This window comes from Mesoplodon bidens (assembly GCF_964165515.1).
Source record: "Mesoplodon bidens genome assembly, chromosome: 6".
NCBI classification, from domain to species: domain Eukaryota; kingdom Metazoa; phylum Chordata; class Mammalia; order Artiodactyla; family Ziphiidae; genus Mesoplodon; species Mesoplodon bidens.
In genome coordinates this window covers 64,275,605-64,419,783 of record NC_138162.1, presented here as the reverse complement: position 1 = coordinate 64,419,783, position 144,179 = coordinate 64,275,605, and positions in this window count along the sequence as shown.

Here is a 144,179-nt window from a genome sequence, read left to right as displayed (position 1 = left end):
TGTAAGAGCCCCCCGATGGAACCGACCTAAGTGTCTCTCGATGGGATAAAAAAGTTGTGATGTATTCCTTTAGTGGAATATTGAACCACAACAAAAATAATTGGCATAAATGAACTACAGCTGCAAGACTGGAGAAATGCATCAAAAAGGGAATGAAAGTCCAGAAAAGAAGAAGCAAGCAAGAAAAAGAAGACCTAGGAGAAGGTTCTGCAGACAGGGCAACCCTGGTGATACTAGATGTCTTGCATACTGAGGTTCTTGGGCTGGGCATCTGGAAGCTTCCCAACAGTGCACAACTTGGAAAGAAGCAACGGAGAGACATCAGCTTAGCCTTGGGCTCAATAAAACAAAGTGCAACTCTTAAGAAGAGAATTATTAGGCAAGAGGAAGATGATAAAAATTGAAAACAAAAGGTAACAGGCTCACTCTGTCCTTGAAACTCTTCCTAATAGCTTAACAAAAAAGAACTTGGTAGCAAATTCACTTAGCAATGTCTGTAATTTATCGTCTATGTGAAGTTTAACGGCTTAGTTTATCTGTGTACAGTTTTATTCATAAAACGGATATTGAGTTACTCTCAAGTAAATCTCCTTTTATTAAGGACCCGATACTGAAATAGAAGTGGATCCTAATACACCATTGATTACTCTTTTGATGCCAAAGAAGGGTGGGTCTGTTTGCCTTCTAGGGTTGAGAGGAAGGAGGTGTCCCAGAATTAATCATTCAAATAGGGCTGTTACACCAGAAGAGAAAAGAGTGTCAAGGCAGTGTTAAGAATCTGGGAAGGCTGCCAGCATGGTGTGCATGATTAGGGTGGATAAAAACATAAAGAGAAATATGGTCCAGTGAGTACTGATCTGTTCCCTTTTCATTTTTAAGGGTGGTTCACTGTTAAACAAAAATTGTGTGATTTTCAAGTCGCTATAAGAACATAGCTGACTCACACATTTCTTTTAAAATCAGAGTTTCTGCAAGCAGCACGCTGACAATAAGAGAATTTGATCTTATGCCTTTTTAAAGCATCTTTCATGATGGCAGAGAGTACACTCTGAAGATTTCCATGAGACCTTCTCATCTATGGCCATCTTAAGGAGAGCCACCTCTACTGCCATATCTAAGGCCCATTAACATTTACAAATTAAAAGGCAGTGGGAAAGAACATAATCTTGGCAACTGCCTCTTGGGAAATCTTACAACTGCAAGAGCGCCATGGAAGAGTGCTTTAAATACCATCGTGGTTCATCCAACCTCCTCACAATTGTATAGGAGGGCATGTGGCCAAAGGCCTTGCAGGGAAGAGATCGGGGTGCCCAAGCTCATGATTGGTTGGGGGAGAATGATGCTGAGCGAGCCACTTAGCCCACTCTTGCTTCATGAGGAGCACGCCACATGCTTCTTTGCACATTCTTTTAAATCCTCGTGTGGTTGGCATTTGGAAAAATATCGACTGCAACCAGACGTCGCAATCCTGATGACAGCTCTTGAAATCCCGTCTTTCTCACAGCAACATCTACTCTCAGCTCCCCACCCTTGTCACCAGAGAGCCTTCCCCACCCAAGTTGCGCTCCAAGTGAAAGAATTTCAGACGTGCTTGTCCTGCCGTCTCCCCCAAAGGCCTTGACAAATATTCAGGTGGTAAATAGCTCGAGAGAAATGCTGCCGATAAAATTAGTTCAAATATTTCACAGAAAACAAACCTGACACCATCATGATACTGGAGAGCTCAGCACTGCCGAACCTTTCCAAACCCTCTTGCCTTCAAAGCCCAAACGTGGGTTGAATTGGGAGATTGGGATTGACATATATACACTACTGATACTATGTATAGCATAGATACCTAATGAGAACCTACTGTATAGCTCAGGGATCTCTACTCAGTGCTCTGTGATGACCTACATGGGAAGGAAATCAAAAAAAAGAGGTGATATATGTATACGTATAGCTGATTCACTTTGCTGTACAGTAGAAACTAACACATTATAAAGCAACTACTCCAATAAAGATTAATTTAAAAAAATAATAATAAATTGCCTTTATTTTTTTCCCTTTCTAAAGCCAACCCTTGCCACCTCCTTCTCTCAAAAAATAAAATAAAATCAATAAAAAAGAACAAGATGGTGATAGGATTGTCCAACCAGGAATTTTACATTACAAATAGCTGTGCTGAAGGTTAATATCCAAGGTCAGATGTTATTAATATCCATGTGAAGTTTGTTCCTCTGGTCTATGATCTCGTCTGAGTCACCTCGTTGATTTATGACGTGGTAGTCCCAGACCATCATTCATATTCCTGAAATTCTATTCAGGCCTTGGTATCAAACGCTCTCTTTAATACCCTTTTTGGTTGTGTCTGACCTGTAGCTTTACAGCCCTTCCTCTTATCTCCTTCGCACAGGTACCCCTATACCTGGTGTCCAAGGTCATTTGATTGATTTTTCACCCTGCCATCTTCTCCTTTTCCTTCATTTTACTGTAGAAAGAAAAATTTTAACTCTTTTCTTGAGAAGTATTTCATGGGATTTCTCTCCCCAAAGCCAGTTCTCCACCTTGATTTTCAGGTAAATGGCCTCTTCAAGTATTGTACATAGGCCTCCTAATTTGTCTGTCTCCCATATGAGGCATTTATTTTCTCCTATGTAGCTGAAAGTCTTGGGCTCATACCCCCAGCGGGAGCTGACAATCCTCAGGACTTACTATGTGCTAGCCACACTAAGGGCTAGGGCCTTTGATGGATTCTCACCTAATCCTCACAACAATCCTATGGGGTAGCTGCCATTATTTTATTCACTCAGCAGATGAGGAAACAGAGGTTCAAGGAGGTTTCAGAAACTTACCCAAGGTCACCCAGTAGTAAGTGCCAAACTTCGGACCTAAGCTTTCAGTCTTTCTATTTCTGAAGCTTGTGCATATTATTACTTTTTAGCTGCTTTCCTCTATTATGATGATGATAACTGACAGGCAGTCATTATCCATGATACAACTGTTATACAAAAGTGGGCTTGGAGGTCTTTGCAAAACCCATATTAACACTAAAATTATATCAGCATCTGGTATACTTATATAAAAACACTTTTTCTGGTACATCTAAAAATTTTAAAATTTTAACCATTTGAAGAGTAGCACATGCTAATATAGAAAGTTCTTAATTAGAAGAAAGAAAAAAAACCCATCAATATTCTTAGCAGCTCAAAAACCACTACAGTTAACATTTTGATATATACTTCTTGCCATTTTTCTATGCATAATTTATATATTTGTAATCTTCTGTATATACAAATTTGAATCCTGTATTTCCTCCTCAGTATTATAATAATCACTTCCCCCAGGTATTTTCTACTTTTTTTTTTTTTTGGGCGGGGTACGCGGGCCTCTCACTGTTGTGGCCTCTCCCTTTGTGGAGCACAGGCTCTGGACGTGCAGGCTCAGTGGCCATGGCTCACGGGCCCAGCCGCTCCGCGGCATGTGGGATCTTCCCGGACCGGGGCACGAACTCGTGTCCCCTGCATCGGCAGGAGGACTCTCAACCACTTCACCACCAGGGAAGCCCTATTTTCTACTTTTTTGATTGTCATAGTCCCTAACTGCAGTCAGAGACACAGTAAGATCCTGATCAACACATGCTGAATCATAAGATGAAATCTAGTCACTCATTATTAACTTCATTAAGTTATAGAATAGATAATACATAGGCACCTTCAAAATTTCAAATGTGAAGAAAGACATACAGTAAAAATCTGCCTCTTACTCTTGACTTAGAAGGATACCTTCTTGTACAGAGTTCGGAAATCCAAGCTCCCAATTGTCTTAGTACCCACTTCTTGGAAACATATATCTGGATAACCCAGTTCCTTAAATTCTGGATTCAAGAAATCAAAGTCCAAAGAGACATTTTTCCTCTAGCAAAGGTCCAACTTCTTAGTTTTTGTCTTTTGTCCTAGCATTCTAGGTCTTCAGGTAAGTGACAGACCCTTCTAAAGAGCCATACATACAGAACTCAATAAACAATCATAATCCCATACACATAATAATCCTCATATTTTAAAGAGATGCATACATAAAGGACAAGGAAATAGTTTTATTATGCACCCTCACAGAGTAAAACACAGGATTCCGTTAGGAAACAAAAGGAGCCTTATTATTTCTCTTTGCTACTTACCAGTGTGTCGAGTTCAGTATAACTGATGTTGGTGCTTCCATATTCATACATTTATTAGACTGTTTAGACAAAGTACCAGTACAGGGGAAGGCTGGCTTGGAGAGCTTAGATGAATGTTTTCTAGTGTACAGATTCTCAAAGTCTGTTCTATAGAATAATAGTTTCTTGGGATGTTATTTACGTGTTCCACAGAAAAGGGGGATTCCACAGACTAATAAGTTTAGAAATTTTTAAAAGAAGGAAATGAAAAAATAAGATTGACCAAAGAATACTTTCTAAAGAGTAGGATCCCACAGAGCACACTTTGGGATTCTGGCAGCTTTGTCACTAAATAGGTATCAGGTTTGGGACTAGGTGACTAAATTATTCATCACTGTTTGTCTCAGCTTACTTAGGTAACCATTTAATTAATATGAGAAAATTATTTTTAGACCAGTTTTTGCCAATAACCGTTACAAACAGATCTCGAAGACCTCTGTAGCCTTGGGTTCAGACCTGTATTCTTTTCAACCTGGCTACACTGCTTTAGCAGCATGGCGAGCATGGTGACAACATTCAGTACTGAAATATTATTACTAGGCAACCACGAATCTCAAGTTTTTTCATTGGAAACATAAACTAGAAAACAAAAATTTTTAATGAAGAATGATCTTTAAAATAAAAGGTATAGTTTGCAAATGCATATAACCGACAAAATACTAATATCCAGGAAACAGACAATCATTGCAAATCAGTAAGAAGAAGAAACAATTCAATGGAAAAACGAGCAAAGGATAGAAACAGCCAATTCAAAAACCACAAACATATGCCAATAAACGTGTGAAAGGACTGCCTGATTTATCAAGAAAATACAAATCAAAACAAGATAGCATTTCATATCTATGAGACTGGCAAAAAATTTTTCAAGTCTGGCAACGTGGGCATGTAGATTGGTACAATTATTTTGGAGAATAACTTAGCAATAATTATAGAATAAAAAGTGCTTATTCTAAAACACAGAACTTTCATGTCTAGGTACATTTTAGGGGGCAGTGTTTTCCAACCTGTTTTGCATCATGGCACACATAGAGAATGATGATATTCACATAACACACTGGGGTAACCTGAGGAGGCTGCTCACAGCAGTAGGTGACGCATCCAGTGGTCTGTGTTTCCCTCAGGTCCCACTTGGCTTCCCTGAGGGTTTAGGGACCCCAGATCTTCTACTCAACTGTAAGGTACTCCTGTACTGCACTGGTTGGAAAGCTCTGCCCTAGAGAAGCTTGCTCTGTACGCTCAAAGAGATGTGTACAAAAATGTCCACCACAGAATTTTTATTATACCCAAACCAAAAAAAAAAAAAAAAACCACAAAGTGACAACAACAGCTTAAATGCCCATTAGTAGGGGAATGAATAAATAAATTCTGTTATACAAGGGAACACGATATAGCAGTTAAAACTCATGAACTTGAATACAGGGGTGAGTTGCAAAACCATAATGTTGAGTAAGGAAAGCAAAATGTAAAAAGATCCATATACTATATATCATAATATATGCATGCAAAATTTTAAAACAGACAAAACTGTACATACTCACATACCTGTTAGGTAAAGGTATGAAAATATTCATGGGCGGGGTATCACCACCTTCAGGGTAGCGAATGCCTCTGGAAAAGGAGGGAAGGCAGTGGGATTTGATGGTGGGTGAGGGACTCAACGGATATCTGTGCCATCCTATTTCTTAAGAAACAAAAGCAAATGAGGCAAATGTGGCTATAAGTTATGTGTTAAATCTAGGTAGTAAATACATAGGTCTCATATATTTTCACTATATTTTTTGTGCATTTGAAATATCTCTTTTTCTTAAATTTTTTTATTAGTTTCTGCTTTATAACAAAGTGAATCAGTCATACATATACATCTGTTCCCCCATCCCTTCCCTCTTGCGTCTCCCTCCATCCCACCCTCCCTATCCCACCCCTCCAGGCGGTCACAAAGCACCGAGCTGATCTCCCTGTGCTATGCGGCTGCTTCCCACTATCTATCTACCTTACGTTTGGTACTGTATATATGTCCATGCCTCTCTTTCGCTTTGTCACAGCTTACCTCAAAATTAAAAAAAAAAAACTAGATAAATGGTTTTAAGCCTGTATACACATTAAAATTACTGAGGAGTTTAAAAAATTTCCCATGTCAGGGCTGCATCACAGATCAAGTCAGAAACTTAAGATGTTTCTTAAGATGGGGCCTGGATGTCGGTATTATTGAAAACCTTCCCCAGTTATTCTAATGTTCGGAACTGCTGAATTAGATGATCTCAAAAGTTTCTTTCGAACAATATTCTCTTTTTCTAAGTATTTTAATTTCACTGTTTCCTCATATGGTTTCAAGTGAACACAACTGTATGAAAAGCCAGGCTCTGTTAATATTCACTGAGAATTTTCCTTCTGTCAAAACCAGTTATCTTTTCCGGGTGCTTATGCGTCTTTTGTTTTCTAGAACCACATATAACTCCTCTCCCATTTAGTTCATTCATCCCTCCCCCTTTCTCCTACCACCTTTCTGAGACCATCCCAGCAGGAAAGTCATCCAAACTCCACGAACTTAGGCTCTGAGTCATTCCTATGCATTGCTTTTGAACATATTAAATAGATCCATATGCTTATCTACAGTAAGATATAGGTTTTTCCTTCAGAAAATAGAATACAAAAAAAAAAACATTCCAATATGTACACTTAAAAAATTTTAAGTAGGCATCTAAAATGAAGCAGAAATTAAAAGTAACTTGGGCCAGAATTTTGAATATTAAAACACTACAGCAAATGGGTAAAACATAAACCAAATATATGTCTATTTATATCCAAAAAAGTTACTCTTTCCCTGCCACATGCACAGAGACAGCTCTCATAATGGCTCCACTTCAATCAGAGTTGGATCACAAGTAGAACAGTAACGAAAGTGGCCGTTTCCAACATTTCTACCCCTAAAGACTCTTTATTATTCTCTCCAACTTCAGAAATTCCTATGAAGTCATCATCAGCCAATCGGAGCTTCAAATGGTTTGAAATAACTCATGTAGCCAGCCACATTGAGTTGATATAGAATCAAAGAAATGTGACATTCTCCTTAGTCTGGGCAGTTGTGTCATGGTTAAATGTATGATTTCCATTAGATTTCCCAAAATGTGGAAAAATCGCTTTCAGACCCTCGGCACTACCTCTGGGGATACTTATTTTAGATTACAACCACTAACTAAAGTGTCACTGTCTTGAATACACCCTACCAAAATCTAATCTGAGGGACAGTAAGAAAGGGAATGCTGAAATACGATATATGTCAGCAGACCAGGGAAACTTCCAATACTACTTAACTGTCATTGGAAGGCAGACTGATATCCCAAGAGGGGGAAAAAGAAAAGCAAGAAATGCCATAGTTACAAGATCAGACAGACCCGAGTTTGAATCTAGGTTTTACAATGTTCTAAGGCATGACCTTGGTCAGGTTACCTAATCTCTCTAAAGTTCAGCTTCCTCATGTATAAAGTACAGAAAATAAATATAATTATTTCCATAACCAACATCCAGATCTTGGTTTCTAATAGTATTCTCCAAGAAGAGGAACCAGGACTCCTGGTTCCCGAGAAATGCCTAATTCCAAGGCTGGGGCAAGTACTACATAAGATGAGCCTGGAAGCTAAGTGGAGCACCTTGCAGTGTCAGAAAGTAAGAAAATGCTCCAAAAATAAACAAAACAGAGGCTGGGGGTGTATGCCAAAGGGACATGAGAGCCAAATGAAAGAGTTCCCAATGACCAAAGCTGAGATAATTTAATCAACAAAATAAATAATGTGGTGTTGGATTATAACCAAAAGTATAAAATAAATACCCTTAGGTCTACAGTGATATAGATAAATGATTGAATGAATAAATGGGGGAGAATAGACAAGTCACCCATATGGGAAAATTCCAAATAATTCATGTAGATACTGCCCCCTCAAACATGGGCTGTGCACAGTGATTTCCTTCCAGAATACACTAATGCGGAAAGGAGGTAGGGGGTGAGGAGAGTAACTTTTCAGTGGAGAAACCTGACAAACACTACTTCAGCCAGGAGTTCAAGCAGCTTAACACTATCAGTGATAAATCATGTTGAGAGCAGGCACTCTTTTTTTTTTTTTTTCGCGGTACGCGGGCCTCTCACTGTTGTGGCCTCTCCCGTTGCGGAGCACAGGCTCCGGACGCACAGGCCCAGCGGCCATGGCTCACCAGCCCAGCCACTCTGCGGCATGTGGGATCCTCCCGGACAGGGGCACGAACCCGTGTCCCCTGCATCGGCAGGCGGACTCCCAACCACAGCACCACCAGGGAAGCCCCGAGAGCAGGCACTCTTGATACGATGTGACGAGAATGGCACTTTACCTCTGTGGTCTTCCTCCCAATATAATTATGAGAGAAATCCAAATTGAGGGACATGCTACCAGAAAAACCTGACCAGAGCTCTCCAAAACTGTCAGGGTCACCAAAAACAAGAAAAGGCCGAGCGAGAAACTGTCACAACCAAGAGAACTTAAGGAGACAGGATGACTAAATGCATTGTGAGATCCTGGGACAGAAAAAGGACATTAGGTAAAATCTAAGGAAATATAAATAAAGTATGGACTGTGGTTAATAGTTATGTATCAATGTTAGTTCATTCATTGTGAAACATGTACCATACTAATGTAAGATGCTAATAATAAGGGAAACTGGGTGGAGGAGTATTCAGGAAACCTCTATACTATCTTTACAACTTTTCTGTAAGTTTAAAATTATTCTAAAATTAAAAGGTTATTATGAGAAATATTAATAGTTACCTCATGGGGTGGGGGTGAGGGTCAAATTAAATGACAAATTTAAAGCATTTAGCACAGTGCCTGGCACACAGTACAAGCTAATACCTGGGAATTACTGTTGTTTAGCAGATTTAAGCAGAGTTAATTCATGAGCAGCTTACCAATTCATTCCAGAAGTAGAATACTCATATTACTTGGGGAGCATTAAGAAAGGACTAATAAATCCTACCATCTTACGTAGTTACTTGTGTTTTAAGCATCAGTAATCTTGAGAATTCTATTACTGTTATCTTTGCTGGGCGAGTCTATCCTGTCACTTTACTTTTCTAGTATTATTCTGCATGTCAGGATAGAACTCTGAGTAATGAATTGGACAACACTTCTGGATTATTACACTTTCTCTGCACAGAGCTGGGCAATGCTCCTTCTAATAACTTTCCTCCAATTCCATCTCCTTATCCAATGAATTTAACTTTAGTCATTTTATGAGAAACGTGCTGCATACACCTCCAGCACACTGGACCATCTCTGCACTGCTACAGCGCTGCATATGTCCTAAAGAGTGCATTTAACCATCTGGGGTTTGCTTCCCCCCAACAAAAAAAATCTCTGGCTCCTACTTATACATCCATCCCTTCTCCTTTGTCCATTAAGCCTCTTTGACCCTGCTTTCAACTCAAATTGGAAGTCACAGCAACCTCCTCTGAGTGTTTGAATTAGATTTGCTTTTGAGCACTGGAGCACATTACTGCAGGCGTTCTTCGTGATCTCTCCCAGTCTGTCAACTCCCTGTGGGCTGAGGCCAACTTCAGCTCCACCTGGTAACCTTCTCCACATTTAGCACCAAGTTGGGCACATCCAGTGCTCCAGTAAACATTTATTAAAGTGATGCTAATTTGGATGCCATCCAAAAAGTAACTGAAGCACTCAAATGTGGGGATTCATCTCCCTTAGCAGAGACACCAGAGAGGGATTTCCTGAGGTGTCTAGGGACGAGTCCCAAGAACTTACAATAAAATTAAAAAAAATAAAAGCCTCCAGTGACTGCCTTCTTTTCCCTAGCAGTTTTTTTTCATAGTATAATTCTCCCTCTTCATTTATCAGAATCAGTCATCTTTTCTTTTTCTTTCTTATTAATGCCAGTTACAGTATTCTTGGCTAACTAGGAAACACAGAAATGGTTAAATCCAACATGTTCCATTTCTTCAAGACCAAGGAAGGGAGTTTTGAGGTTGAACTGCTGATTGCTAAATTATACAAATAGATAAAATAAGACTTGTATCGTCTAACCATCCATCCGTTCATCCATCCATCTAACCATCCATCCTCTTTCAACAGCATTTACTGATTGATATGATATGTTAGGTGCTGTGCTGGGTACTGGAGATACAGGGATGAATAAGAAAGCCCCTGCCTTCAAAGATCTCCCAGTGCAATGGAGTGGGGGTGGCGGGGAGGGGGAGGGGGAAGGGAAACAGACAAATAAATAAGTACAAAGGCAACATGATAGGTGTCATCATAAGAGTAACGTGGACACTCTACTTGGCGGAACATATTCGTAGAAAAATGGTTGGCCAAAAAAAAAAAAAATCACTGACTGTTTCATGGCTTTTTTCAAATAACTTCCTTGTCTTGCAGAGGATTTAGAAGGCTGAGAATGAAACCTTGCCTCTGACATTTCCTAACTCTGACCATCAGCAAGCCACTGAACAACCCTGAGTCTTAGCTTCCTCCTCTGTGCAAAATAGTCTCATTGCAATTATTGCCTAAAAGTATCTTAACTTTACTGGGAAGATCAAATGGGAGATCTTGGTAAACTCTAAAGGGCTGTAAGAATATGAATAACTACTGTCACATTTATTACAAGGCAAAGGAGAACATTTTCACCTTACAACCTCCTCTGCCCAACTCAACCTCCTTAAGAACTGAAAATTTTGTATGGTCTATTTAATCGAGCTCCACTTTTCTGCTTTGACTAGACTGGTATTTGGTGGCTTCCTCAGACCTCTGGGTGCCCAAATATCAATACATACTGTGAGAGAGATCCTGACGGGCAGATTTTAGGCATCATTAGAGGCGCCGCCCCCATGGCTACTCAGCCATGGGGTTAGCAGTTTGGGTGGTCTGATTTGAGAACCCTGTTTTTCAGTCTACTCAGAGACCAGTTCATATCCTGGGGCAGCAAAGAAACAAAAATTAAAAATCAAGAGATGCCACATCTTAAAAAAGAAAGCTTGGATCCCGTTTGAAAAAGGTAGTAGTGATTAAGAAGGGGAACAAAGGCAATAGATGGTGAGTGCCGGAATACCGTCTCCCACAGGCTGGCACAGGCTTGGCATCCTGGATGGATCCAAAGCAAAAAGGCCGACAGGATGTGGAGCCACATGCTTTTCTTGTGAGCCCAACAAATGTAAAGATCCCTTAATCCGCACCAAAATAAAACTGAAATGTAAGCCGACAGGAGCCCGGACCCAGCGTGACCTCTTCCACCGCGTCACTGTCCATCCTCCAACCTACTGAGTTCCCTGGCCATGCTGGATTTCACCTAAAAAATGCTCCCTTGTCCCACCCCTCCCCCTCCCATATTCTTCTGACATTTTGTGCCACCCAGACAGCAGCCCCAAATGCCTCCTTGGGTGACATCACAGATAGCCATGGGTTGCTTCTGGTATCCCATCTGTTCCTGCAGGCCTGGCCTCCGCGAGGGCGAGATGCGAAGGGAGTGTGGAGTGGAGGCTGGGCGGGGGCGGGGTGGGGATCGGGCCTTTGAAGCTGTTTTCTATCGGGCGCTGCAGCTGTCAGCGTTGGCTGCGGAAGCCCGTGATTGTCCTTGCAGCTCCCGTTGCCCGCGGTGCACTGTGCTTTGGGATATTAATTGGGCTTTCATTATGCGAACGTACCCAGAGGCTTTTGCGGTTGATTCCTATATCTATATTGATTCATAAAAAATGCCAATAAATAACAGCTCTCTCAAAGCAGCTTTGCATGTTTTGGATAATGAGTTGGTTGATGTCCCACCTCCCCCACTCCCCCATTTTTCTTTCCTTTTTTTTCTTTTTACCCATTACCGCATAATAGATCACAGAATCTTTAGGACAATGGACAAGCACATGGGCTAAATCACCTTATTACAGTTCCATATAGTTGAAAAGAGGCTTAATGCTAAATTATCAGATCCCGGCTATTGTGGAAACCGAGAAAGAATAATGCTCCCAAATAACCCGGTGGTGCCTCTGTGGGCTCATTGTCTGGGGATCTATTGGCCGGCCTGCCACGGGAGCGCTCCATTGACTCAGCAATCCCCTGAAATGAACAGTGCGGCCCAAATTCGGGCTGGAAGTGAGTCTCTTTTACTTTTTGGTATATTGGAGGTTATAGGATATTTTCAGGCCTGGCCTTTCAAAAAAAAAAAATCTTGTTTTACATTTGTGGGTAACTGTGGGCAAAACTATGTTATTAGATTCGAAACGCCCCAAATTCGGCATGTCACAGACGACTTCGGCTCACAGAATTACCGTATATTATCCCACATAAAGTGGAGATGAAAGCAGAAATTGTACATCCGTTTCATTTCACTGAAACTTTTCAAAGGAAGGAAGGATGTTCATTAAAAGTTAACAGTGACACAGCTGTGCAGAACTCTCAGAGAAAATGTCATTGTCACGGGAGCCTGACTGTGACCAAGTATCATTCTCCATAGCAGAATGTGAGGTTCCTGTGGTCTGTTGAGCTGTTAATGGCATTGAAAAAGAAGAGCGGTGCCCCCAGGAGAGTGGCGATGCAGATGGATTTTGGAAGGCCATTGTTCTAGCCTGCGTGCCATAACTTTAGCAAGAAGTAAATATAATTTTGTTTCCAAAAACTAGGTAGACTCAGAGATCCTAAGGAAACTCTTCTCATTTCTGGGAAGATGGGTTGGACATCATTTCTTTGTAATAAATTATGTCCAATTCTCTCTCTGTCTCTGTTGCTCTCTTTCTTTCTCTTTCCCTTCCTCTTTAAATAAAAGGCCCACAGATATTAGATGGGCAACAGTGGAAATGCAAAACAAACAAACAAAAAAACCCCACTGCCTACTAAAACTGAACTTTAATAAAATTGCTCTTGCCCTGCTCCACTGCCTACTGTTTCTGCAGTATTATATTTGGTTGTCTCTCATACAATCTCTGAGAAAAACAAGAAGACAGGGTAAACAACAGAGGCTTAGGTAAATATGCAAAGATAACTGTGTACTCCTGCTATTAGATAAATTTCTCTTGAACTGCTTCATGCAAATGTTCAGCAATGACCATGGAAATTTGGGTAGTAAAGATAATAAGTGATAATTTTGGGGAAAACAATCCATATTTCTCACTTCCAAGAGATTTTAAAATATCCAATGTGATAATTTGAAAAATGGGTTAGTTAGAGAATAAACATCTATTTTTTTTTCAAGATTTGAGAAATTCTTCACAAGTCTCTATCTGACTCAAGACTAAAAAGAGATTTGGAACCAATTTAAGAAAACCATTAAATTCCTCTTCAAGACCATATTAAGTAATGATTATACCTTCGTACCAATATTGTCTTTCAATTTAATGGGGAAATAACAAGACAGTCAGCAAAATCATGCAAAACCTTTATCCAACTGAGGTGTTCTGCTGAAGTAGCTATACAAATGCACCTCTACTAATTACGGTATATTAATAAGTAGGAAGATAAGATTCCATTCAGAAGGGCACAAAGAAGATGTAATGGGCATGCACCGCCTTTCAGGGCACACAAAATAAAACAGAAAGATGACAGATATTCAAGGGATGGAGCCGTTCTGTCATTCTTATGGTTTTCTCATGTTGCTCAAATGGATCTTCACCAGTATAATGTTTCTTATAATGGCCTCCATTTATTTAGTGCTCACTGTGTTCCAGGCTCCATGCAATATGCTTATATAATATTTCCCACTCCATTATCAGAAATGGCAAAGACCAATGGCTCCTTATTTATTTTTAAAAGGACTTTGGAGTGGGGTATAACAGCAGAGATATGAAAAGGACAAAGAAAGGTATTTATCTGCATTTGGTAAATTCTTTTCCATTTTTCAGCTTAATTTCTTCTTGACTAAACTCACAGCAACTTAGGGCTTGCAGGAAGGGGATAAACCTCAGAGTATCTGTGCTATTTCTTCTCCCTGAAATATCTGCAATTTATCCTCTGGCCTCTTCTATTCTTTCCCTCACCATTTCCAAACAATCCTATGCCAGCTCTGTGAAAGCCTGGAAAACCAGCCCTGCAACTGGAGGAACCTTCCCCAAAGTGGTCATATTTTCTGAACCTCAAAGCAAGACACGTAGCCTAAGAAATAGGGGCATTTGAAAGAAAAACTGGCTAAACTTTGTGAAATTTAGGCTCTCCCAGAAAATCCAAGGCATAGCGTTGACATTCTTTTAGGAATCCCTGGGTTATAATTCAGGACTGCACACCAGACAACCCAAAATTCAGCAGAGACAGGAATCCTTTCCACGTCCTGAGCGGATCTCTGACTAGATTCCTGTAGGCTCTGCCTCTCGCAGTTGGGCCATTTGAGAATGTTTGCTCCAAGTCACCTTCTCCTGAGTGACTATCTCAACTTCATAGGCATGAACAAACAGAGGGTCCCACAGCTTGAGGGCAACTAATGTATCTTTACGGAGCAACGCAAGCTGTTAAAAACAAAATAGAACAGGAACAAAGAGTTCCTGTACATGCAAAGTCTCTGCTCTACTCACAGTCTACCTCTGACATATAAGTCTTTTAGATGGGTGTCAACTCACTCAACAGTAATATTCTAGAAAGCCATTAAGCCAATGTGTTTGAGAGGTAGGGATTTGATAACCTAGCCACTTGCCGCATGTGGCTACTGAGCACTTGAAATGGGGCTAGTGCAAATTCAGATGTGTTGGAAGTGAAAATACCTGCAGGATTTCGAAGATTTAGAACACAGAGAAAAAAATGTAAAATATTTCATGTACAATTCTAAAATATTGGTTACATGTTGAAATAATATTTTGGAAATATATTACAGGAATTAATTTCATCTGTTTCTTTTTCTTTTTTTTAATGTGGTTATTAGAAAATTTTTAAATGACATGTGTGGCTTATGTTTAAAGTTCCCATTTAAGGCTCGCATTATACATTCCCATTGAATATCACTGGTCCAGATAGTTGAACAGAGAAACAGAACATGATTGCATAGGCCAAGGCAACAGATTTTTAGAAATTACCTTTGCTTTGCTCTTAAGTTTGCAGTTGACAATAATACAAAACTCCTACATACACAATGAGAAAATATTTTACATGCATATCTTTTGTTCAGATATATTTTTTATTAGCACTGAGTCGCTTTTTGAATTAAAAAATAGGCAAAGAATTTTTAGACAATTAAAATATCAGCTTGAAATAGAGACTTGCAGATACATAGTCTTCAGTTTTAACTTTTAGCATTCTCAGAATCATAAAAAAATAATCTTTTTCATCTCCCAGCCCTCAAAAGATTATTAAAAGAAGTTTACTTGGAGAAAAAAAAAAAAAAGAAGTTTACTTGGATTCGATTTTTAAATTCTTTAAACTCAGAAGTTATGTTCAAGTCAAAAAAAGTCAATGTTATTTATGCATTTGAGGAATATAGTCGCTATTCTGAGAAGAAATAAAATATTACAGTATGCAGTGGGAGATGTTTAAAAGTTGCATACATATTCTAGGTTTTATTGTTACTCTTAATAAGTCAAGCAAGTTCTTGTTTTTTTAAATTAAGGAACTTGGTAAATAAATATTTAACATTTAAATTTAAGCAAAAGAGTTCTGCCCGAGTGTACTCTGTGCCCGGCCAAGACGCGCAGGCTTCAGATTCTTTCACTCGCATGTTGAGATCATCTTATATGACAATTTTACCTTGGTGCATATAACAGCTAATCAGCTATAACAAACAAGTGCTAGATCAAAGGCAAAAACACACATTTTTCTTCACTAGCAAGTCCTGGGATTTAAAACTTCAATATCACCTCCAAGGCATGCTTTCATAATAAATAGTATCATACAAATAGCAGAATGCATTATAAACAGTAGCTTTATACTGTTTACTTAAAATCATTTCAGTTTATACTTATAGTAAATACTTAATCTTTAGACATAAAATGTTTTCACACAAGGACAAGATTCTTGCTTGATAAATGTGCAGGGATGCTACTATTTCTTACTCAGAAAGCTTAAAAATATGTGCATTCAGAAATGTTTGCCGTAGTACTTGTAAACCCAAGCTTCTTCATGCTAAAAGAGATCAATCCAAGGCTGACACCAAAGGGATGGTGTTGCAGAATAAAAACTACATGTTTTTTTCCTTTGGAATTTTTTTGTTTAATTTTGGGGTTTTGGCCCAACTTTGGATTGTTGAGGCATCAGGTAAGAATCTGTAAAAACATACATTCTCCCCAAGTTGAGTAATATACAGACCACAGCTGTAACTGAAGTTAAGCCACCAGCTAAGAATAAAAGCACCAGAAAACAAACCAACCAAAACCTAAAGCAAACAACATGCTTATCACACAATAACTATTGAATAATGCAAATATTAACAACGCAAACCAAGCAGGGGGTCTCCATCTCAGGAAGAAGAAAAGCCAGCGAATAGAAGGCAGTGAGTGATTGGGAAATCAGGTCAGCTCTCCCTCCTCGGTAGAAAAAGTGGATCAGGACTGACATCTGCTGGCCTTGTTAATGGGATGTACCCATTGAAACAAGGGTCTTGGAGAACAAAACATTTGGTGGGGTGATACTGCATCACTGGGGTGGGAGGAGCTTGGCAAAGGCCTTCCTGATGGGCCGCCTGCAAAGTGGCCAATCAGCGGCCGCCCCTCCAGACAAGAGTAGCCTCAGTGTTTTCCTCTCTTTGATGTTTCACCTTCATAACCAGGAATGTTTTTCCAATCACCCTAAAAGGGGACAGAATACCATATAGGTGGATTTCTCGTTAGAATTACACGTTTTGAGAAGTAGTGGTCAACGAGATACTCAATAGAGATGATGATTTCAAGTCTTTACCAAAAGACTCATTGGAGATTAAATTAGTTTAAAAGGCTAAATGTGTGTCCACAGCCTGACAAGCTCGGTGGCTTTCACCCTCTTGAAACTTCATCAAGTCAATGTCCCAGATCTGACCTTTGTCATTCCCTCTTCTACTCCCATCACTTCTCCCCTGGAATCCATCTCACTGTACAGATATCAGGTTTGGGAGATTTTGTCCTCATGAGGCCTTGCTTCCAAGCTCTGCAGTCTTAGTTTTCTAAGCACAGTGTTATCCACCATTGGGAAAGGCAAGTTCCCATTGTCTTGGAAGGTATGAGAAGCCTGGGACAGGGTCTATCTTACTCAAGTCATCTTCTGGGCATCTAGCATGGTCCCTACTACATAATAGTCACTCAAAAAATATTGATTGCTCTACTTTGAAAGTTTAATATTCTATATTCCCCCATGTTGCTTTTAGGAATGCAATTTCTTTTTGGTGGATCTGAATAGAGCTGAATATTCTAATATTTAAGTAGATACACTAGTTTTAATTGCAAATAAGCAATGATGCTGAGTACTCTTTGAGTCTCTCACCAGTGCTCACTTCCCTATTATTTCAATCTCATCTCTTATGGGAGGCACAATCCTACTGTTTGTAATAGTAAAATTAGGTCATGGGTTGTAGAAATTCTTCTCCAGAACAATCCTTAACATGCTTCATCTCAACGATAAAAGTGAAACTGGTGGGCCAGAAATCTTTCCCCCTCTACCCTTTGCTTATATGACTTCTAAAGTGTGTCAAAGTATATGTGACTGTGTCATATACATGTGTGTGCCTTCTAGTATATGTGTGCATGAGTCTCTGGACATAAACAACTTACTTAAAAAAATTTTTTTATAAAGCATATAGAAAAAATGAAACCTGGAAAACTCTCCCAAAAGACAGAAGGAGGAGAAAGCCTGAAACTTTGCCAGTGAGTTTAAGAGGCATACTAATGAGGCACCATCTTTAACAACACTAGCAAAAACTATCTGGCCTAGGACAAAGCGGAGTCAAATTGCCACCTCAGACGGCATTTTGGAAGGTGGAGGCACAATAGTGCATATAAATCATTAGCTTTAAGGTGAAAATTATTAGCTTATGTCCAAAAGTGTACAAAACCCATTTTCTCTTTTCACCTTCTGTACTTTCTTCCCAACTAATGCAAAGGAAGAACAAAATAGTTTCACTTTTCTTAAATATAGTTGGAGTAAAGGTTCTGTTTTTCTGGGGTTTTTTTTTAGAAAAAACTCTGAGAAGATAATTCTGAGTATTTATTCCAATGGTTAACACTGTTATGGATTTCAAAATTTATATTTAAAATCCTCCTAAACCCCCGTATTATTTTCAGATTAAAAAATAGATCTTAAAGAAAAGAAAGGGCTTAAATTATTGGGTTGTATCATCTCAATATTTATAACTTGAATCTCAACAGTTTTGTTGAAAACATGTAAATTTACATTTTGAAAAAAATTGAAAGGGGAGATTAAAATCATCCTGCTCAAAACCTTTGCAAAGCATTTTGCTTTTTATATACCACGGTAACCTAATAAAGACACCATCACTTGACAGATGGCGTGGCATATTAGCCTCGAAATAAAACACTAGATGCCAAAATTATTAACTCCAACATGCTCAGAAATAAAAAAAATGAATTTTTGATTCTTTTTTTTAAACATTTCTCTCTTCCCTCATGTCATCCTGCAACAAAAAGTACTCAACTTGTAAAAACAAAACAACCCTTCAGTACATACTCAAAGGCCGTTTGCAAATACCAGGACGTATTTGAAATACGGAACCTGGAAAAGATCACCTTGGTTAATATTCTCAGTCCTCTTTAAGACCATTTCAGCCAACACATAGAGACTCGCCACTTTTGCATTGTTTGAGCAGAACATTTCTTTTGTCATGCTATTGCACCTTTATCCCTGCCCCCCTCCAAACATATAGTTGATGGGATAAAGACTTTCCTCAGCTCTGTACTCTTGAAATCTAAGCCTCTGTGGCTATGAAATGATGTAGTAGGGGTAGGGCTGGGTCTCCAGGCCATGATGAGCCCTGCTCAAAATAAAGTCTTGTCTCTTTAAGAGATGATGGATTTTTGCATGCGGCCTCAGCAGCCAATGCAAGGCACTCACGCCAGGTGGCAATGCTCCCATATCCCTGTTTTAGGGTGTGAAAGTAAATGTGGGGTACCCCTTTCCCTGACATTTCTCCTGCTTTTATGGAGGCCGGCATTCGTATTTTGTAATTTTTTAGAATCTTCATTCAAAGTTTAAGTGATACTGGATTTTCCCTTCCCTTCCTTTCCTCCTCATCTTTCTTCCTTTCTTTCTGAAGCTCTCATTCAGCACATCACTTTTTAACCTCATCTACATCAGGACAAAAAAGGGAGTAACACACATCACAACTTTTTTTTCACTAAAATAATACAGAAAGAAAGAAGGTTATCTTGTTTAGAGAGGAAACGATTAAATGTTTTTGCCCCCTGTTGCCCTGCTCTCTCTTAAAATATTATCATGTTAGTTCAGTGCCACCTAAAATATCTACAAATGCAAACCTTTCTCTGCCAAAGAGATGTCATAACTTGCATTCCCAGAAAGGAATTCTATGCTCAGATTCCCATTAAACAGACTCAAGGCCTCTAACCGACTAAGGAAACACCTCAAGGAGAACATTCCAAATATATGGACCAAGGACATGAAACTCTTTGGATAATTTTTTTTTAATTTCCAGATTTAAAACTTAGTAGGTCCTTTCTGAAAGGTGAAATTTAGAAAATCTTAAAAATAATCTGGCAATATTTACTGGTCTTTCCTCCCACCTCAGGGGTTCACTTTCCTTTCTATCATGTAACTAGACGAGTGCTTCCACATCCAGAAATCAGGCAGGAGACACTTCCAAGCTATGGGCTTGATATGTAATATGGAAGCTATATTACTCTTTTTGTTGTCTTTATAGGTTTCAACAGTCCCTACTGGCCATCAGAAGAGCCAGGAACAGAAGCATCAATAAGCACACTTACTGGGCCAAGGATTCTTTTAGTCAGTAAATATTTGTTGACTACCAAGTACCAGACATTATTCTAGGCATTGGGGACACAGTAGTGAACAAGAAAGGTCCAGATGAAGGCAAGACCTCAAAATTCTCATTGGACAGGAAACAAGATCATACACACACACATACACACACACACATACAGAATAAAGTAGGTCACTTCCTAATTTTTAAAATACTCTCTCCTACCAGCTTGGCATTTGGGGCTGAAATTTCCATCATGGAATTAATTCCTTTGATTTAGTTGATTCTCTGTCTTTATTTGGAGATTATCTCATCTTAGGAGCTATAATGGGGCAGGATCTGTCGCTCGCTCTATGAGCTAAAAATGCAGAGTTGTTTTCCCCATCTTCTTTGCAATAAGAGAGTAGCTGCATGACCTAAGCTCAACCAATCTGATACGTTTGTTCTTGGCTTTGACTTGGGAGCTAGCGAGTTAAAGAAACTAGGACCACAGAGAACCCATTCTGGGTGTGGACGGTATAATAGCAGCAGCAGTGTTATCCTTCAAGGGGCAGCCATGTAATGACAACATCCTGCTTTGAGGCTGGAGGCATCAGTGGTACAAGCTTCAGCGTCCAGCCTTTAGCAGCAATAGCAATGGCGCCCTCACTCATTTTTGGTTTGCCATGATTTTGGCAGGGGTTCAAGTTTATGGGAGAGACTCATTAGTTTTTCACCCTTTTTCCATTCCTCCTGGGCATACAGCTGGATTATATCTTTCAGTCTCCTTTCTGAATTAGGTGTGACCTTATTACTAAGTTCTGGCTTATTAGCCGTCAAAATAAAGATGCCACTTCCAAGGTGAATCCATAAAGACCTCCCATCAGATCCTTTATAATCTCTCTACCTCCATCTATTAATTGACTAACAATACCCAGAATAACCTGGAAATCACATGTTGAATACGGCACAGCCTCCATCAGCCTGGGTCCCCGAATGGCTGCAGGGAGTAGACCCTCCTCATCAATTAGATTTTAGTAAATGTGAAACTTCTATGCCATTGTGATATTAGGATTTATCTTTATAGGAGCTAAATTTTCCTAACTAATGTACCCATTTGTACCAGAAGTGGAATGTTTCCATAACAAAAACCTAAAATGCATGATTTTGGGTAAGCAACAGCGATGTCAGTGGCAAGGAAACTGGCTTTGGAGGCTGGAAAGACGAAGATCTATTATGCAGTGGGAAAATCTTTGATAAAACTGTCTCCTGATATAATTCAGAAGACAAGTCAGGTGTATGCTGATTCTTTAGCTCTAGGGGAAAGGGTTGGAAAACAGAATGTTAGTAGCAATTTGCAAAAGAGTGGATGAACTCAGGCAAGAATTGGCTTGCTTTCAAACAAAAGTGAAACCGAATGTCAGAAGCTAGAGCTGCTGAAAAGTTGGAAAAATTGACTGCTTCCACAACTCAAACAGTAAGAAATCAGATTGAATAAGACTTAGTCCTGCAGCTAAGATCAAATCAAGGGTGTGATCTTCCTATCTAAGCTTGATGGCCTTAGGCTGTAGATGGAGACAGTCATTGTGATTAGGAAGCAAAATCATAAATCAGGTTTGAGAATTATGACCAGGAAAGAACTTTGGGTACAGTTACTAGCACATGAAGCTGATTGGAAGCAAATAGATTAGAAGTCTATTAGGTTTTTGAGGGAATTATACTCCCAAAGAAACCATGAGCTTGGACTAAAACAAGCATTTGAGTATCAAAATAAATTTTGGGCCCCTAAATTTATCAGCAATATATGAGCTTTGAAAGCTATGCAGCCTCCAAGGAGGGCATACTTTCCTCCAAACATAACAGAGGTGACCAAAGAAGAAACTTCCAGACAGTGGAGCAAGGACCCATGAAGAACAATGGACAAGAGAGTTTCTCCCAGGAAGCAGATCTAGGGTTTATTCTAGAAGCTTTCTTCACTCCCAGGGTAGGGTTTTCAGGAAGCCTGCCCATTAGAATTTAACATCTTTACGTACCAGTGATCACTGGCTATCTTCTCTTTTCCACAGGGGTGGGTTTACTATCATTTTGTTCTTGTTCTCTCATTGTATATCAGATGCTGTTGGGAGGAGGTAGTAGGTAACTTGTCCTTCTAGGTATTGGTAGCTGGACCGTGAGGAGTGATGGACCTGAACCTGATGGAGAATACTGAGCATCTCTAGAGAATCTGAGCTTCGAGCCAAATTCAGTAACTGGACAGTATTTGGGGTTATCTTTCTCAGGGAGGAGATGATTGTGTTCTCTTTGTGGACAGAAGCATGGCATAGGTATTTGGTGACAAGAGGATGGGGTGGAACAGAGATTGCCTAGCTGTTCCTCTTTGTTCCTGGGCCCCAGCTGGACTATATTTCCTAACCTCTCTTACAGTTAAGTGTTGTCATGTGACTGAGTTCTGACCACTAATATGAGAACAGAAGTGATGGATGTTGCTTCCAGACTTGGCCTATAAAAATTTCACACATGGACCTCCACTCCCCCTTTTCTCCTATTTTCTGACAGAATGTTGAGGCTCAAGGTGATCTTGGGAGTCATATGTTGAAAATGTTAAGGCTCTCATCAGCTTGAATTCCTTAGTGATCACAGGGAGCAAGGCCTCACTTCCTTTCCTTTGAATTCCAATTGAACTTTGAGTGAGAAATACAGTATCTTGTCTTAAGTCATTGAGATTTCACAGTTTATCTGTTAATACAGATAGTATGTCAGTATTACAATGTACTGGTTGCTGCCTTATCTTTATTCCTGCCCATTTCCCAAGGCTGGTATGGTCTTGGCCACCTGGGAGCTTCTGAATATCCTTCCAGTTTATTGCTTTTCTGTTTGTCATTCAGAATTGGTTTACTTGTTTGCAACTAAAATCTCTGATTGGTAGATTAGTTGTAAAAGTTAAATAGTGTCCTTAGCACAATGCCTGACACCTAACCATTCTACACATGTTAAATTTCCCTTTGGTTTAACTGGAAGGACCAGTTTATAACTTCCATATGAGTCAATAATAGAATCTATAATAAAGTCAGATGATATCTTAATGCAAATCAAATTGTTGTCTCTAATTCACTGACCAGCTGACCATGCCTTGAGGAAAATGTTGTATGTCATTGGTAAATTGCGATGAGATGGGGAGAGGAAGTCTCCAATGTTGCTGAGCTGGGGTAGGTCTGAGGAGTAGTTAGTCAGGTGCGTGTCGCTGCTCAACTCAGGGGCTGAACTCAGGTGGGAATGAGCATTCAAAGGAATCAGATGGGAAGCAATTTTGTCCACTTAATTTTTCCAAGGGCATCATTACTATATAATAATCCAGATACTGTGGAATAAAAGCTCAGAGCCTTCTCAGTATGGGAAATGACAAGTGTTACTTGAGAATAAAACTTGATACCCAGAAACCACACGAGGATATAGAACATTTCCAAAGGAGAAGCCCTCAGTTCCTATGGTGTAATGCACAGGACAATGTTAATGAGGAAAATATACCTGTAGGTAGGTAGAATTATACCTTTACGGTTATATTTTAGACCATAAGGTTTAGTTAGTTTCACTCTTGGTTGCAAGGGATAGCCAATTACATTAGTTCAAGTAATTAAGCCTTATTATAAATATTCACATGATAATAAGGGAGATAGAATTTCCCAGAAATCTAAGAATATGAGCCACATTAGCTAAATTTCATGGATCTAGAACCATGAGATCATTCAGAATCTAAGTTTATCTCTAAAGACCTCTGAAACTTGATTCTGTATATTTTCATTCTCATTCTAAACCATGAACATATTTCAGCTACTTTTTTATATCTTTCTTGCCATCAACTATGACTGATTTATTCCATATTTCTTTGCTCTATACTTAGGTTGTAGCTTTCTTCCACCAGTAGGGTCCAATATGGTGGCTTGAGCTCCAGCCATCACATTCAAGTTTCAGAGACCAAGATAGAAGAAGGAATAGAAAAGAAAAAAAGGCAAAATGAATGTGCCTACTGTCACTGAAAATAAATCCCTGGAAGCCACCACATGATACTTTTGTTTATATTGTCTTGATCTGAATTTATTCATGGGATGCTGAGAAATCTAATCTTTATTTTAGATGGCCACAAGTCCAACAAAAATTGTTTTATTAGTGTGGAAGCAGAACATTACAGATTTTGAGAGGTGAGGAAAAAAATGAGATGGAATCAAAGAGGGAATAGCAGCCCTTAGAATTGTACTTAGTTTATTTTATTTAACAAACACTGAAGTAGTACTTATTAGGTTTCAGGCACTGTTCCAAAATGCTTTACAAATATCAACTCTTTTAATCCTCATAGCAACCTTATGAAGTAGGTGCTATATTATCTCCATTTTACAGATGATGAGACTAAGGCACAAAAGTTAAATAATGTGCCCAAGTCACATAAGCCATTAAATAGCAAAACCTGGGCTTAAACCCAGCCAGTCTGGCTCAAGTACTACCACAAAGTTGGGATTAATAGAAGGATGCTCCTAGCAATATGCTGGTAAATATTTAACAACTGGTTCTCCGGGGGAGGTGGGGGGGGGAAACGCTGATTTATAGTGTTGGCTGATATCCGTGGTATAAATACTCTCGCCATAGATAAATAACCTCAAGAACATAGTTAAGAGCAAAATGTAGCCAAATAATTAGGAAGTGATGAGTTTTGAGAATTTATTATGTTTTCTTTTTAATATAATTGATTTAATTGTAAGTTACATCACTTAGTTGTTAACACTAACTATGTTTAACCATAGGTTCGCAAATTTCATGAAAATGTAACAGTTGGGTCTTATGAGCAAGCACAAGTCACCTTCAGCACAGTTTGGCACTGGATGTTGCAGTGACAGAAAGTCAGGAGTCAGAGGATGAGGGTGATGAGCAGTGAGAGGGTGGGTATTGAGGTTATGTATTCCTGAGTCCTCAGGTAGATGTTGCTCTTGCCCCCCTAGGAGTATCCATCCACCCTCCTATTGAAGCTATTTGGGCACAGAACAGCGTCCACCTTCTCAAACTTGACATCTCTCCTCTGCTCTGGGGCCTAGAATGCTTGGCTCATCCTGATTCAGACTCAGAACACAGATGCATACAGAAAGTGATGAATTTAAAACCAAGTCTTGGGACTTTCCTGGTGGTCCAGTGGTTAAGACTTTGCCTTCCAATGCAGGGGGTGTGGGTTCGTTCCCTCATTGGAGAGCTAAGGTCTCACATGCCTCACAGCAAAAAAAAACCCCACCAAAAAACAAAACAAACAAAAAACGTAAAACAGAAGCAATATTGTAACAAATTCAATAAAGACTTTAAAAATGGCCCACATCAAAAAGAAAAAATCTTTAAAAAAATTTTTTTAATGAATAAAATGAAGTCTCATTAGTTTCCTTCTCATTTCTGTTGATATAAGGAATATCAATTTTAAAGATAAACCAGTCTCTGGAATTAGTCTTATGTTAGAGCTCTGTTTACCTTGGACACCTTGCAAATGTCAGCAATTTTTACCAGACCTATAATGGATACTTTAAAAATGTCAATTAGTGATAAGTAAAAAGTAATGAACTATGGTTCTTGGAGATGTCTGTTTCCATTTTGACAGCGTTATAAAAATGAACAAAAATATTAAGATGCTATTCATTTAGAAATCTAAACATCCCTGTCCTTCCATTACTTCTCACAAAGTTGTTATTAAATGAAGACAAAAATAAGTCTTAGTGAACACACATTACTAGATACTGGCAATTTTGGTAGATAGTTGTGGGTACTGATTCTTAGACCATCTTGGTCTCAACATTGCATTATTAATAAAGACACACATTATTACTACACATTAATACACATCCATATCTATGACCCATACAATTTATCAATTCATCTTTTTCAGAGGTCTTAGTAGAGTTTAGATAAAGCTCCTGATGCTGGGGAGTGGGGCTCACAGTGCTCAAAGAGTTTAGCATATACTGTATGCCACTTTCCTCTTGGCTCAGAAAATGATGGAACCTTAAATTGCATGAACCTAATATGGGGGCAGCTGGCCATCTTAAGCGTCCAGAGAAGGAAAAAGATTCTGGCAGGGGCTTCCCTGGTGGCACAGTGGTTGAGAGTCCGCCTGCCGATGCAGGGGACGCGGGTTCGTGCCCCGGTCCGGGAAGATCCCACATGCCGCAGAGCGGCTGGGCCCGTGAGACATGGCTGCTGAGCCTGCGCGTCCGGAGCCTGTGCTCCGCAACGGGAGAGGCCACAACAGTGAGAGGCCCGCGTACCGCAAAAAAAAAAAAAAAGATTCTGGCAGGAGAGAAACCATCCCTTCTTTCCGAATGGGAGAGCTACTGTGAATTTTCAGGAATGATAGAAGGATCCTGTGGTCCTGGGTTCTATTTCTCCATGTGGTCTTGGTTTCTGTTGGGGGCCTTCCCTGATGCCCCTAGACTGGGTATAGTGGTCAGTCTCCATGATGGCTCCCCAAAACCCCCTCCTGGTATTTATGCCTTTGTTTCGTTCCCTCCTACACTGTGTCAGAGTTGATTTGTGACCAACAGAATACAGCAGAAGTGACAGTAAGTCTCTTCTGATTGTAGGTTATAAAAACGCTGTGCCTTCTGATTCTCTCTCAGGTCACTGACTCTGTGGGAGGATGGCAGCCTGAAGAAGAGGCCCACATGGTGAGGAACTGAGGCCAACAGCCCTGTGAGTGAGCTTTCTTGGGAGAGGATCCTTCAGCCCCAGTCAAGCCTTCGGACGACTGTAGCGCTGGCTGACATCTTGACAGCAATCTCAGGATCATCTCTGAGCCAGAATTACCCAGCTAAGCCACTCCTTGACTTTGGGCTCTCAGAATCTATATGAGATAATAAATATTTGTTGTTTTAAGCTGCCAAGTTCAGGGTGATTTTTTTTTCCCCATCCCCTATGGTTGAGCATTTAGATTGTGTCCAATTTTATAAGGGCTTTGATCTTAAAGTCTTTTTTTTCCTTAAACCCCACATTTGTTTATTTTGTTTATTTATTTATTTATTTTTGGCTGTGTTGCGTCTTCGTTTCTGTGCGAGGGCTTTCTTTAGTTGTGGCAAGCGGGGGCCACTCTTCATAGCGGTGTGCGGGCCTCTCACTATCGCGGCCTCTCTTGTTGCGGAGCACAGGCTCCAGACGCACAGGCTCAGTAGTTGTGGCTCATGGGCCTAGGTGCTCCGCGGCATGTGGGATCTTCCCAGACCAGGGCTCGAATCCATGTCCCCTGCATTAGCAGGCAGATTCTCAACCACTGCACCACCAGGGAAACCCCAGGGTGATTTTTTTATGTAGCAACAAATAATACCGGGGCTTAGGTTATCTTTCCCTATGGTCCCACATAATTTATTACTCAAGACTGCAATCACTCATTCATGTGTCTGACTCCTCTGCTGAATCTTTTCTGCTTTGGGGAAAGGAATTCAGTTGACTGCTGAACCTCCATACCTAGAATAGTGCTTAGCACATAGTAGGTCTCAATAAATGTCACTGAACAAATGAATAAAGTGAAATGAGATAACGGACATGGTTTCAGACTACACCATGATTACTGCTCGCTAAAGAATGAGTCAGCACAAGTCAAGTTGGGTTATTCTCTCGAATTGTGAGAAATTCATACTGAACATTCATTTCCTCTCTTCTATTGTTACTGGCCTCCCTACCATCCTCCCAAATAACTCACAAGTCAAGTTCTATTCTTCTGTCACCACCACGGAGATCTTGGAATGGTAATCTGGGGTCTGAGGAAGGAGCAGGACTCAGAGGAGAGAATGAATGCTTCGGTGGTTTCCTCCCAACTCGAAGTGAGAAAGAAGAGTTTCTATGATTCCCCAGACACAGGAGACACTCCCCAGAGGAGACTGCTCAAGGTGTGGGATACAGAGTTAAACTAGACCAAGGGACAAAGCAAAATTAAGGGTGGGACATGGGGCTTTTAGATTTTTTTTTTTAAGGAACTTTCAAAAATGTTTGTTAAGAAGAGGCTAAAAGTTCACTTACTGCTCTAAGTGGTGTGGTGTCTGGTTACAAATGTTCTAGGACAGGCACTTCTACTTCAAGGCCCAGCCCTGCTCACCCTAGGAGAGCCACATTACAACCCCCCTCCCCCTCCCCCCAAGCCATACCTCTCTAACTGGCAGAATATACATGGGAGGTTTTCAAAGAACCCCTGGATGGCTCTGAAGTCCTATCAGGCACTAGCTCTCAGAATCTGTTGATAAAGTCTTAATGAAACACTATGAAAAGACCAAAAAGCCTTTAGTTTGAAAGGAATAAATCTCCAGTGCAGTGCATGATAACAGAGATCCCATTTTAGGGCAGGTGGAACCTTCCCAGTGTGCTGAAAAACCACATCGTTTAGGGGAACACGATCAGGCTAATTTAAATATCTTTTCCTCTTTTTTTTCCCACATGCTCAAGAATGTGGGTGGGGGGAAGCATGGTCTATCGCGTTATCACTTCCCATGCAGAACATTTTGGGGGGAAATACAAAGCACTCAGCTTGGTATTGTGCATGGAGCAGGATGGTTTGATTTCAGATCTCTCATCTGTTATTTCTAATTGCTTAACCACAGGCAGTTAGCTTTTTTGAGTCTCAGTTTTTTTAATCTGTTAAGTGAAGACACTAGTAATTACCCCGTAGCACTCACTAAAAAACATGTTAGCTGAATCTGAATAGGGTTCTCAAGGCCAAAAGAAATAAAAAAGCTGCAAGTGGAACTTGGGAATGCTTGATTAAATCTAAGGCCTGCAGAAAAAAGTAAATCATAGGATGCCTACCAGCTTGGGATGTTGTGCTGCGATTTCCAAAGGTAATTTAATATCTTCTAGGATACATAAAAACAGCATGACCCACGAGAGCCACAAAATGGTACTTCCATTGACAATGTCAAGCTCAGTCTTTGTTTCTACATTTTCAAAACTATATTAATAAAACTTAGAATATGCTGGTAAAAGCCACTAAAATGGAGACAACATTGCAAATGACTTGCCAAAGTTAATAGGCCTAGAATCCTATTTGGTTCAAGAGTCTGAGCTTCTACTATTTCCATCTTTATCAAGTTACTGAAGTGTTCACTTCGGTCTACTTGGCACTTATGGTTATCATTAGGAAAAATACCTCTTTGACGTATTCACACAGGCCCTCTCAGAAGTCTAGTGAGGCCCATGCCATGTCCAGGTTTCATAAGAGCTAGACATAATTCTAAAAATGGAGATACATGGGAGCATAATTGGACACCAAAAGGCCAAAAAACTTGTTTGCCTTTTGCCCTCCCCCACCTTTTTCTTTCAAATTCATTTAATAGTTGAGCTGATGATTTTACTTCTGGGTACCTCAGCTTCCTCATTTGTAAAATGGGGTTTTCATTTGATAGGCTACTTAAGAGGATTAAATGAATTAGTATATACAAAGCACTTCAAAGTGTGACTGGCACATAGTGTATGCTAGTAAATGAGAGCTGTTATTCTAATGATCAATATTAATTTTTAAGGGAAATGGCTTTTATGTAAATGTTTGAGAAGATTTCAAGCATGGTCCTCATCCACTAAAATCTGAAATATTTACCAGTATATAAATACTAGGTGCCCTTTGATCTTGGCCCTCCCAGGCTAAATGTTTCTCTGGAGGCCTTCTCTCATCAGCCTTGTATAGTTCCCCCTACACACTGCCAGGTAAGTCAAATCAAATAGTTGTTCTATTCATTTTTTATTGCTGAGTAATAAATTACCACAAAGTTAGTGGCTTAAAACAATACACACTTATTATCCCACAGTTTACATGGGTCTGGACTCTGAGCACAGCTTGCATTGGTCCTCTGCTTAGGAGCCCACAAGGCTGCAATCAAGTTGTCGCCCAGGCAGCATTCTCATGGGAAGGCTTGACCAGGGAACAATCTGCTTCCAAGCTCATTTAGATTGTTGACAGAATTCATTTTCTTGCAGTTGTAGGACTGAGGGCCCTAGTTCCTTGCTAGCTGTTGGCTGGAGACTGCCCTCAGCCCCCAAGTGCCACTCATGGTTGCTTGCTGCATGGGCTTTGCCCACATAGCCACTGGCTTCACTAAGCCAGCAAGCAGAGTCTATGGGGGCATGTTCGCCAGCCAGATGGAGTCTTATAAAACATGACATAATCATGTGAATGGCATCCCACCACCTTTACTATATTCTGTTGATGAGAAGACAGTCACAGGCCCTGCCCACACTCAGAGGGAGACAATTACACGAAGAATGAGTGGAGGAGGCCACCTCCGAGGCTTTCCGCCACTGCCCCAGAGGGGAAAGGTCATGCCCAACTTCCATTTAAATTCCCCAATTCATTTTCTGCTCCAACCACAGAGGTCAGACAAGGTTTTATAGTCTGTTAATTAGAGGGATGAAATGTAGGGAAGGCAAGGGAAAGTAGAAAGAATGGAGTTTAAGAGAAAGTCAAAGATGAGACAGCTACTCTCTCCATGTAAACTGTGGAAGTGGTGATGTCAATGTCCAAAAACAGCTCCTTAAATTCCCAGAGTCCCTCCAAGATGGCTTTGGGGAAGGCAATCTGAGTAGGCACCTGAGGTGTGTGAGGTACAGGCCTAATTCAGCCATCCTTGGACCTATTGGAGTCATAAGGATGGAAACTGGTCCCTGACCATGAACAAAACTGTTTGCCATGTGGATTAAAGGGAAGATACATTTGACCTTCTTTAAATCCATAAAGGATTATTATCAAGACACAATCCAATTATTCTCTATGTCTTCTGAGGGGGAAATGGGGGAAATGGGCTCCAATTTCAGCAAGAAGAATCTGTATAGATCTAAGGAGAAAAGTCTTAACAGTAATGATGATTAATCACTGAAACAGGCTATTAAAAGAAGCTATAAAATATCTGTCTACTGAGGTGGAAAAAAATAGGCTAGATACCTGTCTAGATGGTGGTCCGAAGGCAGTGAAGGAGATGGTCCAGACCTTTCCTTATGCACATAGTAACACCTTAAAAATAAACACTTAGTAATGTCTTAGTCATTTCGGGATGCTATAAACTAGACTGAGTGGCTTATAAAGAACAGAAATTTATTTCTCAGTTTTGGAGGCTTGGAAGTCCAAGGTCAAGGTGTTGGCAGATTTGGTGAGTGGTTAGAGTCTGATTCTTAGTTTTTAGATGGTTACCTTCTCTCTGTGCCCTCACAGGGCTGAAGGGGCAAGAGAGCTTTCTAGGGTTTCTTTTATAAGGGCACTAATCCCATTCATGTGGGCTCCATCTTCATGGCTCCACCTAATCATCTCCCAATGGCCACACCTCCTCACACCATCACTTTGGGAATTAGGTTTCAACATATGAATTTAGAGGGGGACGTTCAGACTACAGCAATTAAATAAATCGAAGTCTGTTTGTTGCTATTGATCACCAACCTGATAACAGTATTTTAAAAACTGAGATCCTGGGACCAACTGTGTCAATGTCATCCAAGGTGCTGTTTAAAATGCCAGTTCCTAGGTCCATCTAAGGATGTAATGAGTTAAAATCTCTTGTGGTGGGGCCTGGGCATTTGCTTTTTTAACAAGTGCCCCAGGAAGTGTTTATGTACAAATTAAAATTTGTGAACCACTGTAAATGAAATATAATCCATATCAGAATTTGAATTCCTTCATTCCAATATCCTTATCCCTACACCACCACCCCCAACCCTAAATTTCAAAGGCACAAATATTGTGTCCTCCTTCGAGCAGCCCAAAAGCATCCCATAGCCCCCGAACTTCCACCCCTAAATACGGTCAAGCAACCAAACTACATGGACATAGGCAATGCTGCTGCCATGCTGGTTCCCCAGGGAAGTTACATAATAGGTCTCTGGCACATAACATGCTTATTAGAGTTACAAACAAACCCTATCTCCACCTCTCCAGGAGACCTGTGTCCTGAGCAAAACCACAAGAATATGTCTGCTGCTTATAGCCCAGGGTAGGGAGTAGGGGTATGCTTGGAAAAGCGTGTGTGGTTTGTTGCACGGAAACCCGGGGTGCACCATCCTACCCAGTGTGCAGCTGTAGTCTGAACTCTGTCTCTACATACTGTACTTGAATTTTGCAGGACCCTATTAGGGTCCCCAGAAGAGCTCTCATATGAAGCCCAAGAAATCTGAGGAAAATGTGGAGCCTACATGATGGACTAATTTCATTTCAATAAAATTCCCATATTACATTCAATGCGCCTGGCTATATTAAGTTTTGTCATAAACACTGGGAATACTTCCAAATTTAGGCTTGCACAATTATTTTTATTGGTGCGTTAACTAAAAATGGTATATGCATAAGTCAGAGTGTACATTTGACTTCATCTGGGGAGCCAAAATGAGCTTTAGTTTGATTTATAGTCATTTTACCCCTGTAAATGAGATACAGGAAATCGGGGTTAGAGTTTCTGATCACAGCATTCCTAAACCCTCCGTGGGTTCCATCCCCAGCTCTGCCATGTATCTAATGAATTTAAATTCCAAATGTCTATCGGCAGCCCACAAAGTCACCAAACAAAGAGGCTGGCTTACTTTCAGACCCAGAGCCATCCAAACTGGTCAAAAAAAATAGAGGTTTGTTGCACTAAAGTGAGACTGGGGAGCTCTTGGTGCTTTGAAAGGTTTTAATTGCGATGGAAAAAATCCTTTCAAAGATTTTTTCCCTTAACATGGGCCCCTTGGAAACTTTTCATAGGGGAACTGTAAAATATTTATACAGCTAGCAGCACTGTTGAAAAAAAAAAAGCAAGCAAGAAAGAAACATAGCGCTGAATGAGAAGCAGACTTGAAGTGAGCCCTGCAGATTCAGGGGATCCAGAGAGGGAGGTTCCTGTGATTTCAACCCCTGGAAAACAGAATTAATCCCTCCCAGCCAGGCCCACAGACAGGGTCGACATTTTGAAATTCTTCATTTTGGAACAAGGGGCCCTACGTTCTCATTTTGCACCACGTCCTGCACACTATGGGGCTGGCCCTGCTCACAGAACTTTCCCAGGATTGCTGTTTTCAGACATGTCAGTGTGGTTCTCCCTTCCCTTCTCTGTTGTCTTCTCTTTTGCTTTCCCTCTTCTGCAGGAACCTACCATTCTGATGCTGCCCTTTGCCTGTCCTTAGTGGCATCAGCTACACTTCCCATCGGTTTGTTTGGCTGGCAGACATTCTGCCTGTACAGCTTTATCACCCCAGGACATAGAAGATGAACAATCCATATCAGAGTTCTAGAAAACATGGCACTGTCCTTGTGAATGGACCAAAAATTGGAGAATTTTAGAGTTGAAAGGAACCGTGGTGATCTCACTATATAGAGTAAATTTAGTCCTGGAAAGAGGCAGGAAATTTCCCAAGGCTACTTTGTTTATTAGTATCAGGTTAGGGACATGGCTAGCTCATTCTACAACATCTGTCAAAAGGAGTTAACATGGACAATTAGAGTCCCCAAACAGCCCCCAAACTCATGCGAACTCCTGCTTCAGTATTTTCTCTAAGCTTTAATCAACAGCGACATTATTAAAGAGAAGGCTGAAAAGATAATCACTTTCTCCACAACAACTTCCCAAATATTTTCATTTCCTCCCACACACACTTTATGTTTTACTGGTGAGGATACTTGGTAGTTTAAAAAACAGAAAACCAATAGATGTAAATCACATGGCCTCTTCATGGCTCCAGCCTACCATCAACGCTAACAACCCAGCAACCTATGGAAAGGAAGAGGAGAAGAATCCAAGGGCTCAAAAAAACCCACAAAGTAGATAATTAACACCAGAGAAATCAAGATTTGGCTACATTCCGGTAGCTAAAGTACTAAGGGGCAGGATGAGACAGGGTCCTGAAACTTTCTAACAGGTGACAATGGGTTACAGCATTACCACAGTCTCGCCAATCAGAAGGGACCCTCTTGTCTCAAGGCTGACTTAAATGCCATAATTCAATTAACATGCTTCCACTAATTATATAAGCTTTTAAATGACAGTTCAACAGCAGCACCACTGAGAGTAAGCCAGTTTTTTTCATTTTTAACTTAATTTTAAATTAATTATAAGTAAATTGTGTTGATTTCTTTTTCACATCCTGCCTGCAACTGTTTTGCTGCAGAACTAGCACATAATTTTAAAACTCTTGATCTTATGTAAAAGAGGCATTTAATACCACATGAAATAATGGTAGTATACATAAATATAGAGAAGTTAGCTTTTTCTTTCCTCCCTCCCTCCCTCCCTTCCTCCCTCCCTCCCTCCTTCCCTTCCTTTTTCTTCATAGATGACAGTTCTAACCAGATGTTAAATGAGATAAGTAGCAGTCACACCAACGGAAAGAACATTTACTTTCCAAATTCTTGACCTAGAAACAGTGTCTTATACATGTCAAGAAATATTTGTTAAGTTAATATCAATATTAATTATTGGATGAGATGCTTTGGGCATAATAGAAAAAAGTTGAAAAGGCATCAAAGCCCTGGTCCCTGATCTCAAGAGTATAGACACTCCTTCCGGAGATAATATGTAAGTATATGAACATAACAGGTCATTCAAAACCTAGCTGGAATTTAAGATACTAAAGGAATGCATAGCATATAGTACATAATAAAAATATAAAAGGAATGCAATGGATACTAAGAGGAATACATTGTATAGAGTATAAAAATGGTAAATCAGATTACCTCTTCCACTGAGGAAGATAAGAAGGTGGGCTATCAATATGAGTTAGCATATCTACATATGTAGATATGATATGAGATATGAGATATCTACACATGAGAGTTGACAAATGTAAATTGCCTGCTACAAACCAGCGGACAGTGGATTTATCACAACTGGAAACATTTCAGCAAAGCAAAGGATGCCATACTAGGATTGGGCAGGTGCTAATTTGCATAGCAGCACAGATTCATGTTTTAAAAAATAATTTTTACTGAAGTACTGATTTACAATGTTGTGTTAGTTTCAGGTGTACAGCAAAGTGATTCAGATTTTATATATATATATATATATATATATATTCTTTTTTAGATTCCTTTCCCTTATAGGTTATTACAAAATATTGAGTATAGTTCTAGCACATATTCATTTTGAGATACCTTTAGAGGTGACGTCCAACAAAAGTATATATTCTTTGCACCAAACCATACCCAGTTTTTGTATCTTTTCATGATTTTTGATTGAGTAAAAAAAGTATATAGATATGTCAGAATTTTTATAGCTATTTAAGACTCTAAAGTCAGTTAATCACAGAAGAATTAGAAGTAATATTTTTTTTCTTGAAGGTTATTTATTCCACTTTTCTACTTAGCACTTCATTTTATTCAGATCAAAATTTTCTCTTATGTGTTTTCAACTTAATAATGTTATAGGAATATGAAAAGTATAGGAAAACTCATATTCCCATGAATGTTATCAGATAAACTGGCTGGTGTCAGCTCAGTTAGTTGAAAAAGCAAAAGAGACATTTTAAAATTTAGGTAGCTACCATGCTATTCAGGGTTATGACAGCAAAGGAGACCTTGACCCATGAAGATGGGACTAACCCCTAACCACCTTCAGGTCAGACTAACCGTCACCTCCTTGTGGAAACTGTCACTTCCTCCCCACCCAGACATGAGGCCTCTAGGTATTGGCTACTTTTCCCTATAGAACACCAAACACTTGAAATTGATTAATTTCAAGCAATCATTGAGTGTTAGCTCTTCCCAACAGGCCATGATCTCCCTGACGGTCAGTAGAACCTGTTTGCTCACCACCGTATTTCCAGTCTGGCATGTATTCTAAAAAGTCTCCTGTAAACATTCTTAGGGAGTAAGAAAAAGAAAGTAAAGCTCCTTCTTAATTCTGCTAAGGTCCATGTATTCATTGTGCACCTTTCAATTGCACCTGATAAACATCCAGCTTGAACTACTTTAAAATTTAAAAGTCAGTGAGGCTTATAGGCCAATAGGTTCTTAAAACCGAAAAAGTATTTGCTAGAATTGAAGGGAGGGGAGGCTGGTAGGCACATTAAGCAATGATGCTCACAGAGTCTCCCAGCCTGGTCTGGAAGCAGCAGAGGCATTTCCACAGTTCTGGATTCTCAACAACAGTAGTCTTGGTATGGATGGCTTTTATTTTATTTATTTAAGAGCCACAGGGATTCATGACAGCTCAAATTACCACTCCTATCTCTAACGACTCTTTCCTGAGGAACAAATATGCCTGAAGAACAATAGCAATTTTACAAATTAATTCAAATGGTGCTACCGGTATAACTACTTTTGATTGATTGACCTAGAAAATAGCATATATCATGTTTTGTTTTGAGGAAGACTGAGAGGACAGCTACCAATATAACTACTTTTGATTGACTGACTTAGAAAATAGAAAATAACGCATATATCAACTTAGAAAATAGAAAATAACGCATATATCATGTTTTGTACTTAGAAAATAACGTAGAAGAAAATAGAAAATAATGCATGTATCATGTTTTGTTTTGAGGAGGACTGAGAGGGCAGGGAGTGGCAATAGGGTTAGGAGCAACAAGTGTTCTAATTTCATTCTTTTTTTTTTTTTTTTTTTTTTTTTGCGGTACGGGGGCCTCTCACTGTTGTGGCCTCTCCCGTTGCGGAGCACAGGCTCCGGACGCACAGGCTGAGCGGCCATGGCTCACGGGCCCAGCCGCTTCGTGGCGGGTGGGATCTTCCCGGACTGGGTCACGAACCCGTGTCTTCTCCTGCATTGGCAGGTGGGCTCTCAACCACTGCACCACCAGGCAAGCCCTGCTCTAACCTCATTCTTAAGGATGCTTTATTGCTCCTCTACATGAAAGCACAGAGTGGCCAGTAATATCTGATTCTTCTGGGGCCCTGGAACTCCCTACTGTTTTCCTGTGTGCTCACGGTGTTTTCTCACACTGAAGCTACTCGTGTAAATCAATCCTGCTTACACAGAGATGTGTATGATGAGAGGGATTTTTTTATGAGTTATACTTTCAGCCCACATGTGGCTGCACATGAAATATCAAATTTTCCCCCCTTTTTCACTTTGCGTGTCGAGTCAGGCCTCTCCTCTGTTTACACAAGGACAGAAGAAAAGTTTGAGGAAGGTAAAAGGGTCGCTGGGCCCATTATCCCAGCAGTCTATGGTTTTCTCTTGCCATCTCCTCTCATCCATCATTGTCCCCCCCAAGAAACTCATCTATATCCCTTGAGATTTGGTTATTTTTCCTACATAATGCTCCTTTTAGGGAACCTATTTTAAGATCATTATGTTCTCTGCAAAGCACATTTGCCAGAACTTTCCCGTTGATCCCAGTTTTCTGTCTACTCAGATTCTGTTTTCACTGTTGAGGCCGTGCAGGGAATATTCTTTCTGATTGTGGGGAATGGTACAGTAATCTTACACCATATATATTTTTATACTGAAAGTCATAAGATCTTTATTTTGCATTCCTTAACCATGAGCCGTCATCCATTTCCCATCCATCACAAGGGCAACTCAGGCCGGCCTGCTTCTCCACCAGAGAGTTCCTGGGAATTGAGTCCTTTTACCTCTCATTTTGGAATAAATGGGGTTATGCTTGTTTGTTTATTTTGGTATAAACGCTTATAATTTCTAGCGTCTCTGACTGTCTAATTCCAGGTATTTCATGCTTCTAACACTGACGTCACAGCTGTTTTCATTAAAAATAAGCACAGGGTTTGAGAGAGTAGAGAGAGGGCCCAGTTAGGAAACAAGAAATAGAGACACAACTGCCTTAACACTTTGCTGACTTAATCAAGATGGGATGGAGGGATAGAGGTATTCACTGATTCTGGGGACAAAGAATGTCAGCGTCTTTCATCCCTATATTCTGCAGGACACTGTTTCCAGAAGATGTGAAAAACAGTGCTCCATGGTCAAATAACTTTGGGAAACTATGTGTTCCCAGAACACGTTAGTATATTAAGGACTCTGATGGTTTCCCATTAAATAAACCTATTTAACCTTGTTTATCTCAGCATCCCCTAAATTTATTTGAGCTTGAAACACTTGCCACAGTTTACCCAGAGGTGACCTGCAGAATGACATTCCTTGGACTACCCAATTAGAAGGCAGAGAAATACAATTCTATTATCTTACAACTGATATGCTCTTGGTAGATATTAAAGACATGAATTTAATTTCCTTCTTAAATCATTGCTTCACTGCATCTCTCAGAGACTTGAGCCAAGGGGCTTACTGACTCAGAAGCCAATCTCTGAGGGTAGGTTCTTGGCATTTTGAATGAGATAATGGGCAGGAGAGACAGGCATTATAGAGAGGGAAAGGATTTTTTTAAAATTCCTTTACCTCCAAGTTGACATATCTGGGGGTTAGTTTTGACGGCCTGGGTAGAATTTTACCTAAGGTACATCTAGGTAGGAAGAAGAGGTGGAGAAGGGAAGTCCACTCTTCCAGGGCTGCCAGCATTTGGGGGATAATTAGAGAGAGAGGATGAAGGGTGAACTGACCAGGTCTGTTCCAATTTCCCCTCATGAGCCTTTGGACTAGAGATGAGGGAGAAGATTGGGTAAATAGGGAGGGCTCAAGTCCCCGATCCCTACCTAGGAGACATGGTGTTTAGTCTGAGGTGTGGACAGGCAGAGTATCTGAAATGAATTATACTGCTCGGCTCTAGGTTTTTGAATGACACAGATGACCCATCAATTCCCATAGTACTCAGATGAATTGAGACTCAGTGAGTCTTCCATGGGGCCAGATAGGTCATGTGGCAGAGGTTTAAAGGGATCCTTAGCATCTGAGAGAGCCAGGTTGTGGCTGAGTCGGCCAGGAAGGGCCACGAGAACCTGACCAAGGTGAAAGGAGCCAGAATACAAGGTTTGCCACCATTGTCTTTAGCACGTGTCCCAGCAGGAATAGAGGGCAAAACAGGGATGCTGCGTGGTCTATGACCCCCTCCCTGAACCCCCAAAGTATCACATGAGCCCTGCTACCTGCCCCAACCATGCACCTGAGGCCACTGTGTAGAGAATTTGGGGGAAAGGGGCAGAAATAATGAAGACTAAACCACTATTCAGAGAGACTGAGCATTAGCTATAGGGAATATTTACATCTGGGGACTGGACTAAAATTTAAACTGAATTGGGCAGTTAGTTATTTCCTGCCTTTCTACCCATAGGGTGGGGCTTATAAGAAAGGCCAGATTGATAATAAGCAATATAAAGAGACTACATTTTCTTTGCACATCTGGATTTTAGTGTGATTGGAATTTCAGATATTGCTACATCCTTTTTCTGTGCATATATTCACAAAAGCTTATCTCAGGCCACCTAATCCCCAGTTTTACGTCAAACTGCAGGATTGCCATGGTGCGTCAAAAGCTTTTTTTGTGGAACTGTAATATTGATTTGCTTGGCTGTCTGTCTTATTGCACCATGAGCTACTTCACTGCAGAGGCCTTATTTCATTCATTTTCCCCCAACACATAGAATAACACCTTAATAGAACAGATATTCAATAAGTGTTAGTTGAAATGAATGAATGAGTGAAAGAATGAAAGAAATATGCTCAGCCTCTGCATCTCGGTTGTTTCTCTACAGGGGGGAATCTCACCTGGGTATTCCTTTCTTTTTTTTTTTTTTCTTTTTGCGGTATGCGGGCCTCTCACTGTTGTGGCCTCTCCCGTTGCGGAGCACAGGCTCCGGACGCGCAGGCCCAGCGGCCATGGCTCACGGGCCCAGCCGCTCCGCGGCATATGGGATCCTCCCAGACCGGGGCACGAACCCGTATCCCCTGCATCGGCAGGCGGACTCTCAACCACTGCGCCACCAGGGAGGCCCTAACCTGGGTATTCCTTTCTTTTAATTGTAGTTGATTTACAATGTTGTATTAATTTCTGCTGTACAGCAAAGTGATTCAGTTATACATATATATATATATTTTTTTGATATTCTTTTCCATTATGGTTTATTACAGTATATTGAATATAGTTCCCTGTGCTATACAGTAGCCCCTATGTTCATAGCAGCACTACTCACAATAGCCAAGACATGGAAACAACCTAAATGTCCACAGACAGATAAATGGATAAAGAAGATGTGGTACGTATACACAATGGAATACTACTGAGCCATAAAAAAGAACAAAATAATGCCATTTGCAGCAACATGAATGGACTTAGATATTATCATACTAAGTGAAGTAAGACAGATAAATACCATATGATCACTTATATGTGGAATCTAAATACAACATAAATGAACCTATCTATAAAACAGAAACAGACTCACAGACATAGAGAACAGACTTGTGGTTGCAGGAGGCGGGGTGTGGGAGACGGATGGATTGGGAGTTTGGGGTTAGCAGATGCAAACTATTATATACAGAATGGGTAAACCTGGGTATCCTTTATGATTACAAGAAGAAAAATGAGCTTCCTTGGAGAGTTTGGTAGCAGCCATGTTTCTGTATAGGCACAACATCCTTTCTTCTTTTATCTCTTTCATCTGTTTTCAACGGCTTACTCTCTTTTCCCTTTGCCTTTCTTCCCTGGGAATGCTTTGGATATGAAGGTGACACTGGCTGGGAGAATAGAGGAGTGGTCTTGTCTGGGAGTGTTTCCAAATCCTCCTGAACTGTGACTCAGAAAGAATCTTAAATTTATATGACAATTTTGGGCTTAAAGGAAAAAGAGAGTCTTCTGTTCATAGTATGATAACCTTGCTAATCTCTAAATGACTTTCCTGTCGCTGCCTTCATCTTGTACCCTCCCCACCTTCTACCACTGTAATCTCTGTAAGTCAGATACAGGCTGCATGTCTGGCTTATATGGCTTCTGTACCTCCTCTGTGTTCCCACGAGGCTTTATGGTGACACGTTCTGATGGACTGTAATCAAATTTATGCCTATTTTCTCCTTTAGATTGCAAGCTCATTCAGAGCTTGCTTTGTCTTTATTATTGCATCTCCATGTTTTACAGTATGGGCATTTAGTATACGTTTGCTAAGTGATTAAACTAGATAGCTTATGATTCCTTAAAAGCAGGAAAAAGAAAAACTTACTTTCCAATGCGTATAGACCTTTCTATTTCCTGGCTGCTTCATCAAGCCTAGCAGATGTCACAGACTGTCCACCCTTGCCCTCACCACTCTCTAGCTGAAGAGATGCCTGGGTATTTCAGGGAGTGCCCAGGAGGACAATCAGAAATAAGTCAATTTTTATCTTTTTGCTCTGACTGCTTTTATATGTGCCCTGTTCTGGGAGCCTCCTAGAGTTCCTAAAGATGCAGAACTCCCAAGTTGCTAAATGGCGCTGGGCTCCCTTCAAGACTCACTGCATTAGAGCTGGGCTGCAACCCAAGAAAGATGGGAACAAGGTTCCCTCTTTTCTGCTTATGCTCTTCCCACAAAACCTGGAAGAGATGAGTGTATTGGTAGCTTTCTCTGTAAAGATGAATCCTTGACCCCTTTTGGGTCTCAGTGCCAAAGGGAAGCTTTCTCTAGACGCCCAACTAGGAACTAAAGATCTATGTGTACTGGTGTCATACCTGTGGCTTTCCTTTTCATAATCTTGTCATGCTGCATGGCAAGAGCCAGTTGACTTATCTGTTTCTTCCATTAGCCCAAAAGCTCCATGAAGACAAAGATATTGTCTATTTTGTATACTCTTACCATCTGTTTACCTATCATTATATCTGGCATATAATAATAGTAATAATTTATCAATTATGATAATAATAATAGTTACAGTGAATACTGTACTTTTTTGAACCAGACAGTCTTCTAAGTGCTTTACCTATACTAGTTCATTCGCGCCTCACAACCCTTTGAGGGAGATACATAAGGATAAGCGGAGGCACAGATAAGCTTAGTAACTTGTCGAAGGTCACCTCGCAAGTAAAGAGTAGAATTGGAATTTCAACATATGAATCTGGTTCCACAGCTCATGTGCTTCACCACCAGACCACTCCAGGACACTCACTCGATTACATGGTACTGTACTCTACGTTGAAACTCTGGGTAATGGGCTCATTTGTGGAAGCAAATGTAGTCAGACTGGCCTGAAGACACCCCTTGCAGGGCCCTGAGGGGGCTCCCAGCACGTCAGGGAGCACAGAGTTTATGAAAGAAGCAGGGAGTGTGAACAGGACGTAGGAGTAGAGTATAGAAGAGTGGATGGTTCAAGAACCTGGAGGAAAGTCAGGGGCACAAGTAGAGGCTGATATAAGTGGGGGGTTTGAAGGAGACAGAGTTAGGTCTAAAGGAGATTTTTGAATACATTTCTATGTGAGGCAGTCTCTAGAATTCCCATACCACCTCTTCTAGAAAACCTTTAGTAAGGATCCACATTATGTTTTAAATTTGGCTTTCTTTAAGTAAGACCCCTCACTAAAGCTGGGAGTCTTACTACATGGAGTTCCAGAATTGACTCAGCTTTTATAAGCAGTCTGTGAGGTGTGTGAGTTCATTGCTACAGCTTCAACCTTGACTTTGCATCTCTTGGGGGAAGAACGAGGAGGAATGGTGATGGCTGGAGCCTGAAACCAGCTGTATTTAGGATTTCTGATCAAGTTCCCTCTTGTTTTGGAGTTTGGGATACATGTATTCACGAAACTGCGAAAGGGAAAGAGGGGAGGAAAGGATGAGATGGCGCGGAAATAAGAATAAGAGAAAGTGAGGGAGGGTGTAGGAAAACCCGCGTCTTTGATTTGTGTTGTGTGATTTCTGAAACTGCTCCAGCCTCAACATAAATCTACAGGATCTATGTGGCTTCATTAATCACATTTTCTTTTGAAATGGAATTTTCTGCCTCGGAGCCTTTGAACGTTGACGTCCAAATACAATATATTCTTTTAAAATCACCTCTGGATAAAGGCAACACTGTTTGGGGTAATTCCCCCAGATTGTAGGCGGGATCTGTTTGGTCCTCAGATCTTGATGATAATATGCTGAAAATAGAACCTCCCTTCAGAGAACAGAAGAATTCTGGTATGACTAGGATCCCAGTTGCAGACACCCTGAGCCAGGAGTCCGTGGAGAGAGAAAAAAAGGAAAGAAAGAAAGAAAGAAAGAAAAAAAGAGCCCCTTGTCTTTGATGAATAACAACAAGCAGCGCCATCTAGTGGCAACTCATGTTTATCTTGGAGTCGGCTTGACCTTGACCTCCCCACCTAGCTCTTTGCTCATTGTCAAACAAGCTGGAAAACAGAAGTTCATCTTTCCAGTGGCAACGTGACCTGAAATCTGATGGCAGGGCTTAGGTGAAGACACGAGAGTGTTAAAATTGCTGCCGACCAGAGGTTGCATCCAAGGCATGTTTTTTGGTTTGTTTTTGGAGGGGTTGACTTTTGAAGGCTGGTAAGTCCACAAAAGCAACAGAGGACAAAAAGTGTGTTCCTGGGAAGGGATGGAATCCTTCCCTTCACTGTCATCATCCCCGGGAGTCACACCAGATATGCATCACCTTATCTAATCCTCATATCCCCCCTGTTTTGCTAATCAACTGAAGCACAAAGCGGTCAGGTGCAAAGTCAAGCTGTCAGAGCAGCAGAGGTGGGATTTGAATCCCCATCTGCCTAGAAAAGCTTTCGCTCTGATTCAGCTTTTGTGGGGATTTTCCTCCGCCAGTCAGTTCCCTGGAAGACCCACGTTTCCAGGCCTTTGCCACGGATCTTCAGCCTTTCAGGGTGATGTGATTGAGATAAGTCACAACACCTTAGAACAGGCAGGGGCACCAGAAAGGTGTCTCACGCTTCCTCTTGGCTGAGCTATGGAGAGCAGAAACAGCCCACATGTCATGTCTCAGGGCTTGGATCCTGTGGGTGAAGTTGCTGCAGCTGACGGTGGATAAGTGCTCTCTTGCTGCAAGTCACCACCAGCTGCCACTCCTGGGGACACTGCCGCTCCAGTGAGCTAGGCTACCTCCTGCCTCCACTGTGGGGATGGCAGCCACACCTCCATCCATCCTTTCTGCCCCACACTGCTCCCTGAAAGTGAATTCCATCCATTCGGATGTGGTTCTAAGAAACCATTTTCTATGCATTAGTGTATTTTTGTTGCACAGAAACAAACTTTACCTTCTTTATAATTAGGGACTAGATAGATGTTGATTTTGAAATAATGAAGTACTTGTTTGATTACCAATTTACTTGAGGCTGTTCAACTGATGACTTGATCAGAAAAATAAATGTTAATTTGTTTTATTTATGAAAGCTCACTAAAGTGTGGAATAGAACATAGTGGAATATAAACTCTCTTCAATTCAACAGGTTAATAATGGAGATTAAGAAAACAGGTCTGGCCTACTCTAGGCTCTCTTAGAGAGCAAGAAAGAGTCATTCAGCTAAAGCCATAAGCTTATGGTAATAAAGCAAGCATATGTAGTTCTGAATTTTTAATTTAGTTACTCCATTACAGCTACACAGGTAAAATGTTTTACTTGAGCAAACTCCGTAGGCCACTGCAGCTACACCAACATGAGGGACATAAAGTAATAGGTTATACAGAGAATTAAGACTTCCTCTTGCTATTTTAGTTGATGCCTAAGAAAAGACGACAAAGGAGGTTTCCTGACTTTTCAATAAGCAAATTATTTTACAATTTGAATAAACAAATCTAAGCGATAACAATATCATTGATGGGTGAGAGCTACAGCTGCCAAAGCCATACGATCAAAACAAGGATTCTGTTATACTCTAATGTTTCATCCATAATGTTAAAAAGTTGTCAGGGAGTCTAGTTTGTGAATGACTTACTTTGCCCTGAAATCCTTTATAGTTGACATTTTGGAGAGACATTTTCTGAAAGATTAGATCAGAGTCACTCTGATTTTCCATCAGCAGGTATTGGCTTTGGTATAAAATGCAGACAATGTGAGCATGGAAGTAACAATGGGATCTGTTGAGATATCTGAAAAATGCTTTTTAAAAAACTAAAAGCACATACAGTCTCGAAGTTAATATAATTAAAAATTAGAATTAATTTCCTCTGATAACTCAGGCTTTAACGTTTCTGAAAACCAACTTGATATGGGTTTTAGAACTAAAACTCAATTTCTTTCAACATCAGCAAGAAGGCAAGATAGGAAACCCAATGTCAACAAACTCTCTGTTGATGAAAACAACCCCTGATTTTTATGACCCTCAGTTACGGTAGCCATGTAAAGAGGGGTGAATCAGGATGGCAAACTTGAATAAAGATCTGGTCACTTAGTGGACTCTGACTTGTGTTACCCCTGGTTTACAGTCTACACCATCACTTTTTAAAATGTCTGAAACCATGGCGAGGACCCTGTTTCCTAATGGAAATCTCACTCTAGAGGTTCTACCCATGGCGGCTGGGTGGAGGAGGAGGGCACCATGTAGCCCTGAATGAATAAGAGTAAATATTATTTGTTGCAACCCTACTAGGTGCCAGTGTTGCATTTGTATTACGAGCCTCAGTACTAAGTGTTTTTTGTTTATTTGTTTGTACATTCCTCTTTTAATTCTTGCATTAACTCCCTCCTCTTTATTTATGTGACTCTGAGAGCTTAGGTAACTTGCCCAAGTTCAAGTGGATTTTTGCCTGCAGAGTCAGAAGACTTTGTGCTCTCTCCTGGCCAGGCTGGGAAAGTAGTCACCAAGGGCAAGAAAGCACCCGCACCCTTTGGGTGGACACAGAGCAGGGAGAACGTGACATGCTCGCTTGTTCAAGCAGTTCCTCCGATTATGTCCCTAAGCTCCAAGTTGAGTCCACAAAATTGTCATATTCTGACACCCTCCACTATCCGCCCCCCAACTGCTTTTCTTTTTTCACAAGGTAGTAGAGATGTTAATAGTTTGGGAACTGAACTCATGGCTTTGTGGAAATAGACAGCCACCAAATGGTGGGTCTAGGAATGCAGTGGGAAAATAGTGAGGTGTTTCCAGGACTGGCCCTAAGACAAGGCAAGGGCACTCTCTGCACTACATGACTCTGTCCCCATGGACATCACTGATTGGCCCAGTAATGGACACCTGACCCAAACCAAGCCAATCAGATCTTTCCCCGGGATTTTTTGAATAGTACCTAAGAGGCTTTCCTGCAGGCAGCAATGCTGTAAGTGTAAAGATCAGGAATTGCTGCTGGTTGCCATGTTTCCTGCCATGTAGAAGTTAGTTTGAAAATGTAAGGCCAGACACTATCAAAATCTTAGAGGAAAACATAGGCAGACCACTCTATGACATAAATCACAGCAAGATCCTTTTTGACCCACCTCCTAGAGAAATGGAAATAAAAACAAAAATAAGCAAATGGGACCTAATGAAACTTAAAAGCTTTTGCACAGCAAAGGAAACCATAAACAAGATGAAAAGACAACCCTCAGAATGGGAGAAGATACTTGCAAATGAAGCAACTGACAAAGGATTAATCGCCAGAATTTACAAGTAGCTCATGCAGCTCAATATCAAAAAAACAAACAACCCAATCCAAAAATGGGCAGAAGACGTAAATAGACATTTCTCCAAAGAAGATATACAGATTGCCAACAAACACATGAAAGGATGCTCAACATCACTAATCGTTAGAGAAATGCAAATCAAAACTACAATGAGGTATCACCTCACACCGGTCAGAATGGCCATCATCAAAAAATCTACAGGGCTTCCCTGGTGGCGCAGTGGCTGAGAGTCCACCTGCCAGTGTGGGGGACACGGGTTCGTGCCCCGGTCTGGGTGGATCCCACATGCCGCGGAGCGGCTGGGCCCGTGAGCCATGGCCGCTGAGCCTGCGCGTCCAGAGCCTGTGCTCTGCAGCGGGAGAGGCCACAGCAGTGAGAGGCCCGCATGCTGCAAAAAAAAAAAAAAAAATCTACAAACAATAAATGCTGTAGAGGGTGTGGAGTAAAGGGAACCCTCTTGCACTGTTGGTGGGAATGTAAATTGATACAACTATGGAGAACAGCATGGAGGTTCCTTAAAAAACTAAAAATAGAACTACCATATGACCCAGCAATCCCACTACTGGGTATATACCCTGAGAAAACCATAATTCAAAAAGTGTCATGTACCACAATGTTCACTGCAGCTCTATTTACAATAGCCAGGACATGGAAGCAACCTAAGTGTCCATCGACACATGAATGGATAAAGAATATGTGGTACATATATACAATGGAATATTACTCAGCCATAAAAAGAAATGAAATTGAGTTATTTGTAGTGAGGTGGATAGACCTAGAGTCTGTCATACAGAGTGAAGTAAGTCAGAAAGAGAAAAACAAATACTGCATGCTAACACATATATATGGAATCTAAAAAAAAAAAGGTTCTGAAGAACCTAGGAGCAGGACAGGAATAAAGATGCAGACGTAGAGAATGGACTTGAGGACATGGGGATGGGGAAGGGTAAGCTGTGACAAAGCAAGAGAGTAGCATGGACATATATACACTACCAAACGTAAAATAGATAGCTAGTGGGAAGCAGCCGCATAGCACAGGGAGGTCAGCTCGGTGCTTTGTGACCACCTAGAGGGGTGGGATAGGGAGGATGGGAGGGAGGGAGACGCAAGAGGGAAGAGATATGGGGGCATATGTATATGTATAACTGATTCACTTTGTTATAAAGCAGAAACTAACACTCCATTGTAAAGCAATTATACTCCAATAAAGATGTTTTAAAAAAAAAAGTAAAATGTAATACCAACCTAGCAGGTGTCCATCTCAAGTGACCCACTGTTTTCCCTACTTGCCTTTGTAATGCATTTGGTTTTAGTTTGCCTGGTGAAGCTTATATCAAAATGTGTGAAAATCGCAACATTGTCCTTTTGGGAGAAACAAAGGAAAGAAATAAAAGTAACATCGAAGGGGAAAAAAAAAGAAGTTAGTTTGAGAGAATAAAGACAACATTCAGAAAGAAATGTGGGATGAGATGGAGAGAGTGTGTCCTGATCATCTTTAATAACCTAGTTCCTATTGTTTCTGAAATCCCCTTGTACCTGTGCCTAGATCTATGCCTCTCTTTAAATCAGTACATGTTGTGTTTCTGTCACTTGCAACCACTGGATTCTGGCTGACACAATCTCCTTCCCCAAATGATTAATTCATTGCATTTTCAGTCTCCTAACAGAATACAAAAAGCCTTGGGTTGGGCTTATTTTTTAAGCTGTTTTAAATTAAAGAACAATTGCAGTTCAGCTGTCTTCTTAGAAGCATTATTAGTACCAGCCAGCTGAGGAGGTCTTGCAGACTTGAGACAGAGGCCAGGCGAGGCCCTTTGGAGATGGGAAGGCAGAATTTGTGAGAAATACGGGGCTGAGGGGTGGGATGGGGAGGTTTAGAGAATAAACCACAGGAAGAAGAGACCTCAGAGTAGAAAATGGTTTTGGAAGTGAGTCGTGGAAGAAACAATAAACAGACATATACATATATTTTACTTCATGACAGTCTGAGGCCGATCTTTCTGAGCCCCTAATCAAATAGAAATGGCTTTTTTTTTTTTTTTGGAAGAGAGGGGCGATATTCATTGCAATTTTTCCAGAATATTATTTCTAAGAATTCACTGACTCTGGCACAACTAAATAGAATCTGGTCCTACCCTCAGCATATATCTTTATTTGAAATTTTTTTAGTGTTACATAAATAACAAACATGAGTTTTTGCTCAGTCATCCATAAAATTGGGCTTACAGGCCTTAAAAAGCACCTTCTAGTGATCCTTCATTTAAAACATGGCGGAATTTTAGAGCAGTAAACCTCATTATAACATACTTATATTTGACATTTTCAGGCTGTATTGTTCATGTTTTTAAGTCCTGGAGAAAGGTCCATTAAAGCTGTGTTACTCACATTAGTTCAACATTTAGCCATTTATAACACAAACCCCAGTCTTTTGGAAAATGTCATTTAAAAAGTTCCACCATATATGGACATTATTTATTGCTTGAGCCCCATTGTCTACTTATAATATGCCCTTTATCAGACCCAAATGCCCACTTCATAGAATTTCGTTTTGAGCAACAACTGACTTCTTACATTATCCAATGAGGCAGGAAAGTTAAATTACAGCCAGTTCATATCATAGAAACAAAATGTTTCCTGCAATTACTGATAAGGGACAGTTCATTTTCTCTCTGTCATCCTGAAAAAAACCTCCTAACAACAATTCATGCCTGGCTAAACAGGATTTCCACATCTCCCGCTGACATCTTTCCAAATAATTCAGGGTTGTTATTACTGTACAGCCCTGGCAAGGCTCAAAAGCAAGCAGACTTGACGAGTCTGCTCAAAGCAGAGCTTAAGTAGTTGTAATTAATAAAAATTACATGTCCACTACACTCCAGTTTTATATTATCCGTCAAGGCAAATAAAATAACCCACATACAACATGCTTGCAACAGGATTCGGGCATTAATGAAGCCACTCTGCATATGTCATCTCTCTAAAGTTTAAAATATTTGTAGCAGTTTCTGTTTTATTGATTTTTATTATTCTATGCCTGGTTGCAAAATGTTGTTGGATGGGCTACAGCTTGGGACCTGCGCTATTCTTTTCCAAAAGTCTTCTTCTCTCCTGCCGTGACTCGGATTCGAACCGAGGTTGCTGCGGCCACAACGCAGAGTACTAACCACTATACGATCACGGCGAGCTACAAGGGAGCTGAGCGCCAGGGATCCTTTACGAGTCACTGTGATATTAAAATCTGTGGAAACACTGCCATCTATTGCCTAAAGACGTACATTTTCTTAATATTGGCAAAGAGGAGCAGTGTTTCAGTAATCTCCACTTATTTAAAGGAACAATAACAAAGTGTCTGAACATGAAACTAATATTGTCTCCTTGGCTGATGGGCGCAATTGTATTACGTAAGATTCACTGGAGTCACCGTCAGGAAACGATCATCTAAGTAACAAGGCTGAGAGAACCCAGCCTGTTCACTCAAGCTTCCTACTTTTAACCAATAATGAATATAGATTTCCCACCCCGAACTGCCACCACCAATTACGCTGCATTAAATGACACATGAACCTGAGCCTCTTTTGTGGTTTCTCCACTGCTAGCCTTATTTCCATGTGCTTAGGCAGCAGATACATAAAAAATACGGCAAGAACAAAATGGACTGAGGACTGGAGAGAATCAAGGAGGCTTGTTCTGCCCTATTAGAGGAAGCCGGGGTGAGCACACCCTGACTGAGGAAAGGCCTCCTTTCAAATCCATTGGTCCCTAAAGGTTGTTTTTCTTTCTGGAATATTTGTCTTAAGCCACAGTAATGTCAAAAAAAAAAAAAAAAAAGCTTTCTGATAACGTTAGCAACCCACCACACAAAGAAACTGGAGTGCTCCATGCTAAATAAGTTTCAAGGAGACATTTTTAAGAAATTTCCTTGTTATAAAAAAATTAAAGTTGTCTGGACAAGCTATCCCCCAAGGTTTGAAAACCTTAAAAGGAAACACACAGAAAAACCTCTTTCTAATCACTGGATTGTAATCGGGTGTCTCCTTTAAGCCTTCTGAATGGAGAGGCCCTGGGAGCAGCTGGGGCTAGCTGGCACTGTGTATGGGATGGCAAGAACCGAATCCATCTGTTGGGTGGCTGCCAAGAGCTCCAGTGCTTCTGGAAGGAGGATATTTCTGCAGATAAAAGCTTCAGACACAAATGGTCACTCCCTCCCTTACTCCCTCCCCTCTGATCATCTATGGCCCCTTCTCTATCTTCCTTCAAACTCTCACAAATCCATTTTTCTTCCATGGTCACAAAGAAAACTATTGCCCTGAGTTCCTGAGCGAGCCTTATATATTCTGGGCAGGAAGCAAGGCAGTGCCCTATGGCCTGAACAGGAATGCAGGTGGGGGAATTTGCTAAGAGGTCAGTCCGTGGCAAGAAGGCAAAGCGAATCTCCTGGCTGGCAAAGGGGAGGTTCCCGAAGCACCATCATTTGTGTACCACCGTCATAATTTTTGCTATGGGCTCATACTTATTGAACAGTAAGGGAAATCTCTCTCTTTAAAAAAAAAAAATCAACTCACAGAGTACAAATTGTGGAAACAGACTTCTAGAGTCTAATTTTGGCTCTGTCACTAAGCGGGGGAACTTGGGCTGCTTCTTGAAACTTTGTGCCTCAGTTTTCTCATCTGTAAAGTGGAGATAATAATGGTAACTACTTCACAGAATTCTTCTGAGGACTGAATAGGTGATGACATGCCAAAAAGTTTAAGTAGACCTGTCACATAGTAAGCACAGTAGAAATGACAGTTATATTATTTTGTACCATTCCATAAATTGAAAAACACCACATCATGTTCCCTAAATAGAGATCACTGTGAAATAAACTATGAAAACAAAACAATAGAATTAAATTCTAGCCAGATATTCTGAGCCAAAGTTTTGCTCTCAGTTAAAAAGGAAGGTGGGCAACATAGGAGAGATGTTAAAAAACATATTAGCCTCTGATCAAGGCTTCTCTTCGACTCATCTGAATAACTGGAAGAGATTTGAAAAGGGAATAACTTTCTCTTCACAGGATGCAATATTATGAAATGTCACAGTCATTACGACCCCTGAGATTACCTCACACATTGCATCTGTCAGGCTAGGTTATGCTACGTGACAACCCCCAAATCCCAGTGGCTTCGAATAAGGAAAGTTTTTCCCTTGCTTGTGTTCCATGTTCACTGCAGGGCCCTGCTCTGCGTCTCCTCACTCAGGGACCCAGGCTAAGGGAACAGCTACTTCCATGAACATTTTTTTCATTGCTTTACAAATGGAAAGAGAGCTCTGGAGTGTCTGGAACCAGCAACTAAAAGCTCTTCTCAAAACTCATTGGCTAGAATGGGTCACGTGACTCTGCCCTGCTACTAAAACACCAAGAAGAGCACTGGGCCATGTGCCTGGAAGGCAGAGTTAGAAATCTTAGGTGAACAGTGTTCATGACTTCCAGCCATGGCACTAGTGGAAACGCCAGCTTGGAGAAGTCTGGGAGGCTGTATGCCTAAAGGCAGACATGACTGTGGAGCAGGACCTCCGAACACGGGAGAGATTCCCAGCTTCTGGGTTCACCAGGTAGAGCTTTTCTTTGGCATCTGTATGGGCTTCCCGTTTAGTTGATGATGTCAGTCATCTTGCGGTGGACTCTGAAATATTCCTGCCTATTTAAGAGGAATGGGCTTTTTTTTTTTTTTTTTTTTTTGGTACCCGGGCCTCTCACTGTTGTGGTCTCTCCCGTTGCAGAGCACAGGCTCCGGACGCGCAGGCTCAGCGGCCATGGCTCACGGGCGCAGCCGCTCCGCGCCATGTGGGATCTTCCCGGACCGGGGCACGAACCCGTGTCCCCTGCATCGCCAGGCGGACTCTCAACCACTGCGCCACCAGGGAAGCCCAGGAATGGGCTTTTAAACAACTACCGGGCTTTTCTCCTGACCGTCACTGTCTTCTTAGGGATGTACATTAAGATTGCTTCTACAAGCACCAGTACGTACAACCCACTTCAAAGGGGTAAAATTATGGAATCAAAACATGGTTTCGGGGCCTCCCTGGTGGCGCAGTGGTTGAGAGTCCGCCTGCCAATGCAGGGGATACGGGTTCGTGCCCCGGTCTGGGAGGATCCCATATGCCGCGGAGCGGCTGGGCCCGTGAGCCATGGCCGCTGGGCCTGCGCATCCGGAGCCTGTGCTCCGGAACGGGAGAGGCCGCAACAGTGAGAGGCCCGCATACCGCAAAAAGAAAAAAAAAAAAAAAAAAACACATGGTTTCGGATGGCATTTCCAATTTCTTTGCAATTTACCAGGTGATTATTTTTTCTGACTTTACTATGTCAACACTGATGTTATTACACTCTCCCACTAATATATCATTCACAAAGACTTGTTGGGGACCAACTATAGTCCAGTCATTTTTCTGGATCTTAAGGATTCAACAGAGAATAGGAGAGACACGTATCATTATTTCATGCAGTTTTGTTTAGTGAGACAGATACAGGTGAATAACAGATGAATAACCAGATAGAATATATAAGGTGATGTCATGGAAAGGAATACATATACGCCTATATTGCTTAAAGTTAGTTTTCAAGTTAGACTGAAGTAGAGAAAGCCAGGGAAGGCATGGCATCACTTGGTGGAGAACCAGAGCGAGACAGAGAGAGAGAGAAAGCCTGCTTTGTCTCAAGTCCTTTCTCCAGTCATTCTACCTGTGTGACCTTGGGCTAGTCACTAGACCTCGCTGGATCTCTATTTCCTCATCAGTAAGGTAAGGGGAGGGCTTCCCTGGTGATGCAGTGGTTAAGAATCCACCTGCCAATGCAGGGGACATGGGTTGGAGCCCTGGTCCGGGAAGATCCCACATGCCACGGAGCAACTAAGCCTGTGTGCCACAACTACTGAGCCCACACGCTGCATCTACTGAAGCCCGCGCGCTCTAGAGCCCGTGCTCCGCAACAAGAGAAGCCACCTGCGCACCGCAAGGAAGAGTAGCCCCCGCTCACCACAACTAGAGAAAGCCCGCGCGCAACAACAAAGACCCAACACAGCCAAAAATAATAAACAGATTTTTAAAAATTAAAAAAACATAAGGTAAGGGGTATTGGACTAGAGGATCTGTCAGAATGTTTACGTTTCTGATGTGCCATCCATTTAATTTAGAGAAATACATTCACAGACAATAGCCACATGTAAAGATTTTGAAGGGAAAAAAGCAATCCAAACAGATGAGTCCTTATAGCTATGCTTTTTTTTCTTAAGTTCACAGAAGCTGTCCTTTTTGTCTGCTTCTAAATGTTGTGAACCTTATTTCCCTGCCTATGGCAACATATTTTAAATACAGAGGGGCTGGTCTCTGGATTTAAGTTGCGCGTAAAGAAGAATGTCTTGCTTGTGAGGAGCGTTTAGCTACGGAATTCATTCCCAAAGAAGAATATACTGTGGACTTCCTTTTTCAGGAAGTTTTTAAACTTAATACGATCGCTGCTTACCAGCGTCTCATTGTTAGAAGTGATGGAGCAACAGACTTTCTGCCTTTCCTCTTGCTGCCTGAGTACAAGATTTTCCCTCTGATGGAGTCATTCCTTTCCCTGAGTTTTCATAATGGATTGCAACAGGGGAGCAGGGACTGACAAGAGGGCCCTGGGAGGCCTCCACCCGCACCCCCTCCAGCTGAGTCCTTCCCGCAGTGTCGTCCCTCCTACCTTTTCCCAGACCCAGCTCTGTTTCCTCCTCCTCACCCTCTTCTTAGCTTGCCTCCCCCCTCACTGGGGGTAGGGAAATGACAGTCAGATCCATCACTGGGCTGGAGGCCAGGAGCAGCAATCCACTGGGTTGCGGCTGGCCCAGGGCCCGGTTTTCAGACAAAGACAGGTTGGGAACCCCCTGCAAAGAAGGCCCCTCTGTCCTCTCCCCCCAAGCCCTGTTTCCAGCCAGGGCCCAGACAGCTATGACCTTATAGGGACCTTAAAACCACTTCTTTGTTGGGTTCTTTCTCTAACTTCATCCCCATCCCAGGGAGCTGTGTGTGAGTGTGTGTGTGTGTGTGTGTGTGTGAGAGAGAGAGAGAGAGAGAGAGAGAGAGAGAGAGAGAGAGAGAGAGAAAGAGAGAGAAAGAGGGAGAAATGGAGGGAGGGAAAAGCTGGACGAATTTGGTACATGTAAGGGAACCAAGGATCGCTCACACACACCCCTGGGAATACTCTGAGGGGGAAAAATAAGGTGGCTGACAGCAGAGGAGGTCCAAGTAAATGGTCGCTCCCGATTTCACACTTTCAAGCATGTTACCATTACCATAAAGAAGGCTGACAGCGCCATGGTCTCAGGTTTGACCTTCTCCATAGCATTTCCTGCATGTATCAGAAAATTTTTGATCATGAGAAATCACAAAGCACGAGAGAAAATGCTTTATTTTCAGAATGCTCGTAACCACAAAATGTTTTAACAGGTTACATTTTGAAGGGTAAACTGCCTGGAGTGCTTTTCCCCCTTGCTTATTAATGAATTTGATTTAACCAAATCAGAAATCTTGCTGTGGGGAAAGCAGGAATGGTGAGGGTGGGAGTGGGGGGGTGGAGGGAAGGCTTGTTGGTTATTGGTTTAATTTTAATTTTTTTTTTGCCTGGAGGCACCATTAGAAAACTCCAGATGCAAAGCTTCCTAATAGAATTCCTCATCTGATACAGCCCGCTGGAATACGTGGGCCTAACCTTTACGATCTGGCGGGCCAGGCCTCTATTTGGAAACCTTATGAGGGGGGCCGATCCATTAGTGATAATATGAACAGCTGAAGGCCTGCGGCGGCAGAGAATTAGGAAGAGTGGTGGCAATGGGACCCCCTTAGGAAGGGGGAGGGTGGAGAATGGGATCGCCTAAAATTGGAGAGGCAGGGAATGGCCCAAGACCACATTTTTTTGTCCCATCATATTAGGAAGTTAAGGTTTTAAGAAAAAGAAGTGTTGGCAGGATGGGGACCAGTTAGCACCCTGGATTTATGGCCATGAGGATTCTAGCCAATCACCTTGGGGCTATTTTTCTTAAAGAAACTTCAGTATAGGCTGCTGGAGGTTCTGGGGCTGAGAGCCTTGGAGAAATGATTTAATCTCTCTGTGCTTAAGTTTCCTTCATAAAAAGGGGACAATGACGATGATGATACTAATATCTACTTTATAGGGCTGTTGTGAGGATTAAATAAACATGCAATGAGTCAGTGCTTAATAAATATTAGCTATGTTTTAATCAGACCAGACACGGGAGGGAGGTGCTGTGAGCTTCAGGCCAGGATGAGGAGGTGTCAGAGGGGCGGACATATGCCAGGACCCAGAGATGGCTTGAGGTTTACTGACTGGACTCTGTGATTACGATGATAAGTGGCATCCGGGCCAAGTGTCTAGTCAGAGGCCAGAAGGAAGAATGCCTCAGGGTCTGGACAGGTGGTTCCCATCCCAGAGATAGGGGCGTGACTGGGACACATAGTGAGAGTAAGGAGAGAGGCATAAACACAGCGTCAGAATCCAGAAGGCCCCCAATGTGGAGACAAGTTTCGGGCTGTCATGTGGTCCCTTCTGCTCTAAGGGAGCCAATACTGGACCCAATTTAGTCAGGAGATGTGTGGAATGGGAGTTGGAGGAAGAAGGTATGGTTAAGACATGTAAGCCAAAGTCATTCCTCAAAGCCCCTCTGTGTAGACGGATCAGGGCCCTCGGCTCAACAGCTGGGCCTCTTCTTTCTCTGGATCTTTTTTTTCAATAACGGTGAGGACAAGTTTGCCCTTAATGTGACTGAGCTCTCACACATATGAGGTACCTGGCCCGAGTTGGGGTAGGGTTGGGGGGAGATCCATGACACACCTCTGCAAAGGAGTGGACTATATCTTACTCATCTTTCTCTCTTCCCCACACTTAACCTTAGTGCCTAGGACGCAGCACAGACTAACTAGATTAAAAAATTAAATTGGCCTGGTTGTGCATCAGAACTCCAAAGTTTGGTCTCCCTTTAGAGCTGCAGAATGAGCTGCTGAATACTTAAGAGCTTTTTTTTTTTTTTTTTTGCGGTATGCGGGCCTCTCACTGTTGTGGCCTCTCCCGTTGCGGAGCACAGGCTCCGGATGCGCAGGCCCAGCGGCCATGGCTCACGGGCCCAGCCGCTCCGCGGCACATGGGATCCTCCCAGACCGGGGCACGAACCCGTATCCCCTGCATCGGCAGGCGGACTCTCAACCACTGCGCCACCAGGGAGGCCCCTTAAGAGCTTTTATATTGGCCTCTTTTCCTTAACTTTAGGTGTTTTGTTATCAATGAGCTTAATTTTGCCTTTCCTGCAATACATATCACGAGTACACTTATGTTGAATTGCACATGGGTCTTTGTCTAATTCTGACATCCTCTGTGAAGGTCAATAATCGTTGGGGCCATAATCTCCCCTGAGGTGGGGCTATGAAATAAACAAGCACCATTACAGATCTGGAAGGGACTGCTACCCAACTGATCAGACATCAGTAACATGGAGATTAGAAATATGGGAAAAATTGTGCCTACTAGCATCCCCTGATCTCTCAATTCTTCAATCACGAGAGAGACAAAGACAGACAGATAGACCGACAGACCAGGGAGCGGGATAGCCTGATGGCATGAACATTACAGTACCTGTTCATGCTTTGTTCTGCTTTATTCATGATGAAGTTTCTACTCTGAGAACATTCATTTAACCTCCTTTGCCTCACTGACTTTAAAAAGAATAATACATCTGCTCCTTGCCTACCATACAAAGGTATTAAGAGAAAGATGTGAAACATTCACAGTGGTTTGAATGACGTTACGTAGAGCATACAACTGCCATATTTTCATACTATTATCATCATTATGGTAGCCACTGTTGATTTGGAAGATAGATATTAAGTTTACAAGATGAAACCAGATTTCTACCCTAGGTAACCCTAGAACCATAAAGATATCTTGGATGAAAAACCTGGCCCCCTGACAGCTTTCCCTTAATTATCATCAATTCTTTGAGTGGGCTGAAACAAAAGAGAGAGAGAGAGAGAGAGAGAGAGAGAGAGAGAGAGAGAGAGAGAGAAAGAGAGAGAAAAAGGAGGGAAAACCAGCCTAATTGAATGTAGGATAAACTATTCATTAGCAAGCTAAATAGCTGCGACATTTAATAACCTATAGTGCCTCATGAAAAACTAAGACATTGCCAAAAGTAATTGAAGTTTGTGATTCTCTAAATTGTTATTTAAAGCAGAGTTTGGCAAGGCTCTGTGGGTCTGCACCAAGTTTAATTGCATTTTTAAAATTCCGGGTGCTGATTGAGTTCCCATACACGTTATTTGTGTGGTGAATCCCTTTAGAGTACACTTGCTTATAGTGAAACCTTATGCAAGGATTTTAAAGTTCAAAGCATGTAGGATCTATCTATATCAAAACCTGTGCTTTACTTTCTGACTTTTTAACTGCTTGATTCCCAGCTTGCATATAACTCCCAATTCTTGCCCTTCCTGTCCTGGTTTATTTCTAATAAGATGGCCTGAATTTTTATTCCTACCGCAAAGAGCTTGCTGGGGGGTTAAGATGGACTTGACCCAGGGAGAGGATGTCCCCCACTGATGACTGAATGGGCTCTGGGGCAGAATCACCACGCAGCCATGTTTGCCTGTGGAATAAGCAGCAGTTGCCGTGTATCCTAGAGACCATTAAATATACACAATGCATTTAGTACAGACCTTTCACACAGTACATTTATGAGAGGCATCTATGATTGTGTGACCCTCATAATGACTGAAGGGCTTCTCCACTCCCTGTAATTTCCCATGAATAATTATTTTAAAAGAGCTACAATTTGTTGAGCACATATTAAAGCAGCAGGCACCATGCAAAACATTTCACAGGAATTAGCTCATTTCATCTTCATGGGAGGCTTAGGTATTACCTTAGGTATTATTATTTTCTCTATCGTACCAAGGTGCAGAGTTGGTTAAGGAACTTGCTCAGGACCACACAGCCTGAGCCACCAGAGCTGGGATTCGAACCTACCAGACTGATTTGGATCCCACCTGCTTCACCAACATCCTGCACTACATACCATTTACACAGTGCTGTGCCCCACGGGTGAAATTTCCTGACCTTCTCCCCATTAAAGTTTTTATGTCCTATGTCTTATCACACAGGAACCTGGATCTCTGATAGTTTTAGTTTCCTACCCCGGAAAGGAGATCACAAATAATGGCTTCCACAAGAGGCTGTGAGCATTAAAAGTGAATGAGCAAAAAATGCATTTGGTAAAATGTCCAGCAGTACACACCATGTGTTAGTTTTCTGGGGCTTCTATAGCAGAGTCCCACAAGCTGGGTGGCTTAAACAAGAGAAATTTATTGTCTCACAGCTGTGGAGTCTAGAAGGAGTCAGCAGGGCTGGTTCCTTCTGAGGGCTGTGAGGGAGCGTCTGTCCAATGCCTGTCCTCTAGCTGCTGGTGGTTTGCTGGCAACACTTGGCATTCCTTGGCTTGCAGATGCATCACCCCTTCAATTTCACATGGCATTCTCCCTGTGTGCTTGTCTGTCTCCGTGTTCAAATTTCTTTTCTTTTTTCAAATGATGTCAGTCATATTGGATTAGGACCTATCCTAGTGACTTCATGTTAACTTGATTATTTCTTTAAAGACCCAATCTTCAAACAAGGTCACAGGCTGAGGTACTGGTGTTATCACTCCAACATATCTTCTGGAGGAAGATACAACTCACCCCCCCAAACAAAACCATGAGCTACTATTTTTATTAGTAATAATGGTATTAACAGTGTTTGTAACAACAAACATGTAACTTTTATCCAGTACAGTGTTTGCAATCTGCCAGAGACAGCCACACCCCCTGCTTTAACTCAGGGCCATGCTTGTGACTCAACCAATCCTGGGCAAGGTGGCAGGAAAACTTTTCAGAAGGCTTTAAAACAACCCCACCATCCCATGACTCTTCCGCTTACATGTAGTGTTGGCTTCCTCCATCCCAGAATAAGTAATGGGACAGTAGGAGGCAGACTTACAGAAATTTGGGAAAGGTAGATCAAGGCTACACAGCTAGTTATGGCAACAGTGGGACTAATTGGTTTGCCAATGCCTTTATTTTTTTCTTGCATGTAATGTGAGTTATCACTTTCTTGCTCCTCCTTGGCAATCTCACGCCACCCACCTCCACCCACCGTGCTCAACTATTACTTCCTATAGATGGAGTCCCAAACCAATGCCTCCATCTTCAGTTTCTTTCCTACAACACAATCCCATGTGTCTAATTAGCTACTCAGCCTCCTCACTGGAAGTCCCGTAGGCATCTCAGGTTCATGGTCCAAGCTGAAGGCAGGTGCCTCCCAGCCATCCACCTTTCCTCTCCTTCTATATCACCTTCCTCAGGTAAAGGCATTGCCATCCCCTCAATCTCCTGAACCAGAAGAAAACTTGCTGCCATCCTCAGTCCCTTTCTCTAGCCATGCTTCTCCATCCCATTTGTTCTAACCTGACACCAATTCCAATGCATTCTACTTCCTAACACTCCCAGGAATCCTTCTTGGCCGACTCTGGCTTGTACACAGATGTATCCCCCAGTGCCGAGCACAGTGCCTAGTATACAGTAGGTCATCACTTAATATTTATTGTATGAATGAACAGAAAATAAAAATTCATCTGTGACTCCTCATCATCCACAAAGTCCAAACTCTTAAACAAAACATTAAAGGTTCTTCAGTGTACATCCCCGAACTATTTCTCTAGTTACATTTTCTACAACCCTGTTCAGTCCCCCAAACTAAGACAAGCAAAGGAAAACTATTTGTCATTTTCCAAGCATGTTTATGATTTTCATGTCTCTAGTTATGCAAAATTGCATATTCAATGTGCTGGCTTGAGATGTCAGTGAAATAGCCAGATTGAGATATCAAGCAGTCAACTGGATATATGAACCTAGAACTCAGAAGAGAGACTTAGGGTTGAAATAAGATGCTTGAGAGATGCAGCATATAGGTGGTATTAAAACCAAGGCAATGAATGAATTCACCTAGAGAGAGAGTATATTAAGAAGAGTATTCACAAACTCCACATACGTTCTCAAATCAGACCTGTTTTAGGTGACAGTATGTCATTCAAGTAGCAATGCTAGAAGGCAGTGTCCAGAAGGAACTGACACATGAGTTACAAGAAGCAATGAAAATAGAGATTTGGAAGTCATCAGCATAATGGTAATTGTTGAAGCTCTGGCCAAATAAGAGTGGATTATCCCTGAAGATATTATCAACCTCATGCCAGAAAGCAAGATTTGTTTTCATGATCAGATGCTGGAAAACTCAGAAATGCAACCAGAAAAACAAAACAAAAACAAAAAACAAATGTAGATTGTATAGCTACCATTCCCTTATGCAGACATTTGACATTGACTGAATTTTTTCCTTATTCCCATTCACTCTTTGACTATTAAAAAATTGTGAAATATGTCATATGTAGATTATTAATCATTAAAAACCAGAAAATGCTCAACCAAGTCAAAAAGAGAACATTGTTGGGATGTCTAAGCCCTTATTTTACACTCTCTACGTCCTCATGGAGAAAACCAGTATCCTCACTTTTGTGATAATCATACCCTTATTTTTCTTTATTGCATTACCACCTATGTGTGTATTCCTCAACCATAAATTGTTTAATTGTGCTTGATTTTGAACTTTATGTAAATGGAACAATACAGTATGCATTCCTTTGCAGCTTGCTTCTTATTCTTCTTAATTAATTATTAAATTAATCTGTACATTTTGGGGGGGAGTTTCTATGTTCATAATCATATATATCACATGAAAACAATGATCATTTTGATAATTTCTCTTCTTTTCTATTTCTTTTCCTTGTCTTATTGTGTTGGCCCAAGAAATACAGTACAAGTTTGAATAAAAGGGATGATAGCAGACATTCTTCTATTTTTCTGATCTTGAAGAAAATGCTCTTAACATCTTAATGTATTACTACTAAATATGATATTTACTGTAAGTTTTTGTAGATAACTTTTATCAGGTTAAAGAAGTTACCGTCTACTGCCAGTTTGCCTAAGAAATGTTTATCTTTTGTAGAACTTAGATCATGTGGGGAATATTCAATTTTAGCAAATACTTTTTTGGTATCTCTTGAGATGATCATACACTTTTTCTCTTTCAGTCTGTCAGTTTGTATACTAATTTTCAAATGTGAAACCAAACTTGCATTCCTGAAATAAACCCAACTTGGTCATGATGTATTTTATTTGGGGGGCACTGCTGGTTTGGTTTTCTAAGATTTTCTGTAGGATTTATGCTATGTTCTTGATTGAGATTGGCATGACATTATTTATTGTTTTATACAGCCAATACTTATTTCTGTTTGCTTACATATTTACCACTTTCTGTGTTCTTCCTTCCTTCTTGCATCTCAGATGTTTTATCTGGGGACATTTTCTTGATGCCTGAAGAATATCCTTTAGTATTGCCATTAGAGAGTCTGCTGTTTTCTGTGTCTGAAAATGTCTTGATTTAATCTCCATTTCTGAAGTACATTTTCAGTAGGCATAGAATTCCAGATGTCAGTCCTTTTCTCTCAGCATATTGGGGATATTATTGCATTTTTTCTGGCCTTCCTGGCTGAGAAAGGAGATCCCAGACTTGCCCCTATGAAGATAGGCCTTTTCTGTCTGCATCCTTGCAAGCTTATTTCTTCATTTTGGCTTGGCTTTGTTTGTTATGCTTTCTTTCTGTTTCTGGTTTGACTATAATGTGTCCAAGTATGGATTTTTTTAAAAAAATTATACTGCTTGAGATTAGCTGGATTTCTGGAATCTGTGGGTTGGTGCATTTCATCAGTTCTGGAAAATCCTGAGATTATCTATTCAAATGCTGTCTTTGCTTAATTCTTGTTCTCCTATCTATCTAGGACTCCAGTCAAATATACATCATGCCTTCTTGTTATATTCCCCACGTCTCTGTCTCCATTTGTATTTTTTATTGTTTTGTTATTCTGTGCTGCTTTCTGGATGATTCCTACAGGTCTCTGTTTTAATTTCTATAGTTCACTTTCTTTTCAGTTTTCATTAATCTACTGTCAAACCCACCCATTTCACTTTTTTCCATATATAACATTTATTTTTTTATAACATTTGTTTATAGTTTGTATCAGCCTGTGAAAATGTGTATGTATATTATACCTGCAGTAATATGACTTGAAATTACTTAATATAATCATACATTTTAAAAAATCGTACTTTAAAAAGCTAATTTAATGGACATAATAAAAATAGCTGGGCCCACAATAGCTAAATAAATACACTCCTTGTCTCTTAAATAAGCAAACATTATTATATAATCTTTTAGATGTACACAAGAGTAGAGGGAATAATATCTAAAAAAAACTCCACATGCCCATTATTCAGCTTCAATAATTATCAATATTTTAATAATTTTATTTAATATTCCCCACAAACTTCAGACACATTTTTCTTAGAGCATTTTAAAGCAAATCCCAGACATCATATACTTTCATCTGAAATGGCGTTTGATTGGCACTCATCTCTAATTGATAAGAAGATTTATTTTTTGGTGGAGAAACATCATGCTATTATCACACCTAAGAAAACCAACAGTAATTCCTTACTTCACTGAGTTTTTTATTTAAAGAATTTTATATTTCATTTCTAGAAGTTCAATTTAATTCTTTTAAAATGTGCTGCTTCACATTTTATAGTTTATTATTTCTTGCACATATTTCCAAATTTTTCATTTCTTTAAAAACATTAAACATAGTTTTTTTCTCATCTGTATCTTAGCCTTCCATGATCTGAAGTCCTTAGGAGTCTGTGTCTGTTCTGTGTATATGGGGTTTTTTGTTTTAACTCTTGCTCATGGTGCTTTATTTCCTCGTGCATTGAGTTAATTTTTATTGCAGTCTGCTCATTATTCTTGGAATTGTTTTCATGAGAATTCTTTGGGGCTTGGAAAGAAGATGTGTTCTTCAGAGAAGATCTGCATTTGTTTCTACCTTGCTTTTCTGTGGCATGACTAGTCCGGGGTCACTTTCAATTAAATTCTTGGCTTGAGCCTTTTCAGGCCACTCAGGGAGTGTGAATTCAGGCTGTAAACTTGAGATAAGTTGTAGTTCCAAGTTCCCAGTAGTGACTATTTCTTTTTCTTTTCTCACCTTCTCTCAGCTGTCGAGGTTAAAAACAGTGTATTTTTTTTCCCTAGCAGTCCTCTGATTGAGGGTGGGAATATAGAGAAGTGGAAGAGCTGCTTCCAGGTCATTTTTACTCTGAAGGTATAGTTCCTTTGGGATAAAAGTTTGTGGACTCTTCATCTTGGTCAGCCCTGGGATTTGTCTCCCATTCCCCGTACCTTGGAAGTTGTGAAAATAGAAGTTCGGGTTCATCTGGTTCAACAAATGGCCTCAGTTACTGGGCTGAAAGTTCCTTCCTTTCTTGAGAGTTCACTGATAGATTTAAGATGGTGATATATTTTAGACAAGAATTTTAATTGTCTACAGAAGGAAGGTTGATCCAGGTACTTACCCTGGAAATGGAAGTTCTCTATTCATCCTTTGAGCCATACTGATCTGTGCTTCTGACCAATGAAATCAGAGGAAACTTGACCAAGAGTCAAAAAAAGTATACAACTTGTGGTTTGACCATACAAACGGGATTGAGAAAAAGCCTGGTTCTTGGCAAACATACAATATTTGAGTATATGGATCTCAAAAAGTTAATGGCCAATGAACCGAAATAAAGTCTTGGAAGCTAAGTTCACCAGACGTAGTTTCTTGCAGTACATAAACCTTAACTATGTCTTACAATTCTGTCTTACGTCCTCAACTAAACTAATTCTTTGAGGAAGATTTGTCATCTGTTTACGTATCTCTTAGCACCTACCATAGTAGGCATAGTTACTAGCTGAATTAAGGAACTAAATTATTGTAGCAAAAAAGCTTTTATTTAAAATCTAAACTGATTTAACTGTTTATGTATTCGAAGAAGTTGGGAAGGGACTGTCATAATTCCCATGGAAATGGTAGTAACATTTTTCCAGCCCTTTCTTTTCCTTAAAGGATCTAGGGGAGATGGGGAAGGTACTGTCCGGAGTAGGTGCTTCCTTGTTTATCAGAGGACAGTAATGAGTCCTTGGATATGCAAAGGGAATTCCAAAGCTAAGTATGGGGATAAGGCTAGAAACAACTAGAATGCTCTGCATAAGATGACGGTAAGAATTTTTATTTTGCCTTGTGAGAAGAGCAAAGAAGAAAGAGAGTGGGAGAAGAAAGAGAGTGGGAGAAGAAAGGTGGGTGGGGTGGTAATTGTGCAGGATGCAAAGTGGCCCAATGACTTTCCAGACCATCGATACCTGATATTCCACTTTAAGGTTTTCATGTTTCTGCAATGAAAAACCTCTTCTATCTTCCCAGTCTCCAGCCATGTCAGAAGTCTATACTTGCAGAAGTTTTATATGAGCATGTGTGTGGAGTCAGGAGTTGCTTGGATGGTGAGGTACATGTGCCAATCAAAGAAATGGAGTGGCTCCCAGTTTGGGTTAATGCTAGAGTAGAATAAAGGCACAGCACTATGATAAGACAGTAAAGAAAAGGAAGTTGGTGGAATGGCTGATCAAAGATGAAGGTTGCCATGAACTTTAAGTCCCTGAGAAATCTGACACAATTTGAATTCAGATTTTAAAGGACAGGATGTTCATCCATAACACCTGTGTCATTTCTAATATTTATACTAAAGTTTAAAGGCATGAGAAAGTTGCTCCAACCTTCAGCAGTCAGCAGTTAGTGTCAGGGTCTAATAATTCCCCAGCCAAGGTTTTACTTCTCCCGCTAGGTGTCCAGCAGTTGTTCTCAACCTTAGATGCATAATGGAATCACTGGGAGAGTTTAAGTTTACTGACACCCAGGTCCCACTCCAGGTATTCTCATTTAATTGGCCTGGGGTGGGACCTGGGCTTTGGGGCTTTCAAAATATCCCCAAGTGATTCTGATGTGCAGGCAAGGCTGAGGATCACTGGCATAAAGCTCTAAGAGTATTTTAAGGACAATCTGAAACATTCCAATGAGGGGACAAAAAGCGATAGGGAATGTATGAGTTGCAAGTATGATCATAAAGGAGGTTACTTTTTCTTAAATGCGTTATTATATCACGTAATCCCTGCACCTGTGGGGGCCAAAATATAAAATGCAAATGACAAAAATATTTCTTAGAGCCTCTATATAAATGAGAACAAAAATCACCTATACCCATTCAGCCTACTATTTACATTAACACAATTTACTATTTGACTGCATTTACTCTAACTTTACTTTTTCAGGAAACTCTTGTCCAGGAAGCTGAAGTTGCAGGTAATGTTGTTCATTTCAAGAACTTTCCCCAAATTCATTTATTCTTTCTCCATTCATCACCCCTTCCTCAGGACAATAAATAGCTACAAAAGATGATTTACTCCTCAAGACTCCTTTTGAAATCTTCCCAAATCTGTGTCCACCAATATTTAACCATAATATAATAAATGTTGCCCAGTTCTAATTAAGTGTCCCCTTATACTGCACTGAAAGATCAACCTTAACTGAGATCCCCCAACTCATAAATAACCTCCCCTGTCCTGCATGCTACTAAAACTCTGTCAAAGTGATGATCTCCTCTCCTTTGATTAGCAGCAAACTGGACTTTGTTTTATCAACTAGGCATAAAGTATTTATTCACTGCTTGTTCAGGGATGCTCATATATTTCAGTTGAGAAATGTCCAAATGTCTTCTTTCAAAACATCAAATAAAATAGCTACTATTTGGCCAGTGCCAACTATGTGATTTACAGACATTGACTGTAATCCTTCAAGGTTGGTATTGCTAAACATATCTTTCATATATGAGGTAATGGGAGTCACAAAGTTTGGAACTTTACCGAAGGTCACACAGCTATAGTTAGAGCAGGGATTTTGATCCAGGTGTTTTTGATTCTCACACCTGAGTTAGCTCCACGGCAGGTACCATGTTGCCTCATTGAGGACTGATCTACTCTACCTCGCTGGAGTAATCACTTGAGGTCTTATCAATTTTAATGAGTCATCACCAGCCACCTCCTTCCCAATGGGACACCACCAATGTAGCCAGACAGAAGAAGTAAAAGAGTTGCTTTGTAATTTTTTTCAACTACATTTCTATGTTTTAATTCTTTAGCTGGAGAGTGTTTACCAGATTATTCTTTATTACATCTTTGTGTACCTAATATACTTTATGTTTTCTTTCTTTTAAAAAGTTATTATGAAGCATTTTTAACATGAACAAAATAGTCAGCATAGTATACTGAAGATTTAATGTGTCCATCACCCAGCTTCAATATTGATCTACTCTTGGCCAATCTTGTTTTATCTATATTCCCATATACTCCTCCTCCCAATATTACTATGAAGCAAATCAAAGCTGAAATAGATTTTTTTCATGAATATTTTAGTATATATCTCCAAAATATTAGGACTTCTCCAATATGTACTTTTTAAAAACAAAACCACAATACCATTTCAGGTCCAAAATAAGTTGACAGTAGTTTGTGAATGTCCAATCACCCAATTGTCCCATAACTATTGTAATATTTTAGAGTTTGTTTGTACAATTTAATTAACTTCCAGTGACTCAAGATTTCTTTCATCTCCGCTTTGAGTTAGAGCATGAAAACTCATCCTAATGGGGATATTTCTCTTATAATGCAGTATCTATTACCCATCCTCAGTCCCACCAAGGTATCAGTTCTCAATGTTTTAATTTGAATTTTCATGAAAATTTGAATTTTCATGAAGTCTAATTTTTTCAAGTGTGCCCTTATTTCTTTCAAGTTCTGAACCTATGGTCCTATTTTAATTTGCATGTCTGGACCAGATAATATCTTTATGGGACTCAAAGCTCCTTGAGGATGGCAGAGGATGCAGTTAAGAGGTATTATCAATACAAATTAATCTGGGAGGTCTGCTCTAATTTTTCATGTTTAAGTCAATAAGTACTTGGACATATAAATCTGACCTTTTTCCTGTAGCAATTTACATTCCTGTTATTAGAAAGCATTTCTTTCTTATTCCTTCATGGTTATCTGTGTTTCTAATGAGCAATAAAAGAGTTGTCTACAGCTGATGTGAACCAAGAGGAAAAAACTGAGGGATTATATAGTTAGAGGCACAAGCTCCTTAAGTTCCCCAAGCAGTTTTAATCAAAGCCCACCTTTACTGGTTCATTGTATCCATGGCACTTTTACATAAAAATGTAAAAAAGAAAGAAAGGGAGAAGGAAAGATGGAGCAAGGGAAGGAGGTAGAGAGGAAAAGAGGGAGGGAGGGAGAAACCAGCTCATGCCTTTCAAGTTAGATGATGATAAATTCATCTTGTCTGTCTTTCTCAAGGAGTGGTAAAGTCAGCAGCCTTACAGGTCACCTGTCAGAACCTAATGAGGAAATCTCAATCCTGGGACTTTACAGTCTACTCTGCCTTATTCCCTAGTTGAAATGTCTATTCCTGATGAGGAGTCCCAACTTGGCAGTAGCTCTGTAAGCTAAACAAACGTCTGCCAAAACATTAGGCAGATGGTTGTCAAATGATTCTGCCATTCCCAATATGAAGATCACTGTGCCCCGCTGGCGATGGGATTACATAGGGACCAAAGCAAATTAACAGGATGAGGGGGAGAATTCTATCAGTTTGGCCCACACAAGTGGTTAAATAAAAGCAGGAACAATCAGAGCATTGGGTTTTATTTAGATCAGAATGTGCTTTCTCAGAGGGATTGGAAGTATTTGCAATATGATTTGTTCTTTGCTACTCACACTGATTGCTTTGTACCATTGTGCCTGTTAAGAAACCTCATGGGTTCAGAATCTCACCACAGTGTGGCTCTGACTTTAGAAGTCCCATGAAAGTGGGTTCCTGCTCTGAGCGCCAAATCTTGTTCAGGGTGTTTTTTGCATGGAAAAGATACTTGGTCTTCTCTGACTACCTCTGCTCAGAGACAATATCTCTGAAACTACTCTTAGCAGAGGATAAAAACTGACACCATCCAGGCTGTGTATTATATAACAAACACTTGGCAGATTTCTCGTTCTGTGCTTAACTTTGATATGAAGTTAGTCAGTTATGTTTGAAGATGAAATGAAATTCTTGCCAACCCAATACTAGATAGGGAGAATTTATCTCCAACCATACTATGATGTTCCCTTAATACCTTCAAAAACACAAGTGCTTACATCCTAATCGGTTTTTAGCTTAAGATCTAATCATCCACTCTTAAATTAAGATGCTTGAATGAAGCCAACTCATTTGGAACTAAGCACTTTAATGTCAACAGAGACATATGGTATGGAGATGGAATTACAAAGCCTCTCTTCTGAGGCATCCATTAGGAAAGGAAGACTAAGACCCCAGCATCATTATTAGTTTACTCATTTATTTCTCAGTAAATAATTGAGAGTATCATCATTTTCTGAAAGTGGAAATGGTTGAATAACTACATGTTAGGGATAGGGTACCTTCCCATTCGAAATGATTAAACCATTCCCTCACTCTATAGTTACTACCAACTTCTTTTATAAATGGCATTACATTTTTAGACTGAAGAAAATACAACATGTATTACACATACTGTGTGAATATACAGGTAGTGTAGCCACATGTGGAACGGTACATCTCAGTCTAATTATAAGTTGTCACTTAGGGTCCCTCAAAACCAATGAAAATGTCAACATAATAATGTAATTATAATGTTATATCTGACTTGTCATATGGGAAAAACATATTAATAAGGAGTTGTGGAATTCTGAGCCTTCGAGGAGATTATCTTATTGAATTTAGATGCAGAAAATCTGCAAAATAGAAGTATGCAAATTCTGCCCATCTTGGTCAAATTAGTATGTTCAAGAGTCTTGAATGACTTCAAGTTATTCAAAGCATTTGACTAGGAGGCAGCCCTTTCTCTTGCCTAATTAACTTCTATTAACTCTGAAATATCTCTTGGTAATGGTAGGAAGGGGGTCTTTTAAACCACCCAGACTGTGTTGGCTAACTCATTTTAATATCCTCTAGTTCTCTTTTGGAGCATTTGTCACAATTATGTTATTACTTGGTTAATGTCCATATTTCTTGCTGGTTTATGAGCTCTGTGAGATTGGTACTGCACCTGTCTCTTTCACGAATTTATTGCTGTAGTACATTGTACCACCTATTAAAAATATTCAATGCCTTTCATTAAAGGGCGCCTTCCTCTCAGAGCAGTCTATTTCCAGTCCTGTTGATCTCAAGCTTAGTCACGTGTCTTGTTTAGGCCAATAAAATATGAGTGGAATTGACATGTGCCACTTCTAAGGAAACGCTTTAAGAGTTTCCACATGGTTTTACCATTGCTCTTTCCCTTTGCTGTGAGACCAGCATAGCCCAAATAGGGCAGCTCCTTTAACCTGAGTCCCGAAATAAAGATTTGGAGTGGAGTCAAAGCTGAGTGGGGATGGACATGTAACAAGAGCAAAAAATGAACTTTTATGGTTATAAACAACTATGATTAGGGGTTATCTGTTGCTGTTGCTTAACTTTGCTTGATTTGATTGATGCAAATATCCAATGACTATCAGAATGTCTGGCACACGGTATGCATGCAATACCTATTTGTTGACAGATTGAATCAATCGGTAGAGATTATATGATCTAGACATACAAGAAGTTGAGGCATACGCAGGTCTAAAGTAATAGGAATCTGAGTGTGCATCATTATTTCAACCACAGAAGTTTGGGTTTAATGTAAATGTAATTCAGTGTTTAATTATTTGCTTTTGAAATCTAAGCCACTCAGGTTAAATACATGTGTGTAAAAAAAGTCATGCATAATTGAGTGCCAACTGGTGAGGTGGAACAGTGATTTCATGGAAGTGAGGGAACAGTGGAGTGTCACACTAGCCAAGCAAGATTTCAGTTGAAGATGTGAACTGGATGAACAAGGGGATTTATCAGGGCTTTTAGTTAGTGGTGGAGTGAGAAGAGGACATGGCAGATTTCTGAAGGGAAAATACATGAAAACAAGCAAAGGGCTGGATTAGGGAAACTCAGGGATGGGAATTAATGAAGTTGATGCTTGAGGCAGATTAGTCAGGTGGCAGAGTGCCGAAGGCATGGATTAGAGAACTCAGAGACTGGAAACAGTTAAGAAACCAGTTCAGAAAATGCAACATCATAAAAGTGGCAATTCACTCTCAGTCTATAAATTCAAAGTGATCTTAATAAAAGTACAAACAAGATTATTATTAGTTTTTTGGGTTTTTTTTTAGGAACTAGGGTAGAAAATTATAAATTCAGATGGAGAAATATGTAAGAAAAGACAGGAAAATTCTGAAAAACAATAATAAGGAGATATTAAAATATGTAAAATCTAAATAATTAAAAGAGCAATTTGGGCAGGCAGCTCAATGGAAGAGTTTTGAAGATCAGAAACATGTATAACTTCATTTGCAAAATTAGTATATGAGAGGTGACATTAAAAAATCAGTGGGAAAAGATGGCTTACTTAGTTGAGGTGGCATCTACAAAATCAGTAGGTTGGACTTGACCTCATATCTTGCACCAGAATAAATTCCATGCAGTTCAAAGAACTGAATGTACTAGATTGAACCATATGACCATCTCTTGTAGTAAAAATAGTCAAATTTTGATTTTATACCTCTCACTTCATAAAAACTGAAATCGTGGAAGTACTCAAAGAAACCTCAGGGTTTTTTTTTTTGGAACCTTGAGATGGGAAAGACTTTTTAAACTGTTACACAAATTTTGAAGGCCTATAAAATAATCGATGGCTAAACTCAACTACTTAACAATAAACTTTTCTGCATGGAAAAAATCACCATAAACAAAGTTCAAAACACGAATGACAAACTTGGAACAATATTTTCAATTCCTATCACGAATATGGGAGTAATTTTTCTTTGTCTTTAGGTTAATAACTTTTATAAATTAATATGCAAAAGACCAATAACCCAATAGGAAAATGAGAATGGTATATGAACAGACACTTGAAAGAACAAGAAAATCAGCTGGCTCTTATTCATATGAAAGGAGGCTCAGTCTTATTCATTATATGCAAATGCAAATCAAAATTAAAGTAAGATAGCATTTTTTACCTATCAGATTTCAGAGATCTAGGAGTTTTATAACACACTGTATTGGCAAACTCAAGCATTTCTAGTGGAGTCTAAATTGGTACAGCTTCTATGGAGGGAAATTTGGTCTCAGCAATCAAAATTACCTAAGTACATAGTCTGACCCAGCCATCCCATTTTTGGGAAATTATACTAGAGATGCACCTGCACATGTGTGAAATGACAATGGCAACATCATTAATTGCATCATTGTCTACAAAAGCAAAAGACTGGAAACAACCTGAAGGTCCATTACTGGCGGATGGCTAAATAAGTTAGAGTACAGGTTCACGACCAAACACTAAGCAGCGGTAACAACCAATGAGAAAGCTCTTAAATCCTGACGTAAGACCATGTCCAAATCCTGTTACATGAGGGAGGAAAAGAAAGGATAATGTAAATTGTACACTATCATTGATCTTAAAAAGGCTAAAAAAGAACGTATAAACAAATATATCTTATCAAGAACATCTGAACACATAGTTTTCATAAGTATAAAACTTCTAATGGGAACATATGTATATGTATAACTGATTCATTTTGTTATAAAGCAGAAACTAACACACCATTGTTAAGCAATTATACTCCAATAAAGATGTAAAATAAATAAATAAATAAATAAAATTAAAAACTAAAACAAAAAAAACTTCTAGATAAGAACATACAAGATACTAATAGCATTGGTTGTTGTGGGAAGGGGAACTGGATAGCTGGGAATAGGAGGAAGTGACACTTTTCTTGTCTATCCTTTGCACTTTTTCAGTTTTGAACCATTGTCATCTATTACCTATTCACAAAATTAAATTAAAAATGACAGATCAGTTAAAACTAATTGACGTCAACATCTTTTGAAAGAGAGCTGTTCCTACTGCAGATAAAGTAATATCTGACTTGTAGAAAGCAAAACAAAACAAACAAAAAAATCCAGACTCAACGTAATAAATGACCATAATATTCTATGTGTGGACCTATATGTAATTACAATAATTATAGTAAATGAATGTGTAGATAATCCATTTCCCCCATTGCAGTTAGAGTGAACTAACACATAAATTTGATCATGTCATTCCCTTGCTTAAAATCCTTCCACGGCTCCCCATTGACCTGAGAATAATAAAATCTGAGTTCCTTAATATAACACTCAGGCCTTCTGTTATTCTGGACGGTGCTTCATTATTCCAGCTTCATTCCTCACTCTTCTCTCTACGTTTTTTTTTTTTTTTGTGGTACTGGGGCCTCTCACTGTTGTGGCCTCTCCCGTTGCGTAACACAGGCTCTGGACGTGCAAGCTCATCGGCCATGGTTCACAGGCCCAGCCGCTCTGCGGCATGTGGGATCTTCCCGGAGCGGGGCACGAACCCGTGTCCCCTGCATCGGCAGGCAGACTCTCAACCACTGTGCCACCAGGGAAGCCCTCTTCTCTCTACTTTTATCCTGAATTTGTCTTTAGGAACCAAGCTCCACTCTCGACCTTAACATATATCTGCTCATCTGCCACATTTCCTTTTTTTTTTTTAAGCTTAGAAAAGTCTCACTTTTCCCCCTCTCCCCTCCCCCACCTTGTTTTTCAGTAATTAAATATCAAGTCACCCTGATGCCCAAAACTGTCTAGGTCTAGTCTTCTCTACAGTTACTTAACATCCCACACCATTCTCTATGGTTGTCCTTACCCCACTACAGTAGTTCCCCCCTTATCCATGGGGGATATGTTCCAAGACCCCAGTGGATGCCTGAAATTGAGGATAGTTCAGAACCATATATATACTGTGTTTTTTCCTATACTAATGGGTGGTTAGAGTATAAGTGAATAAGTTGGACAAAGGGATGATTCACCACCTGGGCAGACAGAGCAGGAGGCTGCGAGATTTTATCACTCAGAATAGTACACTATTTAAAACTTATGAATGGTTTATTTCTGGAATTTTCCATGTAATATTTTTGAACTGCAGGTTGACCATAGATAACTGAAACTGCAGGTCGGGGGCACCACTATATTGGTAATTAATACATTCATCTTCTTCAGTAGATTGTGAGTGCTTTGAGGGACCCCCATGCTTGGTCCAAAAATCAGCAGAGTTGACTCACGTTAAACGTTTCTTGAATAAGAATACAAATGAACCAGTGTTGAAGGAATCCAACCATGAGGTGGCAACGGGGATAGAGTAACACAGGCGATAGGGAGAAATCATCCAAAAGAAAAGCAGATAGTACTTGGCCACAGATGTGCCGTAGCCAATGAATCGACTTTGTAAAATTCCACCACAGTGGATATTTTCTGCCAGGCCTAATCTTACAGATCAGAAGCCAGCAGGAGTCCTTTTCCCCCCATAGAATTACAGTGTTCCTTCCCCCATAGAAGCACAGGCAACAGTGTGTGTCTTCCTCTCCCCGTTCCATCAGTCAGCCCACCCTGGTCCGTCTTAGGTACTAACACAGAACACAGGAAGCCAAAGACCATACTCTGTGATCCAGATCTGCACTTTGCTCCCTGTAAGCCATGGAAACTTTGGCTGTGACAGTTACTCTTTCAGGTTTTAAGTGGATGCTCTAGGGCCACTGACCCCAAATGGTACAAAGGTGTACGAAAAGCATCAAGGAATCTTCCAGAAGAGTCCAATGAGCAACCAAGGGATGGCAAAACAAGGAGAGAACTGGATTCAAATGTCATGCATGTACATCCTTGCTGACACTTCCTCCCAGGGCATCCAGGCATTTGCTCCAAAGAGCACCAAAGGCAGAGGGGACTGGCTGGGGACCTCTGGGAAACCTGGGCAACATGGCCTGGCACTTTAAAAAACATATACCTGCAAATTTTGCATTCTAGCTCATAAGTTATCTGGTTATCTTAATAGAAATAGGTTTTAAATTATTTGCAAATTAAATTACTCAAAAATCTTTATGTGCAATCAGTGCTTTAGGTTGATATACAGAACACATCCTCTAGTTTCCGCTTCCCAGCCCAGTATACTGTGTGGCACATCACTGAATTCTTCCAGAATGTGCGGAACCAATAAGAAAGGCATAGCCCTGTTCGATTTTTATCCTTGGCTTTTAGATTTCTTAAAGGGACTCTCATCTGGGAAAATTTTCTCTCCTTGAAAGTGAGATTTTTCTTGTCCACCAGGACTGAGGGGCCACAGTCCTATTAGAAAGTTCTGGGGATCTCAGCACAGAGTCAGAGCCCATCAGTTTGCTGTATTAATTTTTCATTGAGCTATAATCATTAAAAATCATGCAGCGCTGCCCAAAGGCAAGAGAGCATGCTGTGTTGATTTGTTGCCAAGGCCGGCCACAGTGGTTCCTGTGCGGGGAGCGTGTGTCCAACAACTGTTCGAAAGTTGACATTCAGACAGTGGGACAATTTTACCAAAACACAAGGACGTGAAAGCTGTGAGCATAACTTAAAATACAGCCTATGGCCATAGCATGAGAAACTGCAACCACCTAGGAATAAATCTAAGAAAATATATAGACATCTTTATGGGCATAAGCACCAAAGAATATAAATGTAGACTTGAATAGAGAGCTATACTGTGTTCTCAGATGGAGAGACTCAACATGTAAAGATGTCAACTCTTTCTGAATTAGCCAATGCAAATCCCAACAGGAATAGTCCCCTGTGCATTTAATAAATACCCTAGAAAAACAGTCACTCTCTTCACCTGTCAACGTCAGGATGGTGATGCTGTTCATGACAAAGAAAATCTATAAACCCCTTTCCCGTGTCGAGTAGCATAATTAAGTGGATTTTCCTCACATTTTATTAAAATCTGTATTTTGGGGGATATAAGGGCCATTCAGATAGTTTACATTACTGAAGTCATTTGGTTTTCTCCCTTCTTTTCTAAAAACACAACATGTGTTGGCATCTGAGGCTGCAGATTACATGTTGCATTTCTGCAGCGAAAAGTTCTGGAAAACAGGAAAAAAAAGCCCACTTTCTTGCCAACCCATCACTAGTGACCTATTTCATACACAACTGAACAAAACTGGTGGAATTAGGTGGAGAATAAAAAAAAAAAAGCAAGTGGCTTCCCTGGTGGTGCAGTGGTTGAGAGTCTACCTGCCGATGCAGGGGACGCGGGTTCGTGCCCCGGTCTGGGAGGATCCTGCTTGCTGCGGAGTGGCTGGGCCCGTGAGCCATGGCCACTGGGCCTGCGCATCCGGAGCCTATGCTCCACAGTGGGAGAGGCCACAACAGTGAGAGGCCCGCGTACCACAAAAAAAAAAAGAAAAGAAAAAAGAAATGCAAGTAATAAAAATTGAAAAAGAAAGATCAGGGTGATAATCTAACAATGCCTTATAGGTGATAATCTAACAAACTCTTACAAAGGGTTTTCATTTGCATTATCTCATTTATTTCTTGCAACAATCCTATGAATTGGATTGGGTATTTTAATTCAGTCTACTTGGTTTACTTTGCAGATAAGGAAGGAGGCACAGAAACTTGTTTTGTAAAACCAGTGAATGGCAGAGATAGGTTATGTTTTCTCTCTTAGACAAAGCCGTCTGTGGAAAGAGCCAGGACCTCAGATTCAGGCAGGCTTGCATCCAAACCTAGAGAGTGTGCATTTTCATAATGGGAAAGATAAGGGAAGTCTGGTGGTGGCGGGAACTGGGATTTGAAGCAAAAACAGAATTTGAAGTGTTAGGAGGAAAAAGGAGGGCGTTTCTGGTGAGGAAAAGGAGCATGCTGACCAGAAGTTAAGGAGAAGCCAAGCTGATGTGGGCCCAGCCAGGAAATGATCTCAGAAGCAGAGGGCTTATGAAGAGAGCATCACAAGCATGGAGGCTGGATGGAAGGGGTTGAGAGCTTGGTGGAGACCCCGAGGGCCAGCTTGGAGAGCTGTTCTGATGGACCAGAGCCCTGAAAATTTCAGTGGGATAGGTAGCATGCTTTGGGGTCTGACAGACCTTGATTCTTGTCCCGATCGCTTACTTGCTGGGTCAGTGATCTGGTGAAGTTATTTATCTTCTTATGTGTCCAGTTCCTCATCTGTAAAATGCAGTAATATTACCTCATATGATCATTATGAGGGTTGGATGAGTTACTGAATGTTAGATGGTACCTGTCATGTGGGATTTACTCAATAAATATGATTGTGACTATGAACATGAGAGTGACATGGTGACAGGCTACTAGATAAATGAGAAAGGTCAGTTAGATATTAAATAATCCATTAAAAGAGTATTGCTTGTTCTCTTTTCTCCACCCCCTCTTCAATATAAAATTAAATTAAATTAAATTAGAAAAAAAACAAGAGTAGCTAAAGGCAAAAAAAAAAAAAAAGTATTGCTTGGTTGGGAAACCAGTCGGTCATAGACAAGACGTATTTTACAAACTCTTCACTGCAGATACATTGGAGTGGACTGTGCAAGATTTTCACTATTTAGGGTTCATACAGTCAGAAGTGGAATCGTACCATTACCTTCCACCCTCTATCCTCACCCCGTCAAAAATATAAGTGGAAGTATTATCTACGAGCTGTGCATTCTGGCTGCTTCGAATGTTCTTTTTCCAAAAGAAGGACTAGGAGACATGATGGAAGGTCTTGGAGATTTCATTTAGGAAGAAAACAAACAAAAAGAAAGCACACGAATTCACACTCAAGGGCTCCGCTAAATGAGAAGAACATATTTCAAAAAATAAACACTCTGACTAATCAGAAAGAAATCTGCTCTCAACTCAAAGGCCTCTGCATAGATATTAACAACATGGAGAGAAGAAAATGGCTCATTAATGATTCATGAAAATTGCTGTCACCATCAAGCAAAGCAGATTTTGCGATGGAGAAAATGACTTGTTTAAAACGCACACACACACACACACACTCACACACTCTACTGCTATCCGAACCCCCTGCCGCTTTGTGCCTTTCTCTCTGCCTGTCATAGTGTAAGTCACCACTAGAGGGAGCCCAAGTTTCTTCAGTCCTGGGCCCACTCCAGGCACCAGGATGCACTGAACCACGATGGGGGGCACATCGTTCTTCTGTTCCTCTGCTGCAGGGTGGACATTGCGGGTGAGATAATGCTTTCTGGTGGGGGCCGTACTGTACACGAGAGATGTTTAGCAGCATCCCTGGCCTCTACCCACTAGATGCCAGTAGCAACAGCAACCCCCTTCCGGTTTTGATAATCAAATATCTCCTGGCAATGCCAATGTCCCCTAGGGTGGGGATATATAAAGCTGCCCCCCCGGCCCCTGGTTTAACCACTTCTCTGATGGAGCTCATGCCGCGCCCCCCCCCGCCCCAGACTTTGGTCTCTGACAGAAGAGTGTGGCAGAACTGAAAGCAAGTCCAGACGCCAGCTCTATTTGTCTCGCTCTCCTGCCAGCAGCCCAGGGAGAAGCAGAACCCGGGAAGGAGTGATCTGGTCCCCTGGCGGCCCCGAGGCTGTTATCAGAGACCCGGCATCTCAGGCAGCCTTTATTAAGAGAGGAAACACTGTCAAGCCCTGTCTGGGGTGGCGTGAGCTGAGACGCTGCTGTTCTCTTCAGGCTTTTGGTAACAGCTCAAATGATTTGTTAATTATTCATTACTATTTGTCATAAAATCCTGAAGCACTGCCAAGTGGTAGCATGTGGGCAATACTAAGGCAGGGGACATGTCTTTTCTTATTTTCCAGTGACTATCAGACATGGAGGGGCTGGGCTGCCTGGAAGACACAGGCAGGACAGTGGGCACCTGCCCTGGAGCATGAAGATGAGGGGCCTGGAACACACTCTCCACAGCACCGTCCCCCGGGGCCCTGTATCCTACGTGCCCCTCACACTCCCTGCTCCATTTGCAGTGGAGATCATAAGGCCAGAGGAAAAAGCAATGGAGATGAGGGCTTCCTGCACAAAAACAAAATCTGAGGCACTGGGACCCTCCTGTTTCAGAACCTTCCCTCCTCCTCCCCGCAGGGGTGGACACAGTCCCACTGGCAAGGGCCCTCTCTTGCCTTTCTCTCCCTCCCTTCTCTGCCCCCCAAGGCCCCTTTTGTGATGTCTCCTCTCTCTTTATTCTCCTTTATGGTTGCCTTTGATGTTCATTTTAACCAGATAAAAATATGTGGCTTATGGCAGGGATGCTGGGGCTGAGGTGACAGGAGATACAGTGTAATTTGCCCCAGATCTTGAAAACACCCAAGGGAGGATGGCCTTGCTTTCAGCCCCGTGGAAAGAAAACCAGGAAGCTGAACTATACCTTGCCTGACAAGCAGCCAAGGCTCTGAAATTCAGTGAGTTTCTGTGAAGTTAGAAAGTTAAATTCCAGAGTTACAGAGATTCCCCATCCCAGGAGCTAGAACCAAGGCCTTGGTGTGGGAAGGAGCTGTAGGACCCCAGCGTGCCAGGCCGAGGGGGCAGGGAAACAGCAAAAGCCCATCCTCACACTAACGACTCAAGAAGTTGAGGGAAGTAGTGGCTGCTTTCTTGAGAATCTCAGTAGAGTTTATCACTTGTCAAGTTCATCCCAGCCCTAGGTCAGCAAGGACACCATGGGCTGTCCTGATTGGATGAAAAGGCTACTTCTGTACCAAAGGGCACCAGCCTCACTTTTCTTCGCGACCTGCATCCACCTGGGGTGCTGGGAAGTTGTCCTCATTCCTGACACAGCCTGTGCACAGTAGCCGAGCAGCTCACACTTGGATCCAAGCAATCATCATGGCATGAAAAAGCCTATAAAATGTGGGGATGCCTCGGTGGGAGAAACACTGCACACAGCAGCCCAAGAGAGGATGGGAGAGTATGGAACCAGTCTCGAGGCTGCATATGAGCCTGTGGCTACTGCTTCTATTAACAACACTTCCTGCGTGTCTGGGGGTGCGTGTCTCTCTTCTAGTGCAGAATTTTATAAACTATTTATTCATTCAATATTTATTATTTATTCATCCAAGAGTCATTCATTCATTTAACATATATTTATTCATTCAGTAATATTTATTTACCCATTCACTGAGTATTATTGATTCAATATTCATTCAATAAACACGTATTGAGCCCCTACTATGCTCCAGGCACTGCTTTTGTCTCTCGCGATATACCAATGAAGAAGATAAAGATCTGTGTCTGTGGAGCCCTTGTAGGATGTCAGGCACCTTCTATTTGATTCAATCCTCACAATAAATGTTTACGGGAAGCATTCTTTTTTCCATTTTACAGGTGAAGAAAATGTAGGTATTAAAGGGTAGCAATGATAATTGAGCCAGGTCTATGTGACTCCAAGTCTGTGTTCTTTTCAACCCGATGGCCAGCCTCTGGAGATGTCACTTTACCCAAGGAAGAGTAGTTAGCTTCGCAGTAAGGATTTGATAGTTTCCCCAGATCTTATGTATGGAAATTATTCTCAGAGAGGAACAAACCAACTTCCACACAAAGTGCCAAATGCAGAAAACCAGCCAATTCAGCCGACCCACTCAAACTGAGTGTGAAAGGATGGATGTTCACTACGAAGCACTCAATTATCAGATCTTAGTTACATAATAAGTATTTAGCAAGACTTTAAGATAAGTGAATGAATAAGGAGCTTTCAAGAAGAAATTTACAACAAAGGTAGCCAATGCAGATAAAATGCTTGTACTTGTTCCTCCTTGTGGAAGAGGGAATAAAGTTAATTAAAATAAACGTCTTTGCCAGTAAGATAAGATGAGAAGATATGGGTCTAAGGTATTCAGGAGTAGTGAACATTTGCAACATCCAGCATAATACAGACACAAGAAATACATACTGATCTACTGACTGGGACCCAGGTGGAGTAGAGAGGTGGGAATGGGTTTCCCATTTGGTTTGGAGAACTTTAAATTTGTTGCCCTGTTTCTGAGTGTGTGAAAGCCACTGTGCATAAAAAGACTCTCACTTTATTCCTTTACTTTGTGCTCCTCTCAGGAAGGATTTGGAACTTGAGATATAATCCACTTGAGTAAGATGCTGACAGGGACAGGACGGAAGCTGAGGTGAAGATAGAGAGGGTTGGACTTCCCTGGTGGTGCAGTGGTTAAGAAACCGCCTGCCAATGCAGGGGACACGGGTTCGAGCCCTGGTCCGGGAAGATCCCACATGCCGCAGAGCAACTAAGCCCGTGCGCCTAGAGCCCATGCTCCGCAACAAGAGAAGCCCCCCACTCGCCGCAACTAGAGAAAGCCCATGGGCAGCAACGAAGACCCAACGCAGCCAAAACTAGAATTTAAAAAAAATAATAAATAAATAAATTTTGTTAAAAAAAGAGAGGGTCTACATGAAGAAGGAGCTGATGTCCATGAGGGATTTTTACATGCTAGGTGTTTTACATACATATTTCATTAAATTTCAAGACAACTTCAAGAGGTAGATATGATCACGCTCACTTACCAGTGAATGACAGCTCTAACAAGTCAATTGCCCAAGATCTCACAGCTGGAAAAGTACAGAATCCAATCCTCCTTCTCTACTGTTTCCCCAAAGAAATCACAGGTCCTTTTCATTTTAAGGATTTTATGGCTAATCATCATGATGAAATAGGCAGGGAGGAACACCTCCAACAAGTGAGAGGAGTTACAAAGTCGAGCCTCCTAAAATCTCTTGCTGAAACCAGACGGAGAGAAGGAGCTACCATTGGAAGAAAAATAATCCCAGAGACACTGGTAGCTCCTCTCCGCCCAGCCTCTGCCCCCCCATGCCCTCCTTCCTCCCTCACCAAAACCCCGACCACAGCCCACCCCTAAGTGTGCCACACTCACCCACACAGGGGTCAGAAGTGGGCCCGGGACAGGCAAATCTCCACTTCTCGTGTTCTGCACACTCCAGGTTGAACCCCTGCTGGCCTGTGTCTGCTCTCCTTGGTTGCCTCTTTTATGTTCAAGACTATTTTGTGATGTCCAGTTTTTTCAAAGTTGGCACATGTGCAAACATTGGGATATGGAGGGGCAAACTGAGCCTGCCGGGGCCCTGAACTCCTTTAGCAATGGGTTGACTCAGAGCCCCACTATGAGAGGCCCCACCTTGACCCTTCCTACCCAGTGGGCAACATACAGGTTTGGCAAATCACACTCTCAGCCAAAGGGACCAGGGCCTCTGGAGTCATCTGGATTCTATCACCTCCCAACTGCATAGTCTATGGCGGATTTCTGGGACTCGGTTTCACCATCTGGCAAAGGGATATAGTAGCCTACTATCAACCTGAAAGACTCAGGGTGAGGATGACATAGGACGATCATCATCGGTGTGGTGCTTCACAAACTCTGATGATGAGAATCACCCAGACACTTATTGATGTACAGATTTCCAGGGCTCTTCCCTGGAAGTGTGGATTTGGTGGGAATAGGTTGTGGCTTATGGTTTGGTTTTATTTGTTTATTGATCAATAGATTGATTGATAAGCAGCTCCAAATTATATTCTAATACTCAGAATAAGGAAGGTTTGAGAAACATTGTTTTTAGTGATTGATAAATATTCATTGATCAATATTCTTATTCTCTCTCCTCCTGACCTCTGACCAACTGCCCAAATCCCAGGTATTTAAAATTCTATAGCCCTCCCAGTTTGCTGTATATTTCAAAACTCTTGAGAGGGCTGTTTCCTCAGGACCACAGCTTTGGTTGTGGCTCTCTTGAGAGTCCCATGTTCCCACTGATATTCTTTAGGAACTGAGTCACTGGGGTTACCTTTGCCCACCGTCATGCTCTGAACACTTCCAGGTTTGGGTGTGACTCAGTCTCGTGCATTTTACTGGCTTCTTTGCTTAACACGCATGCTCCTAAATCACGTAGTAGGCGCCTGAGACTAATTAGTTAGAAGCTGGGCATGGGGGCTCTTCTGCGTTTAACTAGGCTTCTACTTAACCTCTTCTTTCTACCCCTGTCTTATATTCCCTTCCAGACATTAGATCGCAAGAACCTGATTTGCAGCCCACAGCCCCCCATCTTTGTTACTGGCTGCCCACCTTGGTTCTGCCTGGCGAGATTTCCAACTCTAACTCAAGTAAAGGACTGAGAGGTAAAGACTATTAGGAATGAAATACATAAATGATTATGCTTTTCCTAGGTGAGTCTTTATCATAGGCTTGAACATTTCAAGTCAAATATTTTCCACTCTATTTTTATCGTTGTTGAGGTTAAATAACTACATTTTCAATTTTTTTTTAAAGGACTCTATCAGGGATTATCACGTGGCATACAACAGACTGGCAGGCACTACAGCAGTGAAGTGAGCTACGTGACCCTCAGCAAGTTCATTAACCTCTCTGTGCCCCAGTGTGCTTATCTGAAAATCAAGATAAATTAATATGCTCCTCCTGGGTTGTTGAGAGGGTTAACGTTAGTTCATGGAGCTAAGATGTTCAGTGCAGTGCCCAGACAGTGTTGGTGGTAGCTGTTACTGTCATTATGGCAGCCCGTGTTGCAGAGTCTGTGTGCAGCTTTGTCTGTTGACTCCGTTTTCTTCTCTTTCTACTCACTGGCTTCCCTGCTTGCTTTGGGTTCCTGCTCTCTCATGGCTCTGAACTGCATATGGTTTTCGTTTGCCACAGTTGTGATCTTTCAACTTATTCTGATTTCAATTTCATGATCTCACTTCCAAAAGGTAACCTTTCTCTCTTCCCTGATTCATCCCCCTGAAAGAGAGAATCTGATTGTCCTATCTCACCTTTTGTCCCTTCTGTGGATGAACTCTGGGGGGTGGGATGGTCATCCCCAGACAAATTAGCAATAGCGGGGTCAGAGGAGTCGCAGGTACAAAATCCGGCTGTTAAGGCAGCAGGGATTTGGGGTGGGTGATTTCCTTTAGTGAGGGTATGAGCAGGCAGGCAGGCAGGCAATGATTAGCATCTTGTAGCATAAATTCAAGACCATATGTCCTCAGCAATTATATTCAGAGTTGCTTTTATGAACTCTGATTTCTGTAAAAACCAGGAGGTAATGCCTAAAAGAACACGGGACAACAAACTGGGGGAATGGAACCCAGACTCTTTCCATAATTTGTTGTAAGACCTTTGGTAACTCTTTTTATCCCCCATCTCTTCCTCATCTGTGAAGAGAATGGAATGGGATGGATGAACTCCCACCCCATTCCATTCTCAGAGGTAGAAGTTCCTTTCTACCTCCAAGATGAAAAAGAAATGGAAATGGAGAGGCATGGTGCCTAAAATCTGATCTTGGACCAGAAATGGTTAGATAATTGAGCTTGATGCCTAGTTTGAAGCATTAATTATCTGAAGAATTCCATATGTATTGATATTCTTGGAGACAATTATCTATACGGTAAGCATATGTTGACTTAGCATAAGGTTGCTATTAAAAAATACTGTGGAAATGAAATATAAACTTCTCTCATCATAGGAAGCAACAAACTCCAAATCACTGATCCTGTCTTTCACTTAAACAGGTTTGATGATAAAGCTCCAACTTCCTTCCTCATGGCACCAACGTTGCAACGTTGCTTAGGATGAGAAGTATGCATGAAAGCTGGACTGCTTCTAAGTAGACTTGCCTCCTCCCTGAGGTCAGGTGGTGGCTAGTCTTTAACCACTGTTGTCCCGTAGCTGGGCTTATTTATAAACAAGTCGAATCATAAAATGTCAACCACAGGTGGAATGTCCCCCAGAAGTATTTTGCCAAGGCTTAGGCCAAATATTGATTTAATAGGAATAGAAATGTGCAGTCAATAACACCAGGAAAATGAAGATGAAATTTTTTTCCATCACTAAGTTAGCAGAAGACTGCAAAGCTACTAAAATTATAGCCACTGTTTAGGAAGAACAAGAAATTTGCCCATCTTTGGACAGTGGATGCCTCAAACAGACTTTATCTATGTAGTTCTTTTCACCAGTTGAAAGTAGAACTTAAGGTTTTTCTGGTTCCTGCTTAAAAAGTAGCTGACACCTACTCTCTGGCCTGTCAGAGGGCCTTCAAACTCACCCAGGAAGTTTGGTCTGCCACTTTACCAAAGCAATTAGTGATTTTCTGTCTCAGAGTGGCCTGACACACGCAATGGTTCTGTCCAGTCTGAGCTGCCTCTCTGCTGGGAAAATAGGCTTCATCACCCGAGACTCCTGAAATGACTGGTCCAGCATGTTCATCAGATGGAGTCATCGAGGTCTCCTTGCCCCTAGCTACTTGGCAAACCTATGCTCTGCCTTCAACCCAGACCCAGAGGTTACATTGTTTTTCCCTCAGTAAGTTCCCCTGCTCTTTAGACTGCCCTCATAGCTCCTGAAATAGGCATTTTCACACTTAAAAGTAGTGATGATGGAGGATCATGAACAATTTGCCGTGATCAACGGATTACTTATGGATCATGAGTTGACTGAAATCTTGAGGTGACTTTTGTGTCCCTCATGATAGAGTACTTTCCAATACAGTGTCTTTCTGGTGATACATTCATTGACATGGGCACTAACTAGGCACATACTTCTCTGTGTTCTGAAATGGTCCCAGGCCGGCTCCAAGGTGTGGAAGAAAATTTATTGTTCTCAATACTCTCTAGCCTGGTGCTACTCAAAGTGGTGGTCCATGGACTAGGGCCCATCTGCAGAATCTTCTGTTCCAGGCTCACGGTGGGATAAGTACAGAAATTGAGAGAAAGGGTTTAGAAATATTACAGCCATTTTACAGAATGACTTTTATGTATGCTGAATGCAATAATTAAAATTTGGAGCTTGTATTTGTATGACTTTTAAAATTTCATTGTCTAGGGACTTCCCTGGTGGCGCAATGGTTAAGAATCCACCTGCTAATGCAGGGGACACGGGTTTGATCCCTAGTCCAGGAAGATTCCACATGCTGTGGAGCAACTAAGCCCACGAACCAAAACTACTGAGCCCGCATGCCACAACTACTGAAGCCCGAGCACCTAGAACCCATGCTCTGCAACAAGAGAAGCCACTGCAATGAGAAGCCCATGCACTGCAACGAAAAGTAGCACCTGCTCAACGCAACTAGAGAAAGCCCACACGCAGCAATGAAGACCCCACGCAACCAAAAATAAATAAATAAGTAAAAATAAAATTTAAAACTTAAAAATAAATAAATAAAATATCATTGTCAAATACTTCATTTTCATTACAATTTATGGTCTCTAATACATTTAAAACAACCAACTAAACCAAAACTGCTTCTTCCCCACAGATAATTCTAGAGCAATGCTTCTCAAACTATTTCAGCTTTTCTTTCTAGGTTTCATGAACCATATTAAGTATCTTAATATTTAGGCTTTACAAAGAGAACCCAATGTGCAGCACCTCATGGTGTAGACTCTCCCTCACCCTACACACCACCCAAGAGTAGGGAATTTTCATAGTTCTGGAGGTGATGAAATGAACACTTCTCAGCTCTCAGAGGCCTGGGGTGTTGCAGAATCCCCTCCTCAACACTACTGGGGAAACACTGAAGGACAGGTTATGTCTCAGTAGGGATCCCTGGGAAAATCCAGTTGTATAATAAACATTATATACATCACCTGTCACTAAAGGATATAATTTTTGACCTAGTGGTAGCAGAAAATCAATGGTCATCTGACACGTGGCCAAGATTCTAAGACTAGAATTAAAGGTATTCTTTTGGATTCTGTCATTTAGTAAGTTTCAGAGAAGAAAGCCTTGAAGTGGTCCAGTTCAGTAAAGAAGTCAGTTGCTTCATTTGCAAATATTTTCTCCCATTCTGAGGGTTGTCTTTTGGTCTTGTTTATGGTTTCCTTTGCTGTACAAAAGCTTTTAAGTTTCATTAGGTCCCATTTGTTTATTTTTGGTTTTATTTCCATTTCTCCAGGAGGTGGGTCAAAAAGGATCTTGCTGTGATTTATGTCATAGAGTCGTCTGCCTATGTTTTCCTCTAAGATTTTGATAGTGTCTGGCCTTACATTTAGGTCTTTAATCCATTTTGAGTTTATTTTTAAATAACTTTTAAAAAATATTTTTTAATATTTTTTAAATATTTTTTAAATATTTTAAAATAATTTTTAGGGAGTGTTCTAATTTCATTCTTTTACATGTAGCTGTCCAGTTTTCCCAGCACCACTTATTGAAGAGGCTGTCTTTTCTCCACTGTATATTCTTGCCTCCTTTATCAAAGATAAGGTGACCATATGTGTGTGGGTGTATCTCTGGGCTTTCTCTCCTGTTCCATTGATCTATATTTCTGTTTGTGTGCCAGTACCATACTGTCTTCATTACTGTAGCTTTGTAGTATAGTCTGAAGTCAGGGACCCTGATTCCTCCAGCTCCGTTTTTGTTTCTCAAGATTGCTTTGGCTATTCAGGGTCTTTTGTGTTTCCATACAAATTGTGAAATTTTTTGTTCTAGTTCTGTGAAAAATGCCAGTGGTAGTTTGATAGGGATTGCATTGTATCTGTAGATTGCTTTGGATAGTATAGTCATTTTCACAATGTTGATTCTTCCAATCCAAGAACATGGTATATCCCTCCATCTATTTGTATCATCTTTAATTAAGGAGGTACAATTATTAACAGGGTGGTTAAGTGACTTGCCCAAGGTCACACAGCTTTAAATGGTAGAGCTGGGAGTTGAACACAGGCAGTCTGGCTCCAAAGCCTCACCTCTCAGATTCCCCAGAAGACACTTTCGAAACACAGCTTTTGACTGTGATCACAGCTTTTGACTATCAAGGTGACAAAAAAAAGAGGCTGTGGAATCTGTATTCTTAGCCTCAAGAAGTGAAGAGAAAACCTGCCATCCTGAATAGTTCAGTCAAGGAACTGAAAACCCATAGCAGTGCCAGAGGCAGCATGAGGAAGTAGAGAGAAAAGGCCAATCTTCTTTGCCCAATTAGACCATTTGGGAAAAACCCCTCAAATTTAGTTGGTAAAGAATAATAATAAATAAATTTAACCAAGGAGGTGAAAGATTTATACACTGAAAACTACAAGATATTAATGAAAGAAATTAAAGAAAACACAAACAAATGGAAAGACATCTCATGTTCATGGATTGGAAGAATTAATTTTGTTAAAATGTCCATACTACCCCAAACTATATACTGATACAATGCGATCCCTATCAAAATTCCAATGGCATTTTTCACAGCAATAGAACAAACAACCCTAAAATTTATATTGACTCACAAAAGACCATGAATAGCCAAAGAAGTCTTGAGAAAGAAGAACAAAGCTGGAGGCATTGTTCCCTGATTTCAACTTATATTACAAAGCTATAGTAATTAAAACAGTATGATATTGGCATAAAAACAGACACAGATCAATGGAAGAGAATAGAGAGCCCAGAAATAAACCCACACATATATGGTCAGTTAACTTATAACAAAAGAACCAAGATTATACAGTGAGGAAAGGACAGTCTCTTCAATATATGGTGTTGGAAAAATTGGACAGCCACATGCAAAGGAATGAAACTGGACCACTGTCTTAAACCATACAACAAAAATTAACTCAAAATGGATTAAAGACTTGAACATAAGACCTGAAACCAGGGGCTTCCCTGGTGGCGCAGTGGTTGAGAATCTGCCTGCTAATGCAGGGGACACGGGTTCGAGCCCTGGTCTGAGAAGACCCCACATGCCACGGAGCAACTGGGTCCATGAGCCACAACTACTGAGCCTGTGCGTCTGGGGCCTGTGCTCCACAACAAGAGAGGCCGTGATAGTGAGAGGCCCGCACATCGCGATGAAGAGTGGCCCCCGCTTGCCACAGTTAGAGAAAGCCCTCCCACAGAAACGAAGACCCAACACAGCAAAAATAAATAAATAAATAAATTGGAAAAAGAAAAAGAAAAAGACCTGAAACCATATAACTCCTAGAAGAAATCATAGATAGTAAACTCCTTGACATAGGTTCTGCTGATGATTTTTAAAATCTGACACCAAAAACAAAAGCAACAAAAGCAAAAATAAACAAGTGGGACTGCTTCAAACTAAAGAGCTGCAGCACAGTAAAGTAAACAAAATGAAAAGGCCACCTGCTGAGTGGGAGAAAATATTTTCAAGTCATATATCTGATAAGGGGCTAATATCCAAAATATATAAAGAACTCATACAACTCGATAGCACTTTGGTATTGTTATGTTTTACAAGATGCGGCCGTATGATATATATTGTTCTGCAATTTTCTTTTTTATCTCTCATCAGTATGAGAGAGAAAAATATATCATTGATAACATACCATGTCATTTAAATCAACTTATGGGTAGTATTCTACAGTACATTATATTTAGGAATCCCCAATACATATTTAGCTTTCCCTCCAATTTTTCACTATTTTAATGAGGCAATGAACATTCTTGTACATGACACTTTCACATGTGTATGAGTGGATTGCTATAGAAGAGTCTTAGAAAAGCCCTAGAAATAGAATTACAGATTAAGAGATAAGCATGTTTAAAATTTTGATAGACTCTCTCAAACTGTTCACAAAGTAGCATGTACATTCATTCCCATCAACAGGGTGCATGTGGACAAGGGGTATTTTTAAAGCCTCTTATAACAATTTTAGACAGTCGCTGACATATTACATCATCCTTGAAGATGCTAAGTGGTTAGGACTAGACCAGGAAGTGATTCCTAAACAATGCCACCTTAAAGCCACTGTAAATCTACATAATAGGAAAAAATGATAGAAAATAAAACTGAATAGGCATCCAAAATCCTTGACCTAATGAATGAAAAGAGAATCTAGGTCTGGTTAGTTTGAGTATGTTGCTAATCTTAGAGACATTTACACTGAATCTTGGAAGAAAGCTTCAAACAAGCACCCCATAACAGGATTACAGGAGGCCCAAGACTGTGGGTCAGTGCTTCAGCAAGTAGCGGTGGAATTGCCCTTTTCTCCTCCTTTTTATGGAAAATGCCCTCATGGTACTGAAACCCATACTAGCAGATTTCAGAAATGAAGCCACAACTGAGAAAGAGCTATGGAAGTAGCAGGAAATCTGTAGGCATGAGTATGCTGAGCCTTTGGCCACATTCCTTCTGACAAGCTGTCCATACTGCTGAGACTTACGCCTGGGAGCTGTAACCTGCTTCACCCACAGGACAGTGTTTTGTACATGTTAGCAAAGTTTCTGGGGTAAAATGTTACCTCTGAGTACTATTTTGGGAATGGAAACAGGAGATCTGATATCTGGCTCAGACGCTATCCCTCACTGGTGCTTTGTCCTTAGGTCACCTCTAAGTGTCTCATTTTCTTCACCTGTAAAACAGGCCCTGTAATGCTTCACATACCTCCCAGGCAAAGTCCACATGAGATGATAGGTATGATTACAGTTTTTAGCACAAATTGGATTTCAAATGTGAGGATTTGTTAGTACAGGAGCTTCTCCTACAGGTCTTTGTAAACACCATGGCAAAACAAACAAAGAAAACCCTAGTCAATAAGTCAAGAGAAATGATTCTGGACTTAGGTAGTGGTGGTGGTAGTTGTACAATCTTGAGAATATACTAGAAATCGCTGCTTGTAAAAAAAAAGAAGAAGAAGAAGAAGGAAAGAATGAAAAAAAGGAAAAAGAGAGACACCTTTCTAAAATGGAAAGACAACAAAAGGTGAAGGAAAATCATTTCTTTGGAGTGTATTTTATATGTCAGGCCCTCTTCAGTTCTTTAGATATGATGCTTTAATTTCATCCTCTCCATAGCCTGAGGTGTAGAAGTTATTATCCATATTTTGTAAGGAAAATGAGAGAGAGTTTCAATACCTTGCTCAACGTCACAAGGTAATTAATTACCTTGCCCAGGATTTGAATCTAACTCTCCTTGACTCCTAACCCTGAGCCCTTTCAATTGCACAATGCTGCTTCTAGACCTCGTCAGAAGCTCAAAGCAAGTCAGAATCAGCAGTGACATCAGACCCATTTTTTCAGTCTCCTTTCAAGAGACTCTACGTGGAGGAACTTGAGGGCTCACCTTGACCTTAACCCTCAAAAGTTAAGTGACGTGTCCCTGCCTGGGAAGGATAGTCTATTATGTGTCTAGTGTTTATATATTAGTTGTACCCTTCCTGGGTCTATTTGCATTTTCAATCCCAAACCCTGTTTTGGGTTAATGAGCCCCACAAGTTCCCCAGCCAAATGTTTACTGGCTTCCAGCTTAACATAAGCTGGTATCTAATCAATGTAGACGTTGAAACAAGTTCCAGGCTGGCAAATTCCCAAAGCAAAAGGAGGTAAATGAGAACAACACGAATGAGTCAAACAAGGGAACCACCATGGGGGAACAGTTTAATCAACACTTAGAGAAACATGGCTGCCTCCTGCTGAGATGGGACTATATCTGTTATGTAGATGTCCTGGTGCCTTTAACCATACCCTCTTCCTCAAGTACAAAGCCATTCTGCCTTTCACACCACTCCTGCTGGAGAAGTTGGGAAATCTCAGATCCAGGTTTTTAAATTAAGTTTAAAAAGTAAAGGATAAGAGCAGACACTGTGGGTGCCTTACCCATGACCTCAGCAATGCTCACCGTGAACCTCATGACACTAGTAAAATCTCTGAGGATTGCGTCACACCGGGGAGCATGATAGACCCGAGTGCAAGGCAAGCTGGGAATATTAGAGAGCTAATCCAATGACTGTCTTCATCCAGTGCTGACTAAGCTGATGGGTAACAAGTTTGAAGGACAAATAGCCAAAGACTGGGTTGATATATACGAATAAGTCTCTCAGCATTTAACCCCATGGTTGGGATAACTCAGAGGCATGCTCTACACAGTCCCCCAGAGTTCCAGGCAACTGTTATGATACGGCACCTTTATTGGCATCCTTCTCTTCCCACTCTCACATTGCTGTTCCCCTCCTGCTGTTTCCTGGAATTATCTTCCAAAAAGTCTACTTGCATTAGAATCTTTGTCTCAGAGTCTCCTTTAGGAAAAACCCAAACTAGACAAGAGTGACTCACACACTCTGAATGAAAAAGAGTATAGTCATTAAGTAAATAAGATATTCAGGATCATGTAAAAACCAATAATGGAAAAAAATCTGGAGAAGAATATACATATGTATATATATGTATAACTGAATCACTCTGCTATACACCTGAAACTAACACAATGTTATAAATCAACAATACATCAGTAAAAATGTAAGTAAATAAATAAATAAAAGAAAATGAGCCTTTGACCTTTCTCTTTATTCCTCCTGTTGGTTTTGGATTTCTTTCATCCCTTCAGAACTCTTCCTTCATTGACTAATCACCTAAGGCCCTAAGGTTTTGCCTGCCATCTGTAAATTGAGTGGTACCCCCCTCCATGGCCATGCCTACAGACAGATGGTAGCGTAGCACTCTCTAGGTCTCTCTTTACTTGAAAAGTTGAACATGGCAACACACAGAATGTTAGGCTTAGGCAGGCAAGAAGCTGAGACCTAGAGGGGCTCCGTATCTGCCAGAGGCTCACCCAACCCTGTTAAGCAGGGTTCCTTCCTCTGCCTCGCTGGTTCTTCCCCCTCACCTCATTCCCTGCATGGGTGTCACATGCACCTTTGGTTCCTATCCAGGTACCAGTCTGGCTAAATTACTCCCAAACCCCTTCACAGTTCTTTACCTCCAATGACCTCACCTCCACCTTCGAACCTCTATCTTTTAAGTAAGAGTTGAAATACTGGAACAAGCCCAAAAGAAAATGACCACCAGGCTCTTCCTGAAACGCCATGCTCTAGGAGGTTATTCCTTTCTCCCACAGACAAGACTTTTTTGGTCACCGAGCTGAAAAAATTCTTCTTAGTTCTTATATCTCATTTTTGCTAAGTTTCTTTGCCTATATCAGAAAGAGCTCCTCTGTCACATTCCTGTCAAACAAATCCCTGCCAAATACAGTGCCACGGCCAAGGGCATAGTTAGCCAGGAAATCACCACATCTTTGCCCCTTTCTGATGGCACTGGAGCAGGAGGGGTGATACTCATCCCCTCCCCCTCAGCTCAGTGCCCTCCCTCTGGGGTACTGCCAGCTTCCCTCACTAATTCACATTTGCAGGAACCCTCCCACAGACAATTTACTGTTCTTGGGAAGATGAATTGGGAGTGGACAGTTTGGACATTATTTAGGTTCTCTTTTGATTGTATAGAAGAACACAAAGCAAGGAATGCTTGGGAAGAGTGCTACAATGCATTACTCAAGTGTGTCAGTCTGTGCAAAGCCTTTAAGGGCCTGCATTGTTTACTAAACTGTTATGGCCACCTCCTAGTTATTACAGGGAATGCTGTTTATATCAATATTTAAATATGCTATTTCTCCCAAATGAACCACAACAGCCTCATTTAAAGTTATTTTATTATGATGAACAGATATTTGGACAATTTAAAACTCCACTTCCTATACAAACAACTCCAATAATCTCTCAGTTTAGCATGTAAATACATACTTAAACAATTTAAAAACACATTGACTGCATAATTTTTATTTGTTACTGCTCAAAAGAAAAGACTTTTTATTTAGTGTGCCAAATAATGCGAATTTAGATGCCTTCTGAAAAGGATGCATTATTCATGTGGAAGAGAAACAAAATCAATAAATGAAAATTCAAATAAAAATAAAAGCCATTACGATACTGCACGCAGACAATGATCATCTTGTGCATTATTTACTCAAGGAAAAGACACAGGAAAATGGCCCTTTTGGAACTGGGCTATGAACTGAGTCATATTCAACTTCTGCTGAGGTTGTTTGAAAATAAACAGAATTGTATGTTTCTAAAATTCTGTTCAGTTTCTTTTTGTTACTGTAAACTGATTTTAAAATTAAACAACAAAATACATTTGGGAGATTTTTTTGGGGGGAGGGTGGGGTTCATGGGCCTCTCACTGCTGTGGCCTCTCCCGTTGCGGAGCACAGGCTCCGGACGCACAGGCTCAGCGGCCATGGCTCACGGGCCCAGCCTCTCTGCGGCATGTGGGATCTTCCCGGACCGGGGCACAAACCTGTGTCCCCTGCATCGGCAGGCGGACTCTCAACCACTGCACCACCAGGGAAGCCCCATTTGGGAGATTTTTTTTTTTTTTTTTTTGCGGTACGCGGGCCTCTCACTGTTGTGGCCTCTCCCATTGCGGAGCACAGGCTCTGGACGCGCAGGCTCAGTGGCCATGGCTCACGGGCCCAGCCTCTCCGTGGCATGTGGGATCTTTCCAGACTGGGGCATGAACCCGTGTCCCCTGCATCGGCAGGCGGACTCTCAACCACTGTGCCACCAGGGAAGCCCCATTTGGGAGATTTTAAAGATGATGTTATTATTATTTTTCCTATTGTTATCACATTACTTATTTCATTGCTGCAAGGTATATAGAATACATTAAGGTCCTGAATAGGGTTCTAAGGAAAATCATATCTCTGCTTATGTGTGTTTCTGTAGTTGGTGAGAAAAGGAAGGCTATCCATACTGGCACATCTTGGGAAGCTTCCTTAATTTTCACATAGGCATCAACAGTTGTCAAGAGGTCGGATGACCTCTTGGTCAGATCTTGCCTCTGACACCACCACTACTCATTCTGTAATTTTCATCATTAACTTCTCCAAGCCTTGGTTTGTCACCTGTAAAATGGGGGTTTAATGATAGTATCTCCCTAATAATGTTGTTGGGAGAATTCAAGGAAACTCTTAGTCCAACACATGGTACGTGGAAGTTACCTGATCGATGTCAGTGATAAGAATATCTAAGAGTGACACTGCCTGTCCTCACAGTCAGATGGCTGGCAAAGTACATGGTTCACCTTCACCAGCAACAATGAGCATGTGCACTTCAGTTTCTTGCTGAAGAATATTATGTTAGACTCTGCTGCCCATTTCTTATCAAACATTATGAGAAATAACGTTCACGGAACATTGCCTGAAAATACCTTACATTTTATCCTTAGCTCAAGACAGATCAAAAAGCTACACATGATAGAATTTATAGAACTAATATTATCAAATTCACTTTGTTGCATTACATTTCACGCCAGAAAAGGAAACAGCTCTAGGGAATTAAATATTTATTTATCATGGGGATGTCTACACACGTTATTACATGGTCCCTCCTTTTTTGAAGATCCTTTAGTGCCCAAGATTAGGAAAATACTTTTCTTATTAATTCATTCAAGAACCGTATCTTGCTCACTAGTTTTTATTGGGCATTGTTCTGGGTACTAAAAATACAATAAGTGAACAAAAGAGACCAAAACCACCACCCTGAGTCATGGAGTTTCTAACTCCTTGGCAACTGGTTTATTTTTATCTTATGGATGCTGCAAATCTTATAACTGACTTGGTTCAACAATTTGTTTTGGCTTCTAGAAAGTTCAGAGCCAAATGATGCAGGTTCTTGGAGCATACAACCTTGTGTGCTATCTTTATTCCAGTTTTCTCATCTATTTCTTTATTATTCTGCTGCAAAATGTGTGTTTCCATAAGCAACCTCAACACCTTCTGGGAGAAACAAAGATAGGAATTTATAAATTCATCCAAGAGATGAATAAACAAACACAACAATGCAAACATAGGTCTGTGTGGATTCAAATGACTGTAAATCAATTTTACCTACATCTTGAACTACCATCTAAGTTTTACTTCCATTACCTCCTACCTCCAACCTCAGGGCAGTAATGCATTGAACTTCATTCATTAATTTAACAGATAATCACTGACCATCTGCAACATGCCAGACTCTATTCAAAGTGGAGGGACCCATAGTTAACAAGACAGATTAGGTTAATGCTCTCTGATCCTGTATCTGGATGGAGGCCTCAGAAAGGCTTGTCCAATATTCAAAGACCTCTAGGAAGGGGATATTACACGTTCATTTCATGGCTGGTTCTTGCATTGAAAGTCCCTCTCTGATAGAGTGGCATGGACATATATACACTCTACCAAACGTAAAAGAGATAGCTAGTGGGAATCAGCCACATAGCACAGGGAGATCAGCTCGGTGCTTTGTGACCACTTAGAGGGGTGGGATAAGGAGGGTGGGAGGGAGATGCAAGAGGGAGGAGATATGGGGATATATGTATACATGTAGCTGATTCACTTTGTTATACAGCAGAAACTAACACACCATTGCGAAGCAATTATACTCCAATAAAGATGTTAAAAAAAAAAAAAAGAAAGTCCCTCCCTATTTGTGCTTATATTTGATCTCAGCCCACAGGTTGCAAGTAAGGCCTTATTTTGTCCTCAGAGGAGATTCAAATTTTTAATCGTGTCTATCATATTGCTATGGACTGAATATATATGTTCCCCCCAAACTCTTATGTTGAAACCCTAATCCCCAATGTGATTGTGTTTGGAGGTAGTACCTTTGGGAGATAACTAGGGTTAGATTAGGTGATGAGGGTGAGGTCTTCTTGATGGGACTAAGGCTCTTAGGAAAAGAGGAAACGACACAAGATGTACGGACCTCTCTCCCTCTCCCTCTCTCTGTATGCACCAAGTTAGGCTATTTGAGGACATAACCAGGAGGAAGGCCCTCACCAAGAACCAACCATGCTGGCACCCTGATCTCAGACTCCCAGACTCCAGAACTGTGAGAAATTAATTGCTATTGTTTAAACCACCTAGTCTGTGATATTTTGTTACAGCAGCCCGAGTGGACTAAGACACTATGATGAAGGAATTCAGCTGCTAGAAGATTCCAGAGCTAGGGAAGAACTAATGGAAAGGAAGACTTGGAGGTTAGAGAGAGCATGGCTCCTTAGGAAGAGAAAAAGTAGTACAATATGTGTGGACAACAAGGAGGGAGGAGATCCTAGGACAGAACTCTCAGGACCAGCAACCTTCACAAATAGGGGAGAACAGTCAATGCCATCGGCACTGAGTGGCCCAGGGGGAGGAGAAAGCCCAGGAGGGTCCACTGTCATGAATGTCGAGGCTAGAGACTGTTCCAAAACGGGAGAGTGGTGGCCTGGGTCAAAAGCTGAGAGTAAGGAGGGAAAAGTGCCCAGGGATTAAGCACAAAGGAAAAGGAAGTGGCTGACAAATGTGAGGAGAGAAGTTTCAATGAAGTGGTGGGAAGAGGTGTCATTGCTCTCTCTCCCATCTACCATGTCGGCCTCAATGAGAGGGAATTTAACTAGACATCAGGTACCCTTGCAGGTGAGCCCTTCGCTGCATAACTGTAGCACGTATGGAGTATTTATGCATATAAGTACATACATACACACACACACACAAACACACACACACACACACACACACACACAGAGGCATGTGCAGGGTAGACCAAAACACATCAACAATGATTTCTTCTGCATGGTGGGGTATGTCTGAGTCATGGGATAACATGCCATTTTTCTTTACTTATTTATCCCTTTTATAATTTACGTTTTCTAGATGTTGAACGTCTATTATTCTTGTATCATAAAAACCATGAAGTTAATTTTCAAAATTGATTTACATACATAGGCGATGCATGGCAGGTATAAAGCTGCAAAGCTGGGCTGCTTTATCTCTGAACCAAAACGTAAATGTAGCTCTATTTTCGTGTCGGTTTTTCCAAATGCATTTTTCTGTCTTTCTTTTTTTCCCTAGCTAGCGAGGTTTCATATGCTTAGATACCAGGGAAAGTTTTGTCTAAATAAGACAAACTGGTTTTATGAGGCTGAGAGACATCTTCCAAATTTGGGTAACTATTATATTGAAAATGTGCCCTGAATTCAGACAAGCTTTGAGCACATACCAATACTGCCTTTTCATAGACCTTCTTTCCTTCATGCAGAGCAGAAATTTTAAAACAGAAATTGTTAAGGGAACATTTGTCTTGCTGAGTTTCAGCCAAAATTGGTAAAAGGGCAGGAAACTCAAAATGATCTGTTTGCCTTATAGTTACCTTTTTTTCAATTAGAATATTTAGAGCAAGTAAATATCTGGCAGAGAAAAGCACTTTTCAGATCTAATGGAAAGAAATAGGATGTTCAAATTTAAGATCCTTTAGGAAATAAACGGGTAGCACTCAGATCGCAGAAGACACACAGAACTCTGCTGACTTAAGCAGCCTCAGTGTCTAATGCCCAGCAACACACTCCCTTCCCCCTCCCCCTCCCTCAGCTCCATAGCAAACTCCCAGAGGGATGGCAACTAGGTGATTCTAAGTGGAAAACAGAAAATCAAAAAAGACCCTTTCTGGAATCCATCAGACATGTGATTAAAGAGGAAACCAGCACTGTTCCTTCCTTCCTTCCTTCTACACCCCACACACCTCCCACGGCTAACTCAGCAGCAGTACCATGGCTTTCCGAGCTCATCATTAGCTCTCACAAACCTTCCGCCAAGCAAGTAGTCTTAGACTGGATTAACAAATTTGTTCAGCTTTTCGATTTGCTTATTTTTTGTCTTCTTCAATCACAGCATACACAACATTTATGAATATTTTTTAAAGGACACAAAAAAAGCAGGATACCAACTGTATATGCCCTGTGATCACAACATTTGTATAAGATGATGGATGCCCCATGGTAGCCTCTGACTGGCGTTGCATCAGTGAAACACTATTCAGTTGCCCAAAATGATTAAAAACACTTGCAGAGCTTACAGGTGTTTCAGAAATAATGGTGAAGAGTTTGTGTACGAATGCTGTGTGTGCCACCTAGATGGCCCCATCCCAGTGGGAGATATTCATTCCTCCAGCTTCCAGGAATGTGCCTTTGGTGAGAGGGAGTTGCCCGGCCCAAGGTTATGCCACCATTCCCAGAGACAGGCTCTTTTCAATGGCTGGTCTGTGCTGCTACATGAACATTCAAACTCCTTGCCTTGAATTGGGATAATTAAGAAGGGACAGGGCTTCCCTGGTGGCGCAGTGGTTGAGAGTCCACCTGCCGATGCAGGGGACACGGGTTCGTGCCCCGGTCCGGGAAGATCCCACATGCTGCGGAGCGGCTAGGCCCGTGAGCCATGGCCACTGAGCCTGCGCGTCCGGAGCCTGTGCTCCGCAACAGGAGAGGCCACAACAGTGAGGGGCCCATGTACCACAAAAAAAAAAAAAAAGAAGGGACATTCCAGTTCTAGAGTTCCCCTGGGGATCGGCTGAGGTCTTTGTTGAAACTTTGATGAACATCACAGTTCATCTTTCCCCTCCGCCTGATACTGTTTCCCATGCTCTCCCATGGGTGCTCTTCCAAGAGCATCCCCAATAAAATTCCTGCAAGCCAATATCCATTGAAGACTGTTTCCTAAAAAGATCCAATTTACTATAGCATGGCAGACTATTATTTGCAAATATATGGCTTTCCCTCTCTGTGGGAATCTTACAACTCCATACCTGTTGATGTCAGGCTGGGCCATGTCACTTACGTTAGCATAGAAATGTGAGCAGAAGTGAGAAATGCCACTTCTGAGCAGAAGCTTTAAGAGCTATCAACTGGTTCTACCATCTTTATTTTCCTTCTGAGTGTCATGATAGGAACATATAGCACTGGTCCTTCAGCCGGAGCCCAGCAATAGAGTATATAGAGCTAAGTCAGAAGTGGCCCACCATCGACATGTAATGTAAATGAAAATTAATGTTGCTATAAGCCACTGAGATGTGGAGATTACGGAACATTGCAGCATAGCAGTCTAAGCGAGGTGAGAGAATAACCTCACCAAATTATAACCTCAAATAATATTTTTAAAAGTTCCCTCTCCCCATTCTTTTCATCCTCAATATCTCTAACATTTAGACCTGTCCTTGAAATGTCTCTTTGCAAAGCTGAATTTCAACTGCCTACCAAAATGTAACTTCATCTCTCTTGATCCCTATGAGCAAAACAAGGTCAAAATATGAGGAAGAACCCTCTGAACCTCCTTAGATGTTAGGGTGGATCGGGGAGCAGAGGGGCAAGAAAAGAGAGAGGCCTCGCACCAAAGGAGAGGCTGCCCTTAGCAGACTGAGGTGGAAGGGAGAAAGGCGTGGAAAAGTGGGCACTTACAATTTACCATCTTTCCATTTATCCTGGTTACATTCATGCGAGCGAGGGGGAACGCTACACCAAGAAATAGGACCAGGATGTTGGCATTGCTTGGCTTGCAGCTATGTAACTCCAATCTCAGCCTCCATCATCACATGGGATTCTCCCTGTGTGTCTCTCTATCTCTGTATCTCTTCTTTTCTCATAAGGACACCAGTCATATTGGATTAAGGGCCCAGCTGAATTCAGAATGACTTCATCTTAGCTAGTCACATCTGAAACAACCCTAGTTCCAAATAAGATCACATTCTGAGGTGGGGGTTAGGAGTTCGTTATATCATTTGAGAGACACAATTAAAGCCGTAACAACTGGCTTACTAATAAAGCCTTGCAAAATTGATAGCTTTTAGCCACCATAGACATCTTCAGAAAATTAACAATTCAACATGTGGAATTTCTAATTTAATATATCATTAAGAAGACAATGCATTAGTAATGATATGAAATTGCATGATGGATAGCATAAGACATGAATTACTCTTAAGAATAGTTTCTTGGGCTTCCCTAGTGGCGCAGTGGTTGAGAGTCCGCCTGCCGATGCAGAGGACACGGGTTCGTGCCCCAGTCCGGGAGGATCCCACATGCCGCGGAGCGGCTGGGCCCGTGAGCCATGGCTGCTGAGCCTGCATGTCCGGAGCCTGTGCTCCGCAACGGGAGAGGCCACAACAGTGAGAGGCCCTTGTACTGCAAAAAAAAAAAAAAAAAAAAAAAGAATAGTTTCTTTACAGCACTGTAAAGTACCCTGTACAGGTATTCAATCTTTCCATGCCCACCCAGCCTTTCCTGAACACTCCTTTTGCACAACATTATAACTAACTTTTTGAATTGCTTGTCAACAAAGAAGCCTCATGGTAGGCCTTGTATGTGTCATGTTCATAAATGAATTGAAGAGAAAATCTTTCTTAAAAGAACAACTAGATCTTATGTGGTATGAGACAGTGGATGAAAAATAATATTATTCTGAATCACTATAAGGGAAGACTATCTATAAATGACAATATTATCAATAAGGAGAATTCTCATGAGAAAGAAAATAAGTAATAAGGTCAGATTTTAAGATCATAAGCCCTAAAAGGTATATATTTAAAGATGCAGAAGTTACTGAGGATGATGAGTCTAAATAAATAAAAATAGAAGAACAAAGAAAGGAGAATCATTAAGGGAATTTTAAAAAGCTAAAATTTTGTATGAAAATGAACTTGAAGACAGGTGGAAAAGAACTTTTTTTTTTAAGAAAAGGAGATCTTCGTTTTAAAGATGCTAAATTTTACCTAATTACTTTCTAAAAAAGACTAGATGCCATACTTGTTCCAAGCTATGTGACTAAGCTTTGTGATTATATGGTACACATCAACTTCAATCAGCCATGAAAACTTTAATGAGAACCCTAGCTCAGAAACAAGTAGTTTTTCAGAGGATGATGCAAATTCAAATAGAAGAAGTGTAAACTACACAGAGCAATCATCTTAGAAACAAAGAATTTTGCAAACATCAACAGGTGCAAATCATGCATGATGGTGTGGAATCACATTGAAAAAATAAATTATCTTCTGGAAAAGAAAAAAAATAAAGAAAAGAAAAGAAATATGACCAGGATGACCAAGACCCAGGGGTTAGCAGTATTTGAGCAGAAGAATTATGGGAAGATTTCCTTCTACTTAGTTTTCTGTAATTGCAAAAGTATTTCTAACAAACACATTCTTCCGTGGCTAAAAGAAATCAAATACTTTTAAAAGAGAAAGATATCCTTCAGCAGGCAACTGCTGCTAACTGTCCCAATCCATGTCCCCATACTATGTGATGGAGGGTCCGGAGGCAAGCTCAGGTGATGGGGGACAGAGCTGGAGGGAGAAGTTCTCAATCTAGGAATAAACGCATATATCAAAACCAGGAAGAGGGACCAATGTATAAAAGTGTCAGGCAGTGTGGAAGAACACAATGTGCAGGACAGCAATACCCATGCTGGGGCACAGAATGTGAGCAAGAAGAAGAATGATGGAAGACAAGGCTAAGACAAAGTCAGGGGTCTGGCATGAAGGATTCAAGGTGATGGGCAGAGGTCTCTCAGAACCTACTGCCTGTCAATTGCACTGTGGCATTCTCAAGACAGTCACAGATTGCTGTATTAATTGCTACAGCCACTATGGAGAACAGTATGGAGGTTCCTTAAAAAACTAAAAATAAAACTACCATACAATCCAGCAATCCCACTCCTGGGCATATATCTGGAGAAAACCATACTTTGAAAAGATACATGCACCCCAATATTCACTGCAGCACTATTTACAATAGCCAGGACATGGAAGCAACCTAAATGTCCATCAACAGATGAATGGATAAAGAAGATGTGGTGTATACACACACACACACACACACACACACACACAATGGAATATTACTCAGTCATAAAAAAGAATGAAATAATGCCATTTGCAGTAACATGGATGGTCTTAGAGAATATCATGCTAAGTGAAGTAAGCCAGACATAGACAAGTATCCTACAATATCGCTTATATATGGAATCTGAAAAAAAAAGCTACAAATAAATTATTTACAAAACAGAAATAGACCCACAGACATAGAAAATATGGTTACGAAAGGGGAAGTGGGGTGGGGAGGAATAAATTAGGAGTTTGGGATTAACAGATACACACTACTATATATAAAATAGATAACCAACAAGGACCAACTGTATAGCACAGGGAACTACACTCAATATTTTGTAATAACCTATAAGGGAAAAGAATCTGAAAAGGAATATATATATATATATATATAAAAGGAATATATATACATAAGGAATATATATGTAATATATGTGTATATATGTATTATATATATATGATCTATATATATAAATAACCAAATCACTTTGCTGTACACCTGAAACTAACACAACATTGTAAACCAACTATACTTCAATAAAAAAATTTTAAAAAGCACAAAGGGACAAAATCCTGGTAGGACAATCCAGAAGTTTCTCCTTATCTTGGGAAAACTGCTCCTTAAGTTTCTTTCTGTTTTCCTCACACTGGTCAGAAGGTTACTTATTAATTCAAAGGCTCATTTTTAAAAAAAATTCCTACGATAATAATGACATGTGACTTCTATTTGCCCTACAAAATCTGCATCCATTTTTTTCATGAAGGAGACTAAAAATATCAAAATCATGATGATAAAGAGTTAATGATGACTGTTTCTGAATCCATGTTCTATGAATGGTTCATCCCATTTGATAGTGTCTCGGAATCTCATGCATCCCTATGGAACTTCATAGTTTACAAGGCTCCTTCTAGTTCACGACCACATTGAAATTATTCCTCTCAACAAAGTTGTGAGAGGGACTTCCCTGGTGGTGCAGTGGTTAAGAATCTGCCTGCCAATGCAGGGGACAATGGTTCGAGCCCTGGTCTGGGAAGATCCCACATGCTGCGAAGCAACTAAGCCCATGTACCACAACTACTGAACCTGCGCTCTAGAGCCCATGAGACACAACTACTGAGCCCGCGTGCTACAACTACTGAGCCCACGTACCACAACTACTGCAGCCCGCACGCCTAGAGCCCGTGCTCTGCAACAAAAGAAGCCACTGCAATGAGAAGCCCGCACACCACAACGAAGAGTAGCCCCGCTCGCAGCAACTAGAGAAAACCCACGCGCAGCAACGAAGACTCAATGCAGCCAAAAATAAATAATTAATTAATTTAAAAAAATGTTGTGAGAGAGGCCTTGCTGTGTCCATTTTACAGGTAAAGGGACTGAGGGCTGTGACATGAAAGGGGGTGTGTCCACTGTGGAAATGCGTTGAACCTGGTCAGTTCTGAATTTAAATTGTGACTCTGCTACTTAGCTGGGTAAACTACTTAAATCTCTTTGAACCTCATATTCTTAATGTTTGACAAGAGATGGGGAGTATGCCTCACAGGGTTTTGTAAACATTTCAATGAGGTTTTAGTGCATGATAGCAGGGCTATGGCAGCAGTGACTATTCTTACTGTTCAAGGGGCAGAGCTCAGGTTGGAACGCACTTAATTCTTAAACTAAGGCAGCGTTCTCTCTCCTTTGCTCTAACACAGATACGTCCACAAGGGTAGGGTGGAGGGCCATGCAGGACCTCATTTGTCAGGTCTCTAAGAGATTTGGCCTGGCTCCCATGCTTCAGGCTTGTGTTGTTCTACCAGGTTTCAGGAGACACTGTCATTATTTCAATAGAAATTGTCACACCACATTATATGAGGGGATAGGGTTATAGATTTTGTTGTAGATTTTGGATTACCAGGAATAAGCACTGATAATTGAGGCAGAAATATTTTTGGCTTGCTAAATGTGATTTCACAGATTTTTAGAAAGGAAAAAGCATGCTTTCATGTAAGTTTATCATTAGGTCTTTTAAAAGAGGAAAATCTCTGAATGTACTCCATTGTTAAATTCTCCCACAATAGCATAACCTTGATGCTGAAATCATCTATTTCAAGAATGTGTTAGATTATGAAATAAACATTGTAGGGACAAGGATGTCAGAACTCCTTTATGTACTCAGCACTAGGAACAGAACACTTTGGGTTCCTACCCACCTCAAAGTAGGTGTCTGTTCATTTTCCTTGGATCAGTATTGAATCTCAAATAAAAATACAGCTGAATGGACCCTTCGCAGGACGAGGTTGTACATGAGCGTGTCTAGCACAAAGTTAAAAGTATGAAAGACTTTCTTTAATCTCCATGCGAGGCTATTTTCCTTCTTCTTTCCATACTCTTCCCTTTGCAGGTAAAGGTTGTTTTATAATATGGGGAAGATCTTTTGAGGCCAAAGGATTATTATTTATTTCTCATTAATTAAAGTGGCAGAATCAGAGGACCAGCTTCTCCTTTGAAGTAAATCAACTCTTTTAAGTTAGATCAGATTTCACATCAATTAAAGCCACCATCATTGAGCAGACCTGTGGAAGTTCACCTCTTCTTTAAAACTGTTTAAGGGTTTGGCTGATACATGAGCAATTTTCTTAAGGGAGGGAATTTCCTAGTTTGTCTTTTATTTTAAGAATTCCTTGTGGGATGTTGGAGTGGAATTCGCATTTTCAGTCCTCCACTCATTAGGCAAGTACTATTTCTCCATGTTTAAATTCAGCAAAACCCCAAAACAATAAAAACAAAACAATCCCTTTCCTCATGGAAGGACTTTTTTATTCAGGGTAATAAATAGCACTGTCATATTTGACTCAACATTTTCAAAGTTCTCATTAGGAAACGCTGAATGCTTTTGGGTTAGTTGTCAGATTTCTTGTTTTCATTTTTGGCTCGTTTATCATACTACATGTCAAACCATAAACATTACATTCGAATTTTCCATCAGCATCATGGAACAATGAAGGGGTATTTGGACTGCTGCTGTGTGCAGAGGTCCTTCTGAGCCCGGACTGGCTTCCTCCATCAGGCGATTAGGTTCTTTTTACATTAAGAATATTGCTCAGATGCCGTGCTACAAAGCAGGTGAAGTAGTGGTTTCTAGAGTATATTTCCATGGTTTTTGACTCCTTCTCTTATGGCTAACAAGATATCTGCTTTTATTTCTGAAAGAGGCACTCAATACACCCACTCCTTCCTCTAGGAAAGACTACTTGGGTCCTTTCCTCTAGGCATAAACCCTACTGTAGAAGGACTGGTTACTCCCTTGTTTGTCCTGAGTGCTCAGACCTCTGAGGCCATTCAGACCTGGCCTTTCCCAGTTTTCCAGTCTCTCCTCTCCCCAAGAGATGATGCCCTGGGGCCTTTCCCACTACGGCACTCACTAACTCACAGAACCTTTGCATGATTAAAGTCATCTAACAGTGGTGCTGCTGTGCCTTATTTTCTCCTTTGAAACCATACCTGTGTCTCTTAAATTTTTGAAAAGCCATTTACTGATTCCAAACACATTCTCCTTAAACTTCAATGGGGCAAAATGTTTAAAATCTTCAGATTGTATTGATGTGGTACCTTTTAGTGTCATTTGTGATACAGACAAAATGATCTGCTACCTTGTCTTCTCTCTGTTCACAGCAGTCCTGTTAACATCCATCTTCCACTTCCTGTGAAATCAAATACTGGGGAGAAAGTCTGGTCCAAGGAAGGTTACTACTGCAAGTAGACTGTATCCACAACTTCTGGGAAGCAAAACGCAGGGCAAGTGATGCCATGTTCATGGTTCTGAGAGATTGCAGGGGAGGTATGCTGAGCTCAAGGGGAAGGAAAAGTCACGTTCGTCTCATACATCCCAAACAGATATACAGGGATTCCAGGATCAGCAGAGTTCCTCAGTGTTTTTGCCAACATCACAGCAGCAATAGACTGAGAAGTGAACTTTGTGTGAATGACAGAGAGCTAGAGGGCAATTTTAATTGCTGGACTCTTTGGACTGGTCCAATGCCTAATTTCCTGAATTCTTCACTAAAGACTGCTTGTCTTTTGAGGGCAAAACAAACCATTCCAAGCACTGACTGGGAGCGAACATAAATCTGTACATTCTTTCAGGTTTCCAGGTGCAGTATAATTATAAATAAGGACTGGCTGAACCAAGGTGACCCTAATTATCTTTATTAAAAACACAGATGGGAGGCAACAGAAGCTAGTGTATAAGAAAAGCCTATTCTTAGGTCAGAACTATGTTTAAAGATAAACTAGGGACTTAGAAAATTCCATTATTTGTATATTCTCCTGTATTTCACTTTTTTTCACAGATTATCTTAAACCTCTCCTGCTCTAATTCAGAAATTATTATGGTATAGTGGTTAAGGCTCTAGTACCAACTAGAATTTAGGTTCCATGTCCTCCACTTACTAATTGTGGAATACTGGGCAAGTTACTTAAACTTTCCAAGCCTCAATCTCTTCACCTGTATTATGGGAACAATAAAAGCTACCTGGTAGGGCTGTTGTGAGATTTCAAAAAGACAGTGCAACTGAAGTGCTTAGCTCAGCGCTTGGCAAGCAGTAAGCACTTAATAAGTACACTCTACTGTTGCTATTATTTAAGTTGGATGATTTTGTTGATTTCAGCAGAAGTGAACCCACGTGAATGGCTTCACCTTCAGAATCCGTGAGCTCCCCATCTGTTTCCTTTCCACCATCTCAGTTTCTTCTTGTCGTGTCATTGGGAAACCTTGGCATGTTGTGGTTTGTAGCCCATCCAAGCCACTTCCATATCTCCTAATAGGTGAAGTACCAACACAATCCCTATGGCATTTACTGCTTCCCAGCAAAGAAAATGTCTAATTAGAAACATTGAAGACTTTCCTTGCTAGAGCCAGATTCCTCCCCAAGGATTGTCTCAGCCAATTATGGCTGCAGGGAGTTTATTAGACATCTTGGGAAATAAAGTAACAACCATTGCATTTTACTTTGTTTTCTAGGAACATAAAATGCTCTACACTTCCTGCTTAGTTTGTGACACATGTAATGAGCACTCTGTATTTCCTTTTCTACAAACTGAGGTGCTCACCAGGTCTACAAAGCTTAGTTCATTGCTGTCTTTCAAGGCCAAGCTACACAATGTTCCACACACTTAGAAGTGCTATATAATCATTCTACAAATCACAAGGTGCCCACAAAGTCACGAGAATCTGCACACAGGTTGACCTTGCCCAAGGTGCATGACTTGAATGGAATGCCAAATTTTATAGAAAAATACTTTGGGAAATGGAGCCTTAAGTTAAATGCCAGGTATCTAGGTTTCTGGGTTTTTGTTTGCTTGTTTTATGGCCGTGCTGCGGAACCTGCGGGGATCTTAGTTCCCCAGCCAGGGATTGAACCTGGGCACATGGCAGTGAAAGCGCCAAGTCCTAGCCACTGGACAGCCAGAGACTCCCTAGGTTTCTGGTTTTCATCTTGTTAGTAGGTAGGAATGCTGCCAAATGTTACTTTGTTTGGGATTATTTCATATTATATCCTATCAGTGTCACTCCATTGATTTTGGGGGAATCCCCTACGAGCTGACCATGGGGCAGGTGCTAAGGGACACACATGCATAAATAAAAATCTTTACAAGCAATGTCTTAATGTTCAAGTCATTTTGGCCAAGGCAGTCCTGCTGGCTCCTCCTAAATGGCAGTTCATCAGTTTCTGGGAGGCTGTGTTCTAGGGAATCACTCACTCATGGTACAGAGTTTGGAATCTCTAACTGAAATTCTCTGATCTTCAAAAGGAGGTAGGGAAAGGGAGGAAAAGAACTAAAGCCTATTGAATTCCACTGTGTGTCTGACATTGTTTTAGAGACTTTTCAGATGTCACCTTATAACACATGAGGCACTTTATATGCCTCATAAGAACTCCTTTGAGGGAATTCTGTAATGCACTTGTATTCATCTTCCAGCATCCCTTCCATGCAGTAACCATCCCTTCCATGTACCTTTATGCCTTTAGCCCTGGTGAGTTGTCAGTTACTAAGCCTTAAGCCTGTGGACACTGAAATGGTTATTTGGTCCAGGCTAGACTGAGCAGATTTCTTCTGTGAGTTACACCTGCTAGAGGAGCAAAGATCTCTTTCTTTAGACTGGCCCAGTAAGGGACAATTCCCTTGCCAGTGTTGACAGGAATTCTCAGGATGGAATAACATCCAGAGAGAAGTAAAACTGAGAGATTGAGAAAGTACCAGAACTTTGAAATATTATTTGAGCTCCTGGTTCTAACCTTGCCTGAAACTGAACAGACTGCCATGGGTTTCCCACTTTTTCCCCCTGAATCCAGTTTGTTTATGTCACTTGTAACGATTAAAAGAGTCCTAGACAAATAAAAGAGCTATTACATTCATTTTACGAGTGACCAAACCAAGGCTCAGATAAGAAAATTTTCTTGCCCCCGAAATGGCAGGGCTGACGTTAAATCCAGATCATTTTATCTCCAGAATTTGTGCTCTTTCGATCCTGATGCCTCCCTCGAAGGTCGAGAGGAGTTGTGGAACACTTTCCAGACATCTGAATTCTCCAAGTTTAATTATGTTTGCAAAACAGACTGAGGGTCTGCTGTGGATTTCACATTGGTTTGAGCCAAAAAGGGCCCAATCAGGAAAGCTTACTAACAGAAGGCTCTGGAATGGAACTAACCTGCTAGCACCAAGTGACTCCTACTTCCTACTGGGCACTTAGGTGAGGAGGGAGGACACGGACCGGCAGAACGCTAAATCCCAGCCGAAAGGACTACTTCACACGCTGAAAAATAGCTCAGGCAATCCCAGATGCAGACCAAGGCTGTACGGAGATGTGGGACATGGACTGCAGAGGAAATCAGGGTGTCCAATAGTTCCAAATCAGAGGAAATGTGACAGGGTTCTTGTTGGGGGCAGAGATACTGGGGAATATTAGCTGCAGTAGCTAGTCTAAGAATTGTCTGCAGCCATGGGCAGCCCTGGAAACACTTAAGGTCACACTGGTCATTTCAGTCACTCCCCCACTCATTCATTCATGCATTCATTCACTTTTTCAGCAAACATTTGTTATGCACCTATTGTGTGTCAGGCTTTCTGCTGAGCCCTGGGAATTCAGCAATTAAGATGCGGTCCCTGCCTTCACAGTTTTACAGTTGGAGGCCACGTATGCCAGTCATTGGTGATTGTGTCTGTGCATGTGTGTGTGTGTGTGTGTGTGTGTGAAAGAGGGAGAGAGGCAAAGAGAGACAGAGATCTGGAATGTTGATACTGAGGATTTCAGAACCACCATTTATGCCGGTAGAGATTATCTCCTTCTAAAATCCATCTACATAACAAATACGCCTAGAAGGAGGAAAGCCTTATTTAACTCATCTGTGTGAGTAGAAATTCTGATGGTTGGCAGAAAGCCTTGGGGATGAGGACCAGGATGGCACAGGTGGAAGGAGGAGGACTCAGCCCAAGGAGAAAAAGAGCTTCTGAAATGGGACCTGTGGAGGCTGTTAAAGACAGCTGTGCTTGTTCCTCTCCTGAGGCCCTACTTGAACGAGGCGTTCAGCTTGGGCCCAGGACAATTACTGGAACAGGGAGACAGATGTCAGCCCTTGATGGGTAACTAACTGTAAGTAACACTGTATGGAGCTTTGTGGATTATAAAAATAGTTTTCATGTACATTATCTCACCTGCTTTTTATAGCAACTTGGAGAGGCCGTTCTGATTAAAGTGTTTTTTCAGTTGAGGAAAATGGGGATCATGGAAGGGAATCGACTTGCCTAAGCTCACCCAGCAGGAAACATGGCAGGCATGGAACCTGAGCCCCAATCTTGTGGGTGCAAAGCTCATGCCTTCCAACTAACTGCACACCTTACTTCTGCTTCAACCCAGGAGTCTCTGCGCATCAGAACCGTGCAGAGGGAAAAAGAGGCTAATTAATAGTCAGAGAGCTATTCCGGTGGCACAGTTCCTATTTCAAGAATACTAGCCTGAGGGCAGTATATTCCATCAGACTTTAAAAAGCATGACTGCTTTTTACTTACTCAAGAATTTGGCTAATGAGCATTTCCTTGAAGAGAAGGGACTCAACTGAGATAACATGGAAAATTCCCAGGGCAGAGCCACTCACATAGTAGGCACTCAACTCAGTGTCGCTGAATTCAAGATCTATACCCTGTCTCTCCAGCCATATTTCACAAGACTTCTTCCAGCAGTCACACTGATCTGTTTTAAATTCCTCCAGCACATGTAGTTATTATCATGATCCCAGTATAACAGATGAGTAAACAGAGACACAGAGAGGTTAAGTAATTTGCCTGGGGTCACACAGCAAGTCAGCAGGGCAGTGAGGATTCAAACTCAGGAAGTCCACCTTCATAGTCTAGGTTTCAGCCCTGTACCTTCTTCAAGGCATAAAGTGAATGAAGAGGAAAGAACATTCCAGCATGAGGAAACAACATGCATTTATCTCCCAATGTTGTCATCAAGCTTTCATGAATTTATACATAAAAAAGCAATTAGAATAAGGCTGGCTCAATCAATGTTAGCCATCATCTCACTCGTGACATAGAGTTCACATCAAGAACCAGTTTCTCAGGGAACCTTCTCAGTTTCTGCTGTCTTGATCAGTTCCCCTCTTACAAAAGTCAGACTATCCTTTAGAGCACTGATCTCAGTCTGTAAATATATACCCATTTGTGATATGTTTCTTTCATTTTCTTCTGTTCCCCAATGCCCAACCCTTGCAAAAACAAAACAAACAAAACAAACAACAAATCCCAACATAATAAGTATTTCTTGAATGAATGAGTGAGTGAATGAAACATTCCTTGCCGCCCCAGAGCCCTACATTTTTCTCCTCTGGGTGGGAGGAGAACATTCTTCTTTGTTTCTCTTCATGCCATCTCGGACTCTCACGCGTTTCCCACAGCTCATCTACATGGTGTTTACAGGTGCCTTCTGAAAACCGCCTACTCCCTGGTTTCTAAACTCAGCTAAGCTCTGTCTCTGAAATGTCAGCCTCTCCCGTTAAATCTTTTTCTCAAAAGCAGTGAGAAATTCAGACAAGGAAAGTTTTCAGTTCCTCTCCGCCTCGTGCCAATTGTATAATGACTCTGTGGGATTGAGTTTATTTCCAAATCTAGACCCACTCTGAGCACAATGGAGGCTTCTAAACTCATCCCAGTGGATCGCAAACCCACTTCTGACTTTTAAAATTTACAGATTTTTCTGGGTTTTGATGAGGGGCGAGTGGGAACAGAAAGTTCCAGAAAACATGGTGGTGTCGTTTCTGTTCATCGTGTCCTTTTCTCCTCTTGTCTCAGTGTGGTCCTTTAGAAACTGTACTCTCTTTCTGTTCCATGATTGTACTCTTTAGAGACAAATACTTGCCTTGCCTTTCAAACAAGCTGTTTTATTTCTGGATGCTCATAAAATGAAGAGGCACAAATTCCTTCAAACACACCTTTTTGGCTTCCTTAATACAGAGGTTTTCTTAAGAGCCTTGTTGTGTTCTTTGCTCCCTTAAACTTAGCATTTAAATTTTCTTTCTTCTGAAATCACCCTACTCACCAGCATGAGTAAATGTGAGTTTTAGTCCTCACTCTGCTATATTACCTTGACTTTTTCATTTGTAAAACTGACTATACCTACATTACAGGTTAATTGTGAGCCTTGAAAATGAGATAATGAAGAATGGCTATCATCAAAAATACAAGAGATAACAAGTGCTGGAGAGGATGTGGAGAAAAGGGAACCCCTGTGCACAGTTGGTGGGAATGTAAATTGGTGCAGCCCATATAGAAAACAGTGTGGAGGTTCTTCAAAAAATTAAGACTAGAACTACCATATGATCCAACAATTCCACTTCTGGGTATGTATTTGAAGAAAATGAAAACACTTAAAAAGATATGCATCCCCATGTTCATTGATGCATTATTTACAACAGCCAAAGTATCAAAACAACCTAAGTGTCCACTGATAGACAAGTGGAAAAAGAATATGTGGTACGTATGTACATACAATGAAATATTATTCAGCCATAAAAAAAGAATGAAATCTTGCCATTTGTGATGACACAGAGGACCTTGAGAGCATTATGCTAAGGAAACTACATCAGAGAAAGACAAATACTGTATGATCTCACTTATATGTGGAATCTGAAAAAACAAAAACAATAAAACAATCTCATAGATACAGAGAATAGATTAGTGGTTGCCAGAGGTGGAGGTGGAGGGTAAAAGAAATGAGTGAGGGGGATCAAAGAGTACCAAAAAAGAGAGAGAGTGAATGTGTAGCAGAGTTGTAAACAGGGCATTTCCTGGTTTCTGCTGAAGCCCCAAAGCCAAGAACAATAGGTGGCAAGGACTCCCTCCTTCTAGAGAGAGATGTTGGACCATCTAGGCAGGATTTTCCCCCAACTCTTCTGTGTCCTGAGCCTACTTCCTCCTGCAGGGGTGCATTAAGAAGCATCCGAGGGGAGGACCCTCTCAGAAGAGCCACAGAGGAAAGAGCCACAGAGGGTACCAAACCCAGCTTACAATAACACCAGGGATGTCATGGTCCTTCCTCCTCTCTCTCCACCCTGGAGGAAACAGAGGCTGCTGGGCGAGTAGGGGAGCATGAGAGGACAAACAAGTTGGAAGCATAACTATGAAACAGGCAGGGCCGTCTCACCTATCCCATTGCTCACTACAGAATTCATTAGTCAGGCACATGCTGCCCAGGGAGAGCAGCTTTGAATGGGATGAGAAATTGACATCTGGATATTGGAACAGCCTGACAATTCAAGTACAGGTTTCTGCACTAATCTCTTATCCACAACTTTTGGGGCCAGATAGATTTCAGAATTCAGAACTTTTTTTTTAATTTTTAGAAAGGGTATATATTATTTATCCTGTTATCAGTGGGGGTAGGGCAGCATCCCATAATCAAACACGTCAATATTTCTGCAGCAAATATACTGTTATCCACACCAGGTGGCAGTACGTAATGACAGCGACTACCCTCCCATCAGTTTATGTCATGTTTTTTTGCTACCAAATGACTTTGTAGCAAACTTCAAAAATGTCTTGAGGGGCTTCCCTGGTGGCACAGTGGTTGAGAGTCCGCCTGCCGATGCAGGGGACACGGGTTCGTGCCCCGGTCCGGGAAGATCCCACATGCCGTGGAGCGGCAGGGCCAGTGAGCCATGGCCGCTGAGCCTGTGCGTCCGGAGCCTGTGCTCCGCATGGGAGAGGCCACAACAGTGAGAGGCCCGCGTACCACACACACACACACACACACACACACACACACACACAAAAGTCTTGATTTTTAGAGCTTTGAGGATTCTAAAATTGTAGAGAAGGAATTGAAGAAAGTTTCCCCAAAGTGAAATGTTTATTGATGCTTGAAAGTGACCCGAGAAGCCAAAGTATCTGCCCAAAATATCCTCCAGGGGCAGGAAATCTAACAGTGGGAGTTGAAAAGAGAGTAGTGCAACAACTTTTCTGCTGGAACCCATCAAATTCCACTCATCCAGGTAATCAGTTCCTTCTATAAATATGTATGTGCTTTGCCTCTGCATTTTTCGCACAGCAGGTGATCAATACATTTAGCTGGCCTCGTTTTTCCTTTACTTCTTCATAAATACTGGTAGATAGCCCAGATCCTTTCCCACATGGGAAGCTTAATGAAGCTTGAGCTGCAGCATCTCACTTTGAGGGGACCTTTTCCAAGGATGCTGGGATGAGGCAGTAACTGGAGCACACCCCTGTCTCAGGGTCACCATCTGGGACCTGGGGGCAGCTGGACTCCCAACACAAACCCCACAGATGCCACCCCCATCCTTCATGACTACCTGCCCCTGGGTGGGGGGCTCTTCAACAGTCTGGACTCGGAATTTGTCGCCAAGAAGAATCAGCAGGATTGGCTTGTCTGCTCCCTCTTTGGAAGTTTGCTTACCCCACCTCTAGGACTTGGTGGGGAGCAGGCTGGGGCTGAGGAGGGAGTGCTGGGCATAGCAGGGACAGACGCCATGGCGATGGACTAGCTACACTGAAGGGGGCCCTGTCCGGGGATCAAAGGGCTGGAATCCTTCTATGGCTTGGTCCCTGACACCCACCAAGAAATGCTCCCTGAGCAGGAAACCACAGAGGAAGTGGTGGACGTATCATTACTGAAAACAAGTTGTAAAGCTGAAACTTCTCTATAAGGTAAGTAATCATTTTTTCAACAACTGTGCTAGAAGCCAGGATTATCTTTCCATTATCCCCATAGAGAATTGTATTACAAAATTGCTGTATAAAATATGCAGCCAAATATGAAGAAAAAAGGACTATTGAAACATGCCAGGCAAAACTAAAACATTATGTTATTTTCCTGGATTTTGTGAAGCTTATGATATATGTGTGTGTGTGTGTGTGTGTGTGTGTATACATATACATATATAAAGTTTATAATTTGGTATGCTTTCTTTTCTTATTCAAGATAACTATTCAGGTTCATACCTAATTTTGTACTTATATTTTATTCTATTATTAACAGTTTTTTTTTTTTTTTTTACAGAGGGACCCCAAACTGTACAAGTTTCACATCCTACAAACTGAAGACACTCGACTTCCCCCCTTATACTACTATTAACCTGAATCTTGCATTTTTATTTTGAGCATTTTCTATGCTGGTTGGGGGAGGGGAGATTGCCTGAAGGGGTGCTTGGGTATAGTGGAAGATTCAGCCTCTGAAATGCATGGACCTGCTACCCATAAGGAAGATCCAGCATGAGCCATGTGAGGTGGTCTGGAAGATGGAAAGATGTGACCAAGTTCAGACCTTCGAAGAGAAGCTACTTGTCCTTGAAGAAGGATGGGACGGGGACAGGCTGCTGCATGAGGTTGAATGGGCATGTCTCTTAACTCTTTCTGGAGAGGAAATGGATAAAACTCCAGAGATGGTAAACATGAAGGCTTCATAAGGATAATATAATATGAAGCAAATAATTAGTGGGGACTATTTCTGGAGATACTGTGAAGATAAATGAAGACGGAGAGATGCTGGAAGCGCATGTTTATTGCAATTTTAGAATTAAGTACGTGATTAGATTTATTCTAGGTAGTCTCACCCTTTACCTTTTCCTCATTTTCCCTCCTCGCTCCTCCTCTTAAGTGATAAAGGTTTCCAAAAAAAAAAAAACCAGAATTTTCAATGAATTTTGTTGTAACTTGGAGAGAATGGGTAGGGGGCTTGGCTGAAAGAGAAGTGTTTTCTGGAAAGGTGGGTGTTGTATGTAGTTGTTGATAGGAGAAAACCAGCATGGGTTTGTTAGGTCTTTTGAGGAAAGAGAGAGAAGAATGAGGGTAGAGATCTAAAACTCGCTCTTTGATTGGATGGCGGAAAGAGAGGAAAAGGGGCCATTGGAACAGACGAGGGCACTCCATCTCAACGGACAAGTGCTCTGAGGGGCGGACCTGCCAGCATCACCAGGCTCCTGAGGCGTCAGCCTCCATCACACAGGCTGCTTGCATAGCAAATGGACAGATGACAAAACTTTCCTTTCTGCGTGACACAGGCGAGGCACAGCAGTCCAAACAGTTTGGCATATAAGTATAATGCTCATGGAGTAAAGCAGTGATCTATCACATGGTGTGGGCAGCAGCTGAGTACGGTGGGCACCGATGGAATTTTCTGTCCAGAACCCCTCTCTCATTTCCCCTGGAAACTCCCCACACCTGGTTCATAAATCTCCTTTGGGAAATTTTGTTGTCTTATATCACCTCATCCTTTTGGAAACTGCTGACTGGTCTAGGGGTGAGGATCTATGCCAAGCCAATCTAATCAAAGCCTTCCCAGCAACTTAAATAAAATCTAGAACTGACACTGACAGATCCCCTCAGACAGTGACAGTTGTATGACAGAAAGTCCAGGAAGTGCTGGGCCCTGTGTCTCATCTCACCGAGAAAGATTCTCTGCAGCCAGTGGGAATGAAGGAAACACTCTCACTGTACCTGGGCTGTGAACCCGAATGAGAACCAGGTGGTATTTGGCCTCTGGTTCCAGCATGGTCCAGCTCTATGCCTCTGCTTCCTACACGTTGGTTCATCCACATCTCCTTGGACTCCATGAAGCAGTTAAGTCCCCCCTTTTGCCTGTACTAGTTCAAGCTGGGTTGGGTTACTTAATACCAAAGGAGTCCTAACATGCAGCTTAATTAAAACATGTGATTAGTTGAGCGCTGGGACCTCTTTACTTCAACCCTGTTCACAAACAAAAACGTATTAGCTTGGTCTCCCACCTTAAAAAATAAAAGATACTGAACGTAATGTCTCTTTGATGATTTAATATCTCCTTGGTGCTATCAGTTATTTAGAGCAGCGAGGACGAAGGCGTGAGAAACACAGACATACTGACTTCAGGAAACAGAAGAGATATTACTTAAAATAAATGTTTGAAAGGAGTTGTTTTCTTGAAGTGAGTTGTTCCATTCAGCAGGCATTTTTCAAGGGCTTACTCTTTGCTGGGCACTGTTCTTAGCACTAGGGGTATTATCAATCAGCAAAGCAGACCAAAAGCCATTCCCTGGGAGAGCTTATATCCTAGCCTCTTTCTCCCACAGAAGTAAATCAGAAACCTTCTGGATAATGTAGAATGCCAGTTAGCTGTGTGCTAATTAATTTGGAAGCCTAGGCATCTTTGTCAATGGCCAACCACACGTTTCGCAGAAGGCGGATGATGAAGAGTCCCCTCCACCCACTTTTCCCACCCAAGATAATGCGGCAAAAAATAGTTCCTTATGTTCTATCAAGGAGGAACATACCATTGTACCATTTCTTGCCCCTGCTAAATTGGGCTCCATTTCATCAAACAATTGCACTGTTAAAACTTATTATCTCCCACCTCCTTTTGTCTCTGGTACTTTCTGAAGCATATTTTTACCCGTGTCACTGACACCACTATCATAGGCCAGTGAAAGTCTACCTGGCGAATGGCAAATATAACCTGTGCCAGGTAGGGAGTACGTGCATCAACAGTACTCTTGGCTCCCCTTTGTACAATTTCTTTCCTTGGGTCCAATCTGGAAGTCATTCCATTTGTCAAAAGGCCAGCGGGTGATGAAACAACCCTCCCACCGTTGAACCACCAGGGCAACAATAGAGGGAGAGAAAAGAGGAGACAGAAAGCCATAGGATCCAGACCATGTCGAAAATGGCCCTTCCTGGTTAAAAACTAGCAAGTTCAGGCAGTTTTCTGAACGTTTTGAGGAAGCAGCTTTTCTTCACCATGGAGTTAGAAGGACTCGTTTTAAGTGTGAAATGTGATTGGTTGGAGTTTAAGCCTTTGAATTATCTGCAATTAGCCATAAAAGCCCTGAAAGAAGAAAGCAACATCTTTGTGCAGACAGACATGCCCTGGGACAAAAACTACAGAGGAAACATGGAAAAAAGCAGGAAGAGGGCGTCCCATGGAGACCTTCTGGTCCAAAGAGACCAGAAATCCACCTGGTGCTAGAATAGACACCATTTTCTTTGACACTGTTGATTAAAGTGTATGCTTGTGTTTGGAACAAAAGTTTTGTTGATTTTAAACCAGCGTGTTAGAGAGGAAATTGGATGTTAATATCAGAACCACATGTGTAGTATTTGTAGCTTTTTGCATATAACATGTATCATAACTACGGGGGAAACTGTATGGATTCATTCCACAGAGGACATTCAACTAATCTCTATTTTGTCTCTTCATATCAGTTTTAAAGTAAGTCTTTTTTACCAGTTGAAAGATAAATACATTTCATTGTTTTCTCATTGTGTAAAATTGCAGAATTCATGAAAGCACTACAAAAGAAAAATCACATTTTAAAAAACCAGCGACTCTTATCCCATTGTGGAGGAATAACCACTATTAAATATTTGGTGTGTATTCTTTTGGTCTTTGTTTCTATGTGTTTTTGTTTCTTCTTAGTGATCACATTGCAATACTGAATTGTAACCTTTCCTTTTTCTACCTCGGTATGGTGTAATGAAGATTTCCCCCACAGCATTAATATTTCAGATGATTCCAGCTTTAACAAAGCTGCTTCAGTTCCCTGTAACTAAATTTGTGTCTCACATTCAGGGTAATTTCCTCAATGAATTGCTAAGTCAAAAGATGTGCCAGTTTTAAAGATTTTTGATAAATATTGCCTATGTGTCCTCCAAAGAGTTTGTGTTGGGCCTACCAATTTACTCTCCCAGCAGCAATGTTTGAAAGGGACTCTCTCTCCTTCCAATACTAGGAATCATCCACTTTTTACCAACTACTTAGGAGGAAAATGTTGCTCACTGGTTAAATTTAAATTTCTTTGAATACTTGTAAAGATTTTCCCATGGATTCATTGTCCTTTAGCATTTCTTTTTTGTGTGTTGTATTACCTCTTTACATTTTTTCATAATATTCTCAAATTATCTTTTATAGTCACCTTATAATTGTTTTTATTACATAAATTGTCCATTCACATTTTAATTTATATATAAATTGTAAATTAATATATATTATATATAAATGTATTGTTTATATTTATATGTATATATCATTATATTTTTTATATAATCAACTTTATTGACTTTTTCCATTGTGAATTTTGCTTTTACGATACACTTAGACAAATATTCACATTTTCCCTTGTTGTTTTATAGTTTCTTTTACTTTTTTTTCTTTAATTCTTGGTTTTTACTCTTTAGCCATTAATATTTTATTTTAGTGTATGGCATAACTCTTTGGATGCAACTACTGATTTTTTAAAAATAGTTTTCCAGTTGCCCATCTCCATCTATTATGTAGTTTATCTTTCTCCATTGATCTAAAACGCCCTATTGTCAGTGTTTCATCTAAGAATAAAGATTTAGATTGTCTATAATCAAGTCTTTAAAGAGTTTCTCAGTAAAATTTGTACTTTTCTTCACCTACACCTTGTACCTTACTAGTGTAGTTTATTCCTAATTATTTCACATATGTATTACTATTGTGAAGGAAATTTCTTCCCATCATGTTTTCTTACTCAGTATTTTTCAAGATGTCCTCTGAGGAGCAGTAGTCCTAAGAAATGATCTGGAAAAGTTTCCATAGTCTGAACAGTTAAGGAAAAACTTCTCAAAGCCTATGTATATGTGGCTGGGGAAACTTCAAGAGGAAGCCAAAGTATGAAATGTTTCCTAAATGCATTTGGTGTAGAATCTTAATTTTGAAGAGCATTTGTAGATTTCAGAGGGACAACTATTTTAGAAAACACACTCTAGGAAATTTTGCTCAACAGTGTTATTATGTATGATTTCTGCCTATTACTTTGAGCCAGATATTGATAATATTAACAAAGTGTCTTCCTATTTCTAGGTAGACCTTTGTTGGCATGTATCTAGATGATTATATGATTTTTTTCCCCTCTTTTGAACTACCGATGTAGTGGACTAAACAGTAGACGTCTTAACATTAAACTAACCCCAAATCCCTATAGGAAAAAAAAAAACCCTATTTGATTCACCAATTTATTATGCTTTTAATATAGTGCTGTACCCAACATATTAATATTTTACTTCGTTTCTTGCATCCCTATTTATAAATTAAATTGGAGTAAATTTTCTCCTATCTTCCCTCTGTTTCTCTTTCCTTCTACCTTCCTTCCCTCCTCCTCCATCCCTTCCTTCTTTCCTGCCTTCCTTCCTTTCTCTGTCTTGTTTTAGCATTAGAGCTAGGCTAGCTTTATAAAATGATTTGAATAGCTTTCCATATTTTATATGCTCCCAACATGGAGATTCTTAGAAACTTTAAAAGAATTTTTCTATAAAGTCAATTGCCAAGTGTTTTTTTTAGTTAAAAAAATCTATGTTAACTTTTAAAAGGGGGTTCCTGATGATATGACTGCTTAGGTTTTATACTTCCAGACCTAATTTTTGGTAGCTTATATATTCCTTAAAAAACATTTGTTCCATGTAGACTTTCAAACATGCCCACACAGAAATTTATAAAACATTCCTTTTATTATTAAAAATACCTCATGGGCTTCCCTGGTGGCACGGTGGTTGAGGGTCTGCCTGCTAATGCAGGGGACACGGGTACGAGCCCTGGTCTGGGAAGATCCCACATGCCGCGGAGCAACTAGGCCCGTGAGCCACAACTGCTGAGCCTGCGCATCTGGAGCCTGTGCTCCGCAACAGGAGAGGCCGCGATAGTGAGAGGCCCGCGCACCGCGATGAAGAGTGGCCCCCACTTGCCGCAACTAGGAAGGCCCTCGCACAGAAACGAAGACCCAACACAGCAAAAATAAAAATAAATAAATTTAAAAAAATACCTCTTAACCCTATCTTTATACATTTATTATTGTTTTCTCTAGTTTTCTCCCCAAAGGACCAACTCTTTTTCATTCTATAGTTTTCTTCTTTCTAAATCATTAATTTCTTCTTTAAAAAAAAAAATTCCTGTGGAAACTCTCTTTAGGTTTATTTTGTTTTCAACCCCATCTCCCTATGTAAAGGCTTAATTCATTTCTTTTAATTTTAAATAAAAATAGAAATGAAAAAGAATGAAAAGCTATAGTTTTTGTTTGACTATGATTTGACTAAACCTTGTAAGTTTTGATACTAAATGCAGGATACTGGTGAAAAATGCAAATCCTGCAGCTAGATTGTTTTATCTCAAATCCATCTCCATCACTTATTCTCTGTGTGGCCTTGAGAAAGTTACTTGACCTCTCTGTGCCTCAGTTTGTTTATATGTAAAAGGAAAATAATACTAACTTCAGGATTTTTGAAAGAATTATGAGATAATATATGCAAAATAATTATAATAGTGACTGACACATAGTAAATGTTGAATAAATATGTATTATGCTACCTTTTTATTTTTTAAACAATTTGTACTTTTACTCTGAATCCTATTTACTTCAGTTATTAGGTCTCTAATAATTTTTATTAATTGCCAGTTTTTTTGTCCTACAGCTCGAGAATTTAGCCTATAAAATTTATGGCAATGTAGCTTTTGAGGTAGATGGATGACGGAGGAAGTGAATTACATTTATTGAACATTGCCAGACATTGTGTTGATGGTGTGGTTGCTTTCAGAGCTCTAACATGGGAATGCAGAAATCTGATCTATGTTGGTCTGTTATCCAATCCTGCAATTCCTCCACTATGATACTATACTTAAGTTTCATATTATGTGTTTTATCTTTGGAGTGAAAATGCACACCCACGTGTTCACCATCTTCCTGGGTTTGCACACCTGCTTGGCTCTCTTCCAGAGACTAGTTTTCAGAAAACAGGAGAAAGACACTGTGGAATTACTCAGGTGCTAAAGAGATATTCCTAATATTCCTAGATTCATTTATGAAAGAGGAAATGGCTTTCTCACAGGGCTTTTAAGCAACTTAACAAAGAAGAGGACCTCGCCTCTAAAGCTAATTCCAGGATGAATTTCTCATGAAAAACCTAAAAAAGGGGATGAAGGACAACCGAATGAGATGTGGGTGAACACTTAGCACCCATTTCACTGAAGAGCTGGCCAAAATGGTCTGATCTGATGTGTGCTGAAAGGTCTTTCTGAGCTAAAATATCCTTTTTATTGGCTTCCTCGATTCCTTTCCTGAAGGTGTTAGTTCTCAATCTTGGCTGCTCATTTTTAACCACCTGGGGAATTTTAAAACATATATGGAGGCTGGGTCTCAGGCCAGGCAGATGAATCAGAATCTCAGTAGAGCAGGGACCTTGGGCATTTTTAAAGTGATCTTCAGATGATTCTATTGTGTAACCATGGTTGAGAGCCACTGGATAAAGACATTCTTTCCCAAGTCCAAAACAAAAATGGCAGATTTCAATCTTAGCGATTAGCTTTGAGTCATCTTCCAGTTTAGGAGAGAACAGAATAGGCTATGGGACAGATACATTTCGGAAGGATTTAGAAGAAGCTTGGAGTTTGGAGACTTGGCCAGAAGGACAGAACTGGACAGGTGAAGGTGTAAGAGACACTGGGCAGCTACTGCTAAGGTAGGAACTTGGGGGACATGGGGAAGGACATGGGGTGGGGAAATGTAAAGGGCTCAGATGGAGGAAGCCAAGCAGAGGAGAAAGGGAGCCAGCATCTCTGAAGGGCTGAAAATGCACAGGACGCCGCGCTGACACATTATGCTTCCTAAGGTCACTCACTTCTCATGACCACCCTCTAAAACAGGAGTTATTTCCCCCAAGTTAAAAATGAGGCAATTGAGACTTAGATTTTTCAAGCAACTTTCCACTAACGCATTTGGCAAGATGGCCTTGAATCCGTGCTTGTTCTTCTACCCAGAAGTTTCTCTAACATGGTGCCAGCGACCCTACCTTCCTCAGACCTCCTGAAACTGAATCTTGAGTCCAGGAATGGGAATTGTAACAAGTTCTCAGGTGTGATAGTTATGCCCCTAAATGCTTGAGGCCTGGTATCTCACACACCAGTTCTTCATAAATGTTAATGGCTCTCTCAGGGATCGTGTGAAAATGCAGATTGTGACTCAGTGGGACTAGGGAGGGGCCTGAGATTCTGCATCTCCAACAAGCTTTTGGGCAGTGCTAAAGTTGCTGATCCCTGGACCACACTTTCAGTAACGAATCCCTATACCCAACTGCCTGGAACCCCATCCATACTGAGGCCAAAGCCTGAATCCCCAGCAGTCAGGCTTCCACAAGCAGCTAGGCCAGCCTGGACATTCATAGGCATGTCTGCTGATGGCTGCTCAGCTGGCTTCTCACCAGGGGTGAGAGCTCGCCTTGCTCATCTGTCAGAGGGGAGAGCCAAAGCCATTGGCAAGCACCTGCTCCGAGCCCTCAGGAAACCAGCGCCGAATATAGCCACACAGCAGCCGAGCTGCGGAGAGACAGGCTTTACAGGCAATTGCCTGTAACCACAGTCCGGCACCGGCCCCAGCACACAGCCTGCAACCAATTCCATTCCTGCCAAATGGCTGGACCTGGGAAGTTGCAAGGAAAAGAGCTTAACCACCAGAAAGTTGGGGTTGAGATCTTTTTAGTATTGTTTTTTCTTAATCAGTACAACATTTGGGATCTATTACCATGACTTTTCGGTTTTCCCAGTGTGGGGGCTTTATGGGATTTCACCTTCATTGGGGAGTATTTCAGACTTAGGAGTTTAATTCTGTTATCTTCCTTCCTTGATCATAAAAACAAAGGCACTGACCAAGAACTTGTTACTTCATGAGGGAAAGAAATCGTATTTCTCTGTTATCTCCCCAAAAGGGCTCGGCTCTTTCTGAAAAATTAATCACCCTATCTTTTGCACCTTTAAGCTCCTTGGCATTGCATGGAAAATTGTCTGTTCCACACTTGAATGAATCAAAAGCAACTCTATACGCCTCATCCTTAATCTCTCTTAGTTTTCTTCCAATTAGATGTAATCTTTTCCCAATACTCTAATTAATACTTCCACATTAATATTAGGGCTTGTAAGAGAAAAATCAGCTGTAATATAGTTGCATCAAGCCAAACAGGATTTTCAAGCCCTTGCCCTTAATCTTTCTTTCAATTTTCTGCCATTTAGAAACAATTTTTTCCCCAACACTCTAATGAATGCAAATGATATTCGTGATTAGTTAGTATTATGCTAATCTGAGCCTGGAATTTACCTAAATCTGCATGGTGTTGTCTGAGCACCAGATTGCTTTGGGTTTCTGAGGAAAATTACATTAGCCTGCCAGATGTACAAAACATGATAGAGTAGAAATCTGAGCAAATAATCAAGATTACATTAGTTTTGGTTCTTAATGAACAACTGTTGGCATTAGGGATTACAGACAAATTATGGTTTTCCTCTCTGAGCTCAAGCAGCTAAGCAGCTGTTGTGAAGGTCCCCTCTTCCTGACTACCCCTAAATAGATTGGGAGCCCCTAGGGCAGGGGGAAAGCATCTAAAATTTCACGTAATTTAATTTGTTCCATTACAAAGTAATCATCACTCCGAGGCCCACAGCTAACCTCTAAATTTCCCCCCCACCAACCTCTCTCTGGAATGCAGGAGAAATTCAAGTGAGTATCTGGGGCAGAAATTCAATGTGTTTTTCTTCTCTCCCGGCTTGGAGGGACGTGGGTTACATGCCTCCAAGTCGTACCTGCTTTCTGTACCCTTTGGGTCACTTTCCAAAAGGGTGCCTGCCTAATTCCTGCTACTTGGGTGACACAGATGGAATGCTGCTGATAAGGATTATGTAGGTAACACAGTACATCTGGCTACAGTCTAATAGGCTGGGTAAGCCAGAAACTTGCAGAAAACAGCAGCCATCTGAGCTTAGACCCTTGTCCTGTGTCATTTGATCTATGTCTGTGAAGTTGCACTATAATGAAATCCTTGTCCTGCAGTGGATGTGTGGTGTGTGTCATCGTGGTGCGGATGGTGTATAGGTAGGGGTGTTTTCATAGCCCATGGCCCTGTTCCTGGACTTTTTTTTCGTTAAATCAATCAGCAAAATAGGGCTGTTGGTGTGGATTTTCCTGCTCAATTTAAGTGCCCTCAGTTAGAGCATGATGCCTTCTTCTATGTGCTATTTTCAGGTCAAGAGCCATGCTTTCTCTTGCCACTGGGCTTTTATACGTGCTGATCCCTCTGTAGAAATGAATCTTCTCCCCTCTCTCCTTTGCCTCTGCAGAAACTACACCACCTCCAAGATGAATTAGGTGTCTCTTTTACATAGTTTCATGACAGCCGATACCTCACCAACAAAGGACTTGTCCCACTGTACTCTACACTCGATGTAAGCTCCATGAGGAAGGGAAGGAAGTTTGCCTTGTTCATATAGCATTTTTTTTTTGCATGCTCCGTGCAAATTTGTTGACAGTGAGTAGATTTATGCAGTCATAAATGCAGTGTTAATAGGAAGACAAACGTTTGGGTCTATAAACCATTGTAAAATGGATGTTCGAAATGATAAAACGCTGGCAACAAGGTCATCACAAAGATATTTATGTTCTGTATAGAGGCTAAGGACCTGTCAACCCATGGCCTTATGTTTTGGAGCAAGATAACTAATGAAGAACAGGTGTTTGTGTTTATGGGCACAGGCAGCTCTTGACTTGCTCTAGTTGGCTGAACACAGCTGCCTTGAGAAGGGAACTTCTTTTCCTGCCTCCTGTCCCCACCTCTGTGATCATTCCCCACCCAGTGAGAGGCCCATTGCTGGTGAGAATCTCATTTTTTTTTTTAAATCAACACCACCTATTATTCAACTGGATAGCCTAGATTCCCCAGCTGTCATCATGATCCAGTATCCAGTGGTGGGATCCCAGATGGACTGATGGGATAGAAAGAATAGAGTAGAAACAAGAAAGTGGAGTAGGAAGATGTGTGTTAGGTCCACCTCCAATCTTAACCTTCAGCCCTCACTACCTCCGTCCCATAGTTTCTGAGCTCAAGAGGGGCACGGGAAGAAACCCAGAGAGAGGAAGATGGAGAGAAGGGGAAACCAAGTCATAGAGGAAGGAAAGCTTCTTCCTTCCCTTCCTTGTCGATAATAGGATAATAGGCCATCTTGCTGGTTCTCAGCTCCCCTCTCTGGATGACAGTAGTGGAGTCTACTCTCACTCCCTTAGCGATGGGGTATTCCTTCTCCCCTGAGAGAAAGGGACTGATGAAAGGAGGAAGGGCCCTTCCCCTGAAATGGAAAGGTGTTGTGCTCCTGGCCCTGGTTGCCTGGAGCCACTATTGCACCTGGTACACTGTGGGTGAAACTGTCTTTGATGGGTCCTTTGAGGACCTACTGCGCATGTTACAGAATTTCTAGTGACTGACGTCTAGTGCACTTTAGAGCACAGCTGATTTGTAAGTGGTGTATGTGTTTAGGCGCGTCTCTATGAAAAGCAGAACGGGCTTTTTAAAATACATTTATGTATTATTATTTAATACATTATTAGATATTTATAAAATGTATAAATTGTGTGTCCAAAGCACTAATGATGGGCTAAGAAACTGGCACTTAAGGCAAGCTCAAGTTCATTCAACAGGTCTTATAGATGACCCTCTGAACAAGGGTACGGGGGGTGGGAGAGAAGTCAAGAGAAGAAACATGAGGCCGCGTAAAACATGATCTCTTCTCCAGAAATTTACCATTGAGTTCAGGGAAAAAATGAAATCAGTGATACTAGTCGTACATAGACTAAAATGGACAGGAGCTCAGAATCTAGGAGAAATCACTTTGTCAGAACAAGTGATGAGCAGAGTCTTTCGGGAACTGAAGTCACTGACTTGATTGCTAAGAATCATTTCCCCAACATGTAGTTTCTGTGGCTTTTTTGGTGGGAAGGAGGGGTTGATTTTATTTTTTAACTTAATTTTTTGTTTTTCCTTATGTGTAGAATTTATTTATTGGAAAGCACTGCAGTTATATTTTATATGCAGCCAATAATCTATATTAACATGAAGACTTTCTGTATACTGGGCAGGTTTATGTATATCAACTCACTGAATCCTCACAACAAGCCTTAAGAGCAGATCCTGCTACCATCCCCATATATAATAGTCAAGGAAATTGAGGCACAGAGAGGCGAAGTCACCTAAGTGTATCCAGCTGGTCGATAGCATATTTGGGATTTGATCCCAAAGGTAAGGTAGTCTGGCCTTGGAAGTCTGGACTCTTAATGGCTTTTGCAAATGCATGCCATTCTGACTCCCAATATAATCTGAAATACCCTCTAAAAGCTATTTTTATATCCTATACTCTCCTGCATTTTAATTTGAGCTGCCCCTCAGTTCTCTACTTTATAAATATTATAAAATGCAGATTGGTGAGAATATGAAGTTTCCATATTCTAAAGAAAATATTTATACTTTCTAACTTTCATCCATTCCATATGAGGTTATGTAAAGTGCAAAAGGTATTACCTTACATAGTACCTCAGATTTCCTTCTACTAAAAATTTCAGGGGAAAGAAAATTCTTTAGGAAAACACCTGTTCTATCCGTCTTCTTTGATTTTTACCAAAACGACATTTCTTTATGTTTTCAGTGGGAAATTAAACATTAAAGTCTGTACACATTATTTTCCCCCCTCACATTCTTCCATCTCATTCCATCACCTTATTTGCAAAATGAGGGCCCATTCTGTTGTGCTAATTCTCTGATGAAGATAAGATTTCAACATGCATTATAAATATGGACCCAGCCCAGTAGCCATCACCTCCTTTGAGCCCTTCTTGTTCTTCTTCCAAGGGCTGATTCTTTTATCCTTAGAGCAGCTCAGAGGAGAAACACCCCAGTGGAATGTTCTACATTGGGACAGAGCAAGACTGCAGGCACCCAAATAATCACTCTCTTCTAATGAGTATGAAATTCCTTTAAAAGGTGGGGCTCTGATAATAAAAGACCTCTAAATACAAGAATCTGAAGCACCTCTATGCAGATAATGAATTCAGCCTCAACAGAGAACTTTCACCTTCACTCACTGTTTTTCAAACCGGGTATCATGACCCATTAGCGGGTCAAGATATCAATTTAGCTGGACAGCACCTTCATTTAAAAAAGATGAAATAGATGGGCTTCCCTGGTGGCGCAGTGGTTGAGAGTCCGCCTGCCGATGCAGGGGACACGGGTTCGTGCCCGGTCCGGGAAGATCCCACGTGCCCCGGAGCAGCTGGGCCCGTGAGCCATGGCCACTGAGCCTGCGCATCCGGAGCCTGTGCTCCGCAACGGGAGAGGCCACAGCAGTGAGAGGCCTGCGTACCGCAAAAAAAAAAAAAAAAAAAAATGAAATAGAATAAAATAAAAACCATTAAAAGTGCATTTCAGGCATTAGGAGTAAAGAGTATTTTATGAATGTTTAATTTTCATTCTATGTATTTATGTATGTGTGTGCTAGGTTATGATGGGAAGCCCATAAAAGTTGGAAACCACTGCATTTCATTTGCTTCCTACAATGGCTCAAAGAAGCAGGCAGGACTCACAGGTTAAATGGCTTCCTTATGCTTACAGACCAGTTCAGGAACATCCATCTAGTTCTTTTGATTCTCAGTGCCACTGTCATTCCACTGCCCCCATTGATTCAGGACAAGAAAATGAAGCCAAACAAAAGAAAGTAATAACACTCTGTTAACCCAGCAGTGGATGACGCTTCTAAGGTAACAGGGGACAGAGCAGGACAAAGGATTCAGAAGTCTCTCAGCCTTTTTGAAACGCTCTACACTAGATTCAAAGGAAAGTATCCAAGAACTTCCAATTAAAAGATGAATAAGTTCTGGGATCTAATATACAGCATAGTGACTATACTTAATATTGTGCTATAGACTTGAAATTTGCTAAGAAAGTAGATCATAAATGTTGTCACCATACACACACACACACACACACAAGTAACTATGAGATGGAGGTGTTAAGAAACCTTATTGTGGTAATCATTTCATAATATACAATGTATCAAATTATCACATTGTACACCTTCAATGTATATAATGTTGTCAGATATATCTCAATAAAGCCGGAAAAATAATCAATCCAAGAACTATTTTTTAATATTTCACAAGGCCTTTCAGAAGTGGAATAAGGCTTCTAACTAAAATGTCAAGTTCCTTTGCTTTGGCTAGAATTACATCAACTCAGTGTTGTAACATGGGTTGTAATGTGCTGTTCAGACGTCCTGTGATGTCCCTGGTTAGTCCCAGTGTAGTGGGAGGGGCTGATGCCCTGACTCTTCATCATGACACTGCCCATTACCAGCTGTGTAAATTTGAACAAACTATTTAAATCCTCGGAGCCTCAGTTTCTTCTGCTATAAAATGGGAGTTACATCTACTCTTCAGGGTTGTTGCAAGAATGAAATAAGATCATATATATGAAGTGCCCAGCGGAAAAGCTGGTACTTAGGGGTGCTCAGTAGATTGTCATGTCTAAAAAAATGCAGTAACTCACAGTTCAATAAAGGCAACTTGCTCAGTTAATGGAATCTTTCAAAATACAGAATAGACGGGGAAACATAATGAAAGAAGTACCTTTAGGGGCAATGTTGAAAACTGATACCGTACAAATCATGTAGCCCCTAAATGCTGCCTATTTGCTGAGAGACTGGGATGCTGTTTTCTTATTCCTTGCCTGGGGAGATGGCTTTGGCCAAAACCTTTTGGTTGCTCAATAATTACTCACTTTACCGGTTGATAGTCCTACAGCCAAGAATTTAGAGAATATTAATCAATACATCGGCAACATTTCCCTATACCCACGCTGTTGTTTGAAATTCCCTATTAAAGCTTAGAAAAAAGCCAATCTGCACAAGCCAATGTTTTCAAAGCATCTGATAAGAAAAGCACTTGCGAGGGAGATAAAGTGAAGGGAAACATCCCAAACCGACAAATGTGGCTGGTTCTGAACTGATGGATTGATTTGTTAATTAATTTATGATGGCGCAACAATAATTACAAGCTACTGTTTGTCAGCCAGATCACTTGTGATGAAGTCAAAGGTTCACATCTGTGTGCATGTCCCAAGGATCAATGCATCAAATTAGCTCGGTTGGCTTTTTTCCACTAAAAGCTAACATGTGTCATCAATATTCCAGCGTTCGTGTGTGTAAACTAATTGATTGAACATTCATGCTACATAAACATGCTGTTTGTATTATGTGGGGTACCATTTATAAACATCTTTGGTGCCAAAATAATAAATAGCCTCACATAAGGTAATTAATATCTTATTGGAAAAATAAAATGGCAATTTAAGGTTATTCCTTCTACTTATGGATAAATAAAAGCACTGTTGCCTCTTCAAAAGTCTTGGTCATTATTGTATGACATAGTATTCTATTGTACAATTCCTCCTTAGAGAAAATCTGAGGAAATTTTACAGACAAGGTGAAAGAACTTTGGTGAGGTTGTTCAGATTTATCAATAATAGCAAATGACCTGTAACTCTAGAAAGTTACAAGAGTCATTGTCCTCTGCAATGCATGCTATAACATATATGATGTTATTTTTAGTCTCATATTCTTCCATCTGTATCTACTCAAAGTCCACATTTGAGAAATCCAAGTTTACTTTCCTCTGCATAACCTCCACCAGATTAGCTGTCGGCATCAGCATTAAACCTTGACACTTGGTCGGAACAGTTGAAGACACCTGGAAGGTAGAGTGAAGACTACTTATCTTGTAGTAACAGCTCTTCCACTGCTCCTTCAAGCCAGAGGCTCTGCTTTGGAAGGGAGAACAGTGCTCCTGGTTGTAGCAGCGATCAGAGTGTTCGGGAACAAAAATAATGATCCACAATTTTTTCTACCATGTCTCTCTACCGTCATTTCACATTAAAATATCCCAAAGGAAGCATGGGAGGAGGCAAGTAAACAAAAGCAGTTGTCATGTCACTAGTTTCTATTAGACGTGGAAATGAATCTTATATATAGGGGCAGTAGCTGGCTGAGATGGCTGTAATATTTTCTAGGGGACTCCAGAATACTCTCCCAGATTCACTTTATGACAGCACAAGGAAAGGGGGTCTTAGGAGGAGGGGTGGGTAGCCTTCCAGGCTCTGAAGATTGGGCTGCAGAGTTTCTAATACTGGAGCAGCACTCCCAGTGCTGGCTTTGGCAAGCAATGTTCTCGTTTTCATTTAGACATAGACTTACAGTGTTTGAAAGGGCCCAGTCTAAATAGATGATTTTTTTTCACTTTACCTCCTTCTCAAAATCATTTAGAAACCTTTACATCTTAACAAGTGCTTGGGTACCTTCTTTCTCACTTTCCCAAAGACCCATGTCCCTCCTAATCTACTAATTCCATTTTAGGTTTTAGTTATTCTCAGTGTGTTTCCCTGAGTCCTCACTCAAACACTAGATGTTAAAATGCCAACCCACAACCGAGGCCTTTTCCAACATCACAATAAAGGTAAATGCCAACCCACAACCGAGGCCTTTTGCAACATTACAATAAAGGTAACACACATGGAAAGGTGATTGAAACAGAGTGGGAAAATAATCAATCCTCTTAAATGAAACTTATTTCATCAAAAATAAGAAATTAAACAGGACTTCCCTGGTGGCACAGTGGTTAAGAATCCCCCTGCCAATGCAGGGGACATGGGCTCGACCCTGGTCTGGGAAGCTTCCACATGCTGTGGAACAACTAAGCCTGCGAGCCACAACTACTGAAACCCGCGCGCTCTAGGGCCCGCTTGCTGCAACTACTGAAGTCTGCGTGCCTAGAGCCCGTGCTCCGCAACAAGAGAAGCCACCGCATTGAGAAGCCCGCGCACCACAATGAAGAGTAGCCCCCGCTCGCCACAACTAGAGAAAGCCCACGTGCAGGAATGAAGATCCAACGCAGTCAAAAAAAAATTTTTTTAAACAAAAAGTTCACTTATTCCAAAGTCTCCTTGCTTTGGTCATTTACCCCTCAAAATACATTATTAGCCTTTCCCAAAATCTCTAATTTTGTAGACCCCTGAAAGATCTTAGACACTATGGTAAAAGTAGAGTTGAGAAAATAGGAGATCGTGGATGTGGACAACAAAGGTTTATTCCCCTGCTGCCTTACCACTTGGTAACAACCATGAGACTGTCTGCTGGAAGGGAAATATAATTTTGCTGCTTTTAGCTTCTGGGCCTTCTTCCAACTCTCACCCTCAGCTTTAAAACTTTGCTGCTAATTTCACCATAATTCCTATATGCTTCTAGCACATTTAATTTTCATCTTGAAAAGGGCAGTGTGGTGTTCATAACTTGAGCTACAGATTAGAAGCCCATCATTGATCAACTCAGAACTTACTGTGTCTCTTAGTAAAATGGGTTAGCAATAGTCTTGAGGCAATTTAACAATTATTTATTAAGGGACTTTTATGTGCAAAATACTGTTTAGATTTGGTAAATAAGACCTGGTGCCCATCCTCTTGGGGCTTATAATTTTGGTTGTACATCTGGGCAACTAAATAAGACAAATCTTATATTCATACATAATAAATGTCATAAAAAGTAGGTTCACTTGTATTGGAATAGTCACAGGTTACACACAGCATAAAAACATATTCAGTATGCTAGGGTGTCTCAGTTTAAATAGTTGCTGATGATATTGTTACTTCTAACAATCGTGAAAATGAGAGAAAAAATCCCATTTACAGCATACTGTGTTGTCCATTACATTATGGGACAAGCTAAATCATTCCCATTATAATACATGCTAAGTGTGAGTTAAAATAATAACTTCATCAAAGAATGATTATAATCTGAGTTTTGTGGTCCAAACAACAAGCTTATATCAATGAAAAGTCTAAGAGATGAACTGCAAGATGGTACAGATGACCCCTGGGAAATTTTCCTTATTTCATGTCTTCTCATTAAATATACAAAAGGAGGTGGTGGGTATTATTATCACTGCTATTTCATGGGATGTTGGTGAACTAGTAGTGCATTGTTATGCGAAGGATTAAGCCCTCTGAGTTTAGCAGTAGAATTTGCAAAGAGCATCACATAGCATTTTAGACAGCTAGCATTTTCTCTGTACCTGGTGGAAATTTACCATTATCTCAAGCTCCAGAACACTGGCAAAATTCTGGGAAACTTTTCTTCACCTACCCATATTTAACACCACCAGATAATAATATGTGTACCTTCAATTAGTTTTGCATTTTACAGTTTAAGTCGTTTATTTTATATTATCTCATTGGAGCCTCACAAAAACCCCATGAGGTAAACAGATATCAAAACTTGAAAATGGAAATGCTTTGCTTGCCAATTTCTTTTCAAAAAATTTCCCCCAGATGGCTTATGACTAGAGCGAGTCTAATTGTCTCGAGGAAAGATGAACGGAATCACATTTCCAAAGACTTCAGCCACCTCCAATCCCAGAGCTGTAGAATTCTCAGACTCAGCTCGAGGGGGAGTGAGCTGACCCACCGGACGCACAGGGAGAGCTGAGCCTTGGAAAGAGGTCGGGCTCAAAGCTGGAGGGGCAGGCAGGTGCAGAGGAGGCAATGGCAGAATACACGACCGTGGTCACAAATCATGAGCCATAACCCAGGTCACTGGATGAGACAGTCGACTGTTGGGTTCTGGACGAGGCGGAACAGAAAAACCCCCCGATCCCGCATTAATGGCATACACTTCAGTAAGTTTCTTAACCTCAAAGTCCAGTGTGGTCCCATCTGTAAAGACGGGCTGATAATTCCTATTTCACTGTGCTATGCTGAAGACTGAATGAGATGACAGATATAAATTGCCCCCCGCCAAGTACCCAGCAAACACCTGGCAAATAGGAGGCCCTTAAGAATCATTGATGAAGTCTTTTGCCTTTAAAATCGTAGTATTTAATGTTTAAAATTACCTTAATATGTAACATTGGCCATTGAATCGCGCTAAGCCCAAGGAAATACTTCAGGAGGCTCTGCTTTTAAGAAATTTGTTACAATTTGCAATGAAAAATACTGTATTTTTAGGATTCATTTAATGTACGTGGTTCCCACTAGAAAAGTTTAGATGAATTCAAAAAATCAACGTGGTTATGAAAGCCCCATAGGAAATGCTAGAGTTACATTTACTTAATCCACCCTATGTATTTTTGGAGCACCTACTAAGTGTTCAAACTAAGAGTCTGTTTAGTCACAGCTTGTTGTAGCCCCTTGTACCGTGAACTTGGGATTTACAATGCAATCACCAGGTGCCTCACTGATGCCATCTCATTCATCCTCACGACAGGTCGGAGCAACAAGTAATGAGTATGATTATCTGCACTTCACAGCTGGCTCTACCAGCCGTGAGAGGAGCAAATTCATTTGCCAGAGGTCACCAAATCTACATTTCCCAGGATTCAACCCTGTGCTCATAAACATATCCATTATGTTATAACCTCAGAAAATGAGCACAGTAGTGAAAAGTTAAAAAAAAAACTGATTTCTGAATAAAGGTATTTTTTAGAGAGGTGCTGGGTTGAAATTTATGTTAGAGCAGTAAGAAATGAAAATTGTTATCAAAGCTGTCCATTATATGATACTCTAAATCTGCCCCATTATAAAACATGCTAAGTGTAAGTTGAAATGACAATAATGATCATAACTAACATTTACTGAATTTTATCCTGGCTCTTTGCTAAGCACTTAAAATGCAATGAGATTTTAAATGCTTAGTCAGTGAAATACACAGGATAGCTAAACAGAGACCTTAATAGAACTTGTTGTGAAAAGAACTTTTGCACTGAAGTGCATTACCCTGTGTTGCACATTGAGATGCAACAGAGGAAGGTAATTCTCTTTCACTGGCCTGGTATATTTTTACTGGTATATTTTCCTATATCTAAGTTCACTTTCTCACCCCCTCAGAATATATATTATAAACATAGTATAGAAAATGTCACAAAATAATCTCAAGGAATTAAAAAATGCCTAAAAGGTCACTACCTTGACACTACCTTGACAACATTCAGCCATGTTCCATAAATACACTGTAGTTTCAATGACGTTGTGTGCATCATATATCTCTCTTTGTTGACTAGTCTCTAAACTGGAAAATCAACACCAGCTTTCTCATAGATTGAAGAGATAACACTCCTTGAGAACATGACCCTTTGCTTCCAAAAAAGAGCAGGAAAAAAGGATAGACAGGCACTTGTGTTTCCTTACTCTCTGATTAAATTAATAAACATCTGATCACTATTTATTAAGATAGGATCCAAAGGATATTTTCCTTATCCAAAGTTTATAGGTTGAATTTGTTATGCAAGCACGTAAATGAAAAGAAATCATAGAAAATGAAATAAAAATCTTTCTGAGATAAAAGTGTCTTGGAAGAACGTTAATGTATTTGTATTTATCTAGCTACATCTTCCATACAGTTTAGTTTTATTTAAATATGCTAAAGTGGTATTTCAAATGAAAACATATCACTAAAGAATATAGGTATGGAAGATGTGTAATAAAAAAAGTGCAATCTACCTATGATAAAATTTGAAATATTGACAAAGTAAGAACATTATTTACAGATGCTGAAATCATTTTTTTTCACTCAGACATCTCCATCATCATTATTGTTGTTTTTTGACTCAGGAACTGATATTTAATAAACTATTAGTCTTTACCCACATCATTAACTGCACAGGAGATGGCTTAGGTAATGGTAATGTTAACATTTACCTACAAGACTAAGAGAGAGTACTGAAAAGATGTATTAACTACCTTGGACAATGAGTGACGAATCTGGAAGTGTAATATCTACATGTTTACCAACACTATGGAGGAAACAGAAATCATTCAGAAGCCTTTACTAATATCACGAGTATCCCCTGCTTATAACATTGGGACATGGGTTTAATTCCAACATGGAGACATACATAGCCTTGTTTGTATCTGCATCTAGAAACTATCTGGCATATAGTAAGTTCTTAACAAATATTTGTTAAATGAAACATAAGTGTCATAGCTTTTAATTCTGGAAATAGATTCAACGTATAGACATAATATCTTCAGGCAACTAGTTGACATGGTTATTATCTGTATGGTGTGTATTAGTTTCTATTCCATTTCTAAAGGAAATAAAATAAAATTCAAAATTAAATAAATATTGAATTTTGATTTTTCAGATATACCTTTGCATAGCTGGTAGGTTACAAAGGAGTGTGAATATAGTTAGTGGACTAGGCAGGAATTTTTTCATATATAATTTTAGCATATTAATCAGATTGTTTAGGAATTCTTGCTTGTGGTGAAGTAAAATAAAATACCGACTGTAACATATACTAGTTCTAGCATTTGTAAGAAGATACATTAATTTTAGGATTTTCAGTTAAAAATAATTAATAGTAAACCTAAGTTCACCTCAACTTCTCAAAGACTTTAGAGAAATATTTGCCGTGAAAACAGTCTCTTCAATGTCACTGTACCTATATTGATGTTTGTTGTCAAGTCATTTAATTGAAATTTGTATGGAGAACAGAATTTGACTTTTAAAACAGTGATAAATTTATTAGTATTGTCTTAAACCAAATGATAAAATTATATAAAAGTATCATATTTTAACACATCAACTTCTCAAAAAGAAAATTAGTTTCTTTCAAGAAAAATTAAAAGTATATTACATCCAACTAGATTCATTGGTATTCAACCAAGAACCACCCTTGTGCCTTTGATAATGTGAGAACGGGTTAAATTTTTATGTTTACCTGCCTGTTTCCTTTGATTAATATTTACGAGACCGTGAGAATTTCAAGTCTCAGACTAGCAATTAGTTTTCTGAATTAATTTTATGGATTAATATTTATATAATTGTCTTTCATGATTAAGGTAAATTTACAAATGTTCTGTCCTGGTTCTGTGGGATCAAAGGATTAGTCTTATGAAATTTAGAAAAAAAAAAAATAATGTCCGGTGCATACCCGTTACCCCGAAGTTTTAAATAGCTAATAAAGAAGTTCTAATAAGTCTCACGGAGAGCTTTAAATAAGCAGTACAAAATAGAATGGAAAGTCCAAAAATTGTTTTTTTTAATTTTCCTTTTTCAGTAATTCAAAAGGAAACATACAGCATTATCAATAACCATTAATGAAACAGTGCTATTTATAAGACACATCTTTAATACATTCCAAGTGGTATTTCCTTTTAAATAATGTGAAAGGTCATCAACAGAGCTCTAAATATAGCCAACCAACTGTAATTTAAACTGCTTACATGATTTTTCTCCTTGAAAGAACTAACAGGCAAAATAATCTAAAGAAGTAAAACATACATGGTTGCCTTATTAAAAAAACTGCATGTATGTACATACTCAACATACACACACGAATTCGCTCTTCTTGTGTTTGTTTATTTTTAGCTGTCTCAATAAAATGTTTTTCCTCCCTCTGTTTTACTAAAACATGCCTATCTAGGAAGGAAAACAGATGTAGAATTGGACAACTACGTCTTGTTTGGGTTTTTTCCCTGTCAAGTAGAATTTATGATCATTGTCACACAATAAGAGAATCTAAGTGAAACAGACAATAAGTCAGGAAGCAATTGCCGGGATACTTGAACACCGTAGCTTTGGAATTCAGGATTTGGTTACTAAAACTTCATTTGATTAAGTCAAATAAGGATACAATATCCTTTCTTACACAAAAGTCCCAGAGTAATTGTAAAAATAAAAGAAGCAATGTCATGGTGAGAGAAGAATCACAATAAACTAGTTTGTAAAGAATCTTAAAACACCTTTTAAAATCATTCCTTAAATCCAAAACAGGGGAATCATGGTATAAAGTAGCTCGCATGCACTTTCCTCCCTCTTCTATTATTAACAATAAGCAATAATTTAGTTTAATTAATTAGGTTTTCCATGAATCATGTCATTCCAAGTTTTCAATGACACATAACATATTAACTGCTTAGATATTTTTTCCCAAGTTAACCAAGCTTATTAAAACTGAATTGTCCTTAATAAGAAACTTACATATTATTCATGTAACCTAACGCAGGTAAAATATGAAAATAATTTATGAAAACATTTTTCACTTAATATTTTACCTCTGAACCTGTCCCTATACCCATTCTGCATCTTCTCAGGCAATAAAAGAACATACGTTTTAAAAAAAATGAATAATCAGCTTACACAAACCTTTAACAATAGTATTCACAACATAGTTCTCTTGGGAAGCTAAGATCTCTCTGCACAGAGCCAGAATGATGAAGCTTAAGGGCGAAATATTTACAGTGATTATCTCAGTCTACGCATGTGAATCTCAGTTTTTAAGTATATAAAAAAAGTTACAGTAAAACCTTTTACTTTTTTTTTCCCAACAGAAAAGAAATGTTTCATTTAGTAAAAACATTGATTTTAAAACTCACTTCTGGGAACATTCTAAAATGATAGTGAAGAGGCACAGTAACGATTCAAACACCACTTCCAATCCTTGGTACAGTCATGTCGAGCAAATCTTTTACATACTCATTTTGCAATATCTTTCTCCAAATATCTGCCAGTTATTTTAAGAGTTCACTGCACCCATGCACAAACCAGTGCGAAAGTCTGACAGCTACAACCATCAATGAACATTTGCCACCATAGAGCTTCTATCACTTGTAAAATGTACTCCAACTGGAGTAAAATGGTGGAGGGAGAGGGAGAGATAGAGAAATGGGGAGAGAGAGGGAGGGAGGGAGGGAGGGAGGGAGAGAGAGAAAGAGAGAGAGAGGCTTCTGTCTTTCCTTGAGGAACTGGCCTTTCTCTCTGAAACTCAAAACAGCAACAAGTAGCAGCGGCGGAAAAGTTTTCCCGCAGGCTGCCACATCTCACATTGGTGAGAAGGCGCAGGGAAGAGCTGCAGTGTACAGGGAAACTTCTGCACACTGAGCTCTCAGGAAGAGCCCAGAAGCAACAGCACAGCATCCACCTTTCGGGAAATTCAAACACATTAATAAGAAACCCTCTTGCCTAGCAGCGCCAGAAGCCCGGACTAATCGGAACGTGCTCTCTTTCATCTGGACACGGGAGATAGGCTGACCACCAGGGCTGGGCTGGCCATAGCCCTCTCTACCTAGAATAAAGTGCCCATTGTTTCACACTGTACTAATTGAGGGAAAACAGCCCTTGCAGTAAGCATAATTATCAAAGCCAGCAAGCAAAAAGCAGTCAAGATGTAAATGAAAGGGGCAGAAGGAAAGAAAGAGAGGAAGAAAAGAAGAGAAAGGAAAAGAAAGAAATGGAAGAAAGGAAGGAAAGAAAGAAAAAGAACGGCAATAAATGCTCAGATGAATTAACCCAAGAATGAATTTAATATTCATACTGGAATGCCTCCCTGCAGAAGGTTTGCCCATTCATGTCACGACTATTGCATACAAGAGACCATTGTCCACAAAACAGAAATCAGTAGATTGAAATTTTTCATGTAGCAGTTTTTTTGATCTGAAAGGTTTCCTCTCCCAAAACCAAAGCCTTGAATCCCAGCATTCTGATTAAAGAACGTTACAACTTCTCTCCTCCCAATATTATTTTTAAAGTTGAATCACCGGATTCATCAATGTCCTGAATTTTTATGCTGCTTTTTCTCTTCCCCAAATTTGCAGCTGGACAAATATGAGGATTAAAAAAAACCCCAGCAACAACAAACCCACACACATTTGCCAGAGCAAAGAAAAATAATGAACTGAATATGCATATCCTCATTAACTAAATTTAATTACACTGAGTAGCATAGTAATCAGTGGTTGCTCCAGTTACAGTATTCATTGAAAGGGAGGTGGATTCCAAATTAAGGCGAAGCGTGGGGGACAGTCGCATACTGATGAGGGAACCGCACACAACATGATACAATACACTATCTAAATCATTATTCAGAGAAGCTGCAGAAACAACTACATTACCCTGTTCTAAGACTAATGCAAGAACAATTAGGCAAGAAGGCTCCAGTCCCCCACTGACTGTCCCACCTCCATACATTTCACACCAGCCAGCCCAGGGCCAACTGTACCATTTGCATTTTTCTTTTTTTCAAGAAGTGAACAAAAACTCACACTGCCTTTTTTTTTAAAAAGCAGGTCTATGTCCCTGGCCACAATAGCGGGGAAATCCTATCTCGCACACTGGTGTGCGGAGCCACCCCAGGCTCCCACAACTTCAGCTTGAACTTTCTGCAGGCAGGGAACTTTATAACATGTGCATGGAACAATAAAGCAGGGGGGCGGAAAGTTTGGGGGCGGGCGGGTGGAAAAAAATGGGATCCCATCAAACTTACCATCCACCAGGTCCTGGCTGACATGTCATAACATAGCTGCCATTTTATGGAGCTGTCCGATGTTTTCCCAGCCATTATGCTGTCAGCAATCTTCATCAGATGCAGTTCAATGGAAGATAAGACACCTAATCAAGAAAACATCGGCGGTGGCTTTCTGGACTACATGTAGGCCAATCCTTATCACACTGCATCATGGGAAAAGCTCCTTTATTAGCAGAAGGAACTACTGCAACCTCACAGATAGAAAGACAAGGATCAGTTCTTTTGCTTTTTTTTTTTTTTTTTTTGGTCTAAAGGGATTGGTGAAAGTAGCTAGCGTTCTTTGTGTATCATGTGTACAAGAGTTAAGTATCTTGCAAGTGGGCGGCTAACTGCTTTGCTGGGCTATGCAGACTAAAGTTTATTTGCATTCTTCTCTGTTGTATATTGTTTGACATGGTCCATGGTCCTTGCTGAGCAGATGAAGGGAGGGGAAGGGGGTGGGAGGGAGGGGAGAAGGAGCAGTAATTGCTCAGAATTAATATCTCCCCCAACAAAGACATAACAGTTTCATTGACACAGTCAGAACACGGTTCAGATGTCACTGCACACACGGGTGTGCGGGTGTGTGTGTGCGAACACGAACACACACACACACACACACACAGTGGAACACACAGGTAGCAGCTGCAGCTGGATTCAGATGAGGTTGCCAAAGGCTACAAACTCCATTCTCATGCTGGACATATGGAAGTAGTTTAACTCTTTGAAATCTCTGTTCAAGAAGAGCCCTGCAGTCTGCAGAGATAAATCAGCGTTGAGAACAGTTTCTCAGTCAAGAGGCATCAGGCCCAGGGCTCTCTCCCTTCTGAAGATAGACTAGAAACACTTCCTTCATCTAGGAAGACCTGATAAAAATGAGAAGGGAAGGACAGGGTTTGCCCATAATCCCAACTCCAGACTTAATTCCTCACTTAGTCCTTCTCTGTCCTACTCTTGGAAAGGGATTCATTTATTTTCCCCTCGGCACTGATCATTTTTGCTTCATCCTGGACTTAGAATTAGCTCTTCCAGTCAGCACACACATAAAGTAGAAACTAACATTTACTAATAAAACCACTTGCTCTGAATAGTTTTTTCTATTCTAAACAGTAAAAAAATCTGAATACTTCAGGGAGAATCTTAAGGAGTCATACAATTAGAAATCCAGGCCAAGTAGATGGATTCCTGCCCTCTCTTTTGCTAAAACACAAAAAGGCAAAGATACCTCCATGAGTGGCGGGCGATACTGATTTTCAGGGCCCCTACAGCACACCACCCCTCCAAGTCACCTCTCTGAAGTCACCTTTTTCTTCAGTGTGCGCTGCTAGTGTTCCCCGAATGACTTTTAAAAGGCTTAGAATTTACATTTGCTGCAAACAGTTTAAAAGGACAAACTCCTACTTGATTCAGACACAGTGAAGGAGAAAAAAATTGCTGCATTACCGGCGTTTTCTTTTCTCTGCATGCGGTTTGTGTGAGGCTGCAAAGGCAACTTGTTTCGGCCTGTGAACTTCAAAGAGGAAAAGCGCCTGCTGTGAAGAGCCCGGTCCGTCAGGTATTTTTATATTCACTGAGGAGGCCTGTCAGCCACAGTCTCAGACAGGACAGGAGCTTACGGAGGCCTGCCTCTGGGCTGGCAGCAAAATCACCTGCCCTTCGCAGACCCGGCTGATCCTCTCCCGGCCCCAGACTCTGGCTTCTCCCTCCTCACTTTGGATGTGTTTATTCTCAGGAGGGTGGGGGGGAGCAGCAGAGGACAGGAATGCCCCACCCAGGCCTCTGCCTTTGAAGTATCCCGTGACCCCAAACCTTCCTTTTTTTCCTTTCTCTTTCCCCACCCGCTTCTTCATGTCTTATTCGTTTGGGGTTTTTTTGTTTGTTTTTTGAAAAAATTTTGAGCAATGATTGTATCATAAGCCCAGTAATGGTAATCATGATTTCCCGTTTTAATCTGCTCAGCTAACACCAGCTCCGCTGAACGCCTCCTGTGTGTCAGGCAGCCCATGGCGGACACGGGGGCTCCAGAGGTTAATGAGCTACAGCGTGCGTCCTGTTCCTCTCAGAGCCCTCTTCACCCAAAGTCCTGACAGGCAGGGCGGAGGGGAAGGGAGGGGCTCAGGCAGGTATTTCCTCGGGCTGCTCGGGCCCAGCAGCTCCTTGGCACCCAGGACCTCACTCCGCATGCATTCCAGAGCCCTCACTGGGGCCAGCTGGTGGGGCTGGAGGTGAGGCCAGCGTGGCCTCCACGCTTCCTCCCTCTCCCCTGCAGGCAGGCCCGGCCAGGGCCCACCTCTCTCAGTTGCCCTGCGTGGAAGGAGAACCCCCCTCTAACTTTTTCTGCTGCGCTGCCTTCAAGGGGCTCTTTTGGGGCAGAGCCTGACTTTGGGGTGCTGATATGAGAACACTCCTCAGCCACCAACACTTCACTGCCTGCCTCAGAATCCTTTAAGAACCTTGGCACACGGCATTTCTAACGCATAGGTCTATCTGCTGAGTGTCCGTTGTCATTGTCACTGTGGGGACACCTCCTCTGATGAGTTGACAAACAACAAGTGGGAAATGATGAGAGATGACGGGGAAGCAGAGGCCGGTGGGAGTGAGGCTGTGGCATTTCTCTACGAACGTGTGAACCGTGGGGAACAGAGACACGGGGGTAGAAATAACAAAGCTGTGCGCTTCACTCGCTCGGCTGGGGAGCACCAAGGAACAGGAGACCGGGGATCCCTGGCGGAGCTAGAAAGGGAATAAACTCAACATCTGGGGTCATATTCACAAGATGCATACCCAGGGGCTGACTACTCACCATGCGCGGGCCTGGAGGGCGTCTTTCACCGACGCGAAACTTCCTAGTGTGCCAGTCTAGTGCACGCACGGAGAGATCAGGCGAACGGACTCATGGGTAGAAGCCGGTGTGATTGGATTCATTAGCCGAACTAATTTCACCTGACTCAGGTCAAAGGTTAACTAGATGTTAAAAACACCAATTAAGCTCGCAAAGCACTAATGACTAGCAAGGAAGATTTGTGGGGAGATAAGTAGACTGTTCCATCCCACCTGTTTTAAAGCCCTAAAATGCCTCCAATCTCAGTCTTTTCCCCTCAGATCGCTCTTTTCATCATAGCATCTGTCCATGCCCAGTTCTCTCCCTGACTCCCAGGCTCCCCTCCTCTGTTTCCAGCCATGCTGCCTGTAGTCACCTCCCCCAGTTTCCACACCTCACTCCGTAGAACAAAAGCTTGGCAAAAGCCAGATCTTAGCCCAATGCAATCACCATTTTTTTTTTTTTTGGCCATACGCGGGCCTCTCACTGTTGTGGCCTCTCCCGTTGCGGAGCACAGGCTCCTGACGCGCAGGCTCAGCGGCCATGGCTCACGGGCCCAGCCGCTCCGCGGGAGGCAGGATCTTCCCGGACCGGGACACGAACCCTTGTTCCCTGCATCGGCAGGCGGACTCTCAACCACTGCGCCACCAGGGAAACCACCAGCGACTACAACAGTGAGAGGCCCACATACCGCAAAAAAAAAAGAAAAAAAAAAAAAATATATATATATATATGTATATATAAAATAATTAAGGGGGGATGAGAAAGGAAGAAATAATTTTCTCCCTCCCAAAAAAGAGAGATATTTTAACAACATATAAAAAAAGAGACCTATAAAGATAATCAGAAAAAAGAAAGAAATAAAGAGATACAGAGATAAAAAAAAGAGAGGGACAGTCAGAGAATGAGCAGCAAAAATGAAGCCACTCTGGTGTCCCCATAGCCCCTGGTAGGGGCTCCTGAGCCCACTCTGCTCACACTGACCCTCCCCTGGGCCCCTGCTGGCTTCTGATCCAGCCCCTGCACGGCCCCTAGGCTGTGGGGTTACCTAACTCCTGTTGGGATCGGTGGCTGGGAGTGGTCACTACTTGGGGCTCTTGACCCATGGAAGACTACAAGTTTAGATGCTATTTGAAGAATCATTTTCTTAAACTATTGTGATTTATTTTATATTTAGGTTTTTGGCCCTGATATTCAATTCTAATCTAATCTAATGCTGAGTAGGTGAGCCCTGTGCTCAATAAATAGTATCATTTATAGGGTTGTTATGAGGATTGAATAAGACCATGTAAAGCTCCATCACAAGCTATAGTTATTTTTTAAATCAGTACAAATTACAGAGTTGTGTTATCTACTCCAGCTCCATTTTCAAGGTTAGGGAACTGACACTTCCCAGAAGTCACATGGATAGTGGAAGAGCTAAAATTCCGCTTTTGCTCCCTGACTTCTTCGTCTAGTGCTTCTTCCCCTCTTACCACCAGGAAGAGAGACAGGATGAAGATGTGGTTTGGGGGGTTTATTTGTTAGTTTCTTTCTTTCTTTTTTTTTTTTTTTTTTAATGTGCTGGACACTACACAGGGGATGAACTGGTTAGCAAAGCTGAGAATGAACAGAGAAACCCAGTGAGAAGGCCTGAGGAAAACTGATGAAGACTTTAATTTCCTAAGCCATATGCTCTAGGAGGGCAAGGATGGTGACGCCTGAGTTTGCACATCCCCATGCCCAGAGGCTGGCACACGAGCACTCAAATACTTGTCAACTGAATGACTGAACTCAAACAGTGGTGATGGGAGTGGAGAGTTATAATTATGGAAAAGAGAAGGGCAGGTCTTGGGTGTGTGGGCTGATGGAGAGAGGGGTGTAAAATGCC